The sequence below is a fragment of the Sinocyclocheilus grahami genome, unplaced genomic scaffold (assembly GCF_001515645.1).
Source record: "Sinocyclocheilus grahami isolate Dianchi unplaced genomic scaffold, SAMN03320097.WGS_v1.1 scaffold5.1, whole genome shotgun sequence".
Lineage (NCBI taxonomy): Eukaryota > Metazoa > Chordata > Actinopteri > Cypriniformes > Cyprinidae > Sinocyclocheilus > Sinocyclocheilus grahami.
The window spans coordinates 1,239,463-1,352,015 of record NW_015505184.1 but is presented as its reverse complement, the minus strand read 5'-3'; the positions used below and the strand labels follow the sequence as shown (position 1 = coordinate 1,352,015).

The window sequence follows — 112,553 nt, the reverse complement described above, 5'->3', positions numbered from 1 at the left end:
GGCCAACGAGTTGGTGTTTTTTCAATGTATGCTTCAGACACGGCTCACGACGAGGCGTTCCCCATAGCGACCCCTAGAGGACGCAGTGTCTCGTTCCCTACTCAGGGAACCATGGTTACATAAGTAACCCGAGACGTTTTCTTTGTATACAGTAGGGAATATTGTCAAAAAGAAAATTAAAAATCAGAAGAATCTTTATTCTTATGCTCTAGGGAGTAGGCCAAAATTGCCAGGAATTTTAACATTGAGTAATTATCAATCAATAATTATGTTAGCAACATTATATCAACAACCAAGTTTTAATAATCTGCTAAAGAAATATGCGATGTTGGTAAATACTACAGTGTTGCTTTCATGCTTAAAATAGCATTCTGTGTCCTTTTACCATAATATACAGACACTCCCTGAGGGCAAATTATATTTGGAAGGAATTTTACTTTAAGCTGGACTTTAAATGGGAATTACTTTTTTATGCATTTATTTAATTAACTAGACAAGAAGCCACATACAGTATACTGTATACAGATAGCTTAGATACTACATATACCTGTTCTGTCTATAACCATAGCATAAATTTAAATTGCCTGCTTCCATTCAGTAATGATCTAATACACAGATCTTTGCAATGAAAACTGGAATGAGCATCCGTTTTATTACATGAGGACAGAGAGTGGATGAGTGGATGTGTATAGTATCAAAATTCAATTCCACTGATGGACGTAATCTCTGTTCAAGTGTGAGTGTGTAATAGGAAAGAAGGAATAATCCTGCTATAAATAAATAAATAAATACAGTGATGTTTTGCACAGAAATGCAGGACTTCTGTAGGACATATTAACCTTCCATGCACAGTGTGTGAAGCGTAAAGCTCTTGGGTTTCATTAGCACTACAGATTCACATCACATCTGTAGAAAACCATAATAAGACAGAAAGTCACCCAAATTGTAACTCTGCCTTCACTAGTTAGCAAAATCAAATTGGTTAAACCTAAATTGAAAGTTTTATGTTTGCAGGCCAGTATTTATCCATTAGTGTGTATGTAAGAAGTGCAAAAATATTTTCTGTCTTGGTTCAGTAGGATTCTGACCTACAGCACTCTGTGACATTTACAAAGGCATTTGAACGCAAGTCATGTCATGCTCTATACTTGTATATTACATAATAATTCTGATGACTGTCTTAAGTGTTAAGTGTTATTTGAAACCTCAACAAGAATACTCTGTTATAAACAGTTATTGCACTCTTTCATTATACCATGAGTGTAAACAAACCCACAGACATACAGACGCTCACTAACGCTCAAATGACTACTAAGGTGCTTTGAAATATACGTGAGACACAACTCGTATGAACATAAATACAAGCAACTTTTCACAGTACAGAGTCAATTTACAGAACTAGACCTGAAATTAACAGTTTTTTTAAATTGTAAATAAATGTTAAAAAAAAATTCTCAGGTTACTTATGTAACCATGGTTCTAAAGTGCACACTTACCACTTATGTGGATTTGTAGAAAAGTGTGCAAAGCTTAACGTGTGCACTTACCATAGTATTTGGATTTAGAGTTTTCCAAGCATCTGTTTGCAGATACCCGGAAGTACTGGGTCAAACGGGAGAGGCAAGCTCAAATACAACCCTCAAAGGTGAGGGGAGCACTCCCAGAGACAGCATTTACTCAGGAAGGTTCTCTTAATGCCACCTATACCTCCCGCTCGATGCCTCAGCAAGAGGGGATATCCTGGTGATCGGGAAGCCCCTCAGGGCGACCCAGATACGGTAGACCAGTCAGGGTAGCCCGGACGTCCAGGAAATTTTTGCAGTGACGCGCCGGGGGCCTGATGATCACGAAGGCTCCCGCAGAAGCCTTTGTTATGGCCGCATGATCCAGGAAGTATGAAGCCGAAACCCGGCTTTTCTTACCGTCTGGACATATCTCGACGAGTGAAATAAACACTGCAAGTCGAGCACCCGGTTTCTGAACCCAGCAGAGGGGGTGCCCACCGAGGACCTACCCCAGAAAGGGACAGAAACACACAGGTCCTGGGAAACACTGCAAAGAAACTAGCAGAAGGGTTATACACACAACCACCAGCTCATTAGATACACACATATATATATTTATGTATACATATATTTAGACATGGATCACGCTGATGCCCTGTCTGGATCACATCCTTTAGGTCTTTTACTTACCTTCCTTTGACCCGCGATTCTTTCTAGCCCTACCCGTGGGCAGGGGAGGAGCGCGAGCCGCAACACTAGCCTTCTAAGCCAGTCTCTGATCCTCAAACCGAGACGGGCTAGGACCCCTGGGTTGTTCAGGCTCAGACCTGGACTTCATGAAGGCCGCTATCCCGGTCTTTCAGCAGGTCCGACCCCTAGAGGATGCAGTTCGAAGTTCCCATGAAAGGGAAATAATAATTATATTAATTCCGATGATATTCTATATTATTTTGTCTAAATAAACAATAAATTGCTAAAAATAAATTTAATGACAGATGTGAATTTAGGCATTGCAACATTATAATGTACATTATGAAAAATGGATTTTCATTTTTAGATTTGCTAAAGATTATATTTAACTGTGTTATTAAATTATTAGTGTTTTTAAAGATTCACTTCATGTGAGAATTAGACATTGCAAAGGTAACCTAAACATAAAAAATACTGTATGAGAAACGAGCATGCACAATTAAATATCCAATACTGACTGATACCGTCAATTAAAAAAATATCTAACATCAACCAATAACCAATACAGTGCCAATATATCATGAATCCCTAGTTTTTAAATCCTGATAACAACCAGAAGCATCATGAGCCTTTAACCTGCAGGTGTTTCCTACGAAAGCCCCCTGACGGAGCTCACGCTCACAACAGCTCTGGATAGCGCGGCAGAACTGACCTGGTCTTCTGGCAGGCGGAGCACAACCAGCCTTTGTCCTTCTTACTGTAGGTGCAGCAGCCCTTGCAGACGTTGTAGCAACAGTCCAGGCAGGAACGTTTAGGGCTGAGCAGAAAGGTGAACGGAGAGCAGCAGCGGATGCAGCAGCGCTCATTAAACCTGTGCTGCCGCAACAGCAAAACAGACCGACTGCCCTCCTCAACCAGTGCCTTCTTCATCTCACTGGAGCGAGAGAGAGAGAGTGAGAGAAAGAGAGAGAGAGTTGAAAAACAACTGTGATATAAAGTATTTGACTAAAATGATACTTAAGCGGATGCATATTTGTCTGAGTATTAGGATGATGCATTAAAAACATACATAATTAATCTCTATGTAAGGCAGGCTGTAGTGCCCTATAAGTGGATCATGTTCACATGACATCTGCGTGTTGACAGATGTGCTGCATTTGCCCTTCAACGTCTTAAATCTGTCTGTATTTCCAGCCGTACTGCAGCCTCCAGAGAGGAGAGAGCAATTCTGAGCAAAATTGCTCTGACATTTAGCAGAGAGACAAGCAACCTAACACTATTTAATAGAGTGTCGCAACCAGCACATACATATTTTGTTTGTGACATTAGATTTATGCTGCTTAATTACACTGATGTGCCCTTAGGATATGAATGAAAAGTCAGAATTGTAGGGTTAATAGGGTACAGTAAGAAGGCAATTGATTAAATCAAAGTAAATAAGAAATATCTTAATCAGGAAAAATGTGTTAGTGGTGTGTTTTTCCAGTAAATCTTCCTGGAGCCTACATTGATATGTAGGTGGCAACAAGTGACTACATGTCTTTGTGAGTGACTCTGAATCGATCAGTCAACTGAATTGTTCCATTCAAAATGCTGATTTACTAAGTAAGTAATTACTTAGTGAACATTAAAAAAGTATGTTCTATATAGTATGAATATATTCTGGATGTACTACATTCATCATGTTGTCATTTTCAAGTAACCTACTAGCATCAGTTGCAGTGTTGCTTCACTGCTATTCACACATCCTCTCCCCGTGGCCTTGTGGGATAGTAAAGTGTCTATTAAATGCATACTTCACAATCTCATCAGAAATAGCAGGTCATCCCTACTCACAAATCAAATACTGTGAATTCGGACATACTACTCTGTTCACGTAAGGTTTTTACCTTATGCGATTTATGTGATTTTGAATGCAACCACTGTGTTTATGAGTGAATCAATTAATCACTGACTCATCTGAATCGATTCATTCAAAAACACTGATTCATTCATGCGCAAAAAGTTAATTTTGCTTCGACTTTGGTTGGAAATATTTTCTTTTGCAGAGCAAAATTTACATTTCCAATTGTGCTGCTGGTCTTAATATAATCATGGCTGTGGTTTCCTATGATTTACAGGTGTAAATGAATATTAATAGTCACAGTACACTCTTAAAAAATAAAGGTGCTTCACGATGCCATAGAAGAACCTTTTTGTCTAAATGGTTCCATAAAGAACCTTTAACATCTGAAGAAGCTTTCTGTTTCACAAAAGGTTCTTTGTGGCGAAAGAAGGTTCTTCAGATTATAAAAAGGTAAGAAAGAGATGGTTCTTTAAAGAACCTTTGACTGAATGGTTCTTTGTGGAACCAAAAATGGTTCTTCTATGGCATCACTTGAAGAACCTTTTGAAGCACCTTTATTTTTAAGAGTGTAGAGTGAAGACATAAGTGGACAAAGAGGACATAAGCAAACAAAAGTGAATGGTTTAAATTACATTTTTAAATGTAATATTGAAATTTAAATCATTTTAAATAATGTGTCATGATACATACTGTTATAAAAGCAAACCTGTGACTCATAGAGAGAGGAGCTGACAAAAAAGAGCGGAGAGAGGGATGAAAACTAGAAAGGAAGCATTGTATTGAAAATCTCTGCTTGAGGTGTGGCATTTACTTTGTCTCTCCAAACAATGCCAACAGGAAATCATTACGAATGATTAGAGCCACAGCTTGAATGGATCGGCTCCAGTGAATACTGAGAGAGGGGAACTGAGGATAATCTCAGCAGATTAAAAACAGACAGACAGGAAAGAAAAAAATGGAAAAGAAAGAAAACAAAGGCTGTAATGACATAAAACACATGCAAGGGTGGATAATACATTACAGTGACGTTGATTTTGTAACTGTGGACTTGGCAAACACAAATTTATAACACTGCATTTTTGCATCTATGTGTGCACAAATGATTAGAGCCACAGCTTGAATGGATCGGCTCCAGTGAATACTGAGAGAGGGGAACTGAGGATAATCTCAGCAGATTAAAAACAGACAGACAGGAAAGAAAAAAATGGAAAAGAAAGAAAACAAAGGCTGTAATGACATAAAACACATGCAAGGGTGGATAATACGCCCAGTGACGTTGATTTTGTAACTGTGGACTTGGCAAACACAAATTTATAACACTGCATTTTTGCATCTATGTGTGCACCGAAATAGTTTGCTGACAAATTTGTGCCAAAACCTCCCTTTGGGGACATTTTGTGCATGCTTGAAATCAGTGAAAAACACTGCACTAAATCCAAGATGCATGTAGTTTGTAAATTCATCTCTAAATGTAACAGTCAGACCACAGAGATACAAACCAGAAATTACTGCCTTCCACCAGTTTGTCTGGACTGAATCAGTGGCAAGATGCATTTAAAGTAACAGCCAAAAAGTACAAAAGAAGATAATAGCTGAAAAATTCTTACAGACCTGAGCAGGATCAATTTAATGTCCCTACAGTCACCCACGGTGATGATACCCCATCAGGGGTCTCTCCAATGAACTTATAATTGGATACTCAGCAGGCAATTTCCACCGAGTTCTCAGAAACATGGTCTGTTGTTTACAAAGCAGGCCGTTGGCAGAGAACAGCAGAGGCGTCCTGTGCCAGTAGGTGCAGATCCAAGCGAAGGTCTACTAAGTGACTCATGCCAGATAGCCAGACTGGGCGCAGGTGCGATGAACAGGGGGGTCAACCAATGCCAATATTTTTTACTAAGTCATCTGACACACCAGTATATATCATGAATGACAGGTTATTTATAATTAGATACAATCTGCAACTTCAGTACACAATTTAGCATATCCTCTTCTTTTCCCATGCCTGTTATGCAGTATGTATCTATAATACATTTTACAGTATCCTTTGTAAAGTTTCTAATACACTCGAGTTTCTAATGTTTGATATAAATGACACTGTTTTATAGGTCAATATTTGTTGTATATCAATATTATATATTATATTAGATGGTGGATTTTTTCCCTCCAATTTTTACACTTAGATGAAGTGAGCATTAGATGATGGCAAAGGTACAGTTATTTTTTTTTAACTAATAATTTCAATGTAATTTTAAGCCAATTTTAACAGTAATATTATTGTTTCATTCTTTACATTATATTGTTGTGATGCCTTAAATGTATGTATATCATTTAAAATGATTTAAGTTTTTAATGTATTTAAACAAATACTGGCCATTTATCAATTTTTCACCATAACATAAAAACAATTATCAGTTTTTTTTACATACAATGTTAAAATATTTTTTTATAGTTTTAGTTATTGTTATAGTTTTCGTAATTTGACTTAAATTTAAGGTTAGACTATATTTTAAGGTGTCCTTGTTACAGTGTAATTATACCTTTAAGTATTGAGTAATATTAATTAAATGCATGTACTTACTATATGGTTAGGGTTAGGATTAGGGTTTAGCTTAGCTTGCATGTAATTATGCATAATTTATTGTTATTATAATAGTACGTACATGTAACGTGTGTAACAAGGACACCTTAAAATAAAGTGTTACCAAATTTAAATGTATTTGTAATTAAGTCTAAATTCAATCTCATAAAAAATGTTGCATGAGGATTGAGAGGTTCACACACAAGAGAGATCAATCTCAAACTAAATCTACTGTTGTTTTATATAGCGCAAAGACTCCAGAAATGTAGCAATTACATGATCTATTCCTGGAACATCTTGATAACATAGATCAGCAGTGTTATTCCAACACAATAACACATAGCAAACAAGATGTGGTACGCTGGGAATGATTCACTTTAAAGCAATGCAAGAAAACATGTCTAATCAGGGTTTGTTGATCTGTTAAATGCATAGTTGCTAGTCTTTCTATGGAGATTCAGCATAGACAGAACAGAGACAAAACTAGTTCTCTAATTTCAATAAACTCTTATTAGGAATCAGATTTGGATGCCGATGAAAACAGCTTAAAACATAAGCCACACAAATATTCATATAGCTTTAGTATGTATTGCAGTGTAAATGAATCAGCATGTAATTAAAGAAGCAATCCTATCATAATTGTTTGTATAAGGCCAAAATGTCCCACTGGATAGTGTGCTACAAGCCAAAATGTCTGCCCAGATTCACTATGTTCTGTGTGCAGTTCCACACCACTTTCTCTTCAAGTAATGGATTAACAGAGGCCTCACAAAAATGACAGAATCTGCCATCTGTTTGAAATCTTTGATTTAATGAAATGGAAAATCATGGATGAATGCATGGATAGATGGCAGACTCTAGGGTGTCTCTTTAGATTTTTTCCAAAGTCTGATTTAGATCAGTGTTACCCAACCAGGGCTTTGCATACCCCAGGGGGTACTTAAGTACGTCCTAGCTGGCATTTGGAAAGTACATAAAATGGATATAAAATTTTTAAAATGAATTGTGAAGAAGAGACTGTCACGCCCCTGGACTCTTTGTGTTGTGTTTTCCCTCCCCAGGTGTGCCGTGTTCCCTTTAATTAGTCATTCCTTGCACCTGTGTTTTCCCAATCACCCGGTGTTTAAAAGCCCCAGTCCTTTCAGTTAGTGTTTGTTGGTCCTCAAACGTCATTCCTTGTGTTCCAGTGTCTCCTATGTTCCCCGTGTGGTCATTAAAGACTGTGAATTGAAGAGTGACAAAAGGACCGACCAAAACAGTAGCTTCCGTGTTTTCCCCTCCGTTTGTTTTACATTTTTTTCTGTGTTTTTCTTTCCATTGTGTCCCCATGGATCCCTTCACTCGCCCCGAATTCCTCCTCCTCCTGCTGGAGCAGGGAGACAAAGCTCTCGAGGACCATACCAAACTGTTCCTGTTGGTCGTGAACATCACCAGATATCCAGACGACGCGATTGTCGTCCGAAGATGGTCCTCGGGAGGAATTCGCCGCCTTCGTGGAGTGGACTCTTGCGAGAAACGGGTCGCCACTCACCATCTGCCCCGTGGAGTATCTCGCCAGATCCACTCCGGACCCAGAGCCCAGTCCACCATCTCCCCGCGGTACGGAGCATCAGCCTGAACCCACCGATGACGGAGAGACATTTCCCGCCGCGATCCGCGAGCCAGAGCAAAGCCAAGTGACTGAGCAGAGGATCGTCTCGGAAGTTGAGCCCAACACGTCAGACCAGGTGCGAGAGCCGGCGACAGTGCCCACCACGAGGAAGCAAGCCATGGACGGTGTGAGCATGGAGAGAAGCTCCGCCCCCTGCATCACGGCTGAGGGAGAGCTGACTATGGCAGGACATAAGTGCCAAAACGAAGAGGGGAGGGATCCAGCCCCCGAATCAAGCTCAGAGCGCCCTCCAGTGCCCACTCCTAGAAAGCACCCTCCTGTGGCTGCTCCTCAAAAATGCCCGCCCTCCCACCTGCCTCGTCCCTCCGGCTCTGCCTTGGTCGGGCGTCAACCCGCCATCGCCTCTGGAATCCACTCCTCTGGCTCCGCCTCGTCGCTCTGTCCCACTGGCTCCATTGGGCTCCTTCCTCCCGCCAGCTACATCTTGGTCCTCAGTCGCTCCGGCTCTGCCGCGGATCTCCGCCTCCGCCTTGGTCGCCAGAGCCCTTGGCTCCAATCTGGCCCCCCGGATCCTCGGCATCCCCCTGGCTCGTTGGCTCTCCGTCTCCGCCTCGGGCTCCTCCACCACCTACTCCGCCGCCGTTGGTCGGCCCCCTGGAGTCGGTGGCCATTCCTCCTCCATGGCTCCTCCCTCCATCAGCTCCACCGTGGGCCGCTGTTATGGCTGTGGCCTGGGTCCTGCTGTACTCTTCCTGCTCCGGGTCCCTCCTGTCTCCTCCTTGGACTCTGTCTGCCGGCCCCCTCCCGGGCGTCCGTCCTCCTCCTGAGCCTCCTCCCTAGTTCCCACCCACTCCCCTCCCCATGTTGTTTCTATGGTGCGAGGACGCACCTTCCGGGAAGGGGGAGTAATGTCACGCCCCTGGACTCTTTGTGTTGTGTTTTCCCTCCCCAGGTGTGCCGTGTTCCCTTTTAATTAGTTATTCCTTGCACCTGTGTTTTCCCAATCACCCAGCGTTTAAAAGCCCCAGTCCTTTCAGTTAGTGTTTGTCGGTCCTCAAACGTCATTCCTTGTGTTCCAGTGTCTCCTACATTCCCTGTGTGATCATTAAAGACTGTGAATTGAAGTTATCTCCGTGTTTTCTCGTTCCTCGCTCCTTGCCTCCCGAGAAGTGTGACCGAGACAGTATACAGTGCATCATATACACCTTTCAGTACATCTACAAGGGTTATGTTAAATATTTTAAGAACAGATACATGATGCCTTGATAACGCATTTAACTAGTTTACAATTTTTTTTATTAAAAAAAAATTGCCAAAACAAATACTTTCCTACAAGACAGATCTCCTGAGGAAAAATTTTTTACTTTTTAAATCCCTGTATTTTCCTGCCTCTACTCAGAGGGTCTTTTCTAATAATCTTGTTTTTTGCTCTTCCATTCTCTGATAACTCACTCAGTCCTGTTTGAAATTCAGAGATGCTCCCCAGGAGTCAGAGAGGATATTGAAAAGCTAGAAGCATGCAGGCAGAACACACTTGGGAGAAGAAAAAAATGCTGTCGCATAAAATTAGATGGTTTAAGGTTTTGTAGGGACGTGAAAGAGAATTGTGGGGCTTAAGAAATAGCACTAATATTCAAATAGAAATTTATTTTTAACTCATTTGAACTACAAAAGTATGAAACAAAAATACCTGGCAATCAATATAGGGTTGTATAGTACAAAAATAACATAGTATATAGGCTAGCCAATCCCAATGCTCTTAACTGGACAAATAAAAACCTGTTTCCTGGAGCTGAGGAAAACTAATGCAAACTGTAATATTATATCACAACGGCTCTCTCTACCTGATATTAACATCCATCTTAAATGATTGAATTACAGTACAAGTGAACATCCAAGACAGATCTTCACACCGGCCATTAACACACATCTAAAGCATGTCTCCTTTAAGCACCTGTGATAAGATTTTGAAGGGAAAAGTCTCTTTTTGTGACTACATAAAATACAATGTCTGTGTGTTTCTGCATTTCTGAGTTACAAACTAGATGCCAAAAAGCCTAAAATGCTTTAAATCATGAAACAACTACACTGAGGCATTGTTTGTTTTTTTCCAAATTAATTTTTGTGCCATTATTCCTACTACCTGTTCCAGCAAACAAGCATTTTCAAGAGTGTGAGAGATTAGAGCGGCCAGAGTGCTTCTCTGTCGGTCAGATAAAATTGTGGTGCCAAACAAAGTCATTAACCAAAGTGTTTTTCTCACCCCAAAGTACCGTGATGAGTAATGTGCTCTTTTGTGCCAATGTTTTAATTTTTTAAAAGAAAGACAAAACAATGAGGGTAAGGGGGGAAGAGAGAAGGTCAAACAGAGATTACAGACTAAATATATGCATAATGTTCTGTCCTTTGAGAACCAATAGTATTACATAAAATTACTTAAAAGTCAAGTCAGGTAAGACAGTTATGTGAGTATTCTGCCCGTTTCTTACAAATACTTGCTGGGAAGTGCAGCAAATAAGAACACCAAAGAGATATTTGTTTATATGTGACCCTGGACCACAAAACCTTTTAAGGCCGTCTTAAGTCACTTGGGTATATTTTTAGCAATAGCCAAAAAAACATTGTATGGGTCAAAATTATTGATTTTTCTTTTATGCCAAAAATTATTACTTTACTTTACTTTACTTTTACTTTTAGTCATTTAGCAGACGCTTTTATCCAAAGCAACTTACAAATAAGAAAAAGTAATTAAAACTAAAAGCTAAAACTCTATAAATACTATATATATACACACATTTAAGAAAATAAAATAAATTAAATAAAAATGACAAATGCATACAACAACATTTCAAAACTAAAACATTTAAATGAAAACAAAAGAATAAAGCTAAAAACAATTCAAAAATATTAAAAGAACAAAAGGTATTAGTATAATAATGATTCTAACATAACACTAAGCCAAACACCAAAAAACAACTACATATGTGTATGTACAGCCACACACATATACATATACATGTACATATATATATAAATACATTATATATATATATATATATATATATATTTTTTTTTTTATTAGGATATTAAGTAAAGATCATGTTCCATAAAGATATTTTGTAAATTCCTTACTGTAAATATATCAAAACTTAATTTTTGATTAGTAATATGCATTGCTAAGAACTTCTTTTGGACAATTTTAAAGGTGATTTTCTCAATATTTAGATTTTTTTGCACCCTCAGATTCCAGATAGTTGTATCTCGGCCAAATATTGTCCCATCCTGACAAACCATACATCAATGGAAAGCTTATTTATTCAGCTTTCAGATGATGTATAAATCTCAATTTTGAAAAATTGACCCTTATGACTGGTTTTGTGGTCCAGGGTCACATATGTAAACAGAGAGGGCCTTTTAATTTGCAAATACATGTGAAGGTAGACATATTGGACTCATATGACCAAGATACAACATGACTGTGTCTGTCCTGAATAATAATGCCTCTATATATCTGTAGGTCAGAATCAGATTTCTTCAAAGCTGTATTTATGGTGGACTCAGGGAAGTGAGTCACGGATAAAGAGGAAAGGGAGGGCCTTTCCTGTCATTCTGTTTTAAAGTATGACAAAGAAAGATGGGAACTTCCTCATACTCTCTAGCAAAGACTGGAACGCCATTTGGGTGACATCACAAGGAAGGCAATGCTAAAATAATTTATTTACAAACTTTTCATGAGAATGGTGATATTTATCATTATCATTTTAAAATGACATACAAAGTTTGTGGTTGGTAGGATTTTTAATGTTTCTGAAAATGTCTCTTACGCTCATCCAAGCTGCATTTATCTGATAATAAAATCTGATTTGGTGCTCAAGTAACATTTATTATCAATGTTGAAAATACTCAAATTGCTTAATTTATTTGTGGAAACCGTGAAGCATTTTTGCAGGTTTTTCATGATCTGAAAAGAAACGCCATTTATAGAATTAAAAAAAAAAAAAATTATAACAATGTAAATATCTTTACTGTCACTTTTAATTAATTTACTGTATCCTTGCTGAATAAAAGCAAAATTCTTACTGACCCCAAACTTTTGAACAGTAGTGTATTTTAAGCAGGAGTCTTAAAAGTGATGCTACAAAGACACAGAAGTGTGCATGAGACTCACTTGAGCCGCGTCTCCTCCGTTTTGCACAGCTCCATGTCCCGTTGCACCACCTGCATCACATGCTCAGCCTCCACATCTGTCAGACCAGTGAGATCCAGTTTACGCCCCATCCTTCACCTCTGGAGAGCTAATAAGATATCTGCCCTGTCCTGACTGTTAGCTGAGGACAGCAATAGAAGCAGAGCAGAGTCATTTAATAATTTCAAAAGCTTGGCACCAACTGTGCCACTGGCTTCATAACGTGTTTGAAATAACAGCTGTCAGATATTGTATATTTCAACTGTATAATGGAAGCTAGAAGCTAAATCTGAAGAAAAAAATAATCTTGTAATTATAACAGTTTCATTATGAAATCCACATAATACAGTGTATTGCAAAAGTCCAAAGTAAACCCTGTTGCATAAGGCTGTTAAATCAGCCTGTAGCTGAAATAAGGGCCCTGAGATTTAAGACCCCAACAATGTCAATTGTATCCATTGATGTGGATGTTTTGACATATTAAAAAATACATGAACTTTTCTATTTTCTATGTGCTTGCCTTAAACACGGCAATGTATAGAAAATGAAAGCACATAAATGTAGGCTACTAAAAGTACTAAAACCTAAAATAAAATGAAAACTGAACCTTTAGGCTAAAAATAAAAGCTTGTTGAAAATATTAATAAATACTATAATAATGCATAAATAATAATAAAATAACACTGGTGTCCCCAGTTTAAAAAACAAACCTAGTCTTTTGTAGGCACACTGTAAAACTAACAAATCTTTCTTAGCAACCTCGAAACCATCTTCTGAGCCAACAGTGAAAGCAAGCCCATGCTTTTGCCCATGAGGTATAACTACAATTCATCTGTCAGAAGGTGGCAATGCATTAAAGGGACAGTTCTACATTTGCCATCATTTACTCACCTCAGCCTCAAGTCACCATTCATTTTCGATGCATCTCTTCCCATACAATGAAACTGAATGGTGACTGAACCTGTCATTCTGCTTCACATCTCCTTTTGCGCTCCACAGAAGAAAATGAACAACATGAAGGTGTGTAAATGATGACAGAACTTTAGTTTTCGAGTAAACTTTCCCTTTAAACCAGACTTTGCGACGGATTAAGTGGACGTCTAGTTTGATGCTGAGTTTGGATAACAAACCACTTTTATAAAAGAAACCGGTCTATTTCTTACACGAGACAGCTCTAAGTCATAATAAATAGCCTATTTTCTGTTCATTTATATAAATTTGATTGATACATTGGGAAGAACTAGTTTAGATGCGGCACTTACCGTCGCCTCTTCACCTCAAGTCGTTTACATCAGCGACTGCCAAACTCATTATGAATGCCCGAAGACCGCCTCAAATCAATACGGTCGACTTTCCGTCTCTTTTGGGAATGTTCGAAGATATCCTTTTAACTAGTTTGACAAAAAATAATCAAAAGCGTCTGAAGAGAAACGCTCGGAACGGAGCGCGTGTACCTGCTGTGGTCTCATTTACGACCACGAGACCTGAAATCTGCCAACCTCCGGTACACAGAGCCCTGCAGTGCTGCAACAGTGCTGCTGATAATCCACTTTTGGACGTGCTGAACACTGATACCAAATTGAGAGAGAAGGGAATGTAAGATTTAAACGTTGCTGTTGTTTTAGCCACAGTTGCATAGCTGTACAAAATAAATTAATTAAATGCAGTCACAAGATAACACTGATTTGGATTCATTGAAACACTGTAAACATTTAGCTTAAATATACAGAATAATGATGAAATAAAACAAGCATTTTTTTTAACGTATTGATAGATATTAGATTTACATGATTTTGTTTGATTTATATTAGCCTATTTAACCCTAAATTTGAGTTCTGATAAAAAATAAAATAAAAAAACTCTCAAAAACTAAGCTCTGCTCAATATGACCAATCAGTTCCATAAAGCAATACAAATCATGTGCTAATAGAAAGAAAACAAGTTGCCAAAAAAAGACTGAATCCAAAATTCTCTGATAATATTGCATAATGAGAGATTTACAACCAAGTTTTAAAAGGCTGGTCAAATTAGGGAAAGGATTTTCACTAGTGCTGTCAAACGATTAATCGCATCCAAAATAAAAGTTTTTGTTGACATATTATATGTATGTGTACTGTGTATATTTATTGAGTATATATAAATGCACACACATACAGTATATATTTTGAAAATATTTACATGTATATACATTTATATATTTATATTCTTATATTTTATATTATATATAAATATATTTAATATATAAACATAACATCTTTTTTTAAATATGCATGTGTTTGTATTTACATATACATAATAAATATATACAGTATACACACATATATTATGTAAACAAAAACTTTTATTTAGGATGTGATTAATCGCGATTAATCGTTTGACAGCACTACTTTTCAAAGAACAAGAGTTCAATGTTTTGTCTGTGACATGCTGCTTTGCCATTTTGCATTCTTTGCGGCCTTCTTAGATCACTTTTTTTCCTAGCAACAAGTTGTTATCCTGCAGGTACAACCAACAAAAATAACGAATTTAGAGAGCACAGATCAAAATGCACCTTCACAGTTATTCAAAGTGAAAACCAGTTTAAACCAGCCTTTCCTTTTGGTTTTAGCTGGATTATGTTGTTTAACCCACAAAACTAATGCTAATCCCAGTTCCACACACACTTAGACACCATGTGGTCCATCATTGCAATAATGTTATCTGTTAAAATTATATTTTCTTTTGTCCTACCAGTGCTGTTAGTCACTGATCCGCAAATTTACACTTTAATGTTCCAGTATTTTTCGACTTAAGCTTAGTCACATGTAGGTCTAGTCAGCTGGTTTGAAACAATGGCACAGAAAAGCCAAAGTACCCTGAGTTTTCTTCACTCTCGCTCTTTCTCAGTCCTCAAAGAGAAAGAGAAATACATTATTTTTTTTCAAGATCACTTTTCACTTGTTTTCAGGAAAAAATTCTTATGCAATAGCTATCATGTTTTCCTGCAAACAGAGTTATAAATCAATAGCAAAACCGAAAGTTGAATGGCAAAACACAATAATAAGAGCCTTATGAGATACCGTACATTGGCCTCTCTTTTTGCCCCTCGGCCATACATACATATCACTCATGATTAATCATCATGTGTCCCAGTATTAGACAGTAAATCATTATATATCTAAGCAGTGTTGCTGTTCAAACCTGCAAGTGTGTTTCAAAATGTTTTCGTCAGGGCAATTGTGTTACTGCCCCTTTTTTGGACATCTGGTAGCGCTTAAATGTGAGTATAAAGCAGCGATGAAGTGCACTTGGACTGCAGAAAGCAGCAGGATGAAGAGTAATGTGCAGCTAGGGCTGTTGTGTCTCAGCCTGCTCATCTTCAGTCTTCATGGAGAAGTTGTCGAGACAGAATCGAGCCATGAATCCCCCCCCTATTTCGAAGAGCCGGATCTTCATCAGCTTGAGGTGAGTGATGACATTGCTGTAAATGCTTCTAATGAGGTCAATCACACTGGGGTGAGAAGGACATTTAAGGGGCATATTTCTTGTGGCATGAATCTCCCTAAATATAGTTCATGACTTTTGCAAAGTGATAGACTGCATGAATGGCTTATTTGTAACCTAATTCCATTAGTAATTTTGCCTTAAAAACTGTTATTATTAAGCATTTGAACATTTTTGACTGAGGTAATCATAAACTGAAAGGACTCTGATATCATTTCAACGATATACACAGCACGTCCAAGCATCACTGATACCATTCTGCAGATATTATGGAAGGCCTATTGGTGCTTAAACAGAAAAATTATCTATGTATGATTTTTAAATGTTTATATGTTTGTGTGAGAATTTTGCTTACTTTGAGCCATTTATCTTTTAACAATCCTTTTGCAAGATGTACAGAGTACGACGACAGACGGTCTCCACAGAGAAAGAAAATCCAGCAAGAACAGTAGCTGTTTTGCCACCAAGTGTAAGTACACATCTAATAAAGTAACGTGTGTCTTTGTGCAATCTTCTGAGATGATTTTTCCAGCTGCAGCTTTTGCAAAATGTAATAACCCTACGGGGTTTGGATGATAATCAAGCCATAATTAAGCTTTCTCTTTGATAACCATTAAAATGCCAGTGGTCCTGCTTGTCACAAATAACTACACAACGATTTCATCTGCCAAAAATATAATCTGCAGCTTGCAGCAGTATCTGTCCTCATAACTGTTCCACAATCCCATAGATATGTAAAATGTGTCACCAGAAATTTTATGTTTTCAATCTTTTTTATTGACCTGAAGGAGAACAGCAAGACTAAGAGAAAAAGGCCACGTCCAGGAGGTCTCACTCCTTTAGGAGCACCAACGGTATTCACTGTCCTGTCAGTTCATTAAATAAAATATAGGCTATATGCACTGTAAATGGAGAAAAATGTTGAGTTATAGACTATTATCAACACGCGCTCCACCAGTAATGTGATTTTTATATTCTAAAAATATATTGACTTGCTTTACACTGAACTCATCATTTGGTTTTCTCAGATATACGTCAATCACCGCACCAAGAGACAGGAAAAAAGCAAGAATAACAAAAGGAAAATACGTCCTGGAAGTCAGAGCCTTTTAGTAAGCAGTGGAGTTTTACCAGTATTCACTATCCTCTGATCAGCCTGTCAGCACGCCATTTATACATATTAATAGTAATTTTATATTAAAGAAATAGACTGACTTGCTTTACTTTAACTCATCATTTGCCTACCTCAATTAAAGCGGCCCCAGCAGACTGCCAATGTCAAGAGGGATGACGAATGAAAAAGTTAAAGCATTATATGCGTTCAAGGCTCCTTCCCAGGTAACATGTCGCAACGTATTTACATAATATGAAAAGGAAAAAATGGTACTAAACAGACATTATTGTGGGTTCTCTCCTTACAGGTTCCCTGAATCAGGAAAAAAGGAATACATCACCATGTTTCATAAAGAGTGTTTCAGGCTCAGGTTATGCTTGTGATAATCATTTATATTTCTATAGTTTTTCTTTTCCACGTATATTTTGGTTAAGTAATAATCTCTATGGAAAATAAAATGTATTTACTGAATTCTCCCCCGTGTGTATTTCTTATTCGCATCAGTAGGGGGCCATGTTTACCCAAGAGATGAGCGCTCAAACCAGCTTGGCCTCTGTTAAAACGAAATGTTTGATATCTGTTTATCTTCATCTCTTAATTACAATAAAGCATTTGTCTTGAAATGTCACTCTTTTATTGTGTGGAAAACAATGTAGATGACGAATGGCTTTCAATAAAGTTTTGGCTGTACTGCGTTTTTTTGTGAAGGACTCACATGTTGATACTGTCAAGCATAAACAGTCTATGTGTGTTGACAGATTCTGTGGGATATAAACTGCATAACTATCACTCCTCTTTTGTATTTGAGTAGTTCTGCCAGTTAAATGTGCCAGAAAAGGAATTCTCCCCCGTGTGTATTTCTTATTCGCATCAGTAGGGGGCCATGTTTACCCAAGAGATGAGCGCTCAAACCAGCTTGGCCTCTGTTAAAACGAAATGTTTGATATCTGTTTATCTTCATCTCTTAATTATAATAAAGCATTTGTCTTGAAATGTCACTCTTTTATTGTGTGGAAAACAATGTAGATGACGAATGACTTTCAATAAAGTTTTGGCTGTACTGCGTTTTTTTGTGAAGGACTCACATGTTGATACTGTCAAGCATAAACAGTCTATGTGTGTTGACAGATTCTGTGGGATATAAACTGCATAACTATCACTCCTCTTTTGTATTTGAGTAGTTCTGCCAGTTAAATGTGCCAGAAAAGATGTTAGCCTGAAAAGGCATACAAAATAGTAGGCCTATGTTTTGTGCCAGGAATTTGTCAAAACACATTGGCGGTCCAAAGTAAAGAGAAAAGCAACACCCCTTCTTCCTTATCTGCATAATCCTTGATAATAACATAAAACTATTTCCTACACGTTTCACGCTGTTGTTATTTAAGAATCTAAAATGTTCTGGGGGGAAAAAAACATTTTGTATAAGATCACACAAGGCCAATGTAATAACATTGCTTCACACATGAGCCCCCAAAAAGTAACCACAAGCAACCATGCAAAAGCAACAATTTGCACTTACACAGGTATGTAAAATGTAAGTAGTGCAGATGTACGCCAGAAAATTAAATACAATTAAATATAAAATTAAATAAAATAAAACCAGTTTTAAATAAAAATCAAGTGTGCACAAATTATTTTAAATAAATACTTACTCAAAGAAACTTTACGTCAAATCAATATGTTGTGGCTGTGCATAACATTTATGTGATGTGCTCTCTGATAATCTTTTAAAAAAGACTTTAGAAGCATTTTTGTGGACAGCTACTGGAACCACATATTGTCTTGAAATGTCACTCTTTTATTGTGTGGAAAACAATGTAGATGACGAATGACTTTCAATAAAGTTTTGGCTGTACTGCGTTTTTTTGTGAAGGACTCACATGTTGATACTGTCAAGCATAAACAGTCTATGTGTGTTGACAGATTCTGTGGGATATAAACTGCATAACTATCACTCCTCTTTTGTATTTGAGTAGTTCTGCCAGTTAAATGTGCCAGAAAAGATGTTAGCCTGAAAAGGCATACAAAATAGTAGGCCTATGTTTTGTGCCAGGAATTTGTCAAAACACATTGGCGGTCCAAAGTAAAGAGAAAAGCAACACCCCTTCTTCCTTATCTGCATAATCCTTGATAATAACATAAAACTATTTCCTACACGTTTCACGCTGTTGTTATTTAAGAATCTAAAATGTTCTGGGGGGAAAAAACATTTTGTATAAGATCACACAAGGCCAATGTAATAACATCGCTTCACACATGAGCCCCCAAAAAGTAACCACAAGCAACCATGCAAAAGCAGCAATTTGCACTTACACAGGTATGTAAAATGTAAGTAGTGCAGATGTACGCCAGAAAATTAAATACAATTAAATATAAAATGAAATAAAATAAAACCAGTTTTAAATAAAAATCAAGTGTGCACAAATTATTTTAAATAAATACTTACTCATAGAAACTTTACGTCAAATCAATATGTTGTGGCTGTGCATAACATTTATGTGATGTGCTCTCTGATAATCTTTTAAAAAAGACTTTAGAAGCATTTTTGTGGACAGCTACTGGAACCACATATAAGAACAGATACGTTCACCGAATGTTTAGGTGTGGGTGCAAAGCTCTGCATGCATGAGTCACAGTAAATAGACTCTGTTCTCACAAGAAGAGCAGACAGAAACACTACTCTGCCTTCAGGCAAAACCCTGAGTCTTTCAAGGTAAGAAAAGAATGGCATTATCAGTTTTAGAAGATTATTTATTTTTTGTTAGAAGTTTAATATGATCCAGATGTTAGCTGCTGAATTTGCACACAGTTTGGGAGATAAGTCTTGAACAGTACTCATGCAGTTACATCTAATGCGAACATTAAGATACACTGCCATGAACTGTACTAAAATGGGCATGTCTGCTATTTGAAAATAATTAAAGGAACGTTATATATATAATGTTCCAAATTACTGAAAATAACATGTTTGGGTTCAAGCATGACTGAAATAGCCTAACACTCATTTATAGTCTTTGAATAATTTATAGTATGATATCAAAGCTGTTTGATTTGTGAAAATTTTTTTGCTGGAATGAGTGCTTAAGATTTGAATGTATAAAAAAATCATGGAAATACATTCATGTGACTTTTTATTTATTTGAAAAAACAACAACAACATTGCACTTCCCTGGAAGAGGGAGTGTTTAAAGAGAAACTTTAAAGTTCATGACTTGTTTAAGCAAATGTTGGATTACACAGGAAATCTGGAAAGGATTTACAATGTTTAACTGATATGCATCTCTACTTTTGGTTTATCTGTGATTTTAAGCATGCATAGAAAAGGGCATTTGATAAAAGCGGAGAGGGAATGTTCAGAATGAAAGTGCTGTTACACGCCTGTGGCAATAAAACATCCTGTCTGGTAGCCATCTGCTTTCTTGGAAGAAAATAGATCAACTCCTTATCTGTAAATCTGAGAATGCTTGATCATTTCCATGTCTCTTTGCATATAAAATCTAAAAGCTTTCAAACAAACCATTGTTTTTCTTTTCAGAGCTTTAGAAGAAGAATGGAGACCTCAGAGGAACACTATTACGACTACCCTGAGTACGAAAACTACAGCTCCAACTTCAGCTACGATGACTATCAAACCATCTGTGAGAAGGGCGATGTGCGTTCCTTCGTGAGGATCTTCCTCCCAGTTGTTCTTGTATTATCTCTAGTGATTGGTTTAGCAGGCAACGCTCTGGTTGTGGCAGTGTATGCATACTGCAAGCAACTGAAAACGATGACTGACACATTTATACTTCACCTGGCTGTGGCAGACCTGTTGCTGCTCCTAACGTTGCCCTTCTGGGCTGCCGATGCTATCCATGGCTGGGAACTCGGGGTCACCGTCTGTAAACTCGTATCTGCCCTCTACACCATTAACTTCACCTGTAGCATGATGCTGCTGGCCCACATCAGCATGGATCAGTACTTGGCTTTGACACCAGGAGCCAGAAGCACAGGCATTACGCGTGCTTTTCAAAAGAAGCATTGTAAGAAACTCTGTTTGGTGGTCTGGACCGTTGCGTTTTTTCTTGGCATCCCTGATTTGGTGTTTTCAACGGCCAGAGAGCTTCCTCATAAAACAAGCTGCATCGCCATGTATCCATCGGACATGGCTCTCAAGGTTAAAGCTAGTTTGGAAGTGGTGGAGGTCGTAATAGGCTTCTTGCTACCTTTATTTGTGATGTTGTTCTGCTACACCTTTGTAGGCCGAGCCCTACTGAAGCTCCCTCAGGAGAGGAGATGGAGGAAGTGGAGGTCCCTCCGTGTGCTGCTGGTGATGGTGGGAGTCTTTGTGGTCACACAGCTGCCCTACAACGTGGTCAAGTTCTGCCGGGCCATGGACATCATGTACACATTTGTGACTCACTGTGGGGTTAGTAAAGAGCTGGACAGGGCCACTCGGGTCACTGAGAGTCTGGCACTGACACACTGCTGTCTGAATCCTGTTCTGTACACTTTCGTCGGTTCCTCCTTCAGACAGCATGTATTGAAGTGTGCCAAAGACTTTGGAGACAGGCGGAGGAGGTTAGCACGTGTGGGAGAGCAACAAGAAGTGGATATCTCCTTGAATTCTCATTCACAGTCCCAAGAGACCAGCACTTTTTCCATTTGAGCAAACTAGAGTAGATGTTTACCAGTCTGTGGAGCTTTGCACCATCTGCCCCTTTGCAAAATATGTACACACAAAGTGATAGCGCAGGGATTTATTTCTTAGTCAAGACATAAGGCAGTATTTTTACCAGAAGAGTAAAATTCAAATTGAAGTAAAAGATGAGATGCAAAATGTCGATAGTTGCGTTTGTACAAAGACCCTTTTCTATAGTCTTTGTTCAATATGAAACAAACGGAAAAAGAACAAGTCGGCGAAGTGATACGAGAGATATGTAAATAGCACCGGACTACTAGTGGACTGATAGTGAGTTCAAGTCCTACTTTACGCATAACTTTGGTTGAAGCAAGATGGCAAGATGGCCATGGCTTTTTTTGTGTTTTTTTCTGCATTATTCAACAAGATTTTACCTGTACATCTACAAAATTATTAATTGAGAAGAGTTTCCACTCGCAGGCTAAATGACTTTTGTGGTGCGACGTCTGCATATTTAATACTAAAATAAATAAATTATATATATATATATATATTTATATTAGTGCTGTCAAACGATTAATTGCGATTAATCGCATCCATTTCTGTTCACATAGTATATGTGTGTGTACTGTGTATATTTAAGAAAATATGTTACGTTTATATATTAAATATATTTATATATAATAGAAACTATATTAAATATAAATATATTCATGTTAATACATGTAAATATTTTTAAAATATATACTGTATGTGTGTGTATTTATATATACATAATATACACAGTACACATAGATATATTACGTAAATAAAAACTTTTAATTTGGATGCATCCATTGTGTCTGATGTTTTCTCACCATGTGCTGGGGATTAAAAAAATTAAATAAATTTTAATAAAACAGGTAAAACCAGCCTATGTTGGTTGGCTGGTCTTAGCTCGTTTTAGCTGGTTGGTGGTCACAAGCCATCTAAACCAGCAAGGCTAGGCTGATTTCAGCTGTTTTTATTCAGCACACTTCTAACTCGGAAACTCAGGGTTTAAATAAAGTTCTGAGTTTCCCGCTTGTAATTATGACTTTGTCATGGCATTCATGTGCATTTAACTCATAAATACGTTACTTCCGAGATTACTTACGTTCTGAAGAATTTGAGAAGAACCAGAGCAGCAGTCTTGGCAAATTGCTATGGGTCACAGGGGTGACATAGCATTTGTATTAACACCAGCTGCAGAATCCAAACAAACATTTCAAATGAAATCCATCGGACTTTTCACTATACTCATAGAAGCCTAGATGTTTTGTTTCTCAAAAGATGCTTCAGCAAGGAATGCAAATAGAATATGCATTTAAAAGCAAGTATGATTTGACTAGTTTTTAAAATGAGTTCTGAAAATACATACAGTATAATAGATGTATTCATACAATATTTAAATGGCATACTCTTACCTTGCTTTTGTTATTTTGATTCTTTGTGAATAATATTCCTGAGATAACTGGAAAAAAATAAAATAAATCGACAACTCTAAAATGTGTAAAATATAGTGGGCCTAGTTGTGACCGAACCTTTGACTGTACATACTGATATAGAGGTAATAAATCTAAATATACTTATAAAGTACAATGGCCTTTAGAGAGACAAGATCGTTTCTAAATCGAACCCTTTTTTAACCCGGTGCTAAAAAGATCAATCAGAGGGGAGCGGACATATTCAAGATTGTGCACAAAAAACTTTAAGTAAAGTTTTGACCACATTGGAAAATTAGAGGCCTTAGAAATTCATGTATGCAATATGATACAGTAGGATATACAAGTTTAGGTTAAGGTTAACCCTTCACTCTCTTTCTTCTCCAAGACTAGATTCCGCACAAAACAAAAATGATCACAATACTTGAGCAACAGCAAGTGTTTTTTTTATATAAAACTTTGGTTAAAAAAGTGCAACAGAACAAAAACATTGCTCTTTTGATTAGAAAACCTATACAGAGAAAATAAAGTTACTTACAGTAACAGAAAAAAACCTGCGTAAGGCACAATCTTGTGGAATGTATAAACAAAGATTATCCAAGGCAGTTTAACATCTTCCTGTCCTCTGAATCAAAAACACTACAGTTCAAATTATATTCGTTCACTTTTTAAATTAGGTAGGATTGCCTCTACACAAACAATAAAAAACAAATGAGCTTTTCACAACAAGGTGAACAGCATAGTGATATTCCAACATGGCAGTCAGTAACAAAGACAAACAATAACTCAATATAAATATACACAGATGAGTGTCACAGTGTTTCTATCAATGGACTTCAAAACAACTAACATACAAATAGTTAGTGTTGTGATTAAATAGTTAGACACACAATTAAGCCATTCAAATGAAAGTGTATGTGTGCGCTGTTAAATTATATTACACATTTTCATGTCAAATTGTAGAGCTCCAGCTTACAATATGTGATAAGATAAAGTTAGAACTGTTTATAACGTATTGTGAATAATAAGACAGGATGGCACAGAAAGGACAAGAATAATGAACAAAGAGATGATCGTAAGGCACATGTTCCAACAAGTGTACAACCAAAACTTAGTGTGTCATGTTTGGGTGGTTTTAATTCCGCAGAATACATTCAACTGCCCTCCATTCACCCCAGTGAATTACACCATCACTCATTAGGAATAATGAGCGAAGTCACAAAACTGAAAGCAAACTAATAACTGTATCAAACAAAAAGACAATAGACACACACACACACACACACACACACACACACACAAGTGTCTAAAGTACAGGTGGGAGGGGTTTATCTTTCCTGTCTGTTCCTCTGAAAGAGTCACAGTTGAGGGCAGACAGGACAACACTGTTAAGGACTTAAGAACCCAAGCGAAGGATGAAATGTAAATGAATGTGAAACCGAGTGCAAGCCAAGGTTCAAGGAGCAGACGCTGAGGCAGGAATGCAGCCGTTGGCAGTGGGGGGTGGGGGGCTCATTACCTCCGCTTTTGTCCTATGAAAGCAAGTGTGGACCGGTGTGGCATGAATCATGCTTTAATAATTAAGAATCTGCACATCAAAAAGGTCACAGACTCCCTCGTTGTCATCAAGGTTGAAATTGTAATCCACACCAGGGTTGGGTGAAAGCCTTAACAGGGGGAAAACTACCGGCGTCAAACTACTACACACACAGACACAGACACAGACACACAGACACACACAAAAAGTTACACAAAGAGTGCAGATTGGGGTTTATCCAATATACATTGACTAACTAACGAACTAACTAACTAAATAAATAAAGAGCTATACAGTACTGTTCAACATTTGGGGGTCAAAAAGATGTTTTTGAAGCTCTTATGCTCACCAAGGCTGCATTTTATGTGTTCCAGTAAATGAAATTCTCAAAAAATGAAATGAAATTCTCATAGCTTGTAAATCAGTGGTTCTCAACCTTTTTTCACTCCAAGGCCCCCCTCCTAACCGAATCAATACTGAAATACTACATTTTTTAGGATTCTTTGATGAATAGAAAGCAAAAAAATAAAAAATAAAGTCTTCAGTCATTTTTGAAAAAATACTGACCCAAAACTTGGCTGTAGTGTATTTTGTGTGTATATATACTGTATATATAACTAGATATGCATACAAATTATTTTGGTGATTATTAAAAAAAAAAACAATTGATTTCCAATTTTATTTTTATACCTTTCACAACTTAAATGAACTCATAACAAGGTTGCATAACATAATCAATGTCATAAAACATCAATCCAGAGGCAAAAGTGCTGAGGAAAAACTGGCATGCATAGGAGAACACAACCTTGAGAGGAACCATCACTCAGCTGTTGTAACCCATCCTCCTCTGGACATATTAAAAAGATTTATCTGCACTGCTAGCTGTATGATCAATTGATAAGGACGGCAGTGAACTGCTTCAAGTCAGAACAAATATAACCAAAAGAAGCTGTTCTGTGTGACCACAAGGGGGCTGTGCAGAAGGCCAGCGCTGATGCAAATAAATGACTGGATGACATTTAAGAACTTACCATCTGAAGACATCAGTTCATCAATGAGGTTAGAAACGCCTGGAGGAAGAAGAAAAAGGCAAGTGTACATTTTCTTCTTGAAAATACAAAAACAACCCTTTTTTTCATTTTTAAATAACTGCTTTGGAAAAATCATATTGTTATAATGGAATCCATGTCACCTTCTCTCTCATCCCTCATTTCTTCCAGCATGGACTGCAGATCCTGACCCCCCATCTCCCTCTGCTGTTCTTCAGGACCACCTAGAGACCCGTGCATCAACAAACACTGACTGACAGGGGACTCAGAGTTGCATTCTTTAAAAAGAAAAAAGGAGAGAAGAAAAATATACAAATAAAATCAGTCATATTCAAATGTTGTATAAAATCTGATATACAATACAGTTGAAAAGTTTGGGATCGGTAAGACTTTTTTGAACCCAAACTTTTGAACAGTAGTTTATATGGATGTATAATCATAAATAGAGTGATTGGACAAAATAATGTGAACACCCATTATTATATATAGGGGTAAATATATATACACAATATTTGTTTTTCACTGTAGCCTGCACAAATTATTTTTTATTTATCTTTTCATCTATATTCTCCAGTTTGTAAATCAGAGTAGTATTCGTTGCGTTCAGCAGTGTTTAGTACAAGTGCTCTGTGAAATGGGTGATTTGTCAGACTTCCAAAAACAACAAGCCTGTGTACCAGAAGCATCTGTAAACTTAATGGGCCAGTTATTTTTGCATTTTAAGAACATCAGTCTTTACCATTTTGACTGTGTACACAAAACATAGCAAGACTTCATCAGTGAAGAATAGTGGTGGACAACTAAAAGTGAAAGATAGGGACCATCAAACACTAAAAGCACTGTGTCCAAAACACAAAACTACTGCTACAAAGTGACAGCAAACCACAATATTCACCTCAAAGACCGTGTCTCCACAAAAACCCCACCACAGATAGTTTCACAAAGCCAGCATCCACCAAAGAGTGTTGTATGAAACAATTCTAAGAAGGTTGGAAGCTGTATTAAAGACAAATGGTGGCAAAAAGTATTGCCTATTATTTCCTAGGTGTTCACATTATTTTGTTCAACTCCTGTATATAAATGTCATATATATTTAAGAATGATGATGTATGTCATTTTTTCATTGATGAAAAATGTTCTCCTATCCTATTTTTATATGCAGAGAGAATAATGACTGGTGCTACAAACATCAATCACACCTTAAGGAACAGGGGCATGTTTGAATAAAAGCAGTACCCATGTGCATGTCGGGGGACGTGGAGGACTGTGTGAGTTGGTGCTCTGCAGTGGGGCTTTTGAGCGGCCCACGCTTCAGGTCACAGAACTCCGCTGAAGAGATGGGGAATCTCTGCACCCCTGCTGGAGTACTAGGAGGAGTCGGCATGGCATAAATGTCATCTACAGGTGGGACGGGGACAACAACAGGCTTGGAGCAGCTCGTCTCTCTGTTTATCAGCATCACCTGGATGGGAGCCGAGTGACTTCGCAAGTTCACTTGGTACTTTTTCTGACCATTGTGGCCCTGAATCAACAAAAAAAGGCATGGAGATTATGAACAACCAAAAAATGCAAACAAAAGCAAATGAACACTTAAAAACATATGCATAAATGTAAAATTAATTCAAATTATTCTCAAGGATAAACGGTGAATAAGCTCAAGGTTGGTGTAACGTACCATCTCAGGCACTGGGACCTCCAGTTGTGTTCCTGATGGCGCCATGACAGCTAAAAGAGTATCCCCACCGAATGCATCACATATGTCCTCATGCGTCACGTAGCTGTATGTATACAATGCTAAGGAATCTATCTTTAATCCTTTTGTAAATTTTTCCACATAGAAATGTACCCATGATACAGAGACAACATTACATGAGATGGGAGAAAAAAAACTATATTTCAGTATTTTGGTTGTTCATAATCTCCCAAGCAAACCCAACTTTTTTCAGGGGAACGCAATATTTTTTCAAGAGCAAGCAAAACCATTAAAATATGAGATGGAAAAAATTATAATTCAGTGCTTTTGCATTCTCCTGAGAAACATGCATTCATTTGCAAAAACACAAACTGAGGATTGACAAAATATGAGATGAGAGGAAAAACTATATTTCAATGGTTTTGCAATCGCAAGCAAAGTTTCTCGGGTGAATGCTTTCTTTTTTTATTGAGAGAGAGAGAGAGAGAGAGAGAGAGAGAGAGAGAATGCAAAACATGATGAAAAAAAATTGTAATTCATTGCTTTTGTGTTCTCCCAATAATATTTGCAACTGAAAGCAAAATTTGAGGAAACTTTTTTTATTATTATTTCAATGCTGTTGTGTTTTATCAAACAGACATGTATTTTCTAAAGGGGAGGCAATATTTTTTACCAGAGAAGGCAAAAGGTTGATAAGATTGACATATTTTCATATTTTTTCCATCACCATGTTCCCTTAAGAGGCTCTGTTCCATGACATTATAAGTTTTGAGATAAAAGGCTGAACTTTGCATAAACCACTTTAATCCAAAGAGGAATAACTGGTGGGGTAAGGCTTAGGAAACTCTAGCATGAACCCGCAATAGACTAGAGACTGGAAAAACTGGACTGGGGCCACTGAAACACCCAACAATAACACCTCACAGTCAAAGAAGGACAGGTTATAGCACTCAGCATGTAATTAGGTGCACTCCTTTGACAATGGCATTTTTCTGGGACTGTTAATTACCAGGCGAACCAACCAAAAAATTGAAAAATATCAGATGAGAATAAAGACAAAACAACTTTTTCTGGCTGATACACTGTGAGTAAGGATATCTGCAGCTGGAGGGGTCTTCATTCAGGTGTTTGATGCTTTGTTGCAAACACTCTTTCTGCATGTCCAGTTCTTTTTCTTGAATCTCCAGATCAGCAATATTTGCCTTGAGAAGTTCTACCTGCTCAAGAACTTCCTGAGGCTGGCAGCCTGAATTCTCCCCTCTAATTAAGACAAGCAACTGCTTTAGAGAATGACACAACTCAAGCATATTACATTAAGTATGCGAAGAATGCACACAACATTACAATATGCATATAAAATGTTAGGGAAACATTTGATAGCACATTGATAACTTCCCTAATCTTTGTACTCACTTCCACTGAATGGTGTTTTTGGTCTTCTTTTCAATGAGCCCAATGCCTTCCAGAACATTGGTGATATCGTAGATTCTCCTCTTCTGTTTGACTGCCAAACTGTCTGCAGCCTATGAAAATAATCACAATGTTATTTTCAGAGACCATCCAATCAGATAAGAGGAACTGGCTATTTAGGGGACCAAACAATAGCTTGGTTTGATATATAGATTGAAAATGGGTTTAGATAACTTAGCTCTCGACCGTTATCAGGAGAGTTTATCATGAGTAAGTGTGCCATGATGATGAGCATGGGCAGGTGTGCTAGCACTGGTCACACCGACCTCATGCACCGAAATTCACATAATATCTCCATTGTCTGTCCTTGTATGACAGCTGATGGGAATATAATGGAAAGTAACAAAATGAGGCACATTCCAATTTGTTGTCCCATGATGTTTTTAAAGCAGAGGCACATTTCCTCAAATATATTTTTTTTTAATAACTGAATAAATTAAAAAACAAAACAGTAATAAAACTAAAAATAATTAATAGCAATAAAACAAAAAAATAATATTTTTTAAAATAACTGAATTACTAAATGATGATGATGATGATGCAACACTGTTTCCGTACAAATCTACTGCATTAGAAATAGAATTTTTACATAAAACGTATTTTGCATTCAATAGTAGTAACAGCTGGTTATGTTAATGCATGAAAAAAGATCTAATATTTTATTTAATATGTGGAAAGAAGTATATCAATAAATAAACAAACAATAAATAAAATATAAATAAAAATAAAACCATTTTTAAATTAACTAATATAATTACTCAATAATAACAATTATAATGATAATAATACTAATGCAACTATGTTACCGCACAAATCTACCACATTACAAAATAAATGAAAACATTCCTTAAATTAGGACAGCCCAAAATATATTTTTTATTATTATTTTTAGTAATTTACAGCATTTCTGTATACAAATAATCTATAAATAATTTTTACATAAAATGTATTTTGCATTCAATGGTAGTAGTGTTACTGCATGAAAAAATTATCACATTTTATTTAATGTGTGGAAATTATAAGTCTGTGAATAACTACACACTAACAATAAATATACAAGGTTAATATATATATATATATATATATATATATATATATATATATATATATATATATCAAACCTCTCATTTAAAACTATTTCTGGATGTTAAGCACCATTTACTGAAAAAAAAAAGTTTAAGGCCCTATTTTGCTCCACGTTAACGGAAAATAGCAGGTGATTAGACTGAATAATGTCTCCAGTGGATTCAGAGTGCGTCTCTGCTGCCTCAAGCGCCAGGTAACAAACACCTGCCGTGAGAGAATCCCACGGGTTTCTGTTCAAAGTCCCCTCTGTCACAGTAACACGCCATTTCTATTCGCCCATTAAAACTTTTAATTAACTACGAGCCAGACACGTATTTCTGTATATATCTAATCTGAGAGTAAAAGCCCCACAGCACAGCGAAAGTCCACTCAGGTACGAACAGTTTCTTTGTGTAACTCTTGACAGACGTCCTCGCAGAACAATCTGTCGAGTTTCATTCATTCATTCCGCCGCTTGTAAATGTATTTTAACCCACCACTTTGAGATCCAGCACTCCATCTTTGGCCTCTTGAAGCAGAGTAACGAACTTGACCGTGAGGAGACCCAAACTCTTCTCATGGCGACTGGACCCGTTCGGTGTCGTGTGAGGAAAACGCGCGCTGTTCGACTCAGCCATACCATCCAAACGCCCGGTGTTTTTAGGGATGTAATTCAAAAACTCCCTCTTTGTCTCGTTCAGAGGTATGGAGGTCTACCTCAGTTTTGTTAGTGAGGGGGAGCAACAATCATCTCTTGCACTTATTTACCTCAGGCTACACTTCTACTGATGGCTCGAGGGTTTTTAAATGAGAGGAAATGACGTTGGATTACCGTTACTATGACAACGTCTCTGCTTGAGCGTTCGACTTCGAACAAGAGGTACATGCAACTGAAATGCTTTGACAATTCGACACACTTTTAAATGTTAATATAATCCTCCAAAATTACACAACAAACTGCGTAACAAGGAGTTAATAATTGAATTATACAATAATTTAAAAAAAAAGCCTATGGTATATAAAAAAAAGTGCAGTATATATTGCTTTATGCTCAAGGTACAAACGTTTTAGAAAAAAGATACATATATATTTATGAATGATTTTGTAATCATAAAAAAAGAAGTTTCTGCGATTTTCTATATAATTTGAAGCATAAAGCCAAAAAAACAGTAGGCAATACAGTAGGCTAGACACTCAGAAGTACAGTCATTTCAGGATATGTTCACAGCCAGACTGAGAGACATTGACATAAGTCTTGAAAAAGGCATCTTCCAAGTTTTTGTCTTTAGTTTGTAATGGATAGGAGGTTAGAAGTCTTTCAGCACTTGTGTGAGGCGTCTCATTTTCTCCTCCATTACCCTTTTATTACTCTCAGTTTCCTCAAGCAGCTGGCGCATTTCCTCCTCCACCTGGAGTACCTGTGGTTAAAAAAATTAAAATAAATAAATGTGTTCTTGAGAAAGCAATCTCCCAGTCAATCATCCAATTCATCAAGACATTACATTAAAAACAACTCATTCTAGTCTGCTCACTTTGGTCTAGCAGTTTGCCTGCATGTACCAACACTAGCAATATAAATGACAATACAGTGAATCAATACATATAAATCAATACTTTAGTGGCTGTAATACCTTCTGATTGGCCTTTTCTATTTGTTTCTGTTTGTCATTCGCAAGACTAAGTATTTCAGCTTGATGGGAAGCTTGCAGAGATTCCAGTTGTCTACGGAAGGCATCATCCACACTGTGAAGCTTCTCCACTGCCGCTCTAATAAAAAAAAAAAGTTTCAAATGTATACTACTGTATACTGTATATACTTCATTAGCCAAATTAGGGCCTGCTGCCCATCTCATACCGGTGTGCTTGTGAAGCCTTGTCTTTTTCCTCTATCAGTGCTCTCTCTTTGGAATCAAAACCCTCCTTCATTCGCTTCACCTGGCTTTCAAGCCTGTTCAACAGTTCTGCCTTTTCCTGCCATTTTTTACTTGAGGCCCTGCAAAATTAAAAATATGTAACATATTACTAAGCAACTGTGTGATGCTGTGAGACATCAGCATACACCCTTTCAAACAATGACATACTGTCCATAATAATAAGTTAGGGTGAAAGCTTGGAATCATGAGATGTTTGCAGTTTAACCAGTGTTATTCCATACCTGTATGTCTCTTTAACCTCATCAAGCTCCGCCTCCTTATCAAGGAGCTGTTGTTTCAGCTCCTCCTTCCTGATGCTGAGCTGCTCCACTGTGTCTCTGAGCTCCACTGCAGAGGCCATTTCCTCCTCCAGCTGCTGCTTCAGCTTTCGCTGGTCCTGCACATTCTCATCACGAAGTTTACGGATCTGCTCATCTCGCTCCAGCAATGCCTATAGAAGCAACATGTCAGAGAAAAGTGAGCCAGGCGATGAAAACTGACACTATCACACATGAGATTTTTCTCTTAGACTATTTTATTTTGTACTTAATGCATTAAATTAGCAGATGTAATGACATATTTTTGATAGATTTGAACCACAATAAATATCCACTTTATTTCTATCTAATTTATATCTTAGTTTATAGCTTTTTTGAGTAAGTAGGACTTTACCTCTTTTAGTTTACGAATAGTCTCTGTCTGGTCATCAACAATCTTAGCTTTAATCCTGAGTGCATCATTGTCTCTCTCGTTCTGCTTCTTCTGCGATTCCAGTTCACCTAACAAAACCTCAATTCTGGCCTCCAGTCGACCACGGTCCTGCGCTAAGGATGCACCTAAATAAATGGGCAAATACAAAAATTAGCTATGTCTGGGTTATACTTTCTTAAAGTTTTCTTGAAGTTACTGAAGTACCTTGCAGTGCAAGTTCTTGGCCCCAGATCTTCCTCTCTGCCCGTAGTCCATCTATGACAGACTCTTGAGCAGTAAGCTGGGAGAGCAGCTTGGACTTGTCCTTTTTCAGTAGCTCCACCTGTAGGTTAAGTCGTTTATCGTCCTCTAACTTGGATTCCAATGAGTGTACACGGGTCTACCATACAAAAACGGAGCATAATGTGATTTATAAAGCATTACTTAAGAAGTGATCGGAATCTGATATGTGATGATTTGACAAAACTCCACAAAGGACACAACAAAATCAAGAACTTTTTGTAAATAAAATCTTTTGGTCATACCTTGAACTCAGCGGCGGCTTCTCGCTTGGCTTTGAGGAGCTCAGCAATGCGTGTTTTCTGTTCTTTCACCATAGCTGTGAGCTCCTGCACCAAAGAGGCTGACTGCTTCTCTTTCTGCTGAGACAGGCTGAGACTTGACTTCACGTCTAAGAGTTCAGCAGATACCTGATCAAACCCTTCCTTTACCTACAAAACACACACACACAGTGGGTAACCAGTCTGAAAAATCTGGGGCTCGTGTCATTAACATTTTTGACATTTCAGTATTGTTAACTAAAACGATTCAACATTTTTGTTAACTGAAATACAGCTGAACAAAAATATAAATGTTACATAAAAAACTCTGAAATAATTTTGAATTGCAGTACTAAACTTACTGAAATACAGAAAAACAGAAAAAAACTGAAATAAAAATAAAAACTATTCAGAAAAAATTAGGGAAAAAATGTATGACAAAAGAACAGAAAATAAAATATAAAAATATAAAATTATTCAAAATATTACTAAAAGCTATAATAGTACATACAGGTGCATCTCAATAAAGTGATGATTTCGGGTGCAATGTCATCTGCTGGTGTTGGTCCATTGTCATTGCACCCGTTTTCCAAGAAATTTTGGAGCACTTCATGCTTCCTTCTGCTGACCAGCTTTTTGAAGATGCTGATTTCATTTTCCAGCAGGATTTGGCACCTGCCCACACTGCCAAAAGCACCAAAAGTTGGTTAAATGACCATGGTGTTGGTGTGCTTGACTGGCCAGCAAACTCACCAGACCTGAACCCCATAGAGAATCTATGGGGTATTGTCAAGAGGAAAATGAGAAACAAGAGACCAAAAACTGCAGATGAGCTGAAGGCCACTGTCAAAGAAACCTGGGCTTCCATACCACCTCAGCAGTGCCACAAACTGATCACCTCCAACTGAGGCAGTAATTAAAGCAAAAGAAGCCCCTACCAAGTATTGAGTACATGTACAGTAAATGAACATACTTTCCAGAAGGCCAACAATTCACTAAAAATGTTTTTTTTTATTGGTCTTATGAAGTATTCTAATTTGTTGAGATAGTGAATTGGTGGGATTTTGTTAAATGTGAGCCAAAATCATCACAATCAAAAGAACCAAAGACTTAAACTACTTCAATCTGTGTGCATCGAATTTACTTAATACACGAGTTTCACAATTTGAGTTGAATTACTGAAATAAATGAACTTTTCCACGACATTCTAATTTATTGAGATGCACCTGTACATAATACTAAAACAGCACTGATTTTAAATACTGCACTGACAATCACATCATTACTGTTGTTTATTTCGGTTTTCTCAGAGCCGATACATTTAACTTAAAAAGTTTTACAAATAACTGTTCTCCTCCTCAGTTGGTTCAAATTTAGCATCGATCCAAGCAAAAATGTAAATTGTTTGCGGGTTTTTTTTTTTCAGACTAAAAATGTTACCCCACAATTTAGATTTACCTCTGAGAAACGCTTTGCCTCAATGGTGAGAGCCATGCGAAATTCATCCTCTAGAGCAGCATACTGTCTCCTAGCATCAGAGATCTTCTGTTCCAAATCAGTCTGTTTCTGAGCAAATCTCTGCTCTATCACCACCACCTCTTTGGCTACAGCCTCCTTAAACTCAGTCCCACCAGGAAGCAGCCACGTTGCAAGCTCTTTCCTGTCCCACAAAGTCAAACAGGTGAAAGATGAAACAGTTGAAATTTTCTGTTTGTAAACTAAACCATTTTCAGGCAGTCACTCTTTGTATAAAATGATCATGGACACGATTCCATGTGGTGCTTGTGTACCTGTGCATCTCCTCCCTAGAAGTCAACAGTTCATGCAACTGCTGCATCTTCTCTTTGTGCTGTCGAGCCGATGCGCGGAGTATTTCAACTTCCCTTTTTATGGCAGATGCTTTATTCTCCAACTCCCGAGTCCTCTTCATCTGAAATAATATAGCAGGTCATTCACTTTAAATGTTATATAGAAAACAATTTTATTTTGAAGTGTTTTTCACTTTATAAGTATATAACTGCTCAAGTAGCAGCTTTCTCATGGCAGCCGTTCAAACACATGCAAAAGGTCAGGTGTAAATATTCCTCTAACACAATTCAAAGGATTCAAATGTCAAAAAGGAATTGAAACATGTTTGCAATTCAGCCATATGCCTGTATATTTATCTGGGAACTGCTTCTGGAACCATCCCACAGAAAATACCCTTTCGATGACTACCAATATTTCACTGTCTAAGCATTCTTGTAAGTAGGAATAGTTCTTGTCAACTCAATGAAGACTGGATGTATGGTTCAGACATGAACCTGTGCCACTCTGTACAGTATACTGGAGCACTCAGTTCATGCTATGGATCCGTCACAACTGAAGATATGGACTGCAACTGTTCTACCTCTTCTGCATGCTGCTGGACCCTGAGGGCCTCTGCTTTGGTCATGCTGTCCTCCAGACTGCGCAGCGCCTTCTTGTGTTGGTCTTCCCGGTTGTGCACCTGCTCCAGCTGCTCTAACGTAGACCTGTATCTCTCCTCCAACTCCTGCAAACGAGTCTGCAATGCTGCCCGATCAGAGCGCTCTTTTAACAACATCTCCTTCAACCTAAAGGATTAAGACAGAGCTGCTTTTTCAAAATATCTTGGAAAATTCATTCTTTCACCATGCAAATTCATGTACACTACCATTCAAAAGTTTGGAGTTTTGGAGAATTAGAATTTTTAAATGTCATTTATTCCTGTGATGGCAAATCTGAATTTTGAGCAGCCATTATTCTATTATTCAGTATCATGCGATCCTTCAGAAATCATTCTAATATGTTAGTTTGGTGCTCAAGTAACATTTTTTATTATTGTCAATGTTGAAAACAGCTGTGGAGCTTTTTGGAAACCATGATAAAAAAAATTTTTCAGGATTCTCTGATGAATAAAAAGGTAAAAAGAACAGCATTTATTTATTTATATATATATATATATATATATATATATATATACCAATGTGCTGTGGGTTTGGGACCATTTTAATATTTATTTGAAAACGCAACATGCGCCAACCATTTACCTGTTTTGTAATGAAATTGTTTAAAGTATAAATACATTTCAGTTAATTAGTATAAATCAGTCAATATATTTCTGAATGAATCAGTTGAATAAATGATTTAATAACTCTCAAAAAGGTACTTCTCAAAAATAGGCTGCTCCATCGTAAAAAGTTGCAAATAAGTCAAGTCAAGTCAAGTCACCTTTATTTATATAGTGCTTTATACAATACTGGTTGACTGCCATGTTATTAAGCACCATGAAAGGCCATCTCAATTGGCTAGGCAGGTGGCCTTTGTTCAGCATATTTTGAAGGATGAAACAAGTGTATCCGTCGCATCCTCCAATCACCCTCAATTCATGAAAAAAGCTTGCCACATATTGTGTAACATGCCCTTCAGGGGAATATACATCATTTAAGGCTATGCAATTTGTTAAGATATTGCTATTTGCTGTTGTCAAGTAAGTTTCATTTTCCCTCTTTAAACCAAAAATGTATAGCAGTATCATCCCAATAATAAGCATTACTATACTGTATATCATGGCAAGTCTTGTGGGTGCATAGATAAAGAGAGTAGTGTTCAGCTGGTTGTATGATCATAACATGTCAGCAACCCACACCATGTAAAATAAAACAGCTTTTATTAGCCTACTCATATGACTGGAGTCTTCCTCTTATGAGAGCACATGATTAAATTTTTTTTTTCATATATATATATATATATATATATATATAGGAAATGAGTCAAATATAAAAAAATTTAACCAAATACAATACAGAATATCTGAATGACACAAACGCACAGCATGTTGCCACTACACACTAGGCTACATCTCCGATACATTCCACAATAGTAATAAATTAATAACTCACTAAAACGTCTGTTTAATGACAATTAATACATTACACTATTACATTAATTTACATTCACACACACTCAGCAGACGAAGAGTTAACAAAACAGACACTGGACTGTGAGGCGAGAGTCATTAGCAGCAAAGTGCTGCAGGGGTGGCAATTAGGATTGATTGATGATCTGCGGCAGACATGTGCCTGTCACCATGACTTTAATCTCCATTATAATTACGATTTATCACCAGACGGAGTGTGTGGGCTATAATATTAGAGCACAATATCAGGGCCGTCATCACGCCACAGAAACTGCCATGCAGGTGGGAAGGCAGAGCTTCATACATTAGGGCCCTGCAGTAGGGTCTCTGGAAACTTCTAATAAAATTTAATTATACTCAAGTGTATTCAGATCCAACATTTCAGCTGGAGCTGACACCAATTAGGTGCAATACATCAAACCAAAGATTCTCTCCAAACTCTTGGATGGCTGGAGATTGTTAAGGTGTCCTTGATGGAAAAGAGTGCTTGAATGAGTGAGATAATAGATGTTGCAGCTAATTGCGTTTGTTGGTAATATATAAATATATATATTACTTTGACTCTCAACAGTAGGACCCTTAATTAGGCTGCTCAATTTGCATTCATTTTATTCACACTGGTTTCAATGCAAAAGTAAAACAGAACAAAGAGACAAGTGAAACTATATTTCTCAATATTAACAGAGGACTTTACATGCCCTCACCTGTCTGTGGTGTGTAAGGCCAAACTTTGCAAGTCCTTTTCCTCGCTGGCTCGAGTCTGCAAGTTCTTGACCTGTTCAGAAAGTCTCTTTGCAGCCTGCTCTGCCTTCCAGCGCCGCTCGCGCTCCTGGTCTCGCTCTTCCACAATTGCCTGCATGTAAACACACGCACTTTACTCTTTGCAAATATTAATTTAGCTTATTAAAGAGAAATGTTGGACCTGTGCAGTGCAGTTTGCACACCCTGTAGGTTTCCTCTTGAGATTGAGCTAAGCTTTTGTTAGGACTGGCTTTGATGCTTTTAGGGCCCTTTTTTACAGACTCTGTGGTTTCAACCGACCCAGAGCTCTGGACTGATGTCCTCCTACAGGGTACAAAAGTCTGCTTTGTGGACTTCTGCTTTTGTGTATTTGATATACTGCAATGGAAGCAAAAAAAACATTTCAGACTAGTAAAGGTGTGAGATTATTTAATATTTTGTTATATATTAAAATTAAAAATAAATTAAAACATTGAAATGTGAAAACTATGTGAAACATAAAAATGTAAACATGTGAATTATGAAATTATTATTACAATTTAAAAGAACTGCTTTCTATTTTCATAGAAAAGTAATTTCTTCAGTCTTCAGCGTCATATGATCCTTTATAAATTAATCTTAATGTATGTATTGGCATCACATATATAAATTATACTGTAAAGTATGTTTAAAAAAACAGTTCTTTCAAATTGTAATAATATTTCACAGTAGTACTGTTTTTACAGTAGTTTTGATCAAATAAATACAGCATACAAGAATAACATATGTTATATGTAACATATATATATATATACACACACATATAGTTGGGTCCATATATACTTGGACATAGGCACAATTTTTATTATTTTAGCTGCTGACCAAAACATAATCAAGTTACAGTTAAATAATGAATATGGGCTTAATGTGCACACTCTGGAAAAGCATTCTTTGGACGGCTGAAATTAAGATCAACCTGTACCAGAATAACGGGAAGAAAAAAGTATAAAGAAGGCTCTGAAAAGCTCATGTTCCAAAACATAGAACATATCTTTGAAACATGGTGGAGCAGTGTGATGGCATGAGCATGCATGGCTTCCAGTGGCACTGGATTACTGGTGTTTACTGAAGATGTGACAGAAGACAGAAGCAGCCGGAAGAATTCTGAAGTGTATAGGGATATAGTCTCTGCCCAGATTCTGCCAAATGCAGCAAAGTTGATTGAGTGGCGCTTCATAGTACAAATGGACAATGACCCAAAACATACAGCAAAAGCAACCCAGGGGTTTTTGAAGGTAAAAAAGTGGAATATTCTGCAATGGCCAAGTCAATCACCTGATCTCAACCCAATTGAGCATGCATTTCACTTGCTGAAGACAAAAAGGCGGAAAGACCCACAAACAAACAACAACTGAAATCAGCTGCAGTAAAGGCCTGGCAAAGCATCACAAAGGAGGAAACCCAGTCTCTGGTGATGTCCATGTGTTCTAGACTTAAGGCAGTCATTGCCTGCAAAGGATTCTCAAAATATTAAAAATGAACATTTTATTTATGATTATATTTATTTGTCCAATTACATTTGAGCCCCTGAAAATGGAGGCACTGTGTATAAAAATGATTGTAATTCCTAAGCATTTTATGTTATATTTTTGTTTAACCCCTTGAATTAAAGCTTAAAGTCTGCACTTCAATTTCATCTTCATTGTTTCATTTTAATTCTATTCTGGTGGCATACAGAGCCGAAATTATGAAAATTTTGTCAGTGTCCAAATATATATGGACCTAACTGTATATATATAGATTTTTTATTTATTTATTTTTTTTATTAACATAATGGTGCATTAGTGTATGTGTTGAATTACTTACTATTGCTGTAACTTCTCAATAGTAGCTCTCTCTACTGCTCCATGTTATTGCAGCTTAAGTTTTGATTAAGTTAAATTAACTGAACTTAGTGAGAGTGTAATCATTCATGTGTACAAGCAATTTTAAGTAGGAGGAGCAAGGACAATTTATAAACTGCCCTGATTACTGGACTACTGCAAAGCCTTTGTCTAAAGGGTGGAGCTTTTCTATGATTCTGAACCTTAAGTTAGATTTACAAAAAAATACTGTACCGAGGAAGAACGCAGCAAGTAAATATTTTGAAGCCTCTCAAAACACAATTCAAGCCCTGTGCTGGAGCAAATTACATTATTAACAAATCCAGTAAACTGTAATGAGATGTGTTTGTGCAACTCATGTCCAAATTCTCAATAAGCACTTGAATTTCAGTATAAGACAAAATGCATTTATTAGGGCTGGGTTTTGACACAAATTTCATGATTCGATTCAATTCTCATTCACAAGCTTGCGATTCGATTCAATTACCGATTCGATTCGATTAAATATCGATTATTTTGGATATATATCAGGTACAGCACATGCCAAATTTGCTCAACGAAAACAAATCTAAACTAATGCTGTAAAATATACATGAGAGTCAGTTGGTACAACATTACTATAATATTGAATGTTAAAATTAATGAAGTTTTTACAATACAAAAGTTACAGTTACATATTAATATTTCTACTTCAATTCATTTTTTGAAATATAAACATTTAAATGATGGCTGTCATAAAAACTTGATGGTTTTATTCAAACAAATTAAATATTGAAGAACAGTAAAAAATTCTAATGAATATGTTATATGGGGAATATAAAATGCCCCTCTCCACAGTTTATTTTTCTATCTGACTAATGAGTTTATGGTCACCGAATATGTTTTTTTCTGAGGTAAATGTGACGTTACTTTACATTGTTTACAAGCCGTTATATTGGCATCTTTACGTGGCTGAAACACAGATTGAGCGATTACATGAGACAGGATACGGATTGTAAAGTTGTACTCTTTCTTTTAACTTAACTTCGGATGTTTAGTCATGTTTATTTTGTGCTGAAACTGGTATTAATGTGGAGGAAATGATCAGCTCACGTGCGCCTCGCGCTACCGCGTCTGTTGAACTGAGGCGCTGCAGCGATCTGTCTCTCCACATTAAACAGCGCCAAAACGGCATTTATTGTTTAAATATTGCAATACAATGGATAGAATTTGAAATCTGAGACTTTGTTTCATATTTAAAGTACCAAAGCACAATGCTTATTGCGATTTATTGGATGGGAATTACCCTTAAATGTTCCATCCATTAACTGAAAACAGGCTAGACTAATCGATTCTTGGGACTTAAGATATTTTTTACCCAGCCCTAGCATTTATAAATATGAATGTGTACAAGTTACTTCACCAGTCAGATTGTTTGGGTTTGGTGTCCTTGGTCAATTTTTTCCCTGCAGAGCCTCTGAGATGAGACAGGATTCTGGAATGCCGTTGGTTCTCTTTTCCACTGTCACATTCGCTCTCTGATGTTGGATCGGTGTCTCTTTTTGCTTTATGTATCACAGAAGGTACAGCGCTGTTTGTTTTAAAGCCATCCCCTGTAGGGACCTAAGTTCAAATGTACAATTTAGAATTGTTATTTCCTAAATTTTGGATTGTGCTATTTTTATGAAAAGACTGAATTAGTGGTCATTAATGATTAAATTAATGATAACTGAAATGTAGTAATCAATTTTCCCTTTCTTTACCTTCTGAATGAGATGGGAAACCTGCTGCTCTAGTTTTTTAATTCGCTGCTCATTTTCTTGATTTACTCTAGTTGGTTTTCCACCTCGTTGTCGAAACTGGGTTAGGACTTCATCAATCCACGGAGTAGTGAGAGGAGCATCTGACTTTGCCTTCATTACAAAAAAACACATTGAACATAAACATATGTCTCATAACCACCTCAAGATGATTCAAAAGCCATTCTCAGTCTAAAAGCTTGAGAAAATAAACAGTATCATAAAAACAATTTACCAGTTCTTCATTAACACTGGTGTCTGATGAAATTAGAAACTCAAGAAAGTCCTCAAGACCAGGAACATCCATAGGACTGTCTTCTGCTAAAGGAGAAGGATTTCCTATGCGATCTACTCCATCTAGTGTAGTGACTTGATGCAGAGACTGAAGAACCATCTCTCTGTAGCCTACAAACAAAGGAAGAACATACTAGTGAAAAAAGTTGCCAACTTTTTCTATCTTATATATTCTTTTTGGCCCTTTTAGACTATTTTAGATTTTCCACACCAGTTCCATTGCATGATTCACAGTTTGCTTGTCTGAAAAAAAATTCTTGATTTTCCTTCAGGGTTTTTTCCTACAAACCTGGCAGTGAGCAGACTGGATTCTGTGCACCATCCTTGCTAAGAGTAACATCTTTCAGATTCTGCATTCCCACCATGCACTGCAGCAGGTGGTTCATGCTATCCAAACAATTGCTGTGGAGCTGTAGGTACTTCAGTTTGTACTCTGCTCCATGAAGATACAAGAGACCTGAAAGCACAGAGCAGTAAGTGAATACACAGTTGTCCAGCTGTGATCTACACTATCGTTCATAAGTTTGGGGTTCAATAATAATAATAAATTAAATAAAAAATGAATACTTTTATTCAGCAGGGATGCACTGGTAAAATGTGACAATATTTTTACATGGTACTATTTCAATTAAATGCTGTTCTTTTGAACTCTCTCATCAACAAATCCTAAAAAACGTATCATGGTTTTCATAAAAATTAAGCTGCACAACTGTTTTCAACATTGATAATAAGAAATATTTATTGTGCACCAAATCAGCATATTACAATGATTTCTGAAGGATCATGTGACACTGAAGATTGGAGTAATAGCTGCTAAAAAAAATTCAACTTTTGCTTTGAATTACATTTGAAAATATATTAAAATAGATATAGCTCTATTATAGTCAATAATTATATATTTCAAAATAAAAGTGTTATTTTAAATTTGAACAACATTCTGAAAAATTCAGATTGTGGGAAATGTTATTGTATGATTCACTGAAGAAGGCTTGTTGACAAAATGTTTGATTGTTGATTGCTCTGTTGCAAAATAAATATAAATTTCAAGTCATTAAGAAGATACAGAGAGTTGAGGATCCTTTATCTGAAAGTAATGTATTTCTGATCAAATAAATGAAGCTTTGGTAAACATAAGAGGGTTATTTTTTTTATTTTTTTTAAATACAGACTTTTTAATGTTAGTGGCATTTCTTATCTTACATGTCAAATAATTCAGAGAGCAAAAACAAACTACTCAAGAATCAACACATTGATGGGAATGCAATCTAACCTACCAGTTAGGTCATTTATTTGATTGTAGGCCAAATTCAGTCTTGTGAGACTTGTTAGTCCATTGAGTCCTGAAAGAAATCCATGTATTGACAGATTACAAACCAAAGACACCTAATTAGAAATAATAACAGGAAGGAACGGTTTAAGATCACATTGAAAACAGACGCGCTTTCATTTTTCCATTAAAATTATACTACAGGGCATTTTAAACATTTACCACATTTTCTGCAATAAAAAAAGTGTGAGCTTTACCTTCTACTTTGGTGATTAAGTTGCAGGACAAGTTTAAGGTGCGCAGTGAGGACAGGGAAGCTAATCCCTCTATACGACAGATGTGATTGGATGACAGGTCCAGATGTCTTATGTGCCATGCTGTCGTCAAGCCCTCAATCTTAGTGAGGCGATTACAGTGAAGATTCAGAGACGAAATACTGGGATTCAGTGGGACCTCTAGTAGACTAAAAATAAATATCTTCAGTGAAATCACAATCACACACTGTACTTAAAATACTGTGCAGCCACTTCTGCTGTCAAACTGGACTATGGGTTAACTGACCTTGAAATATCCTTATCAATTAGACAGAGCTCTCTAACAGCCATGACCTGCTACAGACACACACTGAGAACAAGTTTCCGTCGTTATCAACCTGTCAAATATATAAGCAATAACCCACAGACCTATTGGGTGTTACATGACTGAATAGGTCACAACAATAATCAATGAAAGGGATACCTTAACAACAACATAACGTGTTACTGTTTCACACAGCTAACTTAGACGTTTATTTACATTGCTGCTACAAAAACGATTGAAGCTTAATCGAAGTAACTGTTAAATTGGGTCTTTTAATTCAGATAATAAGAACTAAGACGACGAACTGACATAAATTAAGTTTTAGACACTGGGCGCCCGACAGTTCAGCACTTGACAACACAACACATGATGTAAACAAAGCCCAGACTGATTATGTACACAAGTTTGATTGCGTAATTTGTGTTAATAACAGGTCAGTTCTTCTATTAAAAGGCGCGCAGAGCTGCCAGGGTTGTATAAAACTATTTATAGGTAACTTAAAGCTTTAATATAACGTTAACTTTCATTTCAAATGCAACGTAACGTCAATTCTTCTGTTAGCCTCTGATTACTTTTTGTTGATTTCACGATATCTTCCTCTTCCGTTATACTATAAATAATATGTATAAAATGATGTGTGTTAAATAATTACATACCTGACTTGTTGTAAACTCTAACTGCCTGCGAAGGATTCAAAGATTGCCATTATATTTTTACCGCTGTAGAAATTAAAAGTCCCGCTTACTAATTCCTACTTCCGGCCGGGTACGTAGTCACTTCCTATAGATGGCTTTTGTTTCAGAAGTTTCGAATGAGCTCAGTTGAGTCCCAAAAGATACTGAATGTCTTTTAAAACTTTCAGTTGGCTTACATTAATGCACAGCTACAATCAACGTTAAATACCCACAAATCAAAAACGTGCTGCAATTGATGTCAAACCGATTTTATTTCACAAATGCGTCACACAATATTAAACACACAAAAATATTTTTACCACACTTTTCAGATAAGTTATTATAAACTACAATAAAAAGAAAAAAGAAATAGAGATGTAAACATAGCTTATATTCCTAATAATGAGCGAGACATAAATCATCTTATTATAGTTTACTTACCTGTATACCTGTACATACAACTGTCTATTGTTATATACCTGTACATACAATTGTCGATTTGTATATTTTTATTCCTTAGTTACTTGTTCTATTTTTCTATTTTTTATTATCTGTGTTTTTGTTCTGTCACTGTCATTCTGCTACACTGTGGAGCTTCTGTCATGAAAACAAATTCCTCGTATGTGTAAACATACCTGGCAATATAAAAAAATTATTATTTTTTTTTTTTTAACTCAACTCATTCTTATACATAAATGTGCATTCAATAAACATGATTTAAATCTGTATAATTATAATGTCCAAAAAAAATCAAATGCACATACAATTGAATTTTTTCATTTATCTGTAAACCTTTATGACAGTTGACACTGAAATTGATCACATTTGCTAGATAAAATACTGTAGAAATTAAAAGTCCCGCTTACTAATTCCTACTTCCGGCCGGGTACGTAGTCACTTCCTATAGATGGCTTTTGTTTCAGAAGTTTCGAATGAGCTCAGTTGAGTCCCAAAAGATACTGAATGTCTTTTAAAACTTTCAGTTGGCTTACATTAATGCACAGCTACAATCAACGTTAAATACCCACAAATCAAAAACGTGCTGCAATTGATGTCAAACCGATTTTATTTCACAAATGCGTCACACAATATTAAACACACAAAAATATTTTTACCACACTTTTCAGATAAGTTATTATAAACTACAATAAAAATAAAAAAGAAATAGAGATGTAAACATAGCTTATATTCCTAATAATGAGCGAGACATAAATCATCTTATTATAGTTTACTTACCTGTATACCTGTACATACAACTGTCTATTGTTATATACCTGTACATACAATTGTCGATTTGTATATTTTTATTCCTTAGTTACTTGTTCTATTTTTCTATTTTTTATTATCTGTGTTTTTGTTCTGTCACTGTCATTCTGTTACACTGTGGAGCTTCTGTCATGAAAACAAATTCCTCGTATGTGTAAACATACCTGGCAATATAAAAAAATTATTATTATTTTTTTTTTTAAACTCAACTCATTCTTATACATAAATGTGCATTCAATAAACATGATTTAAATCTGTATAATTATAATGTCCAAAAAAAATCAAATGCACATACAATTGAATTTTTTCATTTATCTGTAAACCTTTATGACAGTTGACACTGAAATTGATCACATTTGCTAGATAAAATACATTAATGATTATACATATTAAGCTACAGTTTTCATCCTTTCATTTTGTCTGACTATACATACTCATGTATGTGCATGTATGACCAGTTGAATGAATGAAAAATGCATATAAATAAATAAATAGACATGAAAGGGTGAACAATTCGATTTGGATATCTTCCAAAAATAGTAAACTTGATAGGTGTGCTGGTCCCAGTCCTACAGAAAGAAAGAAAAAGTGAAAATAAAATATTTCCCTATTTTTTTAAATATAGAAATACCACAGAATTTCTGTTTATGCTATATTATTACGTAATACATTCTTAAGTATTTTACAAGAAACTGTTGGTTATGCACTGAGTGAAGCAAAAGAGGACTTTCTGTTTGCTGGATACTGAAGGTCAAATTATGAGATATTTCAGAGAGAGCCCTGTAAACTAAAATGACTTTTAGTTTACAGGGCATTGCTTATGAATGTTGCTTATGAAGTCTGGCTAAAAATAATGAGTGCAAAAAATTGCACAATATGTTCTTCTTACATGGACAGCAGGGAGTCTCAAATCTCAGATAGTGACATCAGTACATCTCACAAAAGTCTTGAAAGACAAAGGCAATATACTTTTTTGATGATGTCAAATAAAAAGAGAGAAGAATGTTAAATATAATGGGACATTAATTGTGGTACAAACCTTGCTCAGTTGTCTACATCAGATATGTGGTTTTCTATCTGGGATTTAACACACACACACACACATACAATTATATCCAATACAAATGGGTCTTGCTGATATATCAAATAAAAACAAATGACATTTCATATTCAGATGAGTTCAATGACAGCTCACCAGTTCACTGTTAGCCCTGTCATTATATCCATCATCACCTTCATCAGTCCCTTCCCAAGACCCCGCTTCCTGATGTTCCTGATCCACATCCTCTTCTGTCTCACTATAGAGCGATTGATAGGCCTTCTCGTGTTTCCTGTGGGTGTCTACACAATATTGAGTTCACGGGATTAAAGTGCGGCCAAAAGCTACAGTGAATATTTAAAGAAAACGTACACTGACTGTAATTTTAATGGTAATAGACTGTAAACATGCTATAGTGAAAACATGTTAATTAGTTAATGGTAAATTCTCTTACTCTCTATGGTAAAAAACTGTTATAAATCTAACGGGCCATTTAGTGTCCTTTTCTAATTAAATACTGTTACATTTACAGTTTTTAGATGTGAAATATAGCAAGTCTTTTTATAATTTACAGATAAAAAAATTGACATTTTGACAATAGCCAGATTTACCTGTGAAATACTGCATATTTAATGTTTTTTTTATTTAAATAATTAAAAAACTTAGTTTTTTATTATGTTTCTTGGTTACATTAGGGTTTTGTTACACGTTATGTTGTTAAATGAATGTTTATTACATTATTTTAGTGTCATGTTTGTTACCATGGTGGTGTTTTGTATTTGCATGTAAGACACTGAGTTTTGATTCATCATGTGGCTTTCTCATGACCACCTGTGTTTTTTATGGCTGTCAGCATATCATAAATGTACAAAACACATTTTAGTACTTCAGGTGGTTGGTATAATAAATGGTACTATTTTTTACATTCTGGCAATCACAGCTGCAGTTTTTTCTTGTAAATTTCAGTGTTTTTTAACAGTGTAGGCTAGCAAACTTTCAAGCAAGTAAAACTAACACAGGTATGTGGATGTCTCTTCTCCTAGTCCAAGTTGTGTGTGTGTGTGAAGACACGAGTGGTGCTGTTTTCGATTTCCTGCACTGACATTGCAAGTGATGAAGACAAGTGTTTTTAATCTACCTCCTGCCAACATGGCCTCTACCCTGACAGCAATGTTCATTTCATCCTCTTACCTGCTTCGGCTAACTGCTTCTGTTCAATCTTCTCTAGCCTTCCCAGTAAGGAGTCGATCTTAATCTTTATCTGGGACAGTTCTTGTTTGATTGTCAGGAGCTGATCGGATTTCACTTGGATAAAAACAAACAAACAATGATGAGGATGAATATATATCACTGTGATTTTATCAGCTCATTGATGTAAAATATTATTTTTAGTTTTAAAATGGTTAAGGTTGGAAATAGGTTATGAACTGTATGGACATGTTATGTCAAAGTCCAGGTTATTAAAGGTGCCTGATTACACAAATAAAGGTTCCAAAAGGGGTTTTCACAGCGATGCCATAGAAGAACCAGTTTTAGTTCCCCAAAGAACCTTTCAGTGAACAGTTCATAAAAGAACCATTTTTTCTTAGTGTGTGTGAAGAACATTCTAATAATCTAAAGAACATTTTTCCACTGTAAAGAACCTTTTGTGGAATAAAAAGGTACTATGGATGGTAAAGGTTCTTTGTGGAACCAATGATGCCAATAAAGAACCTTTATTTTTAAGAGTGCAGAGTGTTCTAGGTGCTAAAAATATGATAATGGAAATTTAAATGATATGACACAAATTGACTTTGAATGATGGACAAACCCATAGAGCATAAGGAACCTGAAGACAGCGTTCTTAGATAAGAAGAGCAGGTGGACATCTTTGGCTGGAATGAGTTTTTTGCCCTGCGTGTTGAGAGTGCAATCAAATGGGAATGCTTGATAGGTATCATAGCCCGAGGGGAGGGTGCTAGTCTTCCATGAATGTCAAAAATTCTGAAAAGAAAAATAGAAAAATATTTGTAAAAATATTTTATATTATTATTATTAATAATCATTAAAAAAGTGTATCACAGTTTTATTTTATTAAACATATTAGGCACCACAATTTTCAATATTGATAAAAATAAGAAATGTTTCTTGAGCACCAAATCATCATATTAGAATGATTTCTGAAGGATCATGTGACACTAAAACTGATATAATAGCTTGCCACCACAGGAATAAATTACATTTTAAAATATATTACAATAGAAAGCAGTTATGTTAAATTGTAATAATATTTCAAAATATTACTGTATATTACTGCATTTTTGATCAAATAAATTCAGCCTTGTGAGCATAAGAAACTAAGATAACTATCCAAAAATCAAAAAATCAAATGCACATACAATTTAATACACATTAGGAATTCCTTGTTGATATTTTTATTTAAATGTCACTCAATTATTATTATTATTGTTGTTATTGTTATTAAACACTTTAAGCTAGATATAATATAAAGAGAATATCTTAGTCTACATGCAAAAGAACAAGATCACTTTTTAGTCCCTCTCCCCTGAGATAACACTTGATGAGCATAATTAGCTTTTACCTGCATATTTTGAAATAACCTCACTGAAGGAATTTTGCTTGTTAGCACACATATATTTTCCATGGAGATGTATAAAACTCAGCTCTGCCAAATGAGGAGTGAAAGCAAACACATGAAAATGTCAGAGGAAAGATGACCGGCGTGTCTGCGCTGCTCAGTTAACGACCCAGCAGCTTTCTGACATTCAGCTAATGTCTCACAGGAGAGGACTGCTCATCATTAGCCTGAGCAAAGGATCGAAGTCAAACCAATAAAATGACATTAATTATGCTTATTAGGGGAAGCTCTTCCTCTACTTTTTAGTTTTTATTTTTTTCTTCACCTTACCTCAGTTTTTCATAACAGAGAAAAGGTCATACAAGACAAGTTGGATCTTAACTAAAAATGTAATTAACAAAACCTTATTACAAAGCTCCTGCAAAAATAGATCTTACCAATTCAACTACTAAAACACCAATGTAACTGTATCAAAAGATTATCTATGAATTCATGCATTTGCATAAGTGAATGCATATACATACCTGGTATAGAAATCATCCCTGTAGAAATCATAATCAAATTCATAGCCACTTATAAATAAATAAATAAAAAAGATGAGAAAAATGTTATTTCAGTCTTTCCATATCTACCTAATCACAATGCAAAACATTTTCAAAAATTCAATTTAGGTGGTTCACCTGTATAAGGAGAAAGGTCGCTTGGATCCCACTTTTGGCCTGTAAGGACGTGGTTCTCCAGCCATGTTAATGTCTGTGGGAAGAGCAAAGGACATTGTACAAAAACAGTATACGCTATCCTTTTAATCATAGTCTCCTTCAAATGAATAACTAACAATGGCTGGTGAATATAATGGACTTAGAAAAGCCTCTGCGCCCTGAGAAAGTGCATAGGCATTATGCCACAGAATAAATGACTGATGGCTCTCATCTGTCTCATCAGAAAGAGAGATGCTATCAAAGCAACAGCCTCAACACACACACACACACACAGATGCACAATCACTCCTGAGTGCCTTTCAAGGTCACCCGGCACGTTATCCAGAAGGACGGGCCGCCTGAGTGCCTGACTAAATCACAATTCGGGGCTTTAAGACATTTACAAGCAATTTCAACCTTCACTTTGATGAAGCACAAAACAAAGCACTAAATCTGTGAAGAAAAGTAGTGCACTTTCAGAGTTTAGATTAGTCTTTGCCTGAATGAGCCAAATTCATTATGGAAGCATACAGACCTTTCAAATGGAGACAGTCATGCTCTGAATATATTTATGAGACTGAAGTTTCAAAACATTTGAATGAATATATTGGAAAATACACTCAAATTGAAAAGCAGGAGGGAAAACAGTTGATAGGGAAGATCAGGTTTGTTTCATCCTCTTTAATTAGCAGGTTCTAATTACAGCTAAGCTGCGATGAGAGTGGACGATTTGGAAACATTATCATTAGTTTGACGTTAACACAAAAGCTTTAAAAAAAAAAAAAAAAAAAGTTCTCTTCAAATTAATGTAATTATGTTGACTTAAAGTGTTTGAGGTTCAAAGGATATCTTCATGAGTTTGATGTCGGTGTCTAACAGAGAAACGTAAAGGGATAGTTGATTTGACAAAACATTTGACAAAAAAAAGATTTTTATTATATATTATATATTATTATATTATATTATATTTAATGCATCTTTTAGCAGACAATTTTATCCAAATATATTATATTATATAATATTATTTTAAATAAAATTTTAATTATTTTTTATTCATTTTATTTTATTCTTTTTTATTATATTTTTTTAAAAGATTTTATTACTTTTGACATAATACATTTATTTGAAATAGTCAAGCAAATTTCAGAAGATTTCAGATGCGATTTTAATATTCTGCCTGAGTATTTCTAGGTTCTCATATACTTTTGAGGTAAAGTAATCTGCATCAAAAGTTCATGAACTGAATGGGGTCAAGAATTGTTACCAATAGTTTGATTACAATGAACTGTTTTAGATGATGAACGATGACACAGTGTGTTAATCTGTACTGATTTACATTAATACATTTGGCATACACTTTTCTCCAGAGCCATTTACATTGCATTCAAGCTATTAAATTTTTTTTTAGTTCATACATTTCCTGGCAAATCAAACCCTTGATTCTAGTGCAATTCTCTACTGTTTGGGTTACAGGAACGATTGAGTCTCTTTGATGACATTAATGGGGAAGCAAGCAATTTAAGTTCTCGATAATGGTTTTGTGAGATGGTTTCTTGGGAGACAATACGATCCAAAACAGGCTGAATCATCCAATAATCAGCGGATAGTCCCACGACATGCCAGACATTTCACTCGATATGTGCCGACCATCTAAAATACCACCATATTTCAGACGTGGAGCCATATCAATACTTTAATCTGAGTTTACCAACGGGCCTCCTCTATTCAGTATGCTGTTCACTCAAAGGTCTGTCAGGCTTAGCGTAGAGAGAAGATTGGCATTTCTCTTAGTGATGACCTCTGCTTAATGTCAATGTGTCTGCCTGTCAGCTTAAAAGAGTTTTCTGAGTGATTCATTTGACGAGACATAACTGAAGTCTTATGCCTAAACTTGTGCCTGAATGCCAAACTCTAAATTAAATATCTGTTCTGATAAACATCAGTAAACAAAGTGACTCAAGATACCTGACTAAGCAAGAAAGAACTTCAAGGACTTTATTTGTTTTCAAAGAAAATCACTTTGCAGTCACATAATTCATATAGTTCTGTTTTACACTCTTAAAAATAAAGGTGCTTCACGATGCCATAGAAGAACCTTGTTGTCTAAATGGTTCCATAAAGAACCTTTAACATCTGAAGAACCTTTCTGTTTCACAAAAGGTTCTTTGTGGCGAAAGAAGGTTCTTCAGATTATAAAAAGGTAAGAAAAAGATGGTTCTTTAAAGAACCTTTGACTGAATGGTTCTTTGTGGAACCAAAAATGGTTCTTCTATGGCATCGCTTGAAGAACCTTTTGAAGCACCTTTATTTTTAAGAGTGTAGGTAGTAACCTATGAATATTATTCAGACACCTCTGGTATTTGTTGTATCTCTTTCACTAATGAGTGTTTTCCATACATGACCTACTTATCAAACATCTCCTTCACTTCCTTTATTCATTCCTTTGTGGCATGATGTAATTCGGTGACTGATGTGCGCAATTGTCTGGAACGGTTTGTACACTCGAGGACATCATATAATTTTCAGTGCCACTCATTATCCCTGGAGTCTTGTGTGTGCACAGTTACAAAACTTTGCAACCTTTATTTTTAAGAGTGTAGGTAGTAACCTATGAATATTATTCAGACACCTCTGGTATTTGTTGTATCTCTTTCACTAATGAGTGTTTTCCATACATGACCTACTTATCAAACATCTCCTTCACTTCCTTTATTCATTCCTTTGTGGCATGATGTAATTCGGTGACTGATGTGCGCAATTGTCTGGAACGGTTTGTACACTCGAGGACATCATATCCATTTTCAGTGCCACTCATTATCCCTGGAGTCTTGTGTGTGCACAGTTACAAAACTTTGCGTTGATCTGCCATCTTTGATTAGACACACACAAAACATGGATGCTCATCATGGACAGATGAAACCCGCAAGCGAATTTAACAGCTTTTGGGGTTTAGGAAATTGCGTTTCTGAAAATGTCTGATTAGTCATTTATTTTTTGACTACTTGGCCTGTTCAAAACTGCATTTCAAATCTTCTGGAGTAAGTCAAAGAATATGAAAAAGTTAAAGGAGTAAATTCTGTAGTCAAGGAGAGAGAAAAAATCATGCCCAGCCACTAAAGGTGATGTCCTGTACTTCAATGTGGAGAACACATACTGAACCCTCTGACAAAAATTAAAGGGAGGAGGTTATCATTTCAGACAGGTCACAACATTTTTTAACTAGTACAAGATTCTTATGTATTTTCCTCCTTGAAAGCTTTCAGCAAAGTTGACCAAAAGGTTTTGGAAAGAAAGAAAGAAAGAAAGAAAGAAAGAAAGAAAGAAAGAAAGAAAGAAAGAAAGAAAGAAAGAAAGAAAGAAAGAAAGAAAGAAAGAAAGAAAGAAAGAAAGAAAGAAAGAAAGAAAGAAAGAAAGACTTATAATCTTACAAATATATTTCATCAGGCAGCATTGAAATTAACTGAAAATGAAATATTTTTTATTGTAAATAATATTATTTTATGATATTAATTACTATTGCATATTATTATATTAAATAATGTAGTATTTTTATTATATTAGTATTTTAATATTGTTAAAATGTATACTATAACTATATTAGGTTGCACCAAATATTTTTTTCATCTTTTTTATTTTTACTTAAACATCATTTGAGATCAAGTAGAAATAACTCCTTAAGGAAACAGCTGCATATTTTCTCACTTTTTACAACATATAAGTACATTTGGTTACTTGTCATTTAGAAGATGCTTTCCATGGGAGTTCCCCTGCGCTTAATTACAAACAAATGTTTTAATTGCATTTATTAAATGTATTTATTCATAATTAACCAGATTTAACATATCAAAGAAAAACAGAACTATAACATTGTGTAATTACTAACATTTCCTAAAAATGTTCATTTTAATTTACAAAGCTGCAAAAGTATTATTATACATATTTATATTTGATCGATTCTGTTACAAATCATGTATTAAAAGCACTTATCAGAAATATGGTACTTGTTTGTCTGTAAAATACTTACATCTCTGATTCCGCTTCCTTTTATGCATTGTTCTTCTGTACATGTCCATTAGGTTGTGCATACAATATTTTGAGGAGAAAATGATTCCTTTCCCTTGAACTCACTTCACCGTAGTGACACTGTGAGAGACTGACTGAACAGAGTTCAGCATACAGGCATGCACCATTCCAGACCGTACCACCAACACATAACGGGGGTGTTGACAAATATGCAATAAAAATATGAAAAGAATCGAAACTATTATAATTTACTAATCAGGACCCAATAAATACTGTGGTTTTGCATCAATACAAACAAAATAAATACATAAATAAATAAAACATTATTTAAGACCATACCATATATACTGTATAAGAACATACATATCTTTTACAAACAGATACAGTATGGATAAATGTATGGCTAAATATATAGCAACAGTTGATGTAGTTTACACTCTTGTCTCAGATTGTCTCTGATCTTGGATCATATTGTACATCAAAAGAACAGCATCCCACAGCTGCTGTCATTCATTTGAAAATTCTTGGTAGTTATTGACATTATAAGCCCGGAGGCTTTTCATGCAGGAATATGCTTTTTCCTTTGAATTAATGACAGGCTCTGAAATTGAAGACATTGTGATGCCTTCATATCTGTCAGAGGGTTTCAGATATAGAAAAACTAATTATAGTGCCATGAATACACACGCACCCACTTTGACACTGATATTCTTATAAAAGCTTTTTTAGACAAGCTAAAGAAAACAATGATTGCAAAGTCTTATACTGAGGTCTGGGAGATTCTAAATTGTTAAAGAAATCTAAGGTCCTATTTCTGACTCATACTTATTTTGAAGCTTACATAAATCGTACGTTTGGCACAATATGGTTTATTCATAGGTGTTCTTCAAATAATCAGACAAATATCAGATGGTGCTTTTTATGAGATTTTAGTATTCTTCTGGAGTACTTTTTAGATTCTGCTATACTTTGGAGTAAAAGCAATCTGCATGAATTGAATGGGGTCAAGAGTTATGAATAAATCCTCCACAATAAGCGTTTGTTATGATTTGTCTTTGCCACTGCAGTGCCATGGATGTCTACGGTATATTTATATTGCCATCTAGTGGTTAACATTAGCCAATTTTCATTCAGTAAAAAGACATTAAGATCTTTTAAAAAAATACTGCAAAATTGCACACTGCGTCTCATTTAGTAATTTAAAATATAGTATTGCACAAAATTAAATTATCCATAATGAAACACACTTAATTAAAAGCAGACTTTCTTCTCTAATGCACTATTTGTGTACATAAATTTTTTCAGCTTAATGGTTCATGCCGGTTCACCTGTACTTCCTCTTGCCAACATAGGGGGGCAATAAAACACTGTAAATATGAGTCACAGACAAAATGAACTCACTTTCTACACCATGGAAAAATAGATAGATTCTTAAAACTAATGATTTCTATACTTTCCAGGTACAAATCAGCAGCATAGTCTTGCTAATTCAGCAGGAAGGGGCTGCTTGGTTTTCCAATGTAAATTCCAATTTAAAATGTAATTTTTCTTTGTTGTTGCTGTTGTTTTGTGAATAAAAATGATTACTTTTTTTAAACAGAATTATTTTTGCAACCACAGGTGCCAGTATACATACGTATGTATGTATGTGCGACATTAGGGGGGCAAGTTTTTAGTCATACAGACATATCTGTTGTCATACAGTCAACAGACATATCTGTTGATTTCTTAAACGCAATGGCCAATCAGAAACGTTTTGTCAGAATTCACTCACCGCTGAAAGCGCCACAGTTTTTAAGTGCAGTTATCTCATTGCAGACGCGATGTAAGAGATTCATTGTGCAGTTTAGAGAGCCTCGTTGATTATAACGGAACTTTGTAAGATCGCTATGAAGGAAGATGAGTTACGCTTTTTAGTGATAAAGGGAGCTTTAGGGTATAATCCATCAGAATGTACAGGTGCATCTCAATAAATTAGAATGTCGTGGAAAAGTTCATTTATTTCAGTAATTCAACTCAAATTGTGAAACTCGTGTATTAAATAAATTCAATGCACACAGATTGAAGTAGTTTGAGTCTTTGGTTCTTTTAATTGTGATGATTTTGGCTCACATTTAACAAAAACCCATCAATTCACTATATTACAATGAGGAGCAGTGATTTCTCATTTGACAAGCTGGAAAGTGTCCAAAGACATCTAAAACCAAGCAAAGCCATTTGAATTTTTCATCAAAATATTTTTGATTACCAACACTTTGCTTGTTACAAATGCTCAGCTCTGTATAAAATCAAGCAACTAATATTTTTCACAAGGAAAGATAAAGTCATCTGGGGGGAATGTAGCGGATAAAAAAGTAGCAGTAACCTTAAGGAAAATCAGTCCAGCACAAAAGACCCATTGGAGTTCAACTCAAACCACTGCTGCAACATTGACAGCAGGAGTTTAATTTTTAATAAAGGATGATGAATATTTACCAGGTAGCCATGGGAACGGCTATGACCTAAGATCAACTGTCTATGTAGATCTCACATCTTTCTGTCCTTTTCTCATTTTTCTCATTGAAATCACCTGTTTGAGTCCAGTCATTTACATAAATAAAAAGAGAAATAAATTTCACTTACCTAAGGTCTGTCCAGCCAGTATCCTGCTGTTCTCACCAGCCACAGCCGATCGAGCGTTCCTCTCGCAGACATACTGGACGAAAGCAAAGCCCTTGTGCACAGAGCAGCCGGTGATCTTCCCATACTTGGCAAAAATGAGCTCAATGTCAGTTTTCTTGACCACAGCAGTGTTGAGGTTACCAATGAACACTCTGGAATTCAGTGAGCGAGGATCTGTCTTGTTTGTTATATTGCTGGTTTGAGTTTTCCCAGTCATCCTTCTCAGGATGTCCTAAGACACACATAAAACAAATATTAACGGAAAATGTTTGAAACCTTAACATTTTTTTTCCATACAACACAAAGAACTAGAACTATTTTTAAAATGTAATTAAAGCAACTGTATCTCTGTCCTGACAACAAGTTTAGCGTGGTAATATTCATGTTAATGTTAATGTGTTTGGTCTTGGCGGAACAGATCTGCTACACTGCTGCTGTAGCGGCAGAGCAAGTACCAAGACTTTCTACTTCCAATACATCCACAGACATGCTGCTGTGAGCATAGGAAATACTGCTGCTGCACATATAGCACATATTAAATAACCCCCATGTATAACATGCATGAAATCACCCCATAGCAGATCTATAAGGTGGAGCTGGGGAAGGTGGAGGTTTCTGAAGCATGTTGCAACTGCTACAGCAAGCACTAGTCGAGTATTTGAATGTTGAACAGCAAGCTCATTGGCATAAAAAGGGAGCTGACTTAGTTATACAATGGAGTTTCAGCAGACTCATTCATGATGTACCTGTTCATTTCCTAACCCATCTCCATGGCAACAGACATAAAAGTTTATGATCAAGAAAGAAAGTTATTTTCAGATACTGTACCTACTCCACCCATTCACACCCTCCTCCCAAAACAAACTATTGCTAATATCTGCAGCTGCTATAAATGGAGCAAAAATAAAATAGTTTTTTTTTGTGCTATTTATGTTAGGTGATCCCGTGATCCTGTCAGAATATTTTTTAAACACTCTTTTCATGTATGCAGAACCTATACATCTGGCTGATGTGGCAACACTAGGGTTGACACCAGAGAAGACACCAGTCGGAATGAGCTGTGAGGAGCACTAGAGTGTGAGAAAGCTGAGACGTGTGAAGTTCACACTCAAAAAAAGCTTCTGATATAAGGCTTCTCTTGTCTCTTGTCACTGCAAGTGATGACAAAGTGTTTCTTCAGAAATCTCTTGTCTGTATTAATTGTAAATATAATCAATAGAGCAAAATCATTGTTATCAAGGGTTTAGCTAACATACGCTTTATGACAAACACATCTGAACAAGCTAATCAAGGTGTTCAGGGTTGCTTGAAAATTACGGGCAGGTGTACTGGAGCAGGGTTGGAACTGAGTCTGCAATGATTGCTTTGGAGAGATCTGGAGAGCCCTGTTCTATAAGATCTACAAATCTTCTCAAAATAAAACACACCTTTATCATGGTGAGACTGTTTCAAAAGTGAAACATCCACATTTTGAATTTTGTGGCATTTAGTCCAAGTCCGTTAGCTTCATACACGAGAGTAGGGGTCAGTAAGATTTTTTATTGTTTTTGAAAGAAGCCTCCAATGATTTCCAAGGCTGAATTTATTTGAATAAAATTACAATAAAACAGTAATATTGTGAAATATAAATACAATTAAAAATAACTGTATACATTAATATTTTAATATATTTAAAATATATAATTTATTCCATTGTGGGCAAAGCTGAATTACTCTAGTCTTCAGTGTCACATGACCCTTCAGAAATTATTCTAGTACGTATGTTGATTTTGTGCTCAAGAAACATTTCTCATTATTATCAATGCTGAAAGCAATTTTGATGCTTAATATCTTTGTGGAAACTGTGATAGATTTTTAAGTATACTTTGATTAACAGAAAGTTCAAAGGAAGGAACATTTATTTAAAATACAACCCTGTAACATTACAAATTCATTTTACTTTTAATCAATTAAATGCATCCTTGCTGAATACAATTATTTATCTTTAAAAATGTATTTTTAAAAAATCCTATTGACCCCAAATGTTTGAACAGTAGTGTATATGCTAAAAGTTAACAAAATAAACCCTTAGCAGGTATGTGCATTTAAAATGTACAGTCTTTCACTGCCAGGAAAACAAAACAAAAATATGCATGACTCATCCTGCACTCTCCAGCTTTTTGTCCAATCAAATGTTCTTTAGAATGAAGATGCCCCTCCCCTCAATACTAACTTCTGACTACCAGTAAACCAAGTTCATGACTAAACTAAAGTCTTTAAGCTATTAGAAAAGAACTATTTGGGATTAAGAAATGTGCTTCATTTTTTTATAGAGAAGGAACAATGCAACTTTCTCAGATTCCTTTATATCAAATCTACCATTCAATACACTAGAAACAAAAGAACTATTTCATCTGTGAGACAGTGAGTCAACCGCTCTGACTGATCCTCAGCAACACCAGCATCCTGCTCTCATCATTCCTACCGAATCACTGATGCATGAACACCTTTTGATTCCCTGTGTTAACAATAACCTCACCTCATTCTCTCAGGTTGTCAGGCATGGCAAAGCTCTGGCATTATGACTGGACACGACATTTCTATTCCCTTTCAAACTCCATCACTTCACCAGCTTTACTGAGCCCTCGCACAGTCTGTTATTCTATCACATTCCACATTCAAACACTCTTTACAGTACTTCACACTTCTCCTAGGTTTATTGGTTAAGGGTGAATGTGTGTGACCATCAAAACCAAATATATGTGGCATCAAGCCATCTCCATTCTCTATTAAAAACATCTCATGCATTTTAAGCTAAATTTAGTTAAAAATTACTGTTCATCTTGTGTCTGATTGTTTTGTTGTGCATTGCAACAGACTTTTTTACAAGCAGGTAAGATTATAAAATTACCAACTCAAATCATTTTTTTTATGTCCACATACAGTATTTATTTATTTAGCCTTGTAATAAACAGGATACTATTGTTGCATTTATCTAACGCAGCTTTTGATTCTAAATTTGTGTTTGTATGGCTGTATAACTCTGTACAGTAGCTGTTCCTGATGCTGTGCATGTCCAGATGAGTTTCTGCATGAAAACTCTCAAACACTTCACACAGAATACATAAAAAAACAATGTGAGAAATCATCACAAGAGCTTCTACCAATCCAGTATACAGCAAACCTCACCTTCATTAAGCATTCACATCTACATTCATGAGATACTGAAGGATCATTTGATTTTTATATTGTTCTTATAGAAATCGCAAAAGCTTCAGAAGGCATAATGTTCTTTTGTTAACTATTTAGTGCCATGGCATTCTTTTAAAACCTTCCTTCTGGCATTAAGCAGACATTTAAGTTACTCCCTCTGCTGGGTGATCCCAAATAGAGAGTAAAATCAACCAGGCATGTGTGAGTGGGTCACTAGAGCAGTGACTAATTAGCTGGTAACACAATGAACTGCAGCTAACATGTGCATGTCAATACGGGGTCAATTCAAGGTTGAAATCCATTCACTTTTACATGAACAGGGCACTGAAATAGTCTCAAAACATCTCCCTGAGGTCATATTTGTGTCAACACAGATAACAACAGTCTGCTGACATCACTAATAACTCTGAAAACAAGACAAATAATGAAAAACATATTTATTTAGTTATTTCCCTGTGGGTTTTTTTATTGTAAATGAAACGTACCTAAAAATATCCAAAAACAAACTCACATATAACATTAAAGGGGTAATTCACTGCTCGCAAGATGACTCTATTAATTTTCGTGTTGTGATGAAAATATTTTACCTAATTTGTGTAATTTGGTTGAAACTGCTTGTAAATGTCTCATTATGGTACATCATCACTAAATCTTGGATTCAATCATTATCAACTTGTTTTCTTTCAATTAGCACAGGTTTTGAATTTAGTTTATGTACCTTAGGTTTAAGTTCACTGAAAAAAAGAATGTGTATGAGCTGATTTCATTGTGACCTACGATCAATCAGTTCCAAAAAGGAAAACAAAACTTGTGCTAATTGAAAGAAAAATGGGTGAAAGACTTCAGCATCCATAATGCACCTGGCTTGATCAGATTATTTGTCAGCAGGGATACAAAAATGTGGAAGTATGCTCTGTAGTTTTCACAAATGCCCAGGAGCTGTCAAAAGTTCACCAGATGATGTATTTTACATCACTCAGCTTTTGCTGATTAATAAATGGTGCAGGTAACACAGAAAAATAATGCACATTGTTAATTTACTTATACTGCCATAACAATACAAAGCTGATTGAAAATCAGTGAACTCTCCCTTCAACAAAATATTTTGAACAGGCGAGAAACTTCTACAAATACTAAATGAAAAGATTTGTGGAAGATTTAATCACTGTTGAATAGGTTGTAGCCTGCTGGGTACAATTACTGCAGCGCCAAAGTCAATGAGGTCTGAGGATGATGGTATATTCTGAGTAGGAGCAGACTCCATCTCTTCATTCTCTATCTACAATGAATTTCCAAACAAACCAGAGGAATTAAATCGCAATTGAGCATTGTTAATAGAGAGATAGACTGATTTTGATCTATCCGCTATCTCTAAAGAAGCATACGGCATGATACTTACAGCTTATTCCTGCTATTAAAACTGATAAATTAATAAACATACTCTATCTGTATTCAGGTTTGTAGAGCGAAGCTCTGATGAAGACTCAGGAATTCTGTCCAGGTATGGTATGGTAGATACTCCCATCCCTTCTAGAATTCCCAATGAGAGATAAGCCTTACTTGGGGAAAGGATATTTCACGGCTGGCTTCCCCCACCTGTCCCTTGACTGACACATTCTGAATAGTAAATCATTCTTTTCAGAATAACATACACCTTCTGCACTATCATTCTCGGCTCTAAAAGAACAATATTGATTAAAGAAAATGGGTTTGCAGGAAGACTGTGAGCATCTTATCTAGTTGAGGACATGACTGATTATTATGTTTTTGCCCCTGCTGTGCTTGCACAAAAGGAATATCGCTGGCTGAATAAAATGAAAGGCAACTCTGTGAAAATCATGTGATTTTCTTCAAACTTTGCAGGAAGTTTAGGGTTTTAATTCTCAAGAGTACCCTCTCATAGACCAATCATTTTAATAAGGTCAAGACCAGTCATAGCAAGGCTATGTATACAGTGGGTACGGAAAGTATTCAGACCCCCTTCAATTTTTCACTCTTTGTTATATTGCAGCCATTTGCTAAAATCATTTAAGTTCATTTTTTTTTCTCATTAATGTTCACACAGCACCCCATATTGACAGAAAAACACAGAATTTTTGAAATTTTTGCAGATTTATTAAAAAAGAAAAACTGAAATATCACATGGTCCTAAGTATTCAGACCCTTTGCTCAGTATTTAGTAGAAGCACCCTTTTGATCTAATACAGCCATGAGTCTTTTTGGGAAAGATGCAACAAGTTTTTCACACCTGGATTTGGGGATCCTCTGCCATTCCTCCTTGCAGATCCTCTCCAGTTCTGTCGTACCCACTGTAGATGCCGTGAATGAGACCAACCAACTGTGAAATGCAACAGATTTAAATAATTGAAGTGACAAACGCAGACATTATTACACATTGCAGATTCAAAAAGTTTTTCATTTCACATTAGGTTCTTCAAATTAGGTGTATTGGGTTTTGAGTCTTTTAAGTCACAAGAACATACAGTAGCCTATAGATGTTTTTAAAGAACAACAGAGAAAAGATAAAGATAAAAAGATTTTAGCTCCTATAGTAACCTTTTTATTCCAATTAGAACTATCTTACAAAATAAAATAAATCAAGAAAGAGGCTGTACTGCAAACTTCGGAACAAACTCAAGATTCATTAATCATGCATGCATTAAAAAAAATTGCCTACAGGCCTTGCTCATAAAATAAATAGACTAATTAGGCTATAGTTTAAAATCAACGTCAACGTGATATTTTTAGCCATCAAACGTAATAAAAAGAATCTAGCACCTCTTTGAAAAATAGTCCTATAAAATCTAAAATGACCTCAGGGAATACATAAGGACAAGCATCTCAACATTTAATAACGTAACCTCAAAAATCGCGAAAGACAGCAGCTGAAACACTGAAGCTACTCACCAATCACAGAGACCGAGCATCAGATGAGATGGAGAGCGAGTGCAGAGCTGCGCTTCTGGATCGCTCAGAGCTCAGCTTCACTGGATCATGTGACAGCGGCTGCTGCCCGCTTCATCATCCATCCACCTGTCCATACTGCATCCATTCATCCACAGCTCACTTACAACTACATTTGCTTTATATAGCTGGGTGTTTCTTCAACTTCGGTCGCTTTTATGTCCCAGGGGTTGATTTTTATTAAAACTAAGATTGCCTAAATTTATGCTAGCTAACATCTTAGTAGCTGATCAAATTACCCTTAGTTACCCTTACCCTAATTTCCACCACAGAATGATATCAAATACTATATATTAGAGATCTGGTGAAAAATGACACTGTGATGTAGGCTAATGTTTATAGACACAAAAATGACATAGCCTAACGCTTGATGATGATTATGTGTGTTCCATCAGACAAATTAAAGAAAATTCATGAGTGTGGAAAGCGTGTCTTAAAAGTCTCTGTATGTCAGTGTCCTTGTTGTTTGTTGTGTTTTGATTTTTAACCTTGAAATATCCGTTTCAAAATCATTCTGATAGGCTACACTGGCTTCTAATAAGGCGAATGGCATTCTGTTCTGGTTCCCCACAAACGTCTGTTCTGCTTTAATGAGCTTGTGTTTTATTAATGTCTACACCTACCCCAATCCTAAACTTAACCTTACAATAAATGGCGCAGTATTGATGTGTGCATGCCCAATAGGACAATTTGGCATAGTAGAGCAATCGACAGTGACGTACAGTATTTAAGACAGTGAACATCACTCACTTAAATTTAGGGGATACATTTAGAAGATTCGCAAAAATACAACAAAAAAAAAAACCTCTGCAGTTTATTTAATTATTTACGACAAAATAACAAAAAAAATGTAGTTTTAATCATAGCTTATTTACTAGTTAATAAGTGTTCAAATATTTTAAAGCTTATTTAAACAGATCATACTGTTTCACTAAAACCCAGTAAGTAATGGAATTCAGGAATTCAGAAAATCAGGATGTAGTTTCTTCCAGTATCAATCACAGGTCTCTGATTCAATGAAAAATTACATGTGTTGCAGTGATTCAGGCTGTCTAACTTTTTATAGATTCTAGAGGAGCAACAAAACGGCAACTTTATCTGAAATGAAATCTTTGAGAATAAACTGAAGTGTACCAGACAACTCCATCTGAACCAACAGTTACAAATGTTCCTCTTGGGTTGTCAAGCCTTTACACCATGTCACGTGCTTCAGAGCCTGCATGAGGAGGTTGTGTTCATCTTATGTGCGACAGTGCTGACTATCTTCTCTTCTTCTTCATCCTCCGTGAGCACAATATTTTATTATGCTAAAATTCAACTCTAACACTCTAGCTGTTAATAAATTCCAGCGTTTATAGGAACAGACACACCTGAATGTATAAATATACTTAAGTCATGCCATTTTATATTGATGTTATTTTTTCCTCAGCAGGTTTCCCTGCAAGGCAAAGACGTATTTTCTCATTTGAAGCTCAGTACAAAGAATCTGTCATCAATGTTTTGTAAGTATGTCACCCAGAGAGATTAAAGTATAGTTAAAACTGTTCATGTAACTAGGGCATCTCTTATTTCGTCAAACGGTTACCTTCAGTACATTAGGCAACTTACAATGGACAGTTTTAGGACTGTTTTAAGTGGGAGAACTTGCACAATTGGTGGCTGACTAAATACTTTTTTGCCCCACTGTATGACTAACATCTGGTTTGAAAATCATTGTCAGACACAGCTCCTTTAGGCCAAACATTAGTCAAAGTCAAAGTTTATATGTCAAACAGCAGTATGTGTGTTATTTTACAAGCTCACTATTGGGAAGAAAAGCTCAACTTTAGAACTTTTCAATGGCCACATTTCACTGTACAGAAGTGCAATCAAACTAATTAAAATCTCTGTTCAAGGCCAGATCTTCTTACAGTCCCTTTCAAGAATGTTCAAACACAAACTCACTCACTGACCACATTAAAATGAGAAACTCTGCAGTACTGCTGAGTACAGCGCACTGCTAATTTCTGTTTGCTTATGCAGAGGACATATTTACCCTCATTATCATTCCGGGCCCTTTCCCATCCACTTAATGACATTCAACTGGTCCCGCAGGTATGCAGGCCATGGAGAGGTGCAATCAGCACAAACCGGACTCATGCTGACTGAGGCATTAAGCAACAGTTCAAAGTCTCGTAGGCTTTGCTATATCCCCTCTCAAAGCCCACCTAAGGCCAATTAGACAGTAAGGAAAAAACCACAACAGATGTGCCAGAAGTATGAAATGCAAAGCTTCTGAGTCTGCACTTGGGTAACATATCCCAACTGATTTCTTTGCCTGTCATAATGAAGTATGTCAATAAAATCTGCCGTGTGTTCCTGGGAGAGTGTGTTGGGTAATCCAAGTATTAGGTATATTTTGTGTGCTTCATCAGTTCCTTTTTAGTTAGATTTGCCCGCTGAGGGACCTTCTGAGAGTGGCATATTTACAGTGCACTTGTAGTTAATGCATATTTCAACATGTTCACAGTCTGTGTGAGTAGTCATTAGTGTTACTATATTGGCATGCCAAGCTCTTTTAAAACAGTTATCAAGTGCACTCATTTTTCATCTGCCTGAGGGATCTTTTGGTCAAATGCTGCATGTTGTGAATAATTTAAATATCGGGTATTGGGTACTAATGTTTAATGTGCTTTTATATGGTGTTTAGAATAAATGATATTTCTATTCCACACAAACCTTTTTCTCGGTCTACAGCAGGCATACATGTTCGAAATAATAAATATATATCTAAGTAACTTGTAAGTTGTATATTTTATATTGTGAATGACTTATTTATTTTCCCTTAGAAGATATCTCTTTTTAAAGGGGTCATATGATGCTATTTAAATTACAAGCTCTTGGTGCATAAAGAAGATCTGTAAAGTTGCAAAGACTAAAGTCTCAAATCCAAAGTGATATTCTTCATAAAAGTTCAGAGTCAGCCACACCTACCTAAAACGGCTCGTTCTAACACGCCCCCACATATCTACCTCACTATGTGGGAAGATTTGCATAACGCCGGCCAAATGTTCACGCAAAGAAAGAAGGCGTAACTTTTATTCTCGCTGTAGTATTGTTGACGCTGCAGCCATGTCGTGAAGGCACTGTGTGCTTCGTTGTGAAAGCGAAACTAGTTTGTTTGGTCTTCCAAAAGAGGACGAGATCGTCATGCCTAGAGCTGATCTGTGCTGGTCGCTGAGGGAATACATCAACTTTCAACAGCACACCTCGCTTTTTCAGCCCGATAAGCTTTGTAAAAATCGACGCGTTTCAAAAAGGCGGGGCATAGAGGAGAAACAATAATGTACAGTATGTGGAAAATAATGTGTTTTTTTAACTTTAAACCGCATAAACACATTTCATTACACCAAATACACAAAATAATGTTCTTTTTAACAGCATCATATGACCCCTTTAAAGTTTGAGCTCTTTCGTCTATTTTCTTGTTCCCCTTTTTAAAGCCTGCCATTGCATAACACATCAACTTTGTGTTTATTCTGCATTTGCATGATTCAAATTATATTAATAATTCAATACATTATTTTTGTTGAAATAGATATACCAATCTGTCATATCATGTGTTGTCACTTTTATGTAAATCACATAAACTTTAGTATTTACTCAGAAAATTAATTTTGAATGCATACATTTCTGTATTGCAATATGATGAATTTGTTTAGCTGTACTGAAACATGAAGCCATTGTGATATTTTTTATGTTAATGCATGTTTAAAAAACACCAGCTTTAATTCATTTAAGTCATTTATTTTTTACTGAAAATATTAAACAAATACAGAAGAGAAAGATTGTTTTTATCAAAGTAGAAACTACATTAAATACATATCAAGAATTCACAAAACAAATTTAGAGAAAAACTACCATACAGATTTATGTATCAGTAAGTATTATTCAAGTACCCTAACCCTACATTATATAATACATAAATATATATATTGTTTCACATTACCACTAACAAAACCCCCAAATATATGGATGTGTTTCCCAAAATGACATTTCAGACAGAATTAAGACCTTAGATATCTCTAGAGTTACTAAAACATCAATGCAAAAACTATTCCTGGATTATCCTGAATTGCTTCTTTTGCACAGACCTAAACTGGTGCTATGTGTGAATAAACATGATTGAATTTGTAAATTCTCATCCAGTTTTTTCTTCTCATTTCTTGTAGCCACCCATATAGCCTCTCAAGAAGTCCTCAAATCGTGGAACTGGATACTCAGGGGCCACATTTTCAGGGAGAGCTTGTTCTTGCTGGGCTGGCTCATCTTTGTGTTTTTCACTTGCAGATTCTGCCCAGCGCAGACGGCAGTTGTAATCGATTTCTGGGTCACAGTCCGGATGGGGCTCAATGATGCCGTCTTTGACCCTCTTGGCTGCTTCAGCTCCAGTGGACGTCTGAGGGGCAAACTTACCACAGTTGGGGTCGTAGGGGTGGCAGTCTGGTCTAGAACTGGCAGCACTTGCCCTCAAGTCCTGGCTCTCCACTGGGGTGCAATCCTTATCATAGAACATGTAGCAGTCATAACCTTCCTTGGTCTTCCCATGGATGCCCAGGCGGTGACGGGTCTGGAACTCCGGGAGAACTGGAGGGGGTTTCCTGAGAGCAGCGGCTCCACCCATCAGACAATATGGATCGTAGCGAGGGTCGCAGGCCAGGTTGAGAGGCGCAGGCTCATCTCTTGGAGCGTATTCCAAGACAGGCTTATTGACTCCAGCTAGTTTGGCAGCTGTAAGGGGGTTGCAGCCCTCTTCAAACAAAGGGTTGCAAAACTGCTCTTTGGGGGCTTCTGCGTTCCCACCGATTTGGGCTGCAGGTGCAACTACATTCGTGACGCAAAGGGGGTCAATGGCGGGGTTACAAGTGGGGTACAGGTGATACAAACCTGAAGGTGATCTGGCCACCAGCTTGGGCTGGCAGTAAGGATCTTTGATAGGATCACATCCAAGGTGAGCGTAGGAGGGCAGAGGTCCTAGCGAGGGCCTGTGGCCGTAAGCAGCGCGCAGGTGGTACTGCAAACACTCTGTGTCTGAAGGATTGCAGATACGCAACAGTTCCGCCCTCTGCTCAGCTGGCAAGAAAGGCTCTAAGACCGGAGCATAGTAGTAAGCTGGCGGGGTTTTCAGAGGCAGAGGGAGTAGAGGAGACAGAATCGGAGCAGGGACCTTTTCTGGGGCGGGTGAAGGCTCTTCTTCTGCAGCTTTTGGTCTAACAGCATAGAGGCAGTAGGGGTCGAGGTAAGGGTTGCATACTGTCACAGTAGCTTGCCTCACAGGAACAGGCATGACCATCTTGGCTTTGGGTTTGCTGGTGGATTCTGCAATGCAGTCTGGGTCGTCGGAGTTGGCACATGCTTTGTAAATTTCGCTCAGGTGAGTGAGGTAATGGTTGTAGGAGCGTCCCTCTTCTACTCTGTGCTTGTTCTGCAGGTAAACAAGGTACATGCGATCCATGTCCTCAATCTGTGGAGATAATCACAGAGAAACAAAATTGGGCTAATTGAATTACTCTTGTCGCAATTTTTTGTAAACAGCTCTCAAGAAAGTTGACTTATTTTTAGAACAATTACATGAAGTCATAGAAAAATCTCAAAAAGATTTTGACCCTGACTAGCAATGTGTGTTTTCGTTTAAGGCTACTCACTCCCTCCTGGTTGTTGGTCTGCATTAAGTATTTATACCAGCCCCAGAAATCAGGCAGGCTTCTGTAGTAGGCAACATTCCTCCTGCTACGGACCAGCTTTTTCAGTGAAGTCTTGCTGTCTGTCTTCACCTCAGCTGCACCCTCTATAGCTGAAACAGCGCATGACAACAGTAAGTATCATTTAAGCATCATTTAAACTAAAGGGATAGTTCTGTCATTAATTACTCACCCTCAAGTCGTTCCAAACAAGACCTTTGTTCATCTTCGGAACACAAATTAAGATATTTTTGATGAAATCCAAGATCTTTCTGACCCTCTCTGACCCTCTTATTTAGTGTTACGAATGTCTTACGGGTTTGAAACGACATGAGGGTGAGCAATTAATGACAGAATTTTCATTTTTGTGTGAACTATCCCTTTAAATAATATTTAGACAACATCTCAGTATTTTTATTTTATTTATTTATTTATTAATCTATCCAAATCTGACAATAGTGTATATTATTACTTAGCATTTTGATGACTTCACTATTATTTAGTACTGGGTAACGATTAATCGCGATTAATTGCATCCAAAATAAAAGTTTTTGTGTACATAATATATGTGTGTGTGTACTGTGTATATTTATTATGTATATATAAATACATAAATACTTGTGTTGTATATATTTAAGAACAATATATGTTTATATATTAAATATATTTATATATAATATAAATTGTATTCATATAAATATATACATGTAAATACATGTAAATGTTTTCTAAATATGTACTGTGTGTCTTTATATATACATAATAAATATACACAGTACACACACATATATTATGTACACAAAAACTTTTATTTTGGATGCGATTAATCATGATTAATCATTGCCCAGGACTACAATTATTATAAATTGTGGAAAACTCTGTGATGATTTGATTGAATTCTTAAGAAATCTTTGGGTTCTTTGCTTTGCCAGTGCATAACTATGATGTACTTTATAACCTAAAATGAAAATAAGAAGGAGATTCTATTTTGAGGCCAAGATGTAGAGAAGCTCTATGTGAGACAATGAACCACTGCCATTTTTCAGGTGTGCAGCATAATGATTCATGTTTAATGGCATTATCTCACATCTGAGCTTTGATGTCAGTGCCATTTACAGCATAGCTGATGATACAATTGCACAAAAAAGTCCAACTCACCATCCTCTTCTTCATTGCGTCCTACAGGACTAGCCTTCAGAAAGTCTGTGTCAGACGTTAATAAAAATAAATAAATAAATAAAAATGCAAAGAAAACAAAAGAAAAAAACTAAATTGAATTGTTATGAACCAAATGTCACACTTCTGAAATGAAGGAAAATGCCAACCAACTATGAGTGCACAGCAGGCATTTTTCCCGTCTGCGGAGCCTGTGTCTTATTCTAGTGATTACCGCTCTGTCTCAGCTCTCTGAGAGCTCTAAGTGCTCTAAAATGGGACTTAAACTTCCGGGACCCCTGCAAGTGTACCTGTTAAACTACAAAGGGATTGGGGAACCAGCCCACAGGCTGCTGCCATAATTACCACTGCTGTAAAATAAAATGAAGGATGTAAAATGGTCTGTACATGCAACATTATTTGTGGCATATATCTGCATCTCCAGTTGGTCTCTTTAGATGTTTATAGCTCATGGAAAATATACAGGTGGCTGATAATCACAAGGTCTCTGTTTTCCTACATGGAAACTGTTTGACTGAAATCACTTCACAAAGGTGTTCACAAAAGAGAATAACAATACACAATGCTCATTTGTTTTCTCTGGTTTTGTAAATACCATGTGCTTTGTTTCAGATATGGATTCTGAGACATTTGGTTCATGTTTTATAATGCTATGGTGACTTATGGTGGTTTATGATGCTTTATAATGCTATGGTTTGAATTGTGCTAAATATTCAGGATCACAGAATTTCTTTTTTTTTTTAATCAAAATGGATTCTCACCTGGCATAAAGACAGTTGCAAAAGCCATTCCACAGAATATAACAGATAATGTAAGTCTGGCCATTTTTCTTGATTAGTTGAATCCTGAAAACAAAAATTGAGAGAGTGATCCATATCAGGGATTCAGGGATATTCTAAATAATGGTCGGCCAATTGAGGGTTTCAATAGTTGATTCTTAAATAATAATGGACTTTTAACTATTTTAACTTTTAAACCATGAATGATTTGCTTAAAATGTCCAATAACTTGAAACAATGTGTTGTTGTACAATTTAGTTTTTAATGGACAGACTGCAATTCACATTCTATTGTTCTTGTAAAAATATAATATGTAAATTGTTTTTGTTCCTTCACTTTTTAAAATTGTTACATTTTTAGATTTATAAGAATTTCTTAGGCTTTCCCTGCAATTTTTTTAAATGTCTTTTTGAATACTATTTACACCTGTCTTACATAATTCCCAAATTGTGTGGTCCAATAACTTGAAACAATGTGTTGTTGTACAATTTAGTTTTTAATGGACAGACTGCAATTCACATTCTATTGTTCTTGTAAAAATATAATATGTAAATTGTTTTTGTTCCTTCACTTTTTAAAATTGTTACTTTTTTAGATTTATAAGAATTTCTTAGGCTTTCCCTGCAATTTTTTTAAATGTCTTTTTGAATACTATTTACACCTGTCTTACATAATTCCCAAATTGTGTTTTTTTTTTTTTACATTGTACAATGATGGGCAGGGGGGACAAACACATTATAAATAATACAACATATATAGAAATCCATGTAAAATCATCAAATAAATAAATAAATGAATATTTTTAAAATATAAATTTTTTTTTTTAACAATTTCCCAGTGCTCATACCTGCACCTAATTTATTAAGAATATTTTGTCTGTATCATTCAACTGAATGAGAAAAAGGATCTTATTGAGGGTTTCAATAGTTGATTCTTAAATAATAATGGACTTTTAACTATTTTAACTTTTAAACCATGAGTGATTTGCTTAAAATGTCCAATAACTTGAAACAATGTGTTGTTGTACAATTTAGTTTTTAATGGACAGACTGCAATTCACATTCTATTGTTCTTGTAAAAATATAATATGTAAATTGCTTTTGTTCCTTCACTTTTTAAAATTGTTACTTTTTTAGATTTATAAGAATTTCTTAGGCTTTCCCTGCAATTTTTTTAAATGTCTTTTTGAATACTATTTACACCTGTCTTACATAATTCCCAAATTGTGTGTTTTTTTTTACATTGTACAATGATGGGCAGGGGGGACAAACACATTATAAATAATACAACATATATAGAAATCCATGTAAAATCATCAAATAAATAAATAAATGAATATTTTTAAAATATAAAAAATATTTTTTAACAATTTCCCAGTGCTCATACCTGCACCTAATTTATTAAGAATATTTTGTCTGTATCATTCAACTGAATGAGAAAAAGGATCTTCAAAAGCACTTACCTGTTCTAGCAGAAATGTTTGAAGATACTCCTAAGTTGCTGGTGGGCTCTGAAGGGGCTTACTGAACTCTTCACACAACCCCTGCACTCCCCCTCAAACCCTCTGAATTGCTGTGGAGAACGGCAACATTTTTAAAGTGCTCCATGATCATTAAGAAAAAAAGGCACGTCAGGAGCTTGCTGTTAGCCTTTTTGGGATTGGCTCTTGCAAAATCAGCTCATTGACCAATGAGAGTCCTGTAATTAGGGAGAAAAGCAGCAAGATCCAACTTGGAAGAGGGAGCCGGAAGGATGCAGACATAATCAAAGAAATACCTTTTTACTGATTGATGAATGAGGTGCCACATCTACCACTGAGACACAAACATTACAGAAAACCTTGTGATACTGATACCTTGTGAATTGAACATGTGATACTTTCTCCATTCTGCCATATGAATTATGACTTTATCAGTTCATGCACTTTAGATTATTTCACCAAGAGCAGTTTATCTTATTCTGAATCCTGCAGTTTGCTCAGTATTATGCAGATTTATAAAGTAAAGTAAAGCTCTATGGAATTCCAAGTTTATACTTCGCTTATGCTTAATTTTTTTTAAATAAATTAATCTAAAAACTTCTTTATGTAATATCATATAAATTAGTTTTGTTTAAGCAAACATATTATTTAATATGACTAACCTAACATCATTTACCAACAAGAAACTCTAACAGTATTGGAACAAGTGGAGGATGTAATGCTGACAAAATTTTTGTGTGAAATATCTCTTTTAAGAAACCTTTATACAATAATGTTAAAGCACCCACATCATCTTCCTCATTCAAGACTTTTAGGCTTAAGTCATCTATGGCAAAGTGAAAACTGTGTAATGTAAGCTAATTAAAAACCAGACCCATGCTGTTAAAAAAAAACTCTCCCCAACAAGCAGATACCTGTCAGCAGCTTTTTGAAGGTGTTATCTGGCAGTTTCTTCACACTCACTAAAGATTCCACAGGAAAAGCAGAAAGTGTCGGCCACTGTCATAAGAAACTGAAGGCAACTGAAGGCCAGAAGGTTACAGGATGCTATAAAAAAAATCAGGTTTGGGTTAACGATCCAACAACTTTTTATGACAAGAACATCACAGATCAGAATGATAGCCTGTCAAATATCATTTTAGGTGATTCCTTCCCACCATATATAGCTGCAAAAATCTATAGCTGAAGCTATATGGTGGCTGCTTATGATTTAGAAACGACATCTGCAACATGCAACTCTTATGCATATACTATGTGACTGATTGTTTAATGGTGTCCATTCATCATGATGATGGGATGGCCAGATCAGCATGTCCACTGTTACACATATAATTAAACTTCAGGCTTGCTGCAAACAGGTGTTTTACATAGCACATAAACCTGCAATCCAAGCTGGAAGCGGCTGAGCACACAAACACGATATGGCCTCATAATTCCAACATACCACATGTAGAAGAATGTGACATGCGCTCAGAATTTTGGAACACCTGGCGCCAGGGAAGAGTTTAAAAATCACTTAGAAGACAAAAAAAATTCTTTGCCCTTCACTGAAGCAATTTTTATGAATATATACAGTATCTATATTTACCAAATGTCTACTTATCTTTCCACAAATATCTAATTGCCCTATTTCACAAACTTTAGTGAAATAAGTGACTTTTTGTTTAACTTGTGACAGAACGAGTGTGGCTGGAAGGTCAAGGTGGTAAAACTCTGAGGAGTTCTGCTTTTTTATTTCTTTTCTCACAGTTCACCTGTATGTCTTTGTAGAGTTTTATGAGACTTGAGACAAGCCAGCTTTCACATCTTCTCACCTGGAAATAGGGCAGAGCACTTTTCCTTCCCTTCCACACATATAATGGCTCCAAAAAGGATTCTGACTTAAGTCACACCAAAAAATGTGCGAATATCAAAATGTCAAACCAAGTGACATTTTTCTTAAAAGAATATCACAAACACTCTTTTCAAGCTAATTTTCAAATGCTAAAAAATGCTATGGCTCGACAGTTTCTGGTTGTCAAACTGTACGTGCCTATTGTGATGAACTACATCTCTGGTTACTCTGAATGAGATTTTGTCTTTTGTAAAATAACAATATTTCTGCCATGCTTTTCCCAAAGCAGCAACAAAATGTGTAAACAATTGCATTTTATGGAAAACTAAAGGCCTTCTAGAAAGAACTCATGTAAGAAAAAAGCCAATAAACAGAAATGATTTACATGCCAGAAAGGACAAGTAACTGAATCTGTCATGTATAATTTCGATGGGTGAGCTAAATGGATACAAATAATATGTTTATGAAACCTTTTGTGATATGGTTATCTGTATTTATCTATATTGTGATAAGCAAAGTAATACAACAGGTCTGTCAAACTGTGCAGACAATCTTTTTTCATTTTTCTCTTTCTTTGAAGAACATTGGGATTAACATGTGTGGTAAATTAGGGAATTTTTTGTGGCTTGTTTGATTTTTATTTTGGCCCTGAGACACAAATCACACCACATTAAGCCACTCACTTCATTAAGAAATTCTGCAGTAGTAAAAACATCTCCAGCTGGGTCTGAATCTTTTAAAGGACCACCAGATGCAGAATTATGGAAGAGTTTCTTTTTAATTGTTTCAGTATGTTTAGCTATAACCTATACAGTCACTCATGTTGCATCTTGTACATTTGTTCAGACTGAATGTTACTGAAAATATTGGTGTTGTTCTTTTTATCTGCTTTAAGCATGTAATTATAAACAACTCTCCATTACAAAAGCGGTGTTGTAATATTTAGTCTTGATAAATTATTTTAGATTTGAATAGCTCAAATTGAAGCAGTTTGATGGGTTTAATGGATGAAGTCCTGCAGTGATGAGTATAAATCAAACACATTTGAAACATTACTATTTTGTTCTACTGACTTGAGGTAAAGTTTAGGTGATGTATGGATAGTGTGCTTTACAGGTGGACTACGAGTAAATCACCGGGTGCTGTTTAAAAGTGTCAGATTTATGAGGAGGACTGTTCCTCCCCTTTGCCTAGTGAAAACAGCTCATATTTAACCAGTACCTCGATCTAATGATGGTGAATACATTTATTATCTATTTAATCATGCATTTGGTGACAATTAACAATACACATTATCATTACAATTTAATTAATTATAGCTTTTCCATTCCAAAATTACCATTACAATATGAAAAGTCTCGTTTTTAAGTCCTTATTTTCTTAATATTCATTAGAAGTAATAACCATTTGCTTTATAATTTATATACAATTATAATTAAATATATAAGTTTAAGTGAAGAAAAAGAATTTAAATGTGAAATTTGAACCCAATAAATATGTTTTGACCTCAATTAGGATTGTTTCAAAGTCACTTAAGATATTTTCCATTGCAAAACCTCATTCAGAATAATGACAAAACCACAATTTTGAATTGTACGGTTTTAATTACATTCTGGAGATTGTTCATACAACTATATTTTGCTCATTCTCTTCCGTTCTGACAGACAAACTTGCACAGGCATATAAGGCAATCATATGTGCGTTGCAGCAATCTAATAAGAGAGATATATAGGAATAAATAATACAATACAATTTAAAAAAGTGATCAAACTGACACTGATTAGAATCATTTTTGGATAGCAGTCATTATAGTGACTGGCAGAAGTTCCTATTCAGCCAACGTGTTATAGAAAGCGTTCGATACATCTCAAAACAAAATTCATAATACATCAGAAGTTTGTTAGAAACACTACATTTAGATACACACCAAGCACCACACTGTGAACAGAAACAGTCTTGGTTATATGTGCGTCTGTACTTACATTGATGAAAAGGCAATTATGAATAATGGGTCAGTTGATAAAAGACTACTCTCTTTTTCACAGAAAGCACGATAATGATCCCCAAAGAGACATTTTGATTAATAAAACTGACTAAAAGTACAATTGTCTTCTGTCTACATTGTTCTTGGGGATTAAATACATTTTACATTTTGTTCTTTTGCCAGAAAAAAAAACTTAAGGTTTTTGTGTACATTAAAGAGAAAGAGTTCACCCAAAAATGATCATTATTTACACTTTCATATTTTTCCAAACCTGTATGAGTTCTGTGGAACACAAAAGATTATATTCTGTGTAACTGTTTTTGTTTATAAAATGAAAGTCAATGGAGTCTAAAACAACATTAAACACCATTAATGACAGAATATTCATTTTTGGTTGAACCATCCCTTTAAGCACTATTTGATGAATATGAATATGAATCTAAATCATAATCTGTCCAACTTTGGTGCCTATGTGCTCTAGTGCCTAGTTGGTTTACTCTAAAAGAAGGTGCAAACTGAAAAAAGTCTAAAACATGACTACCCATGCAAAGGATTACACTAAGACCACCAGCTTTTCAGAAATCCTTCATGAAAAATACAAAAAACTAAATTAGAAAACAAAATATTTGTCACGTGTACTTCTCTACGTGGTGTTTCTGTTTGCTTATAAATGCTATCCTGATTGTCAGTTAGTGGGAGGCCCTTACTCTTTGGCCATGAAGCTTTATTTTAAGAGTAATTATGTGAAGTTGAAAAGAGAAAAAATATTTGGCAGCAAAATATGGAGTGTCCTGCATCTACCAGCCCTTTAACAGCTAAACGAATGACTTTACTCTGGTCCATAACCCTCTGGTCATTGGCGGGTTGGAGGTTGACAGGAAACATTGTGAAAACAATTTCCTCCGATGACCCACTGAGATGGAGCTACGCCAAAACCAGCCACAATCACCTTCCCCGTGAAAAACACTAATAGCCTCCTTCCACAGATGACTTTGTTTTTATAGCAAAACAACTGAATCACACCAGCAAAGTAAAACAATGGAATACCTTCATTACTCTGGACCTTTCCCTGTGAACCTGACATTTATCCTCCCACCCACATCCCATCACAGAGGGAAGCGGAACCCCTCTGAATAAAATCATTGGCGCCCCAGTAGTTTGGACAGAAAGCCTGGAGAGGGTTTGCTAGGATTAGACGTTTCTGCACGGCTCGAGCGGTCCAGCCCCAACTCGCCTTCCAGCTGTTCCAGCTCTGATTGGTCCAACAACTCAAAGTCCTCCGCCTCGCTGTCCGATTCCTCAGCCAGGGCCTGGACCAGCGCAGGCGCTATAGCTGCCTCCAGACGTTCCTGCATGGCCGCGGTTACTGCTGCTGTGATTACGTCTCCAGCCAGCCTCTGCACAACTTCCAGGGCCTGGGCCGCGGGTTCCTCCTCTGACTGTGTGGACCCGACCCTGCTGGGATGGGCTGGAAGGGTGGGCATCCCAATGCTCAGGTCATCGTCGTCATCTCCATTTGTTCCCAAGCCATTGTCCAAGGAGGGAAACTCCGGTAGTCCACCGGTGAAGACTTCTTCGTCACTTCGCCGGTCTGAGTCTGTATCAAATATATAACACAGAAAATGCCCCATTTAAAAAACAATGAGATGTATACACATTCAACAGGAATACAATTTGGTATAATATCTATTATTGAATGCATCAAAACTATATATGTTTTCAAGGTTTTAGACAATACATTTATCATAATGCTATAATACACAAAGAACGGCTCTAATACATAAAAAAAGGCTTTCATTCAATTCTTCAATCTCCTTTTTTATAATCACAACATGCTGATGACTAATTGATTCCAGTGTACTAGTATATATTTATTTATAGTATACTAACATATAGTATACAGTTAATACCACAATTTAAAAGTTTGGGGTCAATATGATTTTTTTAATGATACAGTTTAAAAAAAAACAGTAAAAATATTAATATTGTGAAATATTATTACAATTTTAAATCACTTTTTGAATAATGCATTGTTATGTATTTTTTATGTATATGTACTTTGTTTTAAAATGTAATTTATTCCTGTGATGGTAAAGCTGATTTTTCAGCATCCAGTCCAGTGTGACATGATCCTTCCGAAAAATTCATTCTAATATCCTGATTCGCTACTCAAGCATCATTTAACATTTCTTATTGTTATCAGTTGAAAGCAGTTGTGCTGCTTAATATTTCTTGTGGAATGAAAAATATTAGGTAACATTTTAGATTAGGGAACACATATTCACTATTAACTAAGGGCTTTGCCCTCAATAAACTCCTAATTTGCGGCTTATTAATATTTAGTAAGGTAGTTGTTAAGTTTAGGTATTGGGTAGGATTAAGGGATGTACAATATGGTCATGCAGAATAAGGCATTAATATGTACCTAATAAACAAGTACTAATAAACAGGCAATATGCTAGTAATATACATGCTAATAAGCAACTAGTTAATAGTGAAATAGGGATTTTATATATATATATATATATATATATATACATACATACATACATACATACATACATACATACACACACACACATCAGTTTCTGGCAGTTAGTTTGCAGTGCTGTGTAACTGTTTTTGTTTATAAAATGAAAGTCAATGGAGTCTAAAACAACATTAAACACCATTAATGACAGAATATTCATTTTTGGTTGAACCATCCCTTTAAGCACTATTTGATGAATATGAATATGAATCTAAATCATAATCTGTCCAACTTTGGTGCCTATGTGCTCTAGTGCCTAGTTGGTTTACTCTAAAAGAAGGTGCAAACTGAAAAAAGTCTAAAACATGACTACCCATGCAAAGGATTACACTAAGACCACCAGCTTTTCAGAAATCCTTCATGAAAAATACAAAAAACTAAATTAGAAAACAAAATATTTGTCACGTGTACTTCTCTACGTGGTGTTTCTGTTTGCTTATAAATGCTATCCTGATTGTCAGTTAGTGGGAGGCCCTTACTCTTTGGCCATGAAGCTTTTTTGTTTTTAGAAGTAATTAAGCGAAGTTGAAAAGAGAAGAAATATTTGGCAGCAAAATATGGAGTATTCTGCATCTACCAGCCCTTTAACATCTAAACTCATGACAATACTCTGGTCCATAACCCTCTGGTCATTGGCGGGTTGGAGGTTGACAGGAAACATTGTGAAAACAATTTCCTCCGATGACCCACTGAGATGGAGCTACGCCAAAACCAGCCACTATCACCTTCCCCATGAAATACACAAATAGCCTCCTTCCACAGATGACCGTTTTAATAGCAACTGAATATAACTGAATCACACCAGCAAAGTAAAACAATGGAATACCTTCATTACTCTGGACCTTTCCCTGTGAACCTGACATTTATCCTCCCACCCACATCCCATCACAGAGGGAAGCGGAACCCCTCTGAATAAAATCATTGGCGCCCCAGTAGTTTGGACAGAAAGCCTGGAGAGGGTTTGCTAGGATTAGACGTTTCTGCACGGCTCGAGCGGTCCAGCCCCAACTCGCCTTCCAGCTGTTCCAGCTCTGATTGGTCCAACAACTCAAAGTCCTCCGCCTCGCTGTCCGATTCCTCAGCCAGGGCCTGGACCAGCGCAGGCGCTATAGCTGCCTCCAGACGTTCCTGCATGGCCGCGGTTACTGCTGCTGTGATTACGTCTCCAGCCAGCCTCTGCACAACTTCCAGGGCCTGGGCCGCGGGTTCCTCCTCTGACTGTGTGGACCCGACCCTGCTGGGATGGGCTGGAAGGGTGGGCATCCCAATGCTCAGGTCATCGTCGTCATCTCCATTTGTTCCCAAGCCATTGTCCAAGGAGGGAAACTCCGGTAGTCCACCGGTGAAGACTTCCTCGTCACTTCGCCGGTCTGAGTCTGTATCAAATATATAACACAGAAAATGCCCCATTTAAAAAACAATGAGATGTATACACATTCAACAGGAATACAATTTGGTATAATATCTATTATTGAATGCATCAAAACTATATATGTTTTCAAGGTTTTAGACAATACATTTATCATAATGCTATAATACACAAAGAACGGCTCTAATACATAAAAAAAGGCTTTCATTCAATTCTTCAATCTCCTTTTTTATAATCACAACATGCTGATGACTAATTGATTCCAGTGTACTAGTATATATTTATTTATAGTATACTAACATATAGTATACAGTTAATACCACAATTTAAAAGTTTGGGGTCAATATGATTTTTTTAATGATACAGTTTAAAAAAAAACAGTAAAAATATTAATATTGTGAAATATTATTACAATTTTAAATCACTTTTTGAATAATGCATTGTTATGTATTTTTTATGTATATGTACTTTGTTTTAAAATGTAATTTATTCCTGTGATGGTAAAGCTGATTTTTCAGCATCCAGTCCAGTGTGACATGATCCTTCCGAAAAATTCATTCTAATATCCTGATTCGCTACTCAAGCATCATTTAACATTTCTTATTGTTATCAGTTGAAAGCAGTTGTGCTGCTTAATATTTCTTGTGGAATGAAAAATATTAGGTAACATTTTAGATTAGGGAACACATATTCACTATTAACTAAGGGCTTTGCCCTCAATAAACTCCTAATTTGCGGCTGATTAATATTTAGTAAGGTAGTTGTTAAGTTTAGGTATTGGGTAGGATTAAGGGATGTACAATATGGTCATGCAGAATAAGGCATTAATATGTACCTAATAAACAAGTACTAATAAACAGGCAATATGCTAGTAATATACATGCTAATAAGCAACTAGTTAATAGTGAAATAGGGATTTTATATATATATATATATATATATATATATACATACATACATACATACATACATACATACATACATACATACATACACACACACACACACACACATCAGTTTCTGGCAGTTAGTTTGCAGTGTTTTTTTTTGTTATAAAAGGGTCTATCTATCATTTGTTATATTTAGACTATATTTAGACCTGAAAATTCACCCACATACAGATATTTCTGGAAAAGGTAAGAGAGCTTTACCTTCAGAGTTTTCTGTCTGAGGTGTGTGTCCCTCTGAAAGGTTAAAGGTGCCATTGTCTGTCCATGTTATTTCAGAGACCTCTGTGTCGGATATAGACAGCTCTTTGCACACGGTGGAGTCCATCTGTATTAGATACTCAATATCAGTTCACACAAAGACAAGAAATGGACATATTATGAATATGGTATTATTGTCATATCCTAAAGCCCTCACAGTCTTCAGTGGCACATGATAAGCGTGTGAGTAACAGTATCTGGCCAGTTGTGTGGCAGCTCACTGACCTTGGGGAAAAGTGCAGACAGATCTGCTTCAATGCTCTCTCTCTTGGCTTGTGACTGGAGTATCCTTTTCTCTTAAGCAGGAAAGGAATATGGAAAATGCAAGTCAGCCATGACTTTAAATATTACATTCAAAACCAAACAGAATCGATAAAAATACTTTAGTGTAATTGAAAAATATAAAAATGTGTGCGTCTACTATGTTTTATATGCTTATAAGTGGTTTGCCTTGTTAGCTTAGCAACATGCCAATGCCAAACTCCATTGAATTCAATCAGATGAGTCACTCTTTCATAGTGCTAAATGTGTGGTGCGCTCCAAAATTTATTTTGGGGGTCAAGCTACAATGGAACTCATGTAAAATTCAGTAATTTTCTATGTGTGTATTTGAGACGTACCATGATTCTCCTTTATTTTCCGAAGAAACTCGCCCACTCCAAAGTCCAGTTTCTGCAGAACTGGTTCCAACCACATCCCAAACTCATGTGACGACACCAAAGGCCAGAGAAAAATGCCCAGCACTGCAGTAAACAGATGTAGAAACTATTAATGTACGCGTCACTCTTACCAGTGTGTTTGTGAACCTGCTGACTGCTAGGAAGAAAGAGAAACCAGAGACTGAGTGGGAATATCGTCATGTTACATTTCTAGGAATCCACAATCACATGACAAACAGACTGTTGGATGTTCTCAAGTGTGCTGGAGGTAAATCCAGAAAAGGCTATGCTCACCTTAGCCAATAGTAGCATGGTTACAAACAGTTGTACAAAGACTTTAATGAAAAGATATGGCAAAAGCTATTAATTACCCTCTGTTTTGTGTAGGACCTAATTTGGCACTTACCTAAGATGTATGAAATAACAACCCCTGGAATGTAACGCCCAAGTATTGCCAGAAAAGAGCACATACTGCACACCAGCAGACAGAACTGCAATGAGACGCAAATTTATAATGTCTCAGTTCACTGCAAAAGGATAGTTGACATAAAATACTTTTGAAGAGTTAATAAACTGAGATGTGACATGCTATACTCTAAATCTATTTTAAATATAATTTTGTTCATTCTTTTAAGACCACTGTCAGACCATGAAAAATTAACTAGAGAAGGCAAAATTGTGGTTAAAATGGGGGAAATGTAGAAGAAATTAAGACTTGACATGATACCCAACATATATGGTTTCCCTTTATACATTCATACTAATTTTAACCTACAATCTACACTGTAATGTTAAAAAAGGGTACATTATGCAAAAACTAAATATGTCCATACCTTGCCTGGATTCTGCTGCTTAAAAGAGGAAGTCTCCTCAATGAAGAGCTTGAGGCTCATCCAGAAGTGTGTGAATGGAGATCCTGATCCAGACTTGCCCTCCTGGACAGAATCAATGACCTCCCAGCTACAATTAAAAGACCAGTAATATAAATGATCATTAAAGTTGAACCAGAAGTAAAGACGACCCTTTCTGCAAAAGCACATATTAATTCATTAATTCAATTAAACAATGTAAACTTCTTTATTTATCATTGCATATCTGCTGAACACATATGCTGCTATATATTTGTAGTGGCCTCTTCTCAACATCTGGAACTGTGATATGACACAATATGCCTATACACTATACAGGACATGTAAATTCACATTATGGAGGATGGAAAGAATTAAATAAAAATGTAGACCTTATAGTCTACATTTTAACGGATATCAGTGTCTATAGCATGAGCTATAAAGTAGCACATATTAATTCATTAATTCAATTAAACAATGTAAACTTCTTTATTTATCATTGCATATCTGCTGAACACATATGCTGCTATATATTTGTAGTGGCCCCTTCTCAACATCTGGAACTGTGATATGACACAATATGCCTATACACTATACAGGACATGTAAATTCACGTTATGGAGGATGGAAAGAATTAAATAAAAATGTAGACCTTATAGTCTACATTTTAATAAACGGATATCAGTGTCTATAGCATGAGCTATAAAGGGTGTATGCCTTTGAAGGCAGATTCTAGCACTATCAGAGCAGACACTGCATTTGTGAAATACTTCACAGTCTGAGTAATGAACGAAGAAATGTACAAGAGGATTCTTATAATATCTAAAATGGGTTCATGAGATAACTGAAAAGTAGGCTTTGACCAAATGTTTGACTTAGTATGACTTTCAGAACAGAGGAATTTCTTGGCATCTAGGGCGGCTTGTTAATGCTCTTTATCTGTGGTAATGTGCCCTACTCCCATCCCCTCACAGCTGTCGCCTTATATTTCCCATCTCCAAAACAAACCGAACAATGCCACCTATATGTCGAAAACTTTTCAAACACAAAGTCCTTCAAACAAACATATTGACCCCAAAAACATGCTACACATAACCCATGCAATTAGGAACTCTCCTACAGATCCGTTTCCTCCAAAAGGTCATAAACCACCTCCAACATTACAGAGACATGTTTCCCCACCGGAGGTTTCCTATTAAACAGAGCGCATGGGGGGCATGTGACTATGAGGCAACAGAGCTCACATTAGCATTTCACCATCTAAGCGAAAGTGCCAGAGAAAGTGAGTGCAGGCTTGCCCAACCCAGACCAGAGCTGACGACTGGAGATCAATGAGGTGTAATGCTCACAAGTGTTAAGAGATTTCATCAGATGAGATCTTTTGTTACATCTTTTGTGAAATCTGCATGTTGACTAACACTATGTGGTGTTTGATAGTCAACGCTATTTGAAATCATGTCATGCTTGTTACTGCTAAATGTTATCATGTGAAAACCAAATAAAGTTTGCTGCCTCAAGAAAGTCCAAAATCTTTTAAAACCAAAGAACATGTGTAGAAAATCCTCTAATGTCTCTGTAAATGCCAACAACAGGTGCCTCTGGATTCTGAGAACCAAACCGCTCGACTAGCTGACTTTCATGCTAATCGCTAAAACAACAAAGAAAGCTACTTGTCTGACACTCAAACAGACCCAGTGACAGAGCACCAAAATAGCTCAAAACAAACAGCTGGGGAATGCAACTGAAAATCAATAGTGTCTCTTAATTTGTAAAATAAGGGTAAAGGGGCCTTTGTCATTGGCAACTGCAGTACTTTAACAATGTTTTTAGCTTGTCTGTGGGCCTGTTCAAGTACACTTCATCACATATGACTGACAGGTTCCATGGCTGTGTGATGTACATGCACGCATCAATACCTATAAAGTATTTGTGACAATCGACATGAACTTCCCCCTAGCAAATGTTCCAAAACAAGGGTCACTATGGAGACCACACAGCCCCTGATGCATCTGATGCATGATGACTGACATTTGTAATAATTCGGAACAAGCTCTTATCTGAAACATGACAAACCTAACTTCGATGCAAGTAAGATTAAATTAATTACTTGATTCAAATAACATGTTTTTCCAAAAAAGAAAAAAAGACACAAAATAAATATCCAAGTCATTTAAACAAAACTAGCCACTTAGTCAGGTATAATTCACATAACACTGATTCCAAGTATTCAAAGTTAACAACCACTCTGTCTTTGTACCAATTTCTTAAATCGTGTTTTTTTTTTTTACCTCAGTGCTGATCCACGGTCTTCAGCGGTCATCTCAAAATCTTTAGGTTTCAACATGAAAGGCGTTCAGGTAAGTCAGAAGGTGAATGTGTCAGTGATAAGTTCCAGAGTTCAGACAGAGTCACAAATGAAGTGTTGCATGAAGCCACACTAGCTAGTGTTTATGTTGACCAAGGCCTGAGCTTCACTATTTCAACCAGTCAGGTCTAAAAATACCAGAGTCACATAGCATTCCACAAGCAGGCATCAGACACAGTGCTGGGGCATGAGCACACACACGTACAAACACTCCACATAATACCCCCTTAATACCCCTCTTCACAGAATGAGACCCTCTCAGAAGAGTATTTTAAATTATGCAAATGATGCTCAATAAAAAATGATTTCCATGCAGGTACATGGTTATCATAACAAAGAAACTCCCTGACATCACAATAATTTTCCATCATTTCCTCTCTCTGTTAATCTCACTGATTTATAATATATTACTCTTTCATTGTGAATGTTTTAAAATCTAATTATATTTAAAGAAATGTTACATTTATTTATACGTTAATTATATTTTAAATATAGAACCTCTTTAGCACAACAAGTAAATATTATACAATTTAAATATCATCAAACAAATGAATAATAAAACTACACTTGCAAACATTCAGACAAGAGTCAGCTATATCATGAAAGCAGAATTTAGAAATGTTCTCGGGACAAGGGTATTTTTTTAAATGTCCATTTGGGGCAGGTTGTCACATTTTTATTGTTTTATTATTATTTACATGCGTTTAAAAAATATGTATATATAAAAAATGTCCATTTGAGACAGGTTTTCACATTTTTGTTTTATTTTATAAAACTATACAATTTATTAATTAATTATTTTTTCAGAAACATCCATTTGGGGCAGATTGGCACTTTTTAAAAAGAATTATTATTATTTACCTGTGTTTTAAATGGTATAAAATTATACAACGTAACAATTAAATATTGAATTTTCACAAATGGAATGAAATAGTTTTCATAATTATTTACATGTTTTAAATGTTAAACACTATTTTTGAATATTTAAAATTTTTGCTGTTTTATCTTTTCATACTCGTTTTATTGTTTACATTTTGCCACCCCAGTATTGTTTGCTTAAACATCCAGCATGTGACAACATAAATAGACCAAACCATTTGACCTAGTTAATAATGACGTTCAACAACTTTTTTCTATGCAAAACTTAACGTTAACTATCACTTAAAGTATATATACAGAAACTGACTTTCCAAAAATTACATTCCCAGAGAATGGGGGTAAAAAGTGTAAAAACTTGCCTATTCTCCTCTGTATATACAGACAACAGTTGTCTTTATTATTTATATCACCTCTTTATTTATATCATTCTATCTGTTATTATGATTTGGTCATTTGACTGTGATGAAAGGACCATGACTGGTCAGTTGGTCAGCGAACAAATAATACCAATCATCTAAATCTCACTCAGCCTTCCTCCAATGGGCCACTGAGTGTCCAGACACACCCTTTGTTAGTTAGTATCCTGTGATGTGATTGGCTTCTCAGTTGGGGCCCTCCAAAATCCTCCCAAGAAGAACGGCGAGGAAATGCACTCTTGAGAGCACAAATGGCTGTGTCATTCTACTCACCATGCCACCTAGTCTGAAACATAAACTCAAGTTTCACAACACGACATGCTTCCACAAGAACAAAAACACTCCAGTGCATACGTCACAATGTACAGATAAACAAACCGTTTCATCACAACAAATGAAACATATTAGTACATTTGTATTGCAAATATATTGTGTAAACATCTGTAGCAAAGAAATAGTAACTAAATTTGTATAACCATATAACTACTGTTGGAAGTTTCATAAAAACACAAAAAATAACAGACGTTCTTAATGTGAAACTTCCATCATCACACTTAAATATAAAGTAACTTCTATGAAATAAACAACACACAAAAAGTAGGGCACAACAGAAAGCTATGGGAGGACAGGGGGCAAAGGGGTCAGAGTGAAGATCCGGGTGAAGACAACTGTTGGAACAGGACTCGCATCAACAGCAGCCGGCAGAAACGAACAAGCTGAGGCAATCCAGCAGCTGTTGGTCAAGTACCCAAGGTTTTAATGAGGCCCGTCTCACATAAACACCACACTGAAGATTACTACACTGGCATCTCACCCACTGGAGCACAATGGTGCCATTGCATTTGTTTTTACCATAAGCATGCAATGTACAGCACGACGCAAGCCGGATTAAAATAATGGAAAGCCGAAGGCCATTGATAAGCAGTATTGGATAAATTCATCAAGCCTTCCACTAATCCAATACTTTAATAAACTTAGGCCAACTTTTAAATGTTCTCATATGAAAAGATTTGACGTAAATATTGATTATATAATCTTGGTTCACTTGGACACACTCTTCAAAGTACTGCATGAGAAAGGTTACCAGTGTTGTACATTTCTAAGTTTCAAGAAGGTCAGGAGTGCTTTGTTAGATTTCTTAATTAGTGTTGATCTCACAACAGCTCCTTCACAGAAACACTGGATTTCACTGACATTTCTAAACTCACATGACAGGCTTTATGGAGTGCTGTATGTCATCAATAATGCCAATAAGAGGTATAGGACGCCCTCTAGTGGCTGCAGGCTGGACTGTAGCTAATGAATGGAAAATACTTGAGGTAAAAACACCTTTATAATTATAAATACGTTCAGATGTGTGCCCTCCTCAAAATGTTGAGTCAAGTACATTTTCAGTGCAACTACCAAAAGGACTATTTGTATATCTGTTGTAGGTAGATTTGCTTTCAATTAAAATTCTGCCATGTTGTTTCAAACTCAATTGAATGCAAAAGGAATTATTAGTGAACATAAAAGCTGCTCTTTTTCTCAAAATGAAACAATATGGTAATCGCTGTCAAGTTCAGTTTATTAAAATTTTTTATTAAAAAGTAGTTCAATCGTTTGGGGTTAATATGACTTTTTAAGAAATTAATACTTTTATTCTGCAAGGATGCATTAAATTGATCAAAAGCACGTTTTCAATGTTACAAAAATTCTATTTCAAATATTTTTGTTCCTTAAAGAATCCTTTAAAAAGTGTCTCTTGGTTTCCACAAAAATACAAAATAGCCGTTTTCAACAAAAATCGTAAGAAATGTTTTTGAGCACTAAATCTGCATATTAGAATCGTTTCTGAAGGGTCATGTGACACTGAAGACTGGAGTAATAGCTGCTGAAAATTCAGCTTTGCCGTCCCAGAAATAAATTACATTTTAAAATATATTAAAATAGAACACAGTTTTTTTTATTGTAATAATATTTGACAATTTTACGGGATTTTTGATCAAATAAACGTAGCCTTGGTGAGCGCAAGACACTATTTAAATAGGTGTGCATGCTCTAAATTTACCTGCTTGTCATACTCCTCCACAGAGCGGCTCCTGTAAGTAGGAAAATAAACATCCATGGGATCTATACTGGTGGTGGACACCATATAAAAATGTGTTTCTATTCTTACATTAACAACAGTCACACATGTTAGGGTATGAAACAAACCCACACCTCTGGATCTGGAAAGAGCCACATCTCTCATCAACTGAATCATCACAAAGAGAGTCACACACATGGAGATGAGGCTGAACAACCGACAGGGACTAAGGGACGCAAACCTGCATGGAAAAAGAAAACAACAATCAGGTTTCCCATCTTTAATCACGTGCACAGTTACAGTAAACAGACATCTATCTATCACTTTCGTATGTATAGTGCTTGTTTTTTTTAAGATAAAAGCTGTAAAATTATCTAAGATCTGTCATCATACCTTAAATCAGGTTTCCCATCTTTAATCACGTGCACAGTTACAGTAAACAGACATCTATCTATCACTTTCGTATGTATAGTGCTTGTTTTTTTTTTAGATAAAAGCTGTAAAATTATCTAAGATCTGTCATCATACCTTTAAAAACAATAAAACTACATGCTCAAGTGTGATTATTATTATTTCTATGTATTCTAATTACAAGTTATGTAAAATCATGTGCTTTGAGGATGAAACTAATTCCTAATTGCACTCCAAATAAAGCCCTGTTAACCCAAATACGATATTTATCCACATGCCACAACAAGATTTATTCAAAACGAACAAATGCCATAAATACATTGACAACCTTTGTGCATGCAGGGAAATGCATATGAAATGTTCATTTCAAACGTTTGTCTTCAAAAATGTATCATGCTATGCAAAAGAAACTATTGTCACTAACACAAAAGGTCCACCACAGTACGAATAGCAATACAACTGTAGTGAAGTCCAGTGCAACCACAGATAGCCTACAGAGAAAATGGTCAAAGGAAAATGCCTTAGGGGCCAGACTATAAAAAACAGTTAGGCCTGCTGATTTAATTAGGCAGAGAAATTTAGAGCATTTGAAAGCGATAAAGACTGACCCATTAATGCAATATTTTATTTAAACTCCAACATCACTAGCCTACGTCTTACAGAAAATGTTATATTTGCATTCATACATTCTGCATGTAATAAAAATATGCTGCGTCATGTGTCTCACCAAAACGCTATATTTGTAGTTGCGAAGAAAGCGGAAGTCCATAATGGTCTTTTCCAGTTAACCAGCTTTGATATACGGCACAGAGGATAAGTGTCTGCAGGGTGTCGGACTCTCGAAGGCTGCTCTTCCTCTTTCTCCGCCATCTCTCCTCCTCCACCTGAGCTGAGTGATCTGGAGGAAGTCTCGCCGGTACCGGCGCTCTTTCCCACCGGCTCCACCTCTGAAGCATCCAGGCTGTCGCATCCACCCTGATTAGCCATAGCAAGCCCCGCTCCTCACGCGCGCTGCCAGCTGCTGTTTATTTTGTTGTTGTTTAGTCGCTGACGTCACTCAGAGGCAGCCCCGGGTTGCTGTTGGGAACTCTTACGTCATCGTTCAGTCAGATGGGCGACTTTCCACCTGCTCTGGGTTAGGCTACCTCTGCGTGCAGTTTATTGCTCGAGATTACAGCCTAATCAACGACGTTTGTTTGATTTGATTGATATTGCAAGGAAAGGATGCCTTGTTTTCTTCTATTCTTTTAGTTCATCATTAGACATCATTCTGGTGCTTTGAAAAACATTTCTTCTTTAGCCTACATTCTTCTTTATGTAGATAATCTGATATTTTATTTCTTTTGAAGACAAAATATGAATGAACTTTAACCACTAGGACGCAGTGTACATTACTGTAAAGTGCTTTACAGTGCAAGTGGAAATACAAATTAAATAAATAAATAAAATAATATAAAAGTATAAAATCTCTATATAAAATATTATTCAAGTATTATTATTTTTAACATCTCGTTGGCCTACGTTCTTCTGCTGTTTAATGTCGTGAAGTTGGGACATATATAGCCTATGTGACCCTGGACCACAAAACCAATCTTAAGTAGCACGGGTTTATTTGTAGCAATAGCCAAAAATATACTGTATGGGTCAAAATTATCGATTTTTATTTTATGCCAAAAATCATTAGAATATTAAGTAAAGACCATGTTCCATGAAGATATTTTGTAAATTTCCTATCATAAATATATCAAAACTTAATTTTTGATTAGTAATAGGCAATGCATTGCTAAGAACTTCATTTGGACAACTTTAAAGGCGATTTCTCAATATTTAGATTTTTTTTTGTACTATCAGATTCCAGATTTTCAAATAGTTGTATCTCAGCCACATATTGTCCAATCCTAACAAACAAACACATCAATGGAAAGCTTGTTCAGCTTTCAGGTGATGTATAAATCTCAATTTAAAAAAATTGACCCTTATGACTGGTTTTGTGATCCTGGGTCACATGCAACTAATCCCTAGATCATTGGTTAAAATAAAACATGATTGACATTTAATCTTGGCTGTAAAGTCAGAGCCAGTATAGTAACACTATCAAAAAAAAGTTTGATTGAAGGGTATTGTTATCAACACGTTATAAACATTACTGCACTACACAGAAATTAAGTTTCAGCTGAATTGTCAGCTGATCAATATATCTTAGTAAAAAAGAATTTTTAACACATCTAATTTCAGACAGCCTACTACCATATTAAGGCAAAAAAAACTACATTAATAAGTATTAAAGCATTTATACTGTATTTAATTATATTATTTTATCATTAAGTTAATATCATTACGGTATCAAGTGTTCCAATTGCCCTCATCTCTCCTGCTTTTGAATGCCAGTGTTGTGAAACTCCAAAGCAATACTTTTTTCCATTTGAAAAAGAATAAAGAGCTTGCTGAGACATACAAACATATACAAAGTCTTGTATATTGTTATACTTTCCCAGTTGATTGATTACATTAAGAACCGAAAACATTTTAATGTTTATGCAAATGTGACATTATTTAATTAAATATGCACTAGTTTGCACAATTTTCTAAATCAGAAACCTGAATATTGGATAAAGTCAGTTTCAAAGTTCTTGTTTCATTTTGCTGACATATTGCAGGTTTTTACAGAGGGGATTTTCATATCTATTTTTATCACTCTAAACAGTCAGAAAAAAAAATGTCACTGATTTTGAGGGTAAAATGTTGTATGAACTCAGATAATATATAAACAAATCCTTCAGAATATAGATTGAAATAAAATTGTAAAGTCTGGTGCATTTAAGTGCTAATAAGGTGGAGATTTCTGGTTCACTGCATATTAAAAAAATAATTTTGAGAAAACAGCCTTTAATGATATGCACTGAAATTGAAATCTACAGATGCAAACAGATAAAGTGCACTAAAAAAGCCCTAAAAGGGTATTTTGAATGTTTTCTTTCCTCTGGTCTGAAACATCTCATTATGAAAAGCCAAATAGCCCAAAAAGAGAAAAAAAAGTGCCTATAGTGTCTTGCCTTAAAATAATCTGAGCATGATATATAAAATACATTATGTTTGGAAATAAATACCAATTCTCATTTTACATGGTAAAATCTCAAGAGACAGGCTCAGTGAACAGCATTGACCTAATTTTTGATGTTACACAATGAACTGTGAACTTCTGAGCTGGCTGGTACTCAGAATTACAGCTTGGAACAAGTTTTAAATAAATGTAAAATATTTTAAATTATTGTATAATTCCGAACTTAATATGATTTCAGACAAATGTCTATTTCTGTTTGGAATAATCTTGCATCAAGCAAGCAAAAGCAGCACGGTGTACCAGAAAGAAGTGTGGAGCCACTAATTGGACTGAAATTCAGTGGTAACAAAAGCCCTGGCGAGAAAATTCCAGCCCTGGTTTTACAGGGCCTGCTTTGTTGCCGCAGTGTTTGTTCTCTACTGCTGTGTTAACAGTTATCTTTTCGGTGGTGGCCTCTCCCCACCCTTCCACACAGTGCATGAAATGTTCCTCAGCACAAACCCGTCCAGAGTCACCGTGGCACAGTACAGGCGATCCAGACACCAGGAGTGGCCCAACAGCTGCCTCGCAACCATGTTCCCACACAGCTTTGACTACAACCAGCCGATGAGAAAGCGTTGAGAAGAAGGAGACATGATGGGACAGTTCCCGGAGGATGTGGTGGGTGGCTTCACCACAGAGGAACTGGAATGCAAGATCTGCTACTGTGCTTACAACCTGTCAAGTCGACGGCCCAAGGTCCTCGAGTGCTGCCATTGTCTTTGTGTCAAGTGCCTTGCAAAAATCCTCGATTTAGGTGAATCCTCTCCAAACGCAGTGGTCTGTCCGTTCTGCCGCTACATCACAGACCTTCCCGGAGAAGATGTGGACAGTCTACCAGATGAGTATAACTTGGTGTCGGCACTGCTGTCCATCCAGACACGGAAGCATCAGACCCTTAATGACAACCAAGGCCAGATTCTCCTCAGTCCCAGACACCTCAACTCTCTGGTGGGACACTCTGCCTCAGCTTCTCCCACCTCGATTCGTTCCAATTACATGGTGATCACCATTATGGAGCCTCGGCAGGAGTCTGTTATTTTAGCTCGGGGTAGGGATTACCGCTCTTCCAGTCAGGACTCCATGGCCTCGGTTACTCAGAGATGGACAGTGTGGAACTGTGCGGCCCTGCTGTGCCAGACTTCAGTACGCGTCCTAGTCTGGCTGCTGGGGCTGCTGTACTTCAGCTCGCTGCCTCTAGGTGTATATCTGCTAATCATGCAGAATGCCACGATGGGGGTGTTGATGGTCAGTCTGGTACCTGTCAGTCTTCTCATCGTCATGGTGTACGGCCTTTGCCAATACCTGTGCCATGAGTTTTGGGACTGTGTACCACCATAATGACCAAAGCAATAAGTGTAACTGTTATGTGTGGATATACGATGATTGGATGGTCCTGCCAGTTTGTGGAAACTCATGAATTTTCCGGTTTATTGGATAGACAATGGACACTGAACTGAAAAACAAACAATAAAAGTGCACAGATTTAATTTAGTAGGCTATCATACAAATCAATGTCATGTTAGAATACTTAAAAATAGTATCCACCTCAACAGAATTATCCACTATATATATCTTTTTTTATCACCGTCTGATTGTTGAATGTGCCTTTTCCTGGAGTGGCTGGAAGGGACAGATCAATAATCATGTCCTCTCTAGGCTTGCTGATTTACTTTTTCTCTGTCTGAATGATTAACATACAATAACTTTTACAATAAGGTCCCATTATTTAAAGTTGGTTAATGCATTAACGGTAACACTTTACAATAAGGTTCATTAGTTAAACATTAGTTAATATATTAACTAACATGAACTAACCATGAGCAATACATTTGTTCCTGTATTTACTAATCTACGCTAACGTTAGTTAATAAAAATACAGATGTTCATGTTCGTTCACAGTGCATTAACTAATGTTAACAAGATTTTAATAATGTATTAGTAAATGTTGAAATTAACATTAACAAAGATTAATAAACGCTGTATAAGTGCAGTTCATTATTAGTTCATGTTAACTAATGTAGTTAACTAATGAACCTTATTGTAAAGTGTTACCGCATTAACTAACATCAACTAACAATGAGCAATATATATGTTACATACAGTGTTTACTAATCCTTGTTAATGTTAGTTGATAAAAAATACAACTGTTCGCGCATGTTCATGTGCATTAAATAATATTAACAGACACACTTTTGATTTAATGAGTAAATGTGGAATTTAATAAGATTAAGTAATATTAATGAACTAAGATTGCATAACAAAGATTAATAACGAATGCAGTTAACTAATTTGAACAAATGGAACCTTATTGTAAAGTGTTACAGATGATTGCAATATAAAGCCCTTAACCTACAACATCTCATACTGAATCATGGGTAGGACACATATTTTAATATTTTAATCATGTTTATTAGTTTGACTTTTCCATGTTTTTCTTGGAACACAAATGCATGTGAAGCATGAACATGTCTGAACATGTTTTAAAGAAACTAATCTGCGTATGCTTTTACACTTCATGACAAAGTTATGAATGAACCATTAATGGTTATCACAGGAATGTTGGAGAATGCACTTTATACAGTTTGCAAAAAGTACTTTACATCCCAAAACAAATGGAAAGACCAAGACATCAGATGAAGCTCTCAGCATGTGTAAGTTGGAAAATCAAAACATCATATCTTGATAAATTATAATATTCCACTTTTATACATGCCGATGTGGAGTTTTGTACTGGAAAACACCACTATTTACATTTTTATATAAAGAAATTGTATATATTGTGTTTCGTAAAACTTTTGATGCTAGTTAAACAAGATTAAATGCACTGACACTGGCCAAGTCTTTCCGACTGTAAAAAACACAAGTAAAATACTTTCATTCATAATTTATGTTGCATGTTCATTTAAGTACTAAGTTTTAGGTGTAGAAAACAGAACATTTTCTCAAAGGAGGTCATTGAAAAGACCCCAAGTGTAAGGCGACCCTAATCTGCACCCTAACTGTACTGTCCCATGATATATGAAAATGATTAAATAAATAAACGAAACATTATAATATGTAAGTGTGCACATATATTCTTACTATCACAGCCATCTCAACTAGATTACAACCAAAGTGAGAAGGAGGACATGTTATTGGTAGCCTGTGTCTAGTCATGTACCAAGTGCTCGAGGAAGTATGACTGGACCTTGAGAGAGCCAATCAGATCGCTGGATTTCACACTAACAACAAACAAAAGATCGGGGTTCCCTTTGCTGCTGTCTTTCTGCTCCTCTCACCCTATTTAGTCTGTCCGATCAGTTGGATGTCGTCTTAAATAACAAGGATCAACTTTCTGGACGTCTGTTATGTTTTTGTATGGTGCTGTTTCGTTGTATTGGCGTGATTAATTCTCTTTAGCGTCTTGCTAAGTCTATCAGAGAGGCTGTTTGCGAGCTAATCGCAGTTAGCTGGCTGGCTAGCCGTCCGATCCGAATAAAACAAGCCCGAAATCTCAGCGGCTGTTCTCCTGTGGTGTCTGACAGTGGTCGCTTTAGCCACTGGACACTGTTAGAAAGCTGTCCAGCTAAAGATAGCTGGCAAGCTGTTGGTATCGGCGGCAGGAATCGGATCGCGATGTCAGGACCGTCATCGGGCTGTGGGTTTCTGATGTCGGTTGTCGTTCACGGAGACTTGGCTCTCAACGAGCAGGAAAAAGACCTCAACCAGCGGCTTAGACGCCTTTACCCGGCCGTCAACGAGCAGGAGACCCCGCTCCCCAGATCCTGGAGCCCCAAAGACAAATTCAGCTACATCGGCCTGTCTCAAAATAACCTCCGGGTGCATTATAAAGGTAACCAAGGCTAACCGCAGCAGATGAACACAAACACCAAGTTGTTTACCAGCTAAATGTTGACGGCATTAGCCAGGTTAGCTCGTGCCAAGTTGCACCTCTGATTGATGATATAAAAATACACTTCTGTTAAGTTAGCTTCTGCGTACTCGTATTGTCTGTTAATCAAACCTATTTTTAGTCACACAAACGGCTAAAATCGTTACGAAACGGATGATTTAGTGTGATAGTCGAGCACATTAGCCGATATAACGTTAAGTAAACGAAATGTTAACTAGAAACTTTGATTACTAATAACTAACTGCTTAGACGACATGTTTGAATAAAAATAGCCTCCCTTTAGCATTATTTAGCACCATTCCTAGCAGTCAGCATTGTCTAGAAATTTAACTACTGCTTTAATATGTTTTATGCATAACAGTGTTTGTGTGTGTGCGTGTATGACATGTAGTCGTTGAGAATAAATGATAAAGGTATTAAGTTTGTAAGTATAAAGTTCGTGTAATGTAGCAAGGAGATGGTGGTGAGTTTCAGCAGCGAGCTATAAAGATGCTTCAGTCATTTCCGGAAGCACCTACTGTATGGAGTTTCACAGTTGAAATGCAGTCATTGTCAGCTCTTTTGACAACATGATCTGTGTACAAAGGCTATGTCTTCATACACGCATGCTGTTTTAGGTAGAGATCGAGCCTGACGCAGAAGCTCTAGGGAAAGGCCTGTGTCTGTGTTTTCTGCCATCGCGTGTATGTAAGGGTTTTACTAGGAATTCAGCAGATAAAGAAAAACTGTAATATATGTATAATTTGATTACCATATTTAGTTATTAAATAAGACTCTGTAATCCAGTGAGGTGTCTGCCATTTCCCTCAGCTGAGTCATAAAGGTAGGCCACAGAATAATTAGGCCAGCACAGGTAGGTTTCAGGTAGACTGCCTTAAATTACCAGTAGGCCAAGAAGTCTTAATAAATGTACAAGCTACATATAAGCTTATGAATTTACTTCAGATATAAGTCTGATTATCAGAGGTTCAGGTTTAAAATGTTACAAAATGTGACAAAGATGCATCACATATTTCAGTCTGTATAGCCTGACATATTAAATAATATTAAGAATATATGTGACCCTGGACCACAAAACCAGTCATAAGGGTAAATTTTTCTAAATTAAGATTTATACTAGGGGTGCTCCGATCAGGATTTTTGAGGCCGATCACAGAAAGCAGTATCGGCTGATACCGATCACCGATACCTTTTTAAAGCCTTCTTTTAAAAAAAAAAATCATTTATAACTATTTGTAGTGATACTCCAATCAGGATTTTTAGACATTTATTCAGGGCCTGAATTTCATTTTTGAAATTGGGGGGAATTCCCCTCTTAGGTGACTCTTGTGAGAGGGGAAGCAGCACAGACTGTGCTTTCACACAGGAGTCCGCTAGTGATCCGTGGCTGTTTACTACAAACACAACATTTATCCATTATTTCACTGAAATTGCTTTTTCAGCATTGCTATTCTTTTTTTACACAGTACAGTAATACAATCTTTCACAGACATGTTTAAACGAAAATATCTCCTTTTGAATTGGACTTTGAGCTTTGTAACTTATTTTTTATGCTCAAACAGCAACATTACAGATTAATTAAAGTTGAAAAATCATAATAGCACACATTTAAATGAGGTGGCATACCTTTTATAAATTAATAAATAAATTTATTTCAGGGGCAAACATTAGATGTTAATAATAATAATATTTTAAACAAATTTCTGACATTGGTTTGTTGGTTATTGCTAATTAAAATGACAATAAATATGAATTCCCAAATTTAGAGCATATTCGCATGAAATAAAATATATATATATATTTTTTAAATATCAAGGCAAATGTGCAGTGCCTTTGCTGTTGCCAGGCAAAATATAATCAGTTGGTTATATTTACATTGATTATTTTTAAACAAGTGTTTTTTGCCATTGGCGACCTCTGGCGATGTTATAACATTACAAATGTTCTGGTGCTCCTTGTGAGTGACACAAGCTATTAGCAGTTGTAAATGATTGTGTTTATGTCATCCAGGTCATGGAAAGACCCCAAAAGATGCGGCATCTGTCCGTGCAACACACCCTATTCCAGCTGCCTGCGGGGTCTATTACTTTGAGGTGAAAATTATCAGTAAAGGACGAGATGGGTATGTGAAGGATTCAGTATTTTCTTAAATTAGTTTAAGAAAGGGAGCGTTCCCTTTTAAGGGAACATTTAAAGGTGCACTCAGTAATTGTTAGTTTATGTGGCTGTGTAACAGTTGTCCTGGACTTTACCTAGTGGCTTGGATGTAGCATTATGCAAAAGTTTTCATTTACTAATGTCTTTTTAGAAATTATCTATTAGAAGTCAGCCATAATTAATTTATTCTGAGAGTAAAAATGTTGGATAATAAGAGGTTTACAGAAATGATTAGTATTGGTAATGCTGGTCATGTGATTTCAACATGGCGGCTCTCATGAGGTGACCTGTTCCATGAAAAATGAACAATTCAGTCCAGAGTTATCATCGTTATCTAAAACTAAAACCATAAAAGAAGTACTTAAAATAAATGTTAACTGAAATGAAACTAAATATTCAAAAAATGTATATTTTATTTTAGCTGATTGCTAACATCTCATTTTCATGAGTACATTAAACTTGATGTACTAAACTAAAACTACATTTAAAAAAAATTACAAAATGTTTGACTAAAATTAATATGTAAATACAAAATATACAAATACAAAAGGAGTTATAAGTGATACTAAAATAACTCCGTCTCATGTAGGTATACTTGATTTTAAGCATTTTCAGTCATTAATTTTCTTCAGGGATAAAAATTACTGTGTGTACCTTTAATTTTTAGGCTGAGCAGTTTTAACCTGCTCTGATGTAGAACATTTTATCAAATAAATGCTGTTTTTGTGAGCAGGTACATGGGGATTGGCCTGTCAGCTCAAGGTGTCAACATGAACAGACTTCCAGGTAAAACGTCATGTTTTCAGGTTGTTTGTATCTAAAATGTCTATGATCACTATAGGTGTACTATAACTATAGGTTTTGTAGTTTAGATGCAGCTAGTGGGCATGTTAAGTTGGTCCTCCACCTTTTGACTCCCACAGGGTGTTCCTCTGTGAGACTGCAGCTTGCCAGGGAGATAAGAGTTTATAGAGCTTAGAGTTTCCTTAGTGTTTTTTGTGGTTCATTGTTTCCAAAAATCACCAGAATGTGTACAATGTCCTGCACTTAGGTTGGGACAAACACTCATATGGATATCATGGAGATGACGGCCACTCCTTCTGCTCATCTGGCACTGGGCAGCCCTATGGTCCCACATTCACAACAGGCGATGTGATCGGCTGCTGTGTGAACCTCATCAACAATACCTGTTTCTACACAAAAAATGGTCACAGTCTAGGTAGTAAACATTTGAATTGCACATTAAGATCAAATGCTTGTCTTAAACTTAACTGTGGTTATTTGGTCTTTATTTATTACTGGTCATCAATTCAGTGAGCACTTTAACATCATGTACACATCTGTAAAAATATTTTTCATTTAGGATGATTTTGTAATTTGAGCTATTGGCTACTGAACTGGCAGTTTCAAATTCAAATCTTGAATTTATTTTAATAATAGTGTAATTCTTTTTTGTTTTGTTTTTTCAGGGATAGCTTTTACAGATTTACCGGTAAGTCTTTATTTTTCTTAAACACCACTAAGCTTGAAATTAATTTTTTGCTGCATTATTACACTACCTATCAAAAGTCTGGGGTCGATTTGATAATTCATTTGATCAAAAATGTACCAAAAGCAGAAATATTATTGCATTTTAAAATAAGCTGTCTATATATTTTCAAATGCAATTTATTCCTCTGATGGTAAAACTGAATTTTCAGCAGCCAGTCTTCAGTGTCACATGATCTTTTAGACCATTTGGAAACCGTTGTGCTGCTCAACATTTTTTGGAAACTGTGACACTTTATTTTTCAGGATTCGATGATGAATAGAAAGTTCAAAAGAACAGCATTTATTTGAAAATAGACATTTTTATAACATTTTAAATGTCTTTAGCATCATTTTTGTTCAATTTAATGTATCCTTGCTGCATAAAAGAAATTTTGAATTTTAAAACAGAAATTATTCTTTTGAATGGTGGTGTATATTATGTTGTTTATTATAGTTTTTTTGTAGTATGTAGTCTATCCTCCAATAGTTTATTCAGATAAATCTATGGCTGTTTACATTCTGATTACGTACTCATGTGTTTTGTGAAAATGTTACATTTTGTATGTTTGTTGTCTAAATATTGAACTTGCAGTGACATATCTTTTGTAGCTTTATAGATATGTTTTTGCGTTTCACTGTCTGGAGGTCATGGGGTGATTGATCATTTGTATATTTTTCATTCTATTGTAATATTTTTAGATATTGTTGAGGAAGCCTTTTGCTATTGTTTCGTCTTTCCTTCCTTTCTTCATCATTCAAGATGTTGGACTGACAGCCCCTAAGCATTGCTCTTGCTAACTGAACAGAGGCCTGTGGGGCTAAAACAATAATCCATTCAGCAGAAAACACAGCTGGCTGGTGACCAGCATTCATGCTACTCTGAGTACTTCTGTGAAGTATGTCAGTTTAGCAGCCCTGACCTTTCTTTCTATTGGACTGTGAGCACAGACCCTCCCAGAGTTATTCTACTGAAAGCATCAGAAAATGACTCATATGTGTCTGCCCCTGACCTGACTGATAATTATGTAGTCGTGGTTTGAAATCCGATTAAAATCTGCTGTTTTTTCTGAACGCCCATGATCGACCTAAATCAAGGCACATTTTCCATCGTCTTTTTTAAGCTAATCTCATTGTGCTTACAATACACACCATTAATAATAAAAAACTGGTAAATTAGCCAGTAACTATAGTCCACATTTATTAAAATGTGCTTATTTTGCTTTTAGCCCAACCTGTATCCCACAGTGGGTCTACAGACCCCAGGGGAGGTTGTGGACGCCAATTTTGGGCAGCATCCGTTTGTCTTTGATATTGAGGACTACATGCGTGAATGGAGAACCAAAATCCAAGCCCAGATTGACCGTTTCCCCATTGGGGAGAGAGAAGGAGAATGGCAGGCCATGATTCAGAAGTGAGTACTTTTGATTTGGAATATTTTCTATTTTCAAAACCTTTCTAGAGGTAATGAATGGATATGCTAGTGGGGGGGGGGGTTTTGTGTCTTTTTTTGACCTGTTCACTCTCTCTTATTAGAATGGTGGCCTCCTATCTGGTTCACCACAGCTACTGTGCCACTGCTGAGGTCTTTGCCAAATCAACTGACCAGGCCGTACACGAGGAACTTGCTTCTATCAAAAATAGACAGAGTGAGTCTTCACAGGCAACACAAATAGGCAGTTCAGACTTATCTGGGTCTTGTTTTGGGTTTGTATGATTGGCACAGTTTCTGATCCAATGGTTGAATTGAATCAGTCTGAATGATTCATCACTGCATGTTAGCATGCTTTCAGGGTTGAACATTCTCAACTCAATGCTGAGTAATGATTTCACGTTTGTGACTGCAGAGATCCAGAAGCTGGTCCTATCTGGCAGAATGGGAGAGGCTATAGAGACCACTCAACAACTTTACCCAAGCCTGTTAGAGTTAAACCCAGACCTCCTGTTTATGTTGAAGTAAGTGAGATATGTGCCATCTTTCAGGAATTAGCACGTCTTCAGTAAAGAAACCAAATGCATAATGTATCTACATCTCTCTCTTTCCAGAGTCAGGCAGTTCATTGAGATGGTGAATGGCACTGACAGTGAGGTCAGGTGTCTCGGTGGGAGGAGTCCTAAGTCACAGGATAGTTACCCAGGCTCCCCCCGTCTCTTCAACAGCCCTGTTCACAAAGCCAGCAGCTCCCAGACCTACCAGACAGGTACATATTATATCCACTGATTTTTTCTTCCAGCATGGGTGAAAAAAATATCTTACCAAAATGATCTTACAAAAATAGGGGCTTTTGCACCAGAGAAACATTTTTAGTTCCTTATAAGTACCCTCTTTTTGACGTTTTCACACCGCAAGAACTGGGAATAGGTTTTGAGGAAATGTCAAAAAATCATTTTGATGGCGGATTGTAATCCAGAAAGGATTATATGAAACACATGTGAATGAAATTAAATTATATTCCCGTTTTAAATGTGCTTCTGATTACAGATAGCCTGGGATTACACAAGATTTGTATTTTAAAGACAACCAGTTCGAAGGGAGCATAGTTTGCTTTTTGGGTTAAAATAATTTCTTGGTATGAAATTCGAATGGTATGACAATTAGAGATTAGACTGTACAGAAATTGAAATCTACACACATACTATACTCATAGTCACGCAGTGCTGATGTTGTTAACATTAATAATCCGAGAATAAAGTATAACAATAATAATAATAATTTGAACGGTTTGAAGGGATATGAGCTAACCAATCTTTAGATTAAATCACTATTGGTAGCACAATTTATTGTAATGTTTTTTTATTCAGTTGGTCAGAACAAACGTGGCAGACTTGTTACTGGTTCAGATGACAATATCTGGTGAAAATTCTTATTTGGGTCATGTATTACAAGACGTAGGCTAGAATCTGATTACTAAATATAGGATTCACACCGGTGCGGTGACTGACTGCCACACATACTCCTCAAAACATTAGATTCATCCGCGCTGGAGCCGTGCCAGAGTACAACCCACGCAAGGAAGATAATTCCGCAAGTAACTGCAATTCCAGGTTTTCAAACAGAGATGACGACAAAGAGGCAAAACTTACGGACTGCAGCTTTAACATTTATTAACATGCTGAATGTGCTGCATATTACCAGTGTTTAGTTTCATGCTCAAATGCAATGCCCGATATTGACGGAGTTATTTGAGATGGTTATATTGCTTTTAGATATGTTTTTTCTAAAACATCTGTGGTCTCTCCTCCACTTAACATGCTGAATGTGCTGCATATTACCAGTGTTTAGTTTCATGCTCAAATGCAATGCCCGATATTGACGGAGTTATTTGAGATGGTTATATTGCTTTTAGATATGTTTTTTTTTTAAATACTGATGTTATAATAATGCAGCAATGCTTTTTTCATCATATTTGTTCAATAGTAGGCACTAGGCATACTTCAATTGAATGAATGAATGAATGAATGATGCATTTATATAGCGCTTTTGTGTATTGTTGTACACCCAAAGCACTTTACAATCATGTGGGGGGGGTCTCTCCTCCACCACCAGTGATTAAACCAATCTCCTCAACCACCACCACCAATTAAAATTGTTTTCGTACTTTGTATGGTATCAGGAATCACTTGGTGTAATGTAGATGAAAATAAAGCACAAATCTGCCATAAACATTTCATCCGCGCTGGAGCCGTGCCAGAGTACAACCCACGCAAGGAAGATAATTCCGCAAGTAACTGCAATTCCAGGTTTTCAAACAGAGATGACGACAAAGAGGCAAAACTTACGGACTGCAGCTTTAACATTTATTAACATGCTGAATGTGCTGCATATTACCAGTGTTTAGTTTCATGCTCAAATGCAATGCCCGATATTGACGGAGTTATTTGAGATGGTTATATTGCTTTTAGATATGTTTTTTCTAAAACATCTGTGGTCTCTCCTCCACCACCAGTGATTAAACCAATCTCCTCAACCACCACCACCAATTAAAATTGTTTTCGTACTTTGTATGGTATCAGGAATCACTTGGTGTAATGTAGATGAAAATAAAGCACAAATCTGCCATAAACATGGCATTATAATGAGAATTTTATAGAATGTGAAATCTATAATAAATTCTGTCTGCTTTCCTTGCCCGTGTTTCAGCGCGCTGTTATTACAGCGGGAGCTTTCTCTCGCTATAGCGCATAACTTAAAATTCACTGGCGCTTGCATCCTTTTGTGCAGACACAAGTTGTAATGTTACGTCTATGTTATGTATCGAAGTTAACTGATTATTATCATAGGATTTGTCATAGAATGGGCTTCAGTTTATTGTCAAAAAGTCACTCAGCTTCACCTCAGGCAGCTATTCCTTTTTAGATGCTTCTTTTTAATAACATTGCTGCATCATAATCATAATCTAACAGTGTTCTTATGTTTTCATAGACAGGTTTTCATGTCATATATTTATTTTTAACATTCATTTTCATAACCGTCTTCAGATATTTTCATAGTAACTGTACAGCACAAAATAAGCCTGTTGTGTAAATGTTGACTCTTCCTTGCAGTGCTGAGGTGGAGATGGAGGTTGATCACTTCTCAAACGGAGTGTCTGAATCCTCTTCAAATGGATTTCTGAATGGCAGCTCTACTCACGGGATAGACTTGGAGGAATGTGATGGAGATATGGGTGAGAACATCAAGTGACCTCAGTCTTTTGATAACTTCCTGTGTGTCTACAATGAAATTTGTTGTGGGTCAAAGGGTTTTTCCTGTGTGATCTGTTTATCATATCTGATGTTGTGTGTGTGACTTTAGTCAATTATGTTATGCAAATGAATCTTGTGTACCATTTTAAAAGGATTAAATGTTCTGTACACAGAAGTGGATAGTGCTCAGTCCAAGAGGCAGTTGTGCGGAGGGAGCCAGGCAGCCATTGAGAGGATGATTCAGTTCGGCCGAGAGCTACAGAGCATGAGTGAACACTTGCGCCGTGAGAGGGGCAAAAACTCAGCCAATAAGAAGATGCTCAAGGTACTGCCTTTAATATATACACTTGTACAGTTTGTACTTATAATCACATATATGATTTAAAATGGTCTTTAGGAAAACATAGTATAAAATGTATTTTGATTATGGTGGTAATGGCCAGTAAGCATGGAGATGTACAGTGGGGCAAAAAAGTATTTAGTCAGCCACCAATTGTGCAAGTTCTCCCACTTAAAAAGATGAGAGAGGCCTGTAATTTTCATCATAGGTATACCTCAACTATGAGAGACAAAATGAGAAAAAAAAATCCAGAAAATCACATTGTAGGATTTTTAAAGAATTAATTGGTAAATTCCTCGGTAAAATAAGTATTTGGTCACCTACAAACAAGCAAGATTTCTGGCTCTCACAGACCTGTAACTTCTTCTTTAAGAGGCTCCTCTGTCCTCCACTGGTTACCTGTATTAATGGCATCTGTTTGAACTCGTTATCAGTATAAAAGACACCTGTCCACAACCTCAAACAGTCACACTCCAAACTCCACCATGGCCAAGACCAAAGAGCTGTCAAAGGACACCAGAAACAAAATTATAGACCTGCACCAGGCTGGGAAGACTGAATCTGCAATAGGTAAGCAGCTTGGTGTGAAGAAATCAACTGTGGGAGCAATTATTAGAAAATGGAAGACATACAAGACCACTGATAATCTCCCTCGATCTGGGGCTCCACACAAGATCTCACCCCGTGGGGTCAAAATGATCACAAGAACTGTGAGCAAAAATCCCAGAACCACACGGAGGGACCTAGTGAATGACCTGCAGAGAGCTGGGACCAAAGTAACAAAGGCTACCATCAGTAACACACTGCGCCGCCAGGGACTCAAATCCTGCAGTGCCAGACGTATCCCCCTGCTTAAGCCAGTACATGTCCAGGCCCGTCGGAAGTTTGCTAGAGAGCATTTGGATGATCCAGAAGAGAATTGGGAGAATGTCATATGGTCAGATGAAACCAAAATAGAACTCTTTGGTAAAAACTCAACTTGTCGTGTTTGGAGGAGAAAGAAGGCTGAGTTGCATCCAAAGAACACCATACCTACTGTGAAGCATGGGGGTGGAAACATCATGCTTTGGGGCTGTTTTTCTGCAAAGGGACCAGGACAACTGATCCGTGTAAACGAAAGAATGAATGGGGCCATGTATCATGAGATTTTGAGTGAAAACCTCCTTCCATCAGCAAGGGCATTGAAGATGAAACGAGTACCACCTTTGATCAAATCTGAACAACTTAGTCACCACAGTGATCCCTTTGTTGCTTTCAGAATTAAGAAAAGTGAGCAAAAAAGCCTAAGTGAGCAACATAATGCTGTATTTAGATTTTTTTTTTTAAAACAGATTTTCGGATAAATCATGGTGCTGCAGATCCCTCATCAGCCCTTTTGTAGGTCTATAGAAGGATCCTGTCACATAACACATGCAAAGACTGTTTTAATATTTTGCAAATATTACAATGTAATTGCACATTAATATGCCAAGTTTACAATCCATACACATTATTTATGAATAAATTGTTTTAATTTTTCTCTTCTCATCTCTCCGTCAGTCTCCATATAATATTGATAACATGCTCAAAACTGCATCCAGTGTATTTGAGCCAAAAAGGCTTCTTTTCCTGAAACTAAGCTAGATGCTTATTGTCAGGAACAACCGGATAATATATCAAATTTTTTTTGTTGATCACTCATGTTTTTTGCTGGTCAATGCAGCTTCAGAACTGTCTACACTGTCCACACTATGATGTCATTTGTGTATTAGATCATATTTATATGGCGTTAACGCTAGCATTCAAAATAGTTGAAACAGTAATATTGTGAAAAATTATTATGATTTAAAATAACCATTTCATATTTGAATATATTTCAAAGTGTAATTTATTCCTATGATGGCAAAGCTGAATTTACAGCATCATTACTCCAGTTTTCAGTGTCACATGATCCTTCAGATATCATTCTAATATGCTGATTTGCTGCTCAAGAAACATTTCTTATTATTATCAATGTTGAAAACAGTTGTGGTGGTTAATATCTTTGTGGAAACACTGATACAATATTTTTCAGGATACTTTAAGGAATAGAAAGTTCAAAGGAACTGCGTGTATTTAAAATGGGATGGTTTTGTAACATTATGAAAGTCTTAACTGTCCCTTTTAATCAATTTAATGCGTCTTTGGTAAATAAAAGCATACATTTAGTGGTGAATGGTGGTGTGTATTGCTGTTTATTAGAGCTTACTCTTGAATCTAACAATTCAACATAGGCATTTAGCATTTAATGTTACTTTTTTCCCCTCATGCAGAGACTCATAACCTGCCAAAGCAGCCTCCCTTGGCGCTCGCCGTCGGCCAGGCAGCTCAGTGTCTGTCCCTCATGGCTCGCACAGGCAGCGGATCCTGCGCCTTCGCATCAGTGGATGATTACCTGCACTAACCCCTGGAGAATCATCCCTTTAAATGACAACGTGAAAGAGGCCCACATCATACCGGTCCATCCCAGACTCCCAAAAAAACTGGGGACAGCTTTGAAACCATGGCCTGATGAACTGAGCCTCCACATGGCCAGACCCATCCTGGCTCTCTGACAAGACTGGATCCTCTTCACCTGGGCCTAAAGATACATTAGGAAGAGGGGTTCTTAAAAGTCAGATAAAATCCCCAATCATTATGGTTTTTATTTTATTTTTTCCTTTTGTCTTTTTTATTTTGAGGGAGGGTGGGGGGTGGGGGTTGCAGCAGGCTGATTGTTTCCTAATTTACAAGGCATGAGGAAAATTATTATGACGTAATTAATGTTATTATCAGTAAACTTGCATATAAGATGTATTTGTTCTTGGTTGAAAGCTGGCAGAGTGAGAGAGACCGGATAACTATGGTCACACCGCGGCAACACCCTGCTATTTTCAGGTCTCAGCTTGTGTACTTTACCATTTAAAAAAAGGAAAAGGAAAAAAAAGAGAAAAAATATTGAAATTATTTTAAGACGAGGAGTGGAACATTTAGTTATCTTACAGTAAAAAAAATTAAAACCCAGAAAACCTAACACTGCTGGAGTCATCCTTAGTGGTGGTATTTAGAATAGAGCATTAGTGTGAGCTTGTATGAGTTATGCCCTTTTTTAAACAAGCGCACCCTCCCTCTGCCAACTGCACAGCAGGATTGATGCAATGTTCGGACACTTTGATTTGTGATTGTATTGGATGTCTTTGGTCTTTTCATCCACCCGATCTCTTACTCCATCTTTTAAAAAGTCCATATTCAGGCGTTCTCTCATCATCGTTGCCTGCACTATGTTTTTGTGCAGTTTGGATGTGCAACAGGAATATAGTGAAATTAAGGTCATATCCAGTGGCAAGAGGCAAGCCTGCTCCATTGTTTTTTCTCCTCTTGTTTACCAGTCAATCCCTCGGATCATCAGTACTTTTAAAACAAGGAGAATGGTACAGTATTGTCATCAACACTGTCTTATCATTTTCAGTAATAAAACGTTAATACCCAGTTGAACGAGATATACCCGTCTGTTTTGACATTTCAGCGAGTGTTTTAATGTTACACAAGTATTAAGTATGCGATTACACGACGAAGAGCTTTAAAAAAGCCAAACTGAGTGTCGTCTTAGTTCACCCAAAAGTGAAAATTGTGTAAATTCTCATCTACTAAAACTTGTGAGACTTTGGTTACTCTTTCATTACATAAATGAAGATATTTTTGTTGAAACCTGAGAGGTTTCTATCTCTCCACTTGCAGGTAACCAAAACAAACTGCAATCTGGCACTATTTTTTTTTTTGGTTAAAAATGATCCGAAATTAATACTTGAGAAAGTACATGACCAGCCAGTGTTCAAAATGATCGTCTTTAGCCCGATTCACAACGGTTAGCTTATAATAATGTTTTCTAATTTGAGTGGTACGGGGTAGGTTCGAGCATGCTGCTGCGTCATTACGTCACATCTGTAAACATAAAGAAGTTGTCCTGGCTAGTAGGCTATTGCATGCGAGGATCCTGCAGGTGGCGGATCATTTATAGCCTTTTCTCACAGCAGCTAGAACAATTAATTTTATAATTTTGATGGCGGATTGTAATCCAGAAAGGATTATGTGTTTATGAAACACATGTGAATCCAGTTTCAAATGTGCATCTGATTACAGATAGCCTGGGATTACACAAGATTTGTGTTTTAAAGACAACCAGTTCGAAGGGAGCATAATTTGCTTTTTGGGTTAAAAGTAGGGCTGTCATTAAATAATTTTAATCTAATTAATCACATCCTTTTTCTGTGATTAATCGCACACTTCATGAAATTAAGCATAGACCATTTATCTGGTTTCAAATGTTTATTTTGTCACAATTTGCTACATCCAGCAAAGTAAACCACAAAGTTAAGGGTGATTCTCAAAAATCTATATTTTCTGCATTTTCTTTATTCAAGATAAATTTAGATGTCTTTCCAAAAAAGGACACTTAGAAACTCCAAAAGGACACCAAAGAACCAAATGATACAAGGGGCCCTATAAGCACATAATACATTTTATAGTATGTGTACAGTGCAACAGCAAAGAGCTTTTTTACATTTTAGAGAAGCCAAGTTGCGATATCGAACAGGACCCCATGAAGATGCCAAAAAAAAACTAAACCAATCGCCTGCTGACTGCATATATCTACTACAGTACACAGATCCATTCAGTATAACTAAACACAGCAACATAAACATGAGAAATCAAAACATTATCGTGAATGTATGGAAATGGCTGTGCCTGTGCATAAATACAATGTGTGATCTGTGCGTCAGAGCACTCATACACGCATTATTATAACGGACTCATGTGTGCTTGCTGTACTGTACGACTCCTGTACGCTACCGCAATCGTCTTTACCTTGATTGCAGTCTTCATAACCATATTTAATTTAGGCTTTTATTTACATCTAAATGATGATTAACACACATCATACATATAGCAAATCACATAAGGTAAACATGGAAGCTTGTTTGTCTGTACATTTGTGAATTAAAGCCTGAATTAAATATATCTCTTCTTTACAAGAATAAACTGCTTGATTCATATTAAATCGTTTTATGATGCCTTAATAATCTTTTTGGATCTTACAAGTTGTAGTTACCTATACTTTTAATGGGGGGACAGAAACCTCTCAGGTTTTATTTAAAATATCTTAATTTGTGTTTTGAAGATTAAGCAGGCTTGTGGGTCGGGAACAACATGAGTAAATGACAGAATTTTTTATTTTTGGGTGAACTTTCCTTTTAGCTTCCTTGTAAAATGTTGTAACCATAACTTGGCCATCATAGTCATTTAGTTTAATGAAGTTAATCTTATGTACAAAGTAACTGACACATGAATTGTTCATCTTTAGATCAGGTTTACATTTATTGACGTGTAGAGTAAATATGCACACTTAAATTTACATTCAGCTGCTACCACTATTAAAAATGTTCCGATTTAAGTTTAATTTGTACACAAGATATAACCCAAGTCATTTCTTTTTAAATTACTATCTTATTTGATAATAAGGTTTAATATTTTTTAACTATATGAGGTTTAAAGAAAAATGCACAAAATAATTAAAAGCGTCTTTTTGAAAAATATGATCCACATGGTCAAAAACAGCAGGATGATGGAAGCCGCCTCCAGGTGTGACAGTTTTCATGTGTTGAACTCTCATAATTCAGCAGTTCTTTCTCCTGTTTTATCTCAAAAAGGAATCAGTTTCTGTTGGCGTATAAACCGTTTGTTGGACCTTGCAATCCTGGCTTTTTGGGAAGCACCTATAAATGAATAAAGACAGCTCAGCCTGTTGCTTTACAAAACACATCGAGGACACAATGTACTTGCTAAAACATGAAAATCTCACTACTCACCCAATTTTTTATTCACAAACTCCACAGCTGCACCTTTGCTCGCACCCCGTTTCTTTTTGAGGGACAGAAGCTCTGCATCTTAAGGTAAATATACACACAGGTATTTTGAATATTCAACTGGTCTACAAGATCTGGTAAAAAGAAAGATCTGAACAGCACAACGCATTAACTTACTGGTTGTTCTTTTGGTTCCTGGTCCATAAAGACGGGACTGAATGAAGTCCATGGCCTTTTGTTGCAATGATTTTGCAGCAGATTCATCCTTTATCCTCATTACCGTGTAGCTGTCTGGTAAACTGAAATCAGACACATTTTTCATATGTACATGTGGAACACTTTCAGTAAGATAAATGTAAACATTATTATTATTATTACCTTTTTGAGATTCTCTTAGGCATGTTCCCTGTCTTCGTCTTATCTATAAAAGAGTTGTTTTGTCATTCGATACTGACCAACAGGAAATAAAGTGTAAAGATGTAGAAGGTTAGGGGTTTTACTGTTACCTTTGTTGATGTCTGATGGCTTTGTTGACACCTTTTTGTTGATACATTTGTTGTCTGATGGACCTGTCTGTCTAAAATGAAGACACAACAATCTATTAAGTTTCCAAAATGATTTAAGTAATCAAAAGGTTTCCATTTAGCTGGAGATCTTACTTTTGGGGTTCTTTATCAAATTCCTCTAAGAGCTCTTGAGGAAGACGTTTTCTCTTCTGAAAAACAACATATAATATTTCATGAGATTTTGACATGTTAAATACACAATTTACTGTGAATTACGTTTAGAGTGTATAAGCTTTTCTTGGCAATAATAATGTAGTAGACATCCTGAGGACAGTACCTTTTGTTCTTGAAACAGCTGTTGTCTCTTTTTTCGCTTCTCCTTCAGTAGGATCTTTTCTCTGAAAACAAAGTGAAAAACAAAAAAGTTGAGCCCGCATACACTCGTGTGCTCTGTCTGAAGTCAGTGGTCTCACTCACAGACCTTTTGGCTGCTTCCAGTGCGTCTTTAACGCTCTTCAGAGCAGCACTTTTGGATGCATCGAAGGCGACCTCCTCTGGGAGTTCATCATCACTGGATTCAATCTGAGTCTCTGTCAATTCAGACATTTTGTCAGTCTCTTTAAACGGTAGTACACACATTCTTCTTCTTCTTCTTCTTCTTCTTCTTCTTCTTCTTCTTCTTCTTCTTCTTCTTCTTCTTCTTCTTCTTCTTCTTCTTCTTCTTCTTCTTCTTCTTCTTCTTCTTCTTCTTCTTCTTCTTCTTCTTCTTCTTCTTCTTCTTCACGGTAGTACACACATTCTTCTTCTTCTTCTTCTTCTTCTTCTTCGGTCTTATGGCGGGTAGCACCAATGTTAAGGTGCATTATCGCCACCTACTGTATTGGAGTGTGAACCAGAGCTTACCCTTTCATAATAAAAGGACAAACAAAAAAAATTACTAAATAAAATTAAAACATTAGTACACACGTTGGACGGGACTCGCCATATTAAACAACAACAACAACAGTAAACGCACATTAAAGACAGGCAGACTAAAGTCAAAAGTATTGGCAGCAATAGATGCCGCCATCTGGTGGTCTGGACGTCTCAGTAATATCGGCTCGTAAACAAACCAAACTGATGCAAATGGCGGAGTTTATAATAATAACAGCAGCACATAGGCCTGATACTGACTATATAAAGATGTAGGTGTTGTCAGATTTGTAGGTAACTCATTCTTACAGTGCACAGAGATAAGTTGTTATTGTTCTTAATTTTCTAGATTAAGAACAAAAAAGTAAGCACTAAATAACATATGCTGTTGTAGTTACCGCCATATAAACTATTATTTATACTGATTGTGTGGCATTATTATGGTAAAATCTTATGGTTCCTTACAACAAAAATGTAAATAATGCATTAAATATGCAAATAATATACATTAATACTATACATTAATAATGATACAGTACATGAATACATTTATCATTATTATTATTATATTGTTAATTAAAGATTCTCAGTATTATTATGGTGAAATTCTTATAATTCAAAAACAACTAAATTTCAAACAAATAATACGTTTGAATATTTTAATTATTAATAAATTATATCATATTATTATGAATACATGTTAGTAATAAAAAGCCATCTTAAAAAAAATTCAGCTAGTGAAAAATAATTACATAGGTTTGTCATGCGATTGGAGACAGTGTGAGGGTCGCACCGTTGAGTATGATCACTGCACGGGGACGAAACACACGGGCAGCGGTCTCCTATGATGCGCAGAATCCGCGAATTAGGGTCCTGGAGCAGAAGACAGGACACACACCATGTAAGAAGTACGAATTCATCAAATGCTATGAAATAGATTTTAATATGCGTTCTTATCACTTCAGCAATGTTTTTGGCTTGTTTTCTATCTAAAGCATTCTTAAATCGATACAAATGTAGTTGAGAAGAAAAACGACAATATAGAAAGTCTTATTTTCTGAAAAATATATCAAAATTAACTATTATCATCATAATCATTACAACAAGAATTATTTATAATTGTAATATTAGTCATTCAACAACACCACCAAATTTAGGTAATAATTTAGGTTAAAAATGTCTAGGTAATATATATATATATATATATATATATATATATATATATATATA

The 112,553-nt window shown here is 36.2% G+C and overlaps 11 protein-coding genes and 1 pseudogene across 18 annotated transcripts in view; 4 read left to right on the top strand and 8 right to left on the bottom strand.

The window, feature by feature from the left end:
• The window catches only part of myripa (myosin VIIA and Rab interacting protein a), a 33,499-nt gene extending 19,537 nt beyond the window's left edge, over positions 1 to 13,962 (bottom strand). For all 3 annotated transcript variants that reach the window (XM_016270585.1, XM_016270603.1, XM_016270593.1), the window contains exons 1-3: positions 13,683 to 13,962; positions 12,403 to 12,562; positions 2,908 to 3,129 (exon numbers count right to left, since the gene is read on the bottom strand). In XM_016270585.1, the coding sequence (XP_016126071.1) occupies positions 2,908 to 3,129; positions 12,403 to 12,512 (332 nt within the window). In that variant the 5' untranslated portion in view covers positions 12,513 to 12,562; positions 13,683 to 13,962. The remainder of the gene's footprint in view (positions 1 to 2,907; positions 3,130 to 12,402; positions 12,563 to 13,682) is intronic.
• Positions 13,963 to 19,702: 5,740 nt separating this feature from the next.
• LOC107586293 (atypical chemokine receptor 4-like) lies at positions 19,703 to 21,730 on the top strand. Its single transcript, XM_016273580.1, has 2 exons — positions 19,703 to 19,730; positions 20,553 to 21,730. The coding sequence occupies exon 2, from the start codon at positions 20,568 to 20,570 to the stop codon at positions 21,663 to 21,665; it is 1,098 nt and encodes a 365-aa protein (XP_016129066.1). The 5' UTR covers positions 19,703 to 19,730; positions 20,553 to 20,567; the 3' UTR covers positions 21,666 to 21,730.
• Positions 21,731 to 24,391: 2,661 nt separating this feature from the next.
• On the bottom strand, positions 24,392 to 30,796 carry e2f5 (E2F transcription factor 5). The gene is made up of 8 exons (XM_016270571.1): positions 30,413 to 30,796; positions 28,794 to 28,903; positions 28,479 to 28,640; positions 27,363 to 27,471; positions 26,924 to 27,209; positions 25,831 to 25,965; positions 25,670 to 25,708; positions 24,392 to 24,784 (listed from the first exon to the last, which is right to left on the bottom strand). The coding sequence occupies exons 1-8, from the start codon at positions 30,551 to 30,553 to the stop codon at positions 24,675 to 24,677; spliced, it is 1,092 nt and encodes a 363-aa protein (XP_016126057.1). The 5' UTR covers positions 30,554 to 30,796; the 3' UTR covers positions 24,392 to 24,674.
• Positions 30,797 to 30,949: 153 nt separating this feature from the next.
• On the bottom strand, positions 30,950 to 44,273 carry lrrcc1 (leucine rich repeat and coiled-coil centrosomal protein 1). Of its 3 annotated transcripts, none has more exons than XM_016270557.1 (20): positions 44,171 to 44,273; positions 43,501 to 43,563; positions 43,197 to 43,402; positions 42,947 to 43,012; positions 41,962 to 42,129; positions 41,614 to 41,783; positions 41,343 to 41,492; positions 41,003 to 41,202; positions 37,942 to 38,116; positions 37,702 to 37,850; positions 35,468 to 35,672; positions 34,869 to 35,008; positions 34,537 to 34,738; positions 33,064 to 33,249; positions 32,744 to 32,918; positions 32,501 to 32,664; positions 32,071 to 32,279; positions 31,771 to 31,908; positions 31,547 to 31,682; positions 30,950 to 31,333 (listed from the first exon to the last, which is right to left on the bottom strand). In XM_016270557.1, the coding sequence occupies exons 2-20, from the start codon at positions 43,542 to 43,544 to the stop codon at positions 31,223 to 31,225; spliced, it is 2,994 nt and encodes a 997-aa protein (XP_016126043.1). In that variant the 5' UTR covers positions 43,545 to 43,563; positions 44,171 to 44,273; the 3' UTR covers positions 30,950 to 31,222. The 3 variants fall into 3 exon arrangements, with proteins under 3 accessions (XP_016126043.1, XP_016126036.1, XP_016126027.1); XM_016270550.1 differs by having other exon boundaries at positions 43,501 to 43,591; positions 44,175 to 44,273; XM_016270541.1 differs by having other exon boundaries at positions 44,175 to 44,273.
• Positions 44,274 to 45,858: 1,585 nt separating this feature from the next.
• ralyl (RALY RNA binding protein like) lies at positions 45,859 to 62,599 on the bottom strand. Of its 4 annotated transcripts, none has more exons than XM_016273552.1 (9): positions 62,557 to 62,599; positions 56,419 to 56,689; positions 49,756 to 49,828; positions 49,600 to 49,647; positions 48,308 to 48,480; positions 47,689 to 47,802; positions 46,654 to 46,799; positions 46,498 to 46,535; positions 45,859 to 46,027 (listed from the first exon to the last, which is right to left on the bottom strand). In XM_016273552.1, exons 2-8 carry the CDS (start codon positions 56,672 to 56,674, stop codon positions 46,503 to 46,505), a joined length of 843 nt encoding a protein of 280 aa, XP_016129038.1. In that variant the 5' UTR covers positions 56,675 to 56,689; positions 62,557 to 62,599; the 3' UTR covers positions 45,859 to 46,027; positions 46,498 to 46,502. The 4 variants fall into 4 exon arrangements, with proteins under 4 accessions (XP_016129038.1, XP_016129056.1, XP_016129044.1 ...); XM_016273570.1 differs by having other exon boundaries at positions 46,692 to 46,799; XM_016273558.1 differs by having other exon boundaries at positions 48,326 to 48,480.
• A 290-nt stretch (positions 62,600 to 62,889) lies between these two features.
• LOC107585841 (reticulophagy receptor FAM134B-like) lies at positions 62,890 to 78,777 on the bottom strand. Its single transcript, XM_016272990.1, has 3 exons — positions 78,726 to 78,777; positions 76,206 to 77,183; positions 62,890 to 62,899 (listed from the first exon to the last, which is right to left on the bottom strand). Exons 1-2 carry the CDS (start codon positions 78,775 to 78,777, stop codon positions 76,726 to 76,728), a joined length of 510 nt encoding a protein of 169 aa, XP_016128476.1. The 3' UTR covers positions 62,890 to 62,899; positions 76,206 to 76,725.
• Positions 66,812 to 76,471, bottom strand: LOC107585844 (uncharacterized). Its single transcript, XM_016273004.1, has 3 exons — positions 76,420 to 76,471; positions 68,298 to 68,440; positions 66,812 to 68,116 (listed from the first exon to the last, which is right to left on the bottom strand). The coding sequence occupies exons 1-3, from the start codon at positions 76,469 to 76,471 to the stop codon at positions 66,812 to 66,814; spliced, it is 1,500 nt and encodes a 499-aa protein (XP_016128490.1).
• On the bottom strand, positions 78,280 to 89,406 carry LOC107584095 (reticulophagy receptor FAM134B-like). Its single transcript, XM_016270527.1, has 9 exons — positions 89,067 to 89,406; positions 88,063 to 88,169; positions 87,911 to 87,941; positions 82,186 to 82,312; positions 81,759 to 81,843; positions 81,314 to 81,436; positions 80,919 to 80,989; positions 80,637 to 80,760; positions 78,280 to 79,492 (listed from the first exon to the last, which is right to left on the bottom strand). Exons 1-9 carry the CDS (start codon positions 89,324 to 89,326, stop codon positions 79,035 to 79,037), a joined length of 1,386 nt encoding a protein of 461 aa, XP_016126013.1. The 5' UTR covers positions 89,327 to 89,406; the 3' UTR covers positions 78,280 to 79,034.
• Positions 89,407 to 91,382: 1,976 nt separating this feature from the next.
• On the top strand, positions 91,383 to 93,147 carry LOC107586260 (E3 ubiquitin-protein ligase RNF182-like). Its single transcript, XM_016273538.1, has one exon. The coding sequence runs from the start codon at positions 92,034 to 92,036 to the stop codon at positions 92,778 to 92,780; it is 747 nt and encodes a 248-aa protein (XP_016129024.1). The 5' UTR covers positions 91,383 to 92,033; the 3' UTR covers positions 92,781 to 93,147.
• Positions 93,148 to 94,652: 1,505 nt separating this feature from the next.
• Positions 94,653 to 107,533, top strand: LOC107585830 (ran-binding protein 9-like). The gene is made up of 13 exons (XM_016272980.1): positions 94,653 to 95,274; positions 97,345 to 97,456; positions 98,225 to 98,277; positions 98,543 to 98,710; positions 98,961 to 98,983; positions 100,248 to 100,432; positions 100,555 to 100,667; positions 100,866 to 100,974; positions 101,065 to 101,219; positions 103,442 to 103,445; positions 103,564 to 103,685; positions 103,878 to 104,029; positions 106,338 to 107,533. Exons 1-13 carry the CDS (start codon positions 95,058 to 95,060, stop codon positions 106,464 to 106,466), a joined length of 1,542 nt encoding a protein of 513 aa, XP_016128466.1. The 5' UTR covers positions 94,653 to 95,057; the 3' UTR covers positions 106,467 to 107,533.
• Positions 107,534 to 109,572: 2,039 nt separating this feature from the next.
• LOC107584088 (nucleolar protein 7-like) lies at positions 109,573 to 111,076 on the bottom strand. Its single transcript, XM_016270514.1, has 8 exons — positions 110,893 to 111,076; positions 110,749 to 110,809; positions 110,565 to 110,620; positions 110,412 to 110,482; positions 110,284 to 110,326; positions 110,083 to 110,204; positions 109,909 to 109,986; positions 109,573 to 109,815 (listed from the first exon to the last, which is right to left on the bottom strand). The coding sequence occupies exons 1-8, from the start codon at positions 111,048 to 111,050 to the stop codon at positions 109,742 to 109,744; spliced, it is 663 nt and encodes a 220-aa protein (XP_016126000.1). The 5' UTR covers positions 111,051 to 111,076; the 3' UTR covers positions 109,573 to 109,741.
• A 394-nt stretch (positions 111,077 to 111,470) lies between these two features.
• Positions 111,471 to 112,553, top strand: part of LOC107585825 (mammalian ependymin-related protein 1-like) — a 3,845-nt pseudogene continuing 2,762 nt past the window's right edge.

Coding starts and splice junctions, on each gene's coding strand:
- LOC107586293 (XM_016273580.1), top strand. CDS start 20,568: ATGGAGACCTCAGAGGAACACTATTACGACTACCCTGAGTACGAAAAC.
- e2f5 (XM_016270571.1), bottom strand. CDS start 30,553: ATGGCTGAGTCGAACAGCGCGCGTTTTCCTCACACGACACCGAACGGG. Junction 28,641..28,793: donor AAAAACACCATTCAGTGGAA/GTGAGTACAAAG, acceptor TGTCTTAATTAG/AGGGGAGAATTCAGGCTGCC. Junction 24,785..25,669: donor TGAACTGATGTCTTCAGATG/GTAAGTTCTTAA, acceptor TGACGCCGGTAG/TTTTCCCCCTGTTAAGGCTT.
- lrrcc1 (XM_016270557.1), bottom strand. CDS start 43,544: ATGGCTGTTAGAGAGCTCTGTCTAATTGATAAGGATATTTCAAG. Junction 35,009..35,467: donor TCCAGCAGCATGCAGAAGAG/GTAGAACAGTTG, acceptor ATATTATTTCAG/ATGAAGAGGACTCGGGAGTT. Junction 32,919..33,063: donor AAGCCGCCGCTGAGTTCAAG/GTATGACCAAAA, acceptor TTTGTATGGTAG/ACCCGTGTACACTCATTGGA.
- ralyl (XM_016273552.1), bottom strand. CDS start 56,674: ATGACTGGGAAAACTCAAACCAGCAATATAACAAACAAGACAGATCCT. Junction 49,829..56,418: donor ACTGGCTGGACAGACCTTAG/GTAAGTGAAATT, acceptor CTCTTCCCACAG/ACATTAACATGGCTGGAGAA. Junction 46,800..47,688: donor GAAGCAGTTAGCCGAAGCAG/GTAAGAGGATGA, acceptor AATATTGTGTAG/ACACCCACAGGAAACACGAG.
- LOC107585844 (XM_016273004.1), bottom strand. CDS start 76,471: ATGTTTCCTGTCAACCTCCAACCCGCCAATGACCAGAGGGTTATGGAC. Junction 68,441..76,419: donor CCAGAGGGTTATGGACCAGA/GTAAAGTCATTC, acceptor TTTCAGCTATAG/AGGGTGCAGCTGAGGTGAAG. Junction 68,117..68,297: donor AGACCAACAACCAGGAGGGA/GTGAGTAGCCTT, acceptor TTATCTCCACAG/ATTGAGGACATGGATCGCAT.
- LOC107585841 (XM_016272990.1), bottom strand. CDS start 78,777: ATGTTTCCTGTCAACCTCCAACCCGCCAATGACCAGAGGGTTATGGAC. Junction 77,184..78,725: donor CCAGAGGGTTATGGACCAGA/GTATTGTCATGA, acceptor TATTTGATACAG/ACTCAGACCGGCGAAGTGAC.
- LOC107584095 (XM_016270527.1), bottom strand. CDS start 89,326: ATGGCTAATCAGGGTGGATGCGACAGCCTGGATGCTTCAGAGGTGGAG. Junction 82,313..87,910: donor TGGAGGAGTATGACAAGCAG/GTAAATTTAGAG, acceptor TTTTAATTGTAG/CTGGGAGGTCATTGATTCTG. Junction 81,844..82,185: donor AGCAGCAGAATCCAGGCAAG/GTATGGACATAT, acceptor GTCTCATTGCAG/TTCTGTCTGCTGGTGTGCAG.
- LOC107586260 (XM_016273538.1), top strand. CDS start 92,034: ATGATGGGACAGTTCCCGGAGGATGTGGTGGGTGGCTTCACCACAGAG.
- LOC107585830 (XM_016272980.1), top strand. CDS start 95,058: ATGTCAGGACCGTCATCGGGCTGTGGGTTTCTGATGTCGGTTGTCGTT. Junction 95,275..97,344: donor CCTCCGGGTGCATTATAAAG/GTAACCAAGGCT, acceptor TATGTCATCCAG/GTCATGGAAAGACCCCAAAA. Junction 100,433..100,554: donor TGGCAGGCCATGATTCAGAA/GTGAGTACTTTT, acceptor CTCTCTTATTAG/AATGGTGGCCTCCTATCTGG.
- LOC107584088 (XM_016270514.1), bottom strand. CDS start 111,050: ATGTGTGTACTACCGTTTAAAGAGACTGACAAAATGTCTGAATTGACA. Junction 110,483..110,564: donor TTTGATAAAGAACCCCAAAA/GTAAGATCTCCA, acceptor TCTTCATTTTAG/ACAGACAGGTCCATCAGACA. Junction 109,987..110,082: donor AGGAACCAAAAGAACAACCA/GTAAGTTAATGC, acceptor ATTTACCTTAAG/ATGCAGAGCTTCTGTCCCTC.